Here is a 140,568-nt window from a genome sequence, read left to right as displayed (position 1 = left end):
AAGTGAGGGAGGAGAGGAGAGGAGTACATTGGAGCGAAGAGGAGAGGGGAGTGGAGCCGAGAAGGGAGGAGAAGGGAGGGGAGGAGAAGGGAGGGGTATGGTGGAGAGGAGAGGAGAAGGGAGGTGTACGCTGGAGAGGAGAGGGGAGGGGAGAGGAGAACAGGAGAGGGGAGGAGAGGAGAAGGAAGGGGATGAGAGGACAGAGGAGAGGAGATGGGAGGAGTATGGTGGGGAGGGGAGGGGAGGGGAGGAGAGGAGAGGAGTATGGATGAGAGGAGGGGAGGGGAGGAGTAGGTGTTAGTGGAGGGGGGAGAAGAGGGGAGTGGAGAAGTGGAGAGGGGAGAGGAGAGGAGAGGAGGGGAGAGGAGAGGGGAGGATTAGAGGAGAGGGGAGAGGAGGAGTACAGTGTTAGAGGAGAGGGGAGTGGTGGAGGGAAGATGGGATGAGAGGAGAGTGGAGAGGAGGCTAGGAGATGAGTCGAGAGGAGAAGAGATGAGAGGGAAGGAGATGAGAGGAGAGGGGATGAGAGGAGAGGGGAGGAGTGAAGAGAAGTAGCATGGAGAGGAGAATAGCGATCAAGATATGATGGTTCAGAGGAGAGGAGGGCAGAGGACGGGACAGAAGAAGAGGATCGGGGAGGAAATAAGGCGAGGAAGAAAATTAATGAAATCAAAACAAAGAAGAGATTACTTTACCAAACTCCTCTGCAACCCAATATTCAACCTGACATGCATAATACATTTTAGAAGATCAATAACCCAGGACTAGAACTAATCCGCAGCTCTACCTCAAAACCACACCACTATAACAAGGAATTTCTAAGACTTGATGAAGGTGGAATTCTCTGCCTGCCTCCCTTTGAGCAACAAGAGTCAAGACCGAGAGACACACGGGTCTGCTTCCACTCGGCGTCTGGCTCGTTGTGTCGAGGATAAAAGATGAACTTCTGAAGACATAGCACAGAACCTCACTTCAATGAATCTGAATCAGTTAGTGCCATCGGTTGGCGGAGGCACACTAAACAGAGACTCTGTCTTACAGAGATGACCATGAGAATTTCAACATGTCCCCATGTTAACTGCGAATAAGGGACGTTTCAAGTGTGTGCCCGCTCAGACTGGTATTCTCAAGTCATCGTTCAAATGTTTGACTAGAAAGTATTCAGAAACCAGAAGAATCTGGATTTGTGGAAACGAATGATGTTTCAGAGGCATATTTGACAAATGTCATCATTTAATAGAAAAGGTAAATTAATTAAAAGTGGAAGCCACTCGCTACTCACTGAATATATTCATTGGACCCAAGAGAAATTAATTCCGAAGTGCGTTTGTGCTCGGGGGATATAAGGTTGGGGAATTGATTCTCTGTGTTATTATCATAATTATGTGTGAGGATGACTCACCTTGATGGCTTCACCAGTTTATAATGACCAGATATGGACAGTTTCTTTATAGAAATCCGAAAGGCTTTCGGTAAAAAGACTGTCAAGGCGCAGATCCAAATGATAACTTTCCCAAGAGAATTTCCGACCGCGCGGTGGTGCATGACGAATTTCTTAAAAGTGGCAAAGTTGAGTGTTTGTTTAGATGTTTTATTCAGAGTAAACAGCCCGTTACAAACATATTCAAACAGCGTGTAACGAATGCATTCACTATCTGAACAGCTACTTACAATAAGTGCGTTCAGCCATGAAGACACGATCCCGAAAGGTTCAAGAACGACACAAAACAGAATGGAACCGGAAAACAACTGCAGTATTGAACCAGAACCAACACATTCACTATTTAAACAGAACGTAGAACATCCCCTATTGAATTATATACATGTTGGTGCGTATGTGTGCCTGTAGCATATAGATTGTTGTTCAGTACTTAAGAAGCCACTTCAGGTGACACACACACAAACACACACACACACACACACACACACACACACACACACACACACACACACACACACACACACACACACACGCACACACCGTTTTACCTGCAAATGCAAAACATTGAATGTATTTTGCAGACCACTACACGTTCTCTACCTGCCTGGCTGACAACACACCCCGAGAGAGAGAGAGAAAGAGAGAGAGAGAGAGAGAGAGAGAGAGAGAGAGAGAGAGAGAGAGATGGAGAGAGAGAGACAGAGAGAGAGAGAGAGAGAGAGAGAGAGAGAGAGAGAGAGACAGAGAGAGAGACAGAGAGACAGAGAGAGAGAGAGAGAGAGAGACAGAGAAACAGAGCAAATGTTGCTGAGAGTTAGAGAGAAAAAACAAAAACAGAGACAGAGAGAGATGAATGAGCACCTCCTCTCCCTGTACTGTTTGGCTGAAACTTATTAGACCTCAAGAACAGCGACAGCGGGAGTTTAAATGTTTAAAGGTGAATTCTAAAGGTGCTTCCTTTCGCTTCCTGCGAAAAATCTAAACGATTTGGGTTAAATGGAAGGTGATTCTTGTGGAAGTACACAGTTTGTGTACATACAAATATTTGATACCTCCGGTATGACCTCTCTCTTTGATAAGCTGTTTTTCCTCTTGAACAGACCATCAATTCAAAGGGAAACTATAAATCGCAACAGGGGGATCTACTGTGAACCCCGATTGATGTCTGAAACACACGTCTGTGCGGTGCGGCGTCTGATGCTGCTGTTACATGTAGCGCACGGCAGGCAAGGAAATACTAAACTCCTCCGAGTTTTCATTTCCGTTATTTATAATTCCAGGTCCAAAAATAGGAAGTCCCAGTGGGAGGAAAAGGGGGAGAGACGGGGGTGTGTGTGTGTGTGGGGGGGGGGATGTGCATGTGCCTGTGCGATACACACACACGCACACTTTGTGTTTCGCTGAAACGGCTCGGGTGGGCTGTGTTGTTCATTAGACTAGACACTGGTCTCCGGCGAACACCAGGAGACTAATTGCCCGCGTCAGAAAGTATATCACAGACAAACCCAGCTGTGACCTGCTACCCAACCCCCCGACAGTGTTGATCTGAGGGAAGAGACACCGCAGACGGATTTAGGTTCTGGAACTCTGATTCACCTCTACCTTAACATCCTTCCCCCCCCGCCGACAGGCTCAAGTGTTCCTAATTTGATGACACATCGGTCACGTGACATGGATGACATCACAATGGGACCACATCACAAATGATGATCGAGCGAGGTACAATCTCGGGAGCCAAAACGGTTTTGGCAGCTGACCGTGCGGCCCTGGCCACAGCAGTCCGTTTGTCCTCCATTGTTATTCTCCGTACGGAGCAGAGCAGAGAGACGAAGGGAGGAGGATTGTGAAGGCCCCTTTCTTCTCCTCTGTTTGGTTCTACGAGTCCAGCCGTTGCCGGAGGATTGTATAGTGGTTATAGTGTTCGCCTCCTTGCCAAAAGGTACACCGGAATCAATCCCCAATGTCTGGTCGCGTCCTTCAGAGAAAGCTGTCCTGAGCACTACCGGCTCATTATTGTCTCAAAATTCACTATACGTCGCTTCGGAAGAAAGCTAAAATAACTGAACCCAGGTCTAGAATAGTAAAGTTTGAACACTCTCAGCGATGTGAGGCATCTTTTTTGTTTTTCAACTGGACCTCATCGACATAGCCCGGGGCAATGCTTATCCTGCAATGTTAGAATAAAGTATCCAAAAGCACAGTAACACTGAGTTCAGGCCTATAGTCAAGGATTTCTCGCCACAGCAGACTCCAGACACTGTGCTCCTCGGCTTCTTACACCAGGGGTGCAAAGAGGGAGAGGGGGGAATTAGAGCAGGGTTTCTGTTGGGTGACAGGGGGAGATTCATGTGTTATTAGAACGGGAAGTGGAGCGTGCTAGGGAGAGCCACTTGTGACTGTTATGATGAGTGGGTGTGTATTGGTCCGGTGACTCAATGTTGTGGTGGACGTGGGGGTCACTGCTCTGTGTGAACGCAGCCCTTTATCAGTGATTGGAGTCATTGCCGTGTGCGGATACAGCCCTTAATCAGTCCCGGGAAGAGCACTCTTCAACCTGCTGTGTGACAAGGACTGTAGACAGGAAAGGGGAGTTGGCAATTTGGACATGTCTTTGGTGTTGGATGTTCTTGTTCTTGTTGATGAAACTCTCTTATGTCGTAAATGTATACTACGACTTCTGCTGCGTCGACTCGGGCCAGCGTGGGTCTTGAATATGGAGCTCTCCATGCGGACTTAGAGATACTTTAAATCGTAGATTCAAAAGTGGCGCTCCCTCCGCAGTGCTCAGCGGTTCACAGTCTGGCGGGTTGTCGGCCGTGCGTTCTGTTTCCCCGGCGTTGAGGTGCAGCCCTACTTTATTTCGCTCTGTCTCCACTCTTGACAGCAGTACGTGGGCGTCTGCTCTTTCGTCTGATGGTAAGGCAACATCGTCTGCAAGGTTCAGGTCGGAACGCTGTGCTAGGCCTGCTCTTTCGGACAGAGTGGAATACTGAAGCCGAGGTTGCGTAAATTCAGCTAAAAGTATTCAATCACTGGCTGGAGCTGGCTGATGTGGCATGCTTTCCTCACCTTCTGATTCAACATAAGCCCGACCGGCTGATGTCCTCCTCCCGACTGATGAGGTGATGAGCTAGACTCCCTCGACTTCTGGGGAAATGAGCATCTCTACGTGTGTGTGTGTGTATGGATGCCAGTGTTCCCGGACCCTGAGGGCATCTCTGACAGCTGCTGCTTACTCTAGATGCCAACAGGTGCAGGCAGAGAGGTTAATTGTGCGAGGGCTGAAAGGGCCGGCATTTTTATAAACCTGTTGAATCACAGAGGGCGGGGTGGGGTACTGAATAAGCAGCGGAATAAGCATTTGCTCATCTCAGTACAGTTCTCAACCGCAGATTTTGTATACAGTTGTATTTAGTTTCAAATTGTATTTTTATCACTTATATTTAAAAAATGACAGAGGTCCGGACCTGGGTGACCTCATAGTTGGCTACGGGCATGGTCCGGAAGTTTTGTGCTTCAGTCGGCCATGTCGTCTTCCACTCGCAAGGGTAAACATTTAGGATTGAACCAAGAACCTTTTATCAGGGAGTGGAACACCCTAACCACCAGCCTGTGTCCTTATCCTATCAGCCGGGGAAGCGATGTGAAGAGAGGTACGGCAGATTCTAGAATCCGCAGTCATCCCTAGTAAGCCAGCTCACTCAAAAGCCCAAGCGTTTACCTCTCACGAACCAGAGAAGTGTGAAATGATAGCGGGACTTACGTGAGGTCAGAAAGGAGGGATAAGCCTTAGGATATTTACGTTTTCACATTGCTTTCCAATTATCTACTTTACTGCATGCCTACGTTTCGGGGGAACTATCGTGGGCGCACAGTTTAGGCATATACATATGAGTGCATCTCATGTACAGGGTTTAGAGGAGCTTTTATCAGGGTTGGTTCGGAAGTTGTTTTTGTTGTCAACCCAGAGATTTTTTTAAGGTGTAACTCACACACACACACATACACACACATACACACAGTGACTCACTTTCTCTCTCATATGCGCACACACACACACACACACACACACACACACACACACACATACTGAGTCACTCTCTCACACTTACACATACACACACAACTCAATCGCTGACTCACTCACGCCCTCAATCACACATTTACACACACATACACACACACACACACACACACACACCCACACACAAATGGGGCATAGCAAGGATAATCTGTTAATCTCTTTTGTTTAATCTCACCACATAATTGAGTTGTGCGTCTGGAAGAGTGGCAAGTGCACTGATGAGGATGACGCCAAACAGCAATTAACCTCACATTTTTACCTTGTATGCTAATTTCCTCCTTGTGTGTGTGTGTGTTGCCTGGTGTCCCAATGTGTCCCACATTTTTTCTTTATTTTTTCGTTGATCTGGTCTTGCTCAAGTATGAGGTCCCATTCTGAAATCTCATAGTTGCGTTGTTGCAGGATATTTCCATATTGTCATCACAATCTCAACTGTCTGTCATTCCGATCTTTTTGATAAAACTATGCCATGCTTTCTGTAGTCAACACCACTCTCCTCTTTCCCACTCTCCGTCATGCTCCCGCAGTTTTCTTCCTGCCACTACTCAACTCTCACGAGACTTCTTTATGAGCGAGACTCGGTCGGACGCCGCGAAAACAAACGGTGATCGAGCGAAAGGTAAAGTATCAACTTTGGTTTCTCTGTAGGGATACATACCATAATGTGGATAACAGCTGCTGCGTTCTCACACAATACCGGAACAATCTCCAAAATTGTTGGCCCCTAGACCCAGTGTGAGGGAAAAAGATCCCTGACTTTGGGTAAAAATAAGGAAAATAAGATCGAGGTTGAAAGGTCCCCAAATGTTCCTTTAAGGTCACTATTCCAGCCCTCCTCCCGAGAGACTTTACACAGGGAGGACGAGAAAGAAACAGGAATGCAGCCATCTTAAAAAAAAAAAGAAAAAAAAAAGGAAAGAAATCGAAAGACTGTCGCTTGAAAGCACAAGTGAGAAATCAAAGCCTTAGCAATGGGCCGACGGCGTGTAGCGCAAAGAAAAGAAAAGCGTGTACGTGCAATGGAAGCCGGGAGAAAAAATCACATCGAAGAAAGAACGTGTTTAATCACAAAGTCTGACCTTGTCTTTTTTATTTTTCACAGCTATCCCCCCGTCTGTCAGCTCTCCCTGCCCCCTTGTTCCCCTGGGCCTTCACTCTCTGTACCCCCCGGGGGTCCCTCTTCACAGCTCTCTCCACCATGTCATCCTGTCCCTCTCTGTCTTCCTTCTTTCTTGTCTCAAGGGGAAGTTGAGGCCACTGCTGCTGTTCCCACCAGGCCCCACCCCCCCCCTCCCCCCTCCGTCTCCTGTCCCTGCACACGCCTCTGCTCGCACGGAGTATATATACACCGCCACAGGAACATGGTTTGTCCCCTGGGTTACGGTCGCAGGTCGCCGTCGACGACCACCCCTCCGTGAAGAGACCCCTTGTGACCCCACCGGGCAGGGGCTATAGAGCGGGGCGGGGCCATCCGTCTTACCGATTGGCCGACGGGCGTCAAAACGCTTTCCCCGGCTTCCTGTCGCCGTCCTAACGACCCCGTCGTCAAGAAGGGGAACTTTGTAAGGGAGTGTTTTGATAGAACTTGAGCAGCCCCCGGCCTCCCTCCCCCTGCCTTCCCCCCCCCGTCTCCTGACCCCCTCCCCTCCCCCTCCATCCCCTCTTTCACCCCAGCTCCAACCCCCCCCCCCCCCCTCCCCCCTTCCCCATCAACACGTCGGACACTGGAAGCGTTCAGCCAATCCTGTCGGTCGTCTCCCCCCTGTCCTTCACCACGTACCGGAGATGTCCAATAACAGCAGCGTCTGGGGGGGCGGCAGCTCGGGGGAGGGCGGCGGCTCCGCCTCCGATTGGACGGAGAACACCATGTGCCCGCCCTCGGTGGGCGGAGCCACCTTCCTGATCGTGGCCTACAGCACGGTGATTGCCGTGGGGCTGCTGGGCAACGCGGGCTTGGTGTTTATCATCGCCAGGCAACAGGAGCTGCGCAACGTCACCAACATCCTGATCGCCAACCTGTCGTGCTCGGACATCCTCATGTGTCTGGTGTGCCTGCCCGTCACGGTCATCTACACCCTCATGGACCACTGGGTGCTGGGCGAGGCCCTGTGCAAGGTGAAGCAAACACACAGAGTGCACTCGCGTGTACACTTGCACGCACATTCGCGCTCGCAAACTCACACACATTCATATTCGTGCCTGCTGGCACACTGTCACTCATAGACACACACAGACACACACACACACACACACACACGTGCTTACACACAAACACACACACAAACACATACATAATTGTCTGCACACACAGACACACAGACACACACACACACACATTATTGCCTGCTGGCACACTCTGACAAACACACACATACACACGTGCAGGCTCGCATAAACACACACTACTCAATGAAAGAATATACACTGGCAAGCAGACCCAACGTTCACACAGACTAGCCCGCATTTGCAGAATCATTACACACACATCAAAACTGCACAGCCATCTTGCACATACACAGGCTTGTCCAAATGTATAAATAAAGATTGGTTCAGCTCGAGTACACATGGCACACCCAATCTATCACGGCTCCCTCATATTTTTTCCTTCTCCCCTCCTCCCTCCCAACTCCCCCTCCACCTCCTCCCCTACTTCTTTTCCTCCCCATGTTCCTATGCACCTCCTCCCTGAACCCAAGACAAACAAAAGTATTAACCCGAGACAGTATACTTATCTCTTCCTCCTCATCCACTTCTTCCTCCACCTCCTTCTCCTTGCCTTCCTCCTGCTCCTTCTCATCAACCTCTTCCTCCATCTCCTCCACCACCTCCTCAACCTCCTCCTCCTCCTCCTCCTCAGACTCCTCTAGACCTCCTCCTCCTCCTCCTCTTCTTCCCCCTCCTCCTCCTCTTCTTCCCCCTCCTTGTCCTCCTCCTCTGCCTCATCCACCTCCTCCTCCACCTCCTCCTCTACTTCCTCCCCCTCTTCCTCCTCCTCCTCCTCAAACTCCACCTCTTTCTCCTCCACCTCCTCCTTGTCCTCCACCTCCTCTCCTCCTCCATCTCCTCCTCCACCTCCTCCTCTTCCACCTCCTCCTCCTCCTTGTCCTCCACCTCCTCTCCTCCATCTCCTCCTCCACCTCCTCCTCTTCCACCTCCTCCTCCTCCTTGTCCTCCAGCTCCTCCTCCTCCTCCTACTCAAGACGTCCCCAAGACGGCTCACTCTGACCCCTTCCTCTCCTCCACCTCCTCCTTGTCCTCCACCTCCTCCTCCTCCACCACCACCTCCCACCTACTCCAGGTGTCCCCCAGACAGCTCCCTCTGACCCCTCCCTCTCGGCCCCTGTCTCCCAGGTGACCCCCTTCGTCCAGTGCATGTCGGTGACCGTGTCCATCTTCTCCATGGTGCTCATCTCCCTGGAGCGCCACCAGCTGATCCTGCACCCCACCGGGTGGTCCCCGGCCGCAGGCCACTCCTACCTGGCCGTGGGCCTCACCTGGCTGGTGGCCTGCTTCATCTCCCTGCCCTTCCTCTCCTTCAACATCCTCACCGACTCCCCACTGCACAACGCCAGCCTGCCCACCAACCCCTTCAGGTGGGCCGGTCGGAGGGTTCAGCGTACTCTGAGCTTAGGCGCTCTGGTTGCGTGGTAGAAGGATGCACTGCTTTTAAAGGTTGCACATTATACCACCAGGTGTGAGTGTGATTGGCCGTTACGAGCCTCTTTGATAGTCTGCCTCTTCTGACATTACAAGTGGGCGTGTTCACCCTGATGTTTGACGGCGTGTAACGGCTAATCACACTCACACCTGGTGGTATAATAATGGACCTTTAAGGCATTTACATTTAGCATATGCATTTAGCAGATGCTTTTGTCCAAAGCGACTTACAATAAGTACATTTGTCATAAAAAAGTGAAACAATATATGGCTGTCGGTACAGTCAGGCTGTTCATATAACCAAGTGCAAAGCACTGACAATCGCTAGGTTAACCCATTCCCCGTATACAACAAGACAAGTGAGGCGGAGTGCATGCCAGTGCAATGTTAACATAAGTCTAAAATGCTGAAAAGCTGAATCATTACAAGCTGCTTGCACGACTGAAGTCACTGTGATTTGAGTGGAGCAGTTTGAGGTGGGTGGGGAGGAAATGTTATATTGGTTTTTGAGTGGGAGGGATCTGGAACGTGCTGTTGAACGTTTGTATGCCATGCTGCAATTCACCAGCATGGACGGGGTTCTTCAGCTTTTGGACTTGATTTGTCACACACGTGTGGGCGTTAGACAATTTATCTTGGTTTAGAAAAGTGAATGAGTTGTCAAAGGAATGGCCTTTCCTGCTTTCTCTCGTTCTATCTTCTTATCACCAAACATATATCTATCGATTTATTTTTTTACTGCGGCGTTGACACTTTTTGAATATTATTTGCCACCTGCAGAGGAAAACATCCATATTTCGCACATTGAGGGTGTGATTTAAATGTCTTGAACTAAACTCATAAATCTTCACTGCTTAATAAAAACACACAGTCCACCAGGACCTCGCAAAATACATAATTTGAAGAGGAAACAGCCGTTGAGATCCTAAACCAACAAAGAAAACAAAACCATATAAACAAATAGAACTGTGCAAGTATTTAAATCGGTCCAGATGCGATCAATCATGCAATATTTTACAATATGTTACTGTAGATCCGGTGAAAAACTTCCTCAACCTGATCTAATGACAACATGTCTCCCTTCCTTTACAGTGTCTTCTTATACTATTTTTATACTAGGAGAGCATGGGATACAAAAATGTCATTGCCCTCTACGACTGCTTTGCCTGTTATGTTGTACATTAGACTAATAAAAGAACTTGAACTTGTGTTTAAGTCTATGTCTCTCTCTCCGTCTCCAGGGACCACCTGATCTGCATGGAGCTGTGGCCCACTGAGAAACACCGTCTGGCCTACACCACCTCCCTGCTCCTCTTCCAGTACTGCCTCCCCCTGCTCCTGGTGCTCTACTGCTACCTCCGCATCTTCCTGCGCCTCCGACGACGCAGGTCTCATTTATGTATTTATTTTATGAAAGGTTTATGTTTTGCATTTTTAGAGAGAGAGATAGAGAGGGAAGGTATGGGAGGTATAGGGGAGTACATGCAGCAAATGACCACGGGTTGCTTTGTTCAGGACTGAGCCTATAAGGTATGCGCTCTACCCGGTGAGCCAACGGGGGCGCCCCAAGCCTCATTTATATTTAACAGGTTTCCGTTCTCAACGGAAACCTGCCCTTGAATATAAATGAGTCGATTGGTTGATTGGCTCGTTTGTTGATTGGGTAATGCGTCGCTTGTTATGGGCGGGCAGGACTACTGATTGAAGAGGACAGGTTCCCCGGGTTCATACCCTCAAGGTTCTACAGTCTATCCGTAGGGGTCCTAGAACAAAGATGCCCTAACTTACTCGGTAATGACTCAAGACACACTTGTATCCATCGCGATTCATAGGAGGTAATTTAAGGATTTACCCTGCGGGGTATTAATAAAGTTGTTATCTATCTAGAGGCTTCAGATAGACTTTCATCAAGGAGGAGGTAGGTGTTATGAAAGGCGATGGCATTGCGCTGGTGCAAACTGGTTGATCGTTCAAAAAATCCAATGTGTGCACCAAAACACATCAGAAAGACATGCTGTAGGGTTGACTCACGCAGCACTCTGCAGTGGTACAAACCGGTAGCACAATACGTAACAGCAACTTTCAACGCATCGATATGTTAGACATTTGCCATCGAACCCTGTACCCTTCAAGCTGGGAGTGGAAACCCCCTAACGGCTAGTAATACATACATATTAGTATATAGTACATACTACTAATACACTATATATTCCCCCGGAGTCTCAGCGGGAACCGTCACTTAAATGGCAGCCAACTGACAGGGGGATGTATGGATTATACAGCTAGCTAGCGTCAACCTTTCACTGAGTAGAAACTCAGCAATCCCCCCCCCCCCCCCCTCCTCTCCCCAGGGAGACCCCCATCCCCACACGCAGCCCATTCACCCATTCACCCGTTCTCTACATCAAAACGCACGTCCCACAATGCACCCCTGCCCAAGGGCGCGCGTGGCATTTCCCCGCGGTCGGCGTGACAACGACGGGACCCGTGAGTCTGTCGGTGTGCCCTTCCTCTCCTCAGGGACATGATGGAGCGCAGCCGGAAGACCCAGGGGGCGCGGCGCATCAACGCCATGCTGGCCGCCATCGTGGCCGCCTTCGCGCTGTGCTGGCTGCCGCTGACGGTCTTCAACACGCTGTTCGACTGGAACCACCAGGCGCTGCCCGCCTGCCAGCACGACGCCGTCTTCTCCGCCTGCCACCTGACCGCCATGGCGTCCACCTGCGTCAACCCCGTGGTCTACGGCTTCCTCAACAGCAACTTCCAGAAGGAGCTGAAGAGCACACTGCAGCGTTGCCAGTGCGCGCAGCGGCGCGCCGTGCCAGAGAGCTACGAGAGCTTCCCGCTGTCCACGGTGGGCAGCGAGGGTCCGACCAAGGGCACCTCGCTGCACCGGATGGGCTCGCTGCTCAGCTCCCTGCCGCGGCACGAGACCACACCCCCCGCCACCAGCAGCGGCGGCGCAACCAGCGGCGGCAACGGGAGGGCCGCAGCGACGGCTGGCGCGGCGGGCCAATCAAGCTTATCAGGCTAATCAGTGGGAGATTAGCCGGGGGGTGGGGTGTGTGGTGGTGGTGGTGGTGGTGATTGCGGGTAGGGGGGTGGAGGTGTGGATTTCTATGTTGGAGTGGCGGCTAATCACTTGTGCCGCTGGGGGTTACAGGAGAGTCTTGGGGGTAACCAGGGTGATCAGGGTACGAGAGGGCACCGCGACTACTTTCTGATCTCCACGGGGGGAATTATACGTTGTTGACATGTGTCGTTGTGCAGAAGCTTTTTTTCCTGCGGCCCGAACCTACTCAGCGTGTGGCTTATGTTTAGTAGCATGGAGCATGGACTAAGGAGAAGCAGGTGATTGGGAAAAAAAAAAAAGAGAATTGTTTACGTCTAAACAGGCAACTGATGAACATCAACACGAATAATAAGTCCTACACCTGGAAGAGAAAGTTCGACCTGAGACCCGGGGAGAGTTCAAGCCCCAGTAAACAGAAGACAACAGACGAAAGGGAAACTCCACCGAGACAGACTCTGCCAACAGAGAGCACTACCACGGCGGTGTTGTCATGGCGACAACCGGTTTTATTTTGAGCACAGTGCAGGTCCCCCCCCCCCCCCCAGAGCAGAAGAAGTAGCAGCGGTGGTGGTGATGACGGTGTTGATGATTGTAGTGGTGGTGGTGGTGGTGGTGGAGGTGATGGTTTTGGTGGTGGGGAAGGTGTGGGGGGGAGTAGGGGTGGTGCTGAAGACGGTGGTGTTGGTGTTGGAGAAGGTGATGGTGGTGGGAGTGGTGATGGTGGTGGTGAAGGTAGTGGCGTTGGTGTGGGAGTTGGAGTAAGCAGTGACGTGACTGGGGGTGGAGGTGGTAATGCTGTTGGAGGCGGGTGGTGATGAACTTAGTGGTGGAGGTGGTGGCGGTGGTACCTGCCAATCCCACCTGTCATGAAGTCCCCATGAGCTGGTTTTCACTGGGGACCTCCCATCGGATTGATGCGTGGCTCAAGGCCCAGGCAATGACAAATGGACCCCTGGAACTCAGCAGTCATGGAGGGGTGGGCGGTGGGGGTGTGGTTCTGACAGCTGGCTCTACCTCACTGCCCTGACCCTGAAGCCTGCTGGGATGTTGATGTTGGATCACTATTTCTGTTCCTCGAGAGGCAAATTCATCAAAAGTTTGTACCTGAAATTACGTAGGATTGATATAGGGTGTAAAAAATGGCCACATTTGTATACTGTATTATATCAGCTGATATATGTGGATACATATATATTTATATATATTTATATAAATATATATATGTATGTATGTATTTATATGTATTTATAAAAATAAAAATATATAGGTATATGTATATACATATACGATTATGTGGAATCAATGGATATCATATATAATATGAAAACCAGCATATGTACAAAATGTGAATGAAGAACATTATTCGACAATAATCTTAAACAATGAAATATGTATTCTGGTGGAGTGCTCATATTACTTCTATTCTTATTACTACTATGATAGAGACTCTTGTAGCTCAACCTGTGCTAAGCTATATGTAGCAATATGGATGTTATGATTGTGATATTTAAATTATTGTTTTATTCTTTGATTGATTATTGATAATCAAAGTATTATGAAATGTCTTTGTTTACACAGCACACACACAAATGAGTACACAGTACACAGCAGTAGAAGTACCCGATGTATTTTATTGTAAAGAAAAAGAAAAAAGTGACGATCTGACGAAAGGATTTTTTATTTAAAGTACACTTACGATGTATCAATCAGTTGCCTTTCTCTTGTGTTTTGAGTAGCATTTGCTTTGGTGTTTGTGATGGTTAGTTTATCCAAGTTCTTCTGGGTTCAAATTCCAAAACAACAGCTGATGAGACCTGTGCATGTCTAGTCTTATCAGTGGCGACAGACCATGTACTAATACCCTAGTAGTAAAAAAAGATCCAAGCAAACAGTAGAAAGCACTCTAAACCATTTTCAAGTACTGTAACGTATCTGACGTACTACTTGACGTAGCAAGAAAAGTAAAACGCAAAATATTTGTTAAAAAAATCCGTTTGGTAATTAATCTTGACCTTTGTACATTCACTATGTAAAACGAATGTGCTTATTTCTTTATTTGATCTATTTGAAACCTTTTCAATTGTTATTATGGATTACAATACAGGGATGTCCATGATGCTTTACAATCAGAATGAGTTTTTCGTCGGCTTCACCCAATAAAGCCCAAAGACAGCCGCCCCCAACGGTGCAGATCAGCCCAGTCCATCCGTATCGAGTGGCCCCTGCCAGGATTAGACCCCTGGAATGACAACCGCCGAGCCAGCCCAGTGACTCCTGGCCTCCCCTCTGATTTCCCCAGCGGCTTCCCGACATGCAAATATCAATGACCTGCCAATCAGTCCACTGCTCATCTTCTTCGACCCCAATCCCCGCCAAACAGCTGTTGGAAAAGCCGCACCATTATTGACTCTGTTGTTTGTGAAGTGTCCTTTGAGTGTACTTCACTCTGCCAGTTTTCAAACTCTTGGGGACGTTTATGTGTTTTTCGCCGCCGGTTTTTCCACAATTTCCCTGGGTGTTGAATTTATTATGAAGGCTTTTTCGTGTCTCGCTTTCGCCTCCGCTGGGAAGCGCATCTTGATAATGCTGTCAGAGGAAGCGGCATGTGTGTGTTTGGAAACCGTTTCCCGTTTCCGTTGACCAAAAAGAGGTCAGACACGTCACGCGCACACAGGAATGAGATCAAGTGTTTTTCGAGCTGTTGGGAGTTGTTGGGGTCGCCGGGGGCCTTGGGTCACACATAAGACATTTTTCACTGCAACCACCGCCTGCGTAGCAAACAGACCATGTGGTACCCGACCACAAGGTTACAAAGAATCTGTGTGGTATTCACACACGCACGCACGCACACACACACACTGTTCAACGGTATCACAAATAGACACGTGATACACAAATGCACCGTTACCAGTAGACTGTGTTGTACACAAACAGACTGTGTTGTACACAAACACAAGGTTACAAAGAGTCTGTGTGGCACTCCCACACGCACGCGCACACACTCACTGTTAACCGGTAACACAAATAGACTGGGTGATACACAAACGCACCGTTACAAATAGACTATGTGGTACACAAACACAAGGTTACAAAAAATCTGTGTGGTACTCACACGCGCGCACACACACACACACACACACACATACTTTTAACCGGTAACACAAATAGATTGTGTGGTACACAAACACACTGTTAATTCTTATAATAGACAGTGTGGCAGACAAACACACTGTTAACCGTTATAAATAGACCACGTGATAAACAAACCCACCGTCAACTGATGCAAAAATACTGCGTGATGCACAAATACACCGTCAACCGTAACAAACAGAGACCACGTGGTACACCAACACACAACATCAACAGTAAGAAACAGACACCGCGTAGTACACAAAAACACAGTCAACCGTAACAAATAGACTGCATGGTAAACATACACCCATCATCCTGGGGTTTGTGTGGTACACAAACACACCGCCAGTAGCTGCACAAAAAATGTTTGTTTGACGCTGTTAGCTGTATTAGCTGCATAGCTAATACACTTACATAATTATACAGGTAGCTGCTGTAGTACTCAAATAGACCATAGTACAGCCTGCTAGTTTTGCTCTGCTAGCAGTATACACACACATACAGTTATATGTGGTGCACAAACACATCATTAACTGTAGTAAACAAACACTCTCACAGTTGTATAGACACACAACCATCCAGTCAACCATGGAGCTTTGATGTTTGCTGGACACACACACACACACACACACACACAAACACACATTCAGACACACATGCACACACACACGAATGCACATCTCTCCTTCTCTTCCCGCTCACACATGCAGACGCACACACATGCAGAGGCACACACACATCTCTCCTTCTCTGCCCACTCTGCCTCACTGTCACCCTGTCTCTTATCTCTCTCCGTCTCTCTTTTTCTCTCACTAACGAACAAACACACACACAACCCCCCCCCCCCACACACACACACACACACACACACAAACACACCTTTAGCTGTAGAACACAGGCAATATTACACCGATGTACACAATCGGAGGCTGATGGGTCACACTGTAATTGATCTACCCTGCATACAAATGCAAAACAGGCATGCATAATTCAAAACCAAAAATGGATCAATTAAAAACATTACTGGCATGGAAATCAACAAAGAGGGTGCATACTGCCCCTATTAACATGTAAATACAATTACATTACGTAAAATAAGATATTTCACAGCAAATATACTGTAATCAGATTTATGTCCACAACATGAAGTGAATGTCGTAGAAATCCCAACAGAATGTATATGGAAAGTAGTACATTTTTTTTCTCTCTCTCGCTCTCTCTCTCTTTCGCTCTCTCTCTCTCCTTTCGCATGGCACTTGTGCTAAACTATAGTCACAGATTCCCACCCATCTGTTTCCTTGGTAACCTGAAGTGCTTTTGCATGTCTGTTTGGTAAAACTCCAGGATTGACAGTGGGGACGAAGAAGAATTCCAACTGTGACATAAAAAGGTGGTTTAATCGCGAGAAGACACCTTCGAAACACTTGGGATTATGTATAGTCCTACTAGCTCCCCCGAAGTCCTCTGAGCCTTGTCCTTTATATAGTGCTTTTTAATGTGTGTCTCTAAGGCAAGTCACGGGAGCCTACTTAAGAGTCTGGCAGAGGGGGGTTCATATTAGCTTTATATGGGAGTCGTTGAAAATTGGTTTCAACAATAATCACAAACAGATGTTAACATAGAGCTGCAGCAATAGTCCATCTGTGTGTGTGTGTGTGTGTGTGTGTGTGTGTGTGTGTGTGTGTGTGCATTCGAGTGTGTGCGTGCGTATGTCCGTACGTGTGTGTCTGTGTGCCTGCCCACGTGTGAGTGAATAACGTAGTAGACAATCATTGCGTTATCGACCATATGTTTTCTGATGCAGGTACGCACGACATACGATAATCATGCGCTGTGCACATACGAGCGCATGTATTATATGGACAGCCTATTTGAACAACGCCCCCCCCCCCCCCCCCCCCCACCCGTTCTTTTTCATCAGCACATGTTTGTACAGAGAGGGACTCGACCCAAACCCATCGGCCAGTAAGCCTACACTTCAATACGCTTTACGGTGGTGCACAAAGGCGTTCATCTTTTTTTCCCCAGAAGGTACTCGAAATTGAATTATAAATCTGTTGTACGATACATTACATTTTCTCAAGATGTCTTTTTTTTTTTTCATTTTGACTGTTTGTATACAGAACTATTAAGCCGAATGTTCCATTATTTTATATTGTCGGTTCATATTTAGGTCTACTTTGGTGATCTTGTGTAACCTGTATGAGCTGAATTTAATCAAACTTGACTCTTAAAAATAGCAAATGAGCAGACGAGCTGCAGTGAGTGGGTTTCTGCACATTGCCTTGCTGCTACCTTGTAATTTCAGTCAGCGCGGCTTGAGTTGTTTTTTGTTTTCCGCCTTTTACGACCTGAGAAAGATGTAGCGTATTATGGTATCTGACAGCTGATTATGTCATCCTGCTTGGTAGGCCTATTTCTTAATCCTGTTTTTAATACAATGGTGTGAGCAATTGCCCTGTGTTGTTCTGCGTTTATGTTGATTCAAGTAGGCTATGCTATAGCCTAGCCCTAGGCTATATACTTGAGGGAAAGATGTGTTTATGTGTATTCAAGTATAAAGCCATAGGCTGCTTCTCTCATTGTATGACAGTCTGCTGGTTCAATCAATCAGAAAATATAGACTTCACTCACCTTTCGCCGTAATTTATATTAAATGATAATAAAAGGTTTAGCACAACTATGACATTAAAATAAAATGTAAGTAAGTGTCGCCTTTCATCTTCCAAAAAACACAAAAAGAAGCGGGAAAGAAAAGAGCTAACAAATCAGTTCAGGCTCCTACAACAACCAACCAAATATAGGCCACAAATCCAAATGGCTGTAGTCGATTAGAAAATGCCAGACAACTTTGTAGAAGAAAATATTGTATATTTTCTGTCTGCGCCTCCAGTAGGTTAATAAAACAGTTCCCTTCAGGCGAACTGTTCCACAACAGAAAGTGCTTCGTCTCCATTAAAACGTTTCCGTCCTCGACCTTGGCTGTGGACAGCTCCGCCCGGGGACACTAGTGGCTCATCATACAAACTTATTTCTCTCCTTGGATCGTGCCCCCATGTGTTATCTGGCAATTGGTTCTCATAAATAAAAAAATAAAAACGATCAGGAAATGACCGTTAATAGTAATAAATACACATTTTTGTAAGAAAAAAGAATACACACGTTTCGGAGATTATTGTAGAATGTCACCGCCACAGCCCTTACAAAGATTGCATATTTTTTTATTAAAACTTATGATTAGGTGGATCTTTAATATTTTAATTCCAAGAGGAAAGGGTGTGTTGTGATAACCAAAAACTATTCGATTACAATACCCAAGCACCTAAATGCTTACCCTCAAGGGATATACTACGACCTCAAGATTGGCTATCTGTCCCTGACGTGTCGTTGTTCGACTCAAGTCTACGTTGCAATACTGACATCTAGTGGCAACAGAACGAATCGCATTGCGACACATTGATTGAATAATACAAGAGGGGCACGTTCGAGAGAAGACGCCCAGAAGCGCACTCAGATCCCATCTCGTCACACATCAGTTACGAGCTTACAGGCACTCTTTGGATTTACTGTTCACTTATCCATCCATTTAATCCCAGAAAAAGCGAATGCTTGTTTGATAACTGAACGTGCTGAATAATCGAGTCCTGGGCTAATGAATTACATTTCAAGCTGTCATATTTGATATATATATTTACATATGAATGGCATTTCATCTATTTAATGCTTTACTATTACTGTTATGCTAAATTATTCTCCTGTACCTTCTGCTGTGAAACCCTCATTTCCAGACTGGGATTAACAATGCACATCTTATAATAAATAGTAACAAACTATTGGGTCAAGACAAGATAAAATAGGAATACACGCTGAGAGAGAAATGCATGCCAACAAATAAAAGACCAAAGATTGGACCCAAAAGCAGCAGCCATTAACTTATTTATTATACTGAATTTACGAAAAAGTAAAAGCAACACTTGAATAACAGTATTGTACACTTGAAGTCTGTTTTGTTGTCGCTGTCATTGTAGTGGTGGTGGTTGTTTCAGACGATCGCTCCACCGTGCGCCAAGGCTGATGCATTAAGAAACCTTTGGAGGAGCGGAGCATCCAGAAGCTGAACAGGTAGACACCGGTTTGAACCGGATGTCCACCGCCTCGCTGCCTCCCAGATGCATGGCGATGATGAGGGAAGTGACCCATTGTTGTTTGAGGGAGATACGAGAGGGGCTGGGATAACACTTATAACTACGAGACGTCTTCTGATGTGCTGTTGTGGTTCAGGATGGGGGGGGACAAGGGTCAGGGGGGTATTCTATACTTTACTTATTTTATATGGCCCGATACGTTTTGTCCTTCAGATTCCAGAGAACGTATAAATTAACAAAGTAGAAGCGATATTTAGACACATGGGGATGGCTGGTGGCTGGCGGTGGGGGTTATATCGGTGTACAATAACTCACATGCGGCTGTGCAGAAAACAACTTGTTAAGAGACCAAAAGGAGGGGTGATCTTTGAGTGTCAGCTCTTGATTCGACCCAGGAGCTTGAGCACAGAGCCCAGACTGTTCTTTTCAAGTAGAGATCCAGTCCAAAACAAAAAATAATAAAAAAGGCATTTCTTACATTTTTAAGCTTGCGCTACCAAATTATGTGGGAGACACATGGTCAGATCTACAAAGGATTAGGACACCGGCAAGTTCAATTAAAAACTTTTTCCCCCTAATGTGCGCGCGAGAGAGGGATGAATACGGGTAATGGAAGTTCTTTCACTAGACAACTACACAAGGATTTGTAGTTGTGCGTAGTTGGTGCGTATAGGCCACGAATACATCAACACAGTATTTTACCAAGCTTTCCAGCCATCTAGCTTTACCTATTCCACTCATTACCTCTGATCCTTCCAAGCTAAAATGCAAACAAACTAATAATAATAACAATACAAAGTAATAAACTGAAATAGACACCGTCCGGTTTTTCTTGAAATCAACAGATTAAAAAGAAAAAAAAACAAAAGAAATCAAATCAATCTCTTCGGTATGGAATGGAACTTTTTCTCTCTTTTTCTTTTTTTACAGTAGCAAAAACATTGACTTCTTATTAATATTCGATGATATTTCCGTTGATAATGTCCTCGTCGAGAGGGCTGGCGCGGGCAAAGGGAAAAAGAGTCACCCCGTCCCATGCTTCAGGTTGGGACTACAGAATGAGACTGTGGTTGTTTCCCCTACCCATCATTAAACAAAGAAGCAGGTGGCTAACCGTACAGAACGCCTCTCCCCCTGCCCGGGGCAGCCCTCTCCCTGCAGGCGAATGTTGGACCGTACGCTAAACCCCTCCCCCTCCAGGTCCACCTTACAGAGCAGACCTTCAAACCACAGGAGGGGGGGGAGGGGGGCTGACGTCCGGCCTAATAAACCCATACGCAATACAAAACCTCTGCCCAACCCTGGAGGCACGAGCACAGCGCTTTGTTTGGAGAATATAGCAAGAAGGAGAAGCAGCAGCGGAGGAGGAGGAGGAGGAGGAGGAGGAGGAGGAGGAGGAGGAAGAAGAAGAGGAGGAGGAGAAGATGGGGGGCAGGAAGGGGGAGGAGGAGGAGAAGGAAGTAGAAGCAGAGGGTCTCCCATCAGATGATCACGGGTCACGTGGTGAGGGGAGGGGGAGGCGTTTCTCCCTCTGAATGACTTGGGAGTGTTGAGGGGTAGTTCTTGAGAGGGGGTGGGTTGGGTGTCAGGGGGGGTGATGGTCGGCTGGGTGGGTGGCGGGGGCCCCTCTTTTAAAAGGTCTTCCTGTGGATGGCGCGCGCCCGGTCCTCCTCGTACTCCCGCTTCGACACCCACATCTTCTTGAAGGTGTCCAGCGACGCTAGGATGGAGCCTCTGTGAAGGAGGAAGTCAGACGACCATTAAAGGGCGAGTCAACCACAAAATGTAGAGCCCGCCTCTGGCCACGGGGTAAGCCAATCAAAAGAGGGACAAACCCACTGGAGTCCTATTTGCCGGTATTCCATGTGTGGACTATGGTGGTGTTGGCTTATATCCATACAAGATAAGATGCACTTTATTCACAGGAAATTAGGGCGCCAGGCTAATCATAAGAATTAAAAATGAGCTATAATAATAACATACAAAATACAGCAAAGCCAGTTTAGGTTGTGTGGGGTAACAGTCTTACCCGATCCATGTGGAGTAGAGTCGTTCTTGAGGAGCGGAGATCTGCAAATTAAAATCAGAGAGCTGTTGATTACACACTTCGGGGCTCCGCTAAGCCCATTAGCAGCTGATGGATGTGGCGTAGGGACAGGTGATGCAGAACAACACAATAAATGAATGTGGAGACGTAGCGACGAAGCACGAGCACGGTGGTGCCATTAGATTCAGGGTTCTGATGGACTGGCCACCGTGACTCACCTTGATCTTTACATCTTTAGGCGCCAGCTTTTTCACTTCCGTTAGTAGCCTTTCTCCAAAGCCTGTGGGGTGAGAACAACGGTTTGTTATTAAAGTAAACATAATTTTTCAATATATATCTGAGGATTACCTCAATTGTCAGGCATCAGTGCATCCTTCAAGTGGCAAAGCCTCATTTGTGATTTGCTCTCAGAGATCTTTTTTCTTTAAGTACCCCTTTCATAACCAATATTAAAACTTAACAAAAAGGACAAAGAAAAAACAAAAGTACCCCCAACACTGCCCTAAATAAAGGCTTGTCCTCGTCCTTTTACATCGCCCCTGAAACCCTGGGGAAGGAAGGTACCCAGAAGAACAGGGGTCCTTCATGCCCAGGGGAGGGTTGGTGGGACGGGCAGAAGCCCACCTTTGATCAGGGTGGTTCCTCCGCACAGCACGATGGTAGAGTAGAGTGTGCGGCGCAGGTCCATGTCCGACTTCTGGATGGAGTAGGCCAGCACCTCATGGATACCAGGACTCTCGTCTCCGATCAGGTCGGGTCTGAACAGCAGCTCGGGAGCTCTGAACCGGGCCGGTCCGATCTACGGCGGGGAACGGGAGCTTATCATGGCAGCTGATCTTCACGTGTATTATCGATTGCCGTGGTCATGCATCAGATATCTTTTTGAAGCATCTGAAATGTTTTTCTAACCATTGACTGGTTAAGCCTTCACTTAAGCATTAATCGGCAAAACCTTAGAAAAGCTGTATTAAAATAGGATTAGATCATTACTGCATGCGGATATCACAATTTATCGTTTATTCTTCTCTTACTAAACAGCGTTGGAGAGGGCTGTTTGGTTTGCAAATGCATCAATTCCAATAAACTCTTCTTATTCAATATGTACTTTCCTTTGGCGGCTTTCCAAGAAACCACACTTACGTTTAATGAGCTTCCGTCGGGTAGAACGTACTGGGCCTTCTCTGTCTCCAACGTCTCGTCCTTCTGGGGGTTCAGTGACAGGTAACAAGCTCTCTGTACGAGGGGAACACACAAAGACACTATGGAGCAAACAACAAGACCAATACCTGGGCCACAAACAAAACAACCGCAAGGTCGAGAGAGAAACACGTCAAGGGAGAAGAAGACAAAACATCCCCAAACAGAGACAAGGTTAAACGAAACAAGATACAAGTCGGGCGATAGTCTCCAAAGAAAAGAAAATGAACAAAGAGAAGGGGAAAGAAGTCTCCAAAGCAAAAGGTAAGCAGAAACCAAGTCAAGTCAAGGAACCTCAACAGAAAACTAAAATACACACACAACAGCAAGAATCAGTTTAAATCAACCCAAGAGTCAACTGAAAGCCTCACACAGCCGGATAACAAACCCTACCTAAAACCCTCTAGGGGGGGGGGGGGTCGTACCTCTTTGATGGTGCGGACCACCTCAAACTCGGCCGAGGTGTTGAAGTTGTAGCCCTCCTTGCGGAGCAGCAGGCGGAGGTAGCGTGAGACGTCACGCCCGGCCACGTCCACCCGCATGATGGAGTGGGGGATGGCGAAGCCCTCGTAGATGGGCACCACGTGGGTCACGCCGTCCCCGGCGTCCAGGACCACGCCAGTGGTCCGGCCCGTGGCGTACCTTCAGAAGGGGGGGGGCAGAAGAGGGGGCAAGTTTAGATGGGACAATGGACTGACTGAACAGTGCCAACAAGATAATAAATACATCAGCCACAGTCGGAGGAGAAGGGTACCTTGTTCATTTTTTGGTGGTTACTTTATTTGTGTCACAAGTTGCATGCACTATTGTGTCGTTTAAATGTGCCTTCAAAACTAACTGTACTGTAATGGTCGTAGACGTGGCATGGGCATAGAAAGAGCCTTACATGAAAACAAAATGACAAAATAAAATGAGGTTTCCATTTAATAGGCCCCATATGGTGGATGGTTTAGGGTATGCAGGTCCTTTAGGCCCCCTAGCCACTACAAAGACTAGCACTAGTATTTGCTGACTACTAGCGTACAGTGCACATTCAGGAGCAGGCAGGGAAGACAGCTTGTTCATTCTGACAGACCCTGACAGACTGCTGACATAGCCTTTGGGCGGGTAGACACACACCACAACACTTAAGCAAACTTTGTTGACATTTTGTCACTACGTTGAAGTGTTGACTGTTGTTGATGCCATGAATGAAATAATAATTATGGGCTTTTATAATAACCAATGCACAAAGCAATCAGAGCTGAAGGATCTCAAACAGTGGTGTTTGCACAGCTGTATTCCAATTTTGTCCAACAAAAGTAAACATGTTCATTATCGTTTTTTATGGATATTTCCGCTTCTAGTTTCCGCAAATGCCAAAAGCAGACAAACAACAGGCTCCAGAACAGGCACTAGCACATCTAGCTGGATGCATGACTAAACCCTACTTCGTAAATGAAATGTCAAATCGTTTGATTCATTTTTAACGCCTTTTCGCAACACCCCCGAATGTCAGCAGCCCAGGTCAACTCATCAACACTACTTCAGTATTTCCAAAAAGCAATTAACAACACAACCCAACCATTAGCAGATCACTGCATTTTCTGCAGAAAATGCATTTCCTGCAGAAAATGCAGCGAGTGCGGTAGTGCAAAGTGAGGTTGAAAATATTTTTTAATAAAGCCACATAGATTAAGACATAAAGAAACGTTAAATGGCTTAAATCAAGTGAAGGGATTTGAACAAAAGTTCAAAAGTCTAAATGGAGTAAACAATCTATGATGTACATGGTTGGAAACATATAAAGTGACAGCTGAATGAAAAGCGCAAAGCATTGCTAAAAATGTAAAATGAATTGAACTGAAGAATCTGAAAGGTCAAATGTATTGCCCTGCACTCCTGGTGTGTGTGTGTGTGTGTGTGTGTGTGTTTAAGAGAATAGCGAGCCGGTGCATGATTAAAAGTAGCCCAATAGAGCGGGAAAAACTGCCCAATCTGGCAACACTGCTGAACGTCCTCACGCTCCAGCGTCAACGTAAATCAGTGAGACCAACTGAAAACGAAGCCGGTATGAAACTAAAACTGTGATTCTGAATAAACTTTAAATGATATCGAAATTCCGTTTGGATATTATTGAAGATACAAGTGTGCAGATTTGTTAAATGGTTTGAACGAAGGTAAACGGTTGAAAAATGATTGAGTTACGATGTCTTAAGAAGTAGGTGTTGCAGAATGGGCAGACGTCTTCAATGAAAACAGCTGAAAACGAAGCCGGTATGAAACTGAAACTGTGATTGTGAAGATACAAGTGTGTAGATTTGTAAAATGGTTTGAACAAAGATAAATGGTTGAAAATTGACTTAGTTACGTCTTAAACAATTGAAGTACCGCCGTCCTCCCATTGACTCCCATGTTAAAAAAAGATAATATTTAAAAAAGGTAGAATATCTTAAAAAGTATAAAAAAATTTATTTTATACTTATTTATACTTATTTTTTTTATTTTTTTTTATTTAAAAAACCTGAAAAGAAGCACGCGATTCCAAGTTATTCTGAATATTTTAAACTTTTGTTTGCTGCGTTACCAACGTTATCTATGCTGACTTAGGGTACGGGATGTTCAATATCAATAAGGTTGAGTTCATAAGGGCTAACATTATCTTTTCTGAGTTAATAATTTTGGGCAGGTGTTTCTAGGTGAAAAATGGAGGAAGGAGATAGGTCCCAAAGTTTATAGAGAATAATAAATAAAGAAAGAAAGAATAAAACTTATGAAGGACAATAGTTGAGCGCTGCATGCAGCACTCACTCACTCATTCTTATTTTCACGGCTGAACGGCAAAGTGTGAAGCAATTAATGCCAAGGTCGCCAGAATACAGCTCACGCAGACAGACAACAGCCGCGTCCGGTGTGCCAACTGTGATGAAATGATCCAATTGAAACTTGGAAGCATTCAATGGTGATGCTGTACCCTTGATCCCTTGAACCCTAGCTCTCTACACGGAACTATGTCAAATATATGCATGTATTTAAATCAGTATGCGTAATAGTGCTGTTGGAACGAAATCCAGGAGCTGAATATTATTATAATAGTAAGAAAAATATATACTATTTGAATGCTAAAATGACGATTCCAAGGACTATTTTTGTATTTTTTATAATGGGTTGGCTTACGTAAGCGAATCTCGCCCTTCTCGCCTTGGCCTTCCCGCATGTGGAAACGAAATGCTTACCTCACGTCACTCTGGACGAACAATAAAGTGCTCACGCATGTTCAAAACTATATACACCATGAAAATAAAGCATATTAGAATCAGTGAAAAGACATCTGGAATATTCAACCAGTACAGCCTCGTTAAGATGCGCTTCTGCTCCATCCATTCACCAAAACATTTGATGTATTTAGAGGATTCAATTATACTGGAGTTTTACTTTTCAATCCAACTGTTGAATAGTGTAGTGAATGGCTTTTTCCGGATGAGGGGATTATGATAAATGGGTGTTTTGGAGACGTTAGTTTCCCTGTTCCCACTAAAATAGGCTATCACCTTTTTCGTAGAAAGTTGGTATCCAAAACGAACCTGTTGCGATACAACAGCAACCTGTATACATCTACCGAGGTGCAATTACACATTTGCTTGTAGCTGCGACCGCCATCGAGATGAATGATCAATACATATAACAGATAATGATAATTATAGGTCTATGATTGTAGTTTACCATTATGGATGAATGATCAATACATACAACAGATGGCAATAATTACAGATCTATGACTGTAGTTTACGACTATGGACGCAGTAAAAAAATACTGTGTACCCATGTACTAAAACTTGTAACGCGACTATGACCAAGATACCCAAATGTGATGGGCTATACGGATATATGCATATAAAACTGTTTGTAATGATATGTAAAATATCTACCTCGGTACAATTATGTCACCTTTTCGCAATACGGAAATCTTGTTGTGTGTGTACAGTCCCATTAAAGTCGTCGTGGGCTAGGGTTTGAGCATTTAACATTTGAATATCATTTGAATAATACAACAAGGAAGGGAATTCCGAATGGGATTATAGAGGAAGATTCACAGCACAAATACGTAATAGAACAGCTACACATTATGAACATCCGTAATATATACAAAGCGGAGGTTGTTAACCTTTATGGACGTAATTTAGGCTCTACCTTTCCCGTGACGCCCAGGTTAAGAACCGCTGGTAGAGACAGAGAGACAGAATAGTAGGTTCTCATCACTTACAGGCTTAGCACTGCTTGCATGGAGATGAAGAGGGCAGGAACGTTAAAGGTCTCAAAGAACACCTCGGCGGCCTTCTCTCGGTTTTTACTGGGATTCAGTGGAGCCTCCGTCAGTAGTACAGGGTGCTGCACGGAGGAGAGGACACACACACACACACACACACACCTTTTTATTAGATTGAAATGACTGATTGTGATTCAGTGGGAGGAACTCCACTGACTAGCACTGATGGCAGAGAGGACAGGTACACCTATAGATTAGAAAGGAAGAGACTGAAAAGGTCTATGGAACAGAAAAGGACTTAAAAGAGACCTTGAAAAGAGGGACAATGCGGGATGAAGAAATGATCAAAATCTTGTCAGGGAAGAGATGCTAAGAAGATACCTTTGGACTAAATCTGGAATAGAGACTCGATGAAGAGGCATAAGAACACGACCATGGACTAGATGTTATAGACTATGAATGAATATGGAATATCTAGAATATAAATGTTAAAGGAAAGGCGACTCAGCTATTTTCCAATATAGAGAGTACTGCTTCATATGGGTGTTCTGAAAAAAAATCTCTTTTTGCAACATGGGGGTCAATGTGGAACGTCAACCCATGAGGTAAATAAGGCCCTCTTAGTTTAGAAAACAGGTGACTGGACATTTCCCCTTTAAGGACTATGGCATAGAAAAGACAATGAGGAAGAAGACTATGGACAGTAAAGAGCCTCTCCGACCCACGAGGAAGGGCATTAGGAGAGACCATCAGGAGCCCCCCACCTCCTCAGAGAAGGTCTGCAGCTGCTCCTTGGAGTACACATACTGCCAGATGCGCTCCATGTCGTTCCAGTCGTTCACGATGCCGTGCTCCATGGGGTAGCGCACGGACAGCAGTCCTCTGTGTTCCTGGTGGGGCAGGGAAACACACAGGCACACACACATAAGTTAATACGAATTCAATACGATTGTTTGTTGTGAGGTGTACAAGCCTCCGTTGCCGTGGTAATATTATTACGTTTTTGCAATTTTTAAATATAAATATCGTTCCGTTCATACATCTCCTCACAGCACTCTTTCTCCCTGACATTCTCGTTCACACAGGCATACGCACGCGAACACGCACACACAGAGACAAGCGCGCATTCATGCCAGTGGTGCGCGGGTACTTCTAAACAGCTGATTCACCCGCTCCTCCTCTCAACGCGCCTATCAAAGGAAAACCCAAAGCAGCGGGATATTTGTCACAGATTAGACGTTCGGCGACCGTTTTACCAAAGTTTAGTATGATGTACTGTGCTCAGAAACACCTGCCCTGAAATTATTGTTAACTCAGAAAAGATAATGTTAGCCCTTATGAACTCCACCTTATTGATATTGAACATCCCGTACCCTAAGTCAGCATAGATAACGTTGGTAACGCAGCAAACGATGCGATTAATATGAAATGCGGTTATAGTTGAGATAGGCTACGGTGTTAGACTGGGTACCCCCAGTACGTTCTGCCGGCGATTTGAATTCACTCTGCAGCAGGGTCTGGAGAGCAATATATTTCTTTCTGTTTCCGATCCGCTTTTACTGAAGCCAATCACCAAGCGTTTTTTTCCCCCTGGGGCGCTATTGGCTGGTTTAACACAATGACGACAGGGAAGCGATTGTTGACATCGTTGGTCTGATTGGTTGAAGGACTATTATTATTTTTATTATTACATTTATATTGTCACATTATATTATTGATTTTCCTTTACACAAAAAGTTAAATACAGGATTCCTCATCTACCCCCCCCCACACACACACACACACACACACACACACACACACACATTGCTTTCTGTCTGTGGAAACACTGTCACATTTTAGACGCTTAGGAAATGGAGATGTGAGAGGGAAAACAGTAAAAGTCTTAAAAGAGCACGTCTATTTTTGACCGTTGTTTTATTTTTTATCTTAACCTTTAAAGTTTGTCATTAATAAAAATGGATGGAGTTGAGGTAATATATTGAAGTTACCATTTTATGCATTACTCACTAAGCACAATAGAAAGAACAGAAAGGAAGTAATTAATTGTGGATAATAGGAGGTCATTACTAGGGAGCAATACGTAGCCCCTCAATTCATCTGCATGAAAAGTTATAGATAAAAGTATGAAAGCGACAGCATTTTAATAGAGTAGGAACAGTACTTCTGCCTTGGGTCCGATGAACAGATCTCCCTCCAGGGCTCCTGCCATCACGCGCACATGCTTGGGTCGTCCCACACTGGAACACACACACACACACACACACACACACACACACACACACACACACACACACACACACACAGAGTTAATGATCTGATAATAATATTATTATTTTCATGCATAATTTGTAAATGTCATCTTGCTCTTAGGAAAGGATGTTTGGGAAGTCACTCACTAGTTTGGGAAGCAGTACTTTGGGATCTGGTCACCTGCAAACCCAGCCTTAATAACCCCAGAACCCTAGAAGGAAGGAAAAGGAAAACAATTTAAACAGTTTTTAAGACAAACTATAAAATAGTGAGACATGTACAGTGGGAACAGATTGTGTCTGTAAACTATGTATTTAGTCTCTGAAGGAGAGTCATGATGTAGTGAGCAGGGAGTCATAAGACACAGCCTAGGGCCACTAGTCATCAACCAGAATCCTGCTCTTTTTCACAAGTCACAGTCTTCAATTGTACAGTGGTTGCCAAATAACATAATCAAAAATAATTGACAGTGTGCCCAGGACGGCCACGGTTTTAAAATAGAACTCAGGAATGCACCAGGGTTTCATTTGTATAATTTATAGATGAATGTCCAACATCTGACAAAACAGAGAATGTTAAATCTTGCATAAAATATGTCTGTGTGCTGATAAAGATCAACCTGTCCTCCACATAATCTGAGCTAGCAACAACCAGCCTACTGCATCTGCTAACGTTAGCAGCAGTAGTTAGCTAATATTGCTGCTATGTCAATCCTCTGAGATGATGAATAATCACTACTTGGACTGAACGTTAAGGGGACATGGGGCGAGATTGTGTCACAACCACTGTCGTGTTGCAGCCACAAGCAATATAAACTATAATTCTGAAACCGGTGCGCTAACCCGCTAGCAGAGCAACACAATAAGCAGCTAACGTTAGCGGCCTCAGTTAGGGTGTGGATGAATGACATCATCAATACTCACATTATCAATCACAACGGGCTGGTTAGCTAAAATGTCATAAGACTCCATGACGGTATAGTTATTTAAGATGTCTTTCTATAAAAATGCGTTTTATTTCCTTTCCAGTTCGGCGTTATAATCATTAAAAACGTCCCAGTACTGTAGACTCGGATGTCTGGTCGCCGCTCCTTTGCTGTGTGGGACCGCCTACCACAACAACCCAAGCCAGCGAGGTATGACTGACACACCAAACAGCCAATCGCAGTGTCCTATATGGACGTCCACGTGCTCACTGTCAAATCCCAGATCCTTTAGCGTCTTCCTTATTATACATCCATGGAGGATTCTGTCCACCCTTGGATGTACCATAAGAACGGTCTTCATTACTTTCTTAGTTTCTCAGTCATACACTGATATATTATAGAATAAATTACATGAAGCCATACCATTTTTTTAACAAAGAGTTTTGAATAATGAATAATGAATACACTGTGTGCAGTTTGTCCATAAGAAAGACCACACTAGTAAGGGCGGATGACAGATAGATATTTCGATTAAATTACTGATTATTTGGTTGCCACAAATTATCAATAAGGGTTGTCATAATTAAAATAGGAAGGGAAAGGGAGAACATGCTGGGTTGAGTTGTATGGCGTTCTTGTTAACTTTATTATTAACTTATCAGTCAGTGTGACCAGTCGAGTTAATTTAGCAAAATTCTGCTCTCAGTGTGGGTTATTTATGAGCCATGGCATTTTAATACACCCAAACCAGAGCCATTTCGAGAGGAAGTCTCTCTAAATAGCTCTGACCTGAACCATCCAATCCAGAGTGGAAGGCGTGGGGACCGTCGAAGCGGTGGGACGTGTAGGCTTAGAGGAAAATGAAACTCTGCCCTGTGTCCAATCAGAGTCGAGAGTCTACGGATATACACACTGAACTCCAGTAAGTACGCCTCGTACGTTTGTCAATATCGATACAAATTTCGATATCACGCCATCCAGATACGCAGCATCAGAAGACGTTTACGGTCGTGTTTGGCTCGGTGATCAGCCGGTTAGTCGGTGTGTACCTGACAGCCGTAGATCAAGCTGTTGTGGGTCTTTAACATGTATGTCCACCTGCTAGCTGAGGGAGCTAACCTTCATTGGATAGACTTGCTAGTGCTAGTTTAGGTAGCTATCCTTCATTATTGATGTGGATTGATGTGCTAATGCTAGCTGTTACTTAACGATTGGACGTGCTGTAACTATTATGACATGATTAACTGTGACGTGTTTGTTACGACTTGTTATCATGTGATGTATTATGACTTAATTTACTATGAAGTGGTTTATTATGACTTCATTATCTATAAAGTTAATGTAAAAATAAAGCGAGAAAACGATTACGGAGGAGGCTGTGGTTGGTGATGCATGCTTTTACTGATCCTTATAGTTATGTGTTCAACTTAGTGTTTTGGTTTCTGTTTGACAGGTTGTGATGATATCTGTCAAGTTGGGCACCGCTGTCTACTCCCGAGCTTGTTCTGCCATTGGACTGAAATCAAGTCGTGGACACTACTGAGATAATGGCCTGTGCAGCAGCAGTGGTGGATGAAGTACCTGAAAAGTAAGTTCCTTCACTAATGCAGTTTATTCAGTTTCAAAAACCTATATAGTTATCAAAGAGCTGATAATTGTGTTCGTTCTTTTGTTGGTTTTAAATGTCGGTGTCTCTCTCTCTCTCTCTCTCTCTCTCTCTCTCTCTGTCTCTCTGTAGACACTGCTGGGTCTGTTTTGCTTCCGAGCGAGAAGATCTACATGCAGAGTGGGTTAACCCATGCAGGTGTAAAGGCTGCACAAAATGGATCCATCAGTCTTGCTTGCAACGGTGGCTGGATGAGAAACAGAAGGGGAATAACGGAGGACCAGTGAACTGCCCACAATGTGGTACAGAATACCGCATTGTGTTCCCCAAAATGGGTGAGTGGACACATTTGATTCAAATCAGTATTTGGTAGTAATTTAGCATTCATTCGTCTCAATAAATTATGCAGAGATGCACAGCTTTGCTTTTAGATTTTTTGTTATTGTTGACCAGAATTTCATTACAATGGGAAGACAGATCCACATGTTTCTGTAGATGCTGTCAATCATTTTTTATTTCTTTACTTTTATTTTTCTTTATGTATTTTTGTTTGTACCTTTTATGAACTCGTAAGCAGAGGTTGTTTATAAAACTTTTTGATGAAGCTATTTGTTGTGACAGCATGACTAAATGTTTACGGTCCCTTCCCCTCCCTCCTCAGGACCGTTGGTCTATTCCCTCGAGCATGTAGACAAGGCTATCTCCCGGGTCAGTCCATTCGCTGCAATGGGGGTGGTAGTCGGGACCGTGTACTGGTCGGCTGTCACCTACGGGGCTGTGACAGTCATGCAGGTACACAGAGCTCCCAACACAACAATGACCAACAGACTGAAGATGTGTTATTAGTTTGTAATGTTTGTTATGTCTTCCTATTTTGACGTGAAGGTTGTTGGCCATAAGAAGGGTCTGTTTTTGATGGAGAGAGCGGACCCTGTGTTTTTGTTAATGGGCCTTCCCACCATCCCTGTCATGCTGGTGCTGGGAAAGATGATCCGCTGGGAGGAATACCTACTGACTCTTTGGCACCGATACTCTGGTCAACAGCTAAGAGGTAAACAACACATCATAATCATTAATACCTCTTTCTTACATGACACGCACACGACACGCCTCATCCTAATCTAGTCCGATGGGGGAAGGCAATGGGTTAGGGAGTTTGACTCGCAACTGAAAGGTTCTGGGTTTGAGCCCCAAAGGCCATAGTATACCCCCTCCTTGAGTCACTTTGAATTGAAGTATATGCTAAATTACATAATGGTTTTAGCAAAAATAAATGTGAAAATGTTTTCAATTGAGAGTTTTTGTATTTTTTTTTATCCCAGGTCGCCAGATGCATCGTATTCTCCTCGACAGGAACTTTAACCGGGAACACCTGTCAGTCTCTAGGACCCTCTGTGGGGCTCTTGTCTACCCCTCTATCGCCAGCCTCACGGGACGCTTGTTCTTCCAAAGAATTCCCTCAAGTCTGCAGCGCACTATTTTGGTGAGTGCATATTATTTATCTGGGGTAAGCGTGGTGACCAGAGTTCATCCAGGCAGTTCTCCCTCAACAGTGCCTCAACCACATTTAAAACCACGGCGTGGCACATCAAGTTCATTTTAAGAGAACCAAAAGATTTTGTAAGTCGGCTTGGGATGAATTATTAGTATTTTCAAACATGTCAGTGTGTAGTTGGGTTGATTTGCATTAGTTTTTGTGTGCTTTATGAACTTTAAAAATCACATTGGGCTTAGGGTGAATAAGTACAGCATTACATTTCACTCATTAAAACCACCTCTTCTTCTGTTCCTTTCCTCCCTAGGGAGGAATAGTGTTTGTGTTGATAAAGGGAGCGCTAAAGATGTACTTCAAGCAGCAGCAGTTCCTGATTCAGACCAACCGCCAAATCCTGAACTATCCGGAGATCAACGGAGAGCCAGAGAGAGACGGAGATAACGAGAGAGGAGAGGAGGACGCAGAGGACAGTGGCAATGAATGAGTGAATGGTTCAAGAGTTCATAGAGTGGAAGTATGGACACGGAAAACATTTGAACAAATGTTAAGAACTCGCTGTGACAGAAGATGTATAACCTCATATTAAATGTACACCTAGTGTCTTGTTTTTAATGAAAAGAGCAGGATGTCTTAACCTTCTCTAAGATGAAGTTTTATAGATGATGATGATGAGGAAGGTGATCCTTCAGGGTTAGCCATAATAATCTCGGCCGACATTCAAAGGCAACGTCAGGACAACATTTTGGCACTGGTCTTCATTTGGTGCGGTTTAATTGGTAAGGATATGACAGCATTTAGCGCCCTAGGATGCAACCGATATCTTGTATAGTTTACGTGTATTTCTTCGATAGGGGAAGAGATCTAAGGGTGTCCAGGTGTAAAAAAACATCATGAAAGGGCCTCTATTTTATCACAAGGTACCAGTTGGTTGGCTCTATTATGCATCTGGGTGGACATGCCCACTTATGATGTCTCTATTGGGTCGATTTTGAAAGCAATTGTAATGGACATAACACCTATTGGTTAAATAGGGGCCCATTTTTGACGTTGGTGAATGTTGATCTTTTAATTTATAAGACTTAGAAAAGGGGCTGAGCTCTTGTTTGTTTTCAGGAGCTGACCCATAATGCCATCATTGATTATAATTAGAAATACAATTACTACCTAAATATGAGTAGTATTGATGAATAAACAACATCATAGTGCAATTTTATTTGAAGAATTATAAACTCGAAAACACATGGTATAAAATACTATGTTCTCAATATCGACTATTAAACTTGAAATATTTTATGAACCCATTTTATAACCAAAATGAGGCTGTGTACTGCAATGTGGATGTGGTAAACATCCGATTGATTGTGTTGTAAGTATTTTGTATTTCACAGGGAAATATTTTAAAAGCAAATCAAAAATTATTTTCTTACTAAGTGAATATATATTGAGTCTTCACTTTGTCTTCAGTTTTATTGACAATGGTATTGCACTATGATGTTTGTGATGAATCTAAAACTATTTCTTAATCCAAAATGAATGTTATTTTCTAATATATAAATAATTTTAAATGGTGCTATAATATCATATGCTTTAGAAAGATGATGTCTGGCTGCTGCCACTTTTTTAATTTAAATTAAGAGGTAGTTTCATGCCACAGTTGTGCAGTTTAACTTTCCATGATCTAGGGATTTATTTGAATAAAGCTCTCGCAAACATGACATTTAGAATTACCTTTTGTTGACAAAAATATTGATATTCTTACTGCATGCGTCATCATAGGCATTGGTGTAAATTGCAAAAGATAGCGTGCCTACGAAAAAGAAGAAACCCGAAGAGCAACTTCTGTTCTTTAGTCCCCGCCCTGTCGTCTCGCTGATTGGGTCATCACAGTGACGCTCTTTACGGCGTCCCCTGGTTGCAGGAAAAGGGAAACGGTGACAGACATTGAGAGGCCAACTAGTCATCTGATTTGAAATGGCACTATTTTAATGTTTTAATCTGCAATGAAAAGAGTCACTATCTTTATAAGAGGGACGCCGTCGAACGGAAAGGTAAGCTGGGGGAGGACAAAGGCGAATGTATTTGCAGGTTCTTTGTTCATCACTCAAGCCCATTCAAATCCCCTGAGTAAACACAACCCCAACATACTAGGCACTGCGTGCCGCTACCTGTCCGTTCCGCTTTGGAGCGCGTCATGTCTGCCACTGAGCGCTGTTTCTCTTTTGCAAGGTGGTGGCCGTCTGCGGGTCTCTGGAGGAGTTGTTGTCTGTGGCAAGTACGAAACTGGGAATAAGAGCATCCGGCGTTTACAACGGGAGTGGTGGGCTGATAGACGATATAGCCTTAATTAGGTAGGATATAAACGAACGTATCTCCTCCGTATCTCCCTTTTGATGTCCCCCCCAGTATTTAAAATAATATTCTGTTTAATGTACTGTCCCTTCAGAGATGATGATGTGCTTTACATGTCGGATGGAGACTGTTTAGTGGGTGAGTGGTTTGGTTTGACGTCGTTTTTTTGCATAATGAAACACTCGGAAGACTTTATCGATCAGTTGCCATCAGATGAAGGAAAAAGTTCAACGTGTCTTTGTGTTTAATGTAGAAAACGGTGGGCAAGACCTTTGCGATCCTGAAAAATGTCAGCCGCACACGGATTGGCTGACGCTGAATGTGGGTGGTCGGTGCTTCACCACAACAAGGTATCGCATCCAATCAAAGGACTGAATTATGTATTTCGATTTTGCGTTGAACAACGGTAACGCATTTCCTCTTTCCAAGGAGTACATTGGTCAACAAAGACCCCGACAGCATGTTGGCCCACATGTTCAGAGACAAAGGTGATGTCATTTATAATTGGGGGAGGGAGAATAGTGTCTGCTAGATTGTAAATAATGAGGTGCTTTCAATGTAATTTTTACCATGGATGATTATATATTTTATATTGGTATGCAACTTCTCTCCCTTTCTTCATTATATTTAGGTGTTTGGATGAACAAGCAGGATTGCCATGGGGCATATCTAATAGACCGCAGTCCGGAATATTTTGAACCCATTTTAAATTATTTGAGACATGGACAACTCATCCTTAACGAAGCCATCAACCCACTGGGTATATTAAACACGAAACACACACACACACACACACACACACACACACACACACACACACACACACACACACACACACACACACACACACACACACACACACACACACACACATTTAACATAAACCAACCATCAACATAAATAATATCTTATCTCAATACTTTACTCCCTCTTTAGGTGTTTTGGAGGAGGCTCGTTTCTTTGGAATCGAACAGGTGGCCATACAGTTAGAGACCCAAATTAAGGTATTCACAGTGTATAATACCATGTGTTAAGGTATTCATAGTGTATAATACCATATGTTAAGGTATTCACAGTGTATTAAACCATGTGCTAAAGCATTTATAGTGTATGAAACAATGCGTTGTTAAACTTGGCTCGATGTATAGCCAGTGTGGTTCCATGCTAGCATAGGTTCATAACATCGTCTCTCTCTCTCTCTCTCTCTCTGCTCCACAGGCTTCCCAGCCGCCCCAGGACCACTCACCTTTGACCCGGAAGGAGTTCATAAGGTTTCTATTAGCCACCACAACAAAGTCTGAGCTGCGCTGTCAGGTTAGATACACGCACGCACACACACACACACACACACACACACACACACACACACACACACACACACACACACACACACACACACACACACACACACACACACACACACACACACACAAACACACAAACTGTTGTGTGTGGTCAAAAAGCCTATGTCTCTGATATGGTTAACGTTGTACACACTACTCGTGCTTACCACTTCATTCTAGTCCAAATGTTTTATTTTCTGCTTTCTAGGGTCTGAATTTCAGCGGTGCAGATCTATCTCGTCTCGATCTACGCTACATCAACTTCAAGATGGCTAACCTGAGCGGCGCTAACCTGGCGCACGCTAACCTCAGCGGGGCTAACCTGGACCGGGCAGACCTCTCCTCCGCCTCTCTCGATGTAGGTTGGGAACCTTCCAGTACATAATACTGGAATTCCAGTACATAATAGTTCACATTCAGTGTATATTTTACACACACACACACACACACACACACACACACACACACACACATACACACACACACACACACAGACTATCCCAACAATTCCTGGAGTAGTTCATTAGGTTTAGAAGCTCATTAATGACTTTTCAGTATGGTGGATAAATGGGACATAAGCTTCCCCTCCTCCTAAGTTCTCATTATTTCTAGTCTAGTTGTTGTAACTCCTAGCGCTCTCCACCAGGGGGCGAACCTCCAGGGAGTAAAGATGCTGTGCTCGAATGCAGAGGGGGCGTCGCTGAGAGGATGCAATTTTGAAGACCCGGCTGGAATCAAAGCCAACCTAGAAGGTGACGACACGCACTATCTCACACTCTCAAAAAAACACACACACACACACACACACACCGAGTACTTTGTTCTCAAATAGTAGGTAAAAGTGTGTGTGTGTGTGTGTGTGTGTGTGTGTGTGTGTGTGTGTGTGATCCCAGGGGCTAATCTAAAAGGTGTGGACATGGAGGGGAGCCAGATGACGGGGATCAACCTCAGGGTCGCCACGCTGAAGAACGCCAAGCTGAAGAACTGCAACCTGAGAGGGGCTACGCTAGCGGGCACGGACTTGGAGGTAAAGAACAGACCAAGAACCCTACCCCCCCCCCCCCCCCCACACACACACACTTACATTTACATTTATGGCCTTTAGCAGATGCTTTTGTCCAAAGCGACTTGCATCCATTCATACACACATTCACAACGGCGGAGTCAACCATGCAAGGCGACAGCCGTCTTGTCGGGAGCAGTTAGGGTTAGGTGTATCGCTCGGGGACACCTCGACATTCAGCTAGGGGGATCGAACTCAAACCAGCAACCTTACAATTACATGTTAACCCGCTCTACCACCTGAGCTAAACCAATCTCAAACAAACACCAAGCTAGTATACTTTTTCCTGCATGTATTTGGTTTTTGCCTTTTTGTTTTGGCTCGTTACTGTTTAGCACTTTGTAGTCGCTGTGTGTTCAAAATGTGTTCATCCTCTTTGTGATACGCCGTCTCATTTCCTGTAACCGTACACCAAATCTCTTTGTTTGCTTCAAATAGGGAACATTTAGATCTGTGCCTGCCAATAGTGCACGGAGACCTCCTAGCGCAACAAGAGAAGCCTTTTTTTAATATTCTAATATTTTTTCCCACAGAACTGTGACCTGTCGGGCTGTGACCTTCAGGAGGCCAACCTGAGAGGCTCCAACGTGAAGGGAGCCATCTTCGAGGAGATGCTCACCCCCCTGCACATGTCCCAGAGTGTGCGCTGAACTTGGGAGTCCCCTTGAGAAGCTATGCCAATTGAAATTGCCCTTGTTTTATCCCCAGCTGTGAGGTTTGATTAGCCATTAAAAATCCATTCTGAAATGTGAACCTTTGTGACATCGTTGGGTTTGTCTGTCCACCAAGATATATCGGCTGATCTGTTTAAATGTCACAATATTCGGTCACACTGGATCTGAAACTTTTGAGACTATTGTATTTTAAGGGCTGAATGTAAGGAAGAGGGAGTGGAATGTAACCTACATAATTTGCCAATGTTTAACTGGCATTACAGATTTTCATTGTGAATACAAACTAGTAAACATTGTTTCAATATGTGTTTGTTATGATTTATGTTTTTTACATTTTGTTCACAACAAAAAAAAGTCCTGAAATAAATAATTGGACCAAGGTAAATCAGTTTCTCATTTTCTGTAGACATTGTTATTGATCACCTTTTGAACACAAATGTAGTCCAAAGGAACAAGTTCACTAGACTGAGATCAGTAATGGCCTAATACAGCATGGATGAAAAGAGGTTTATTTGGAATTAATTAAAAGTGAACTATTGACCTAATAACAGTGATGAGTGGTTAGCAGTAATGAGCAACATGATGTTAAAAACATGTTATTGTTAAAATTCTAGATTCACTAGAAATTAATATATCGTATCTTATGTTTGTGTGAGAAGGTCATTTTACCACCAAGAAAGTAAAGCAAGTGATTAGAAAGGATGGTGTCAAACAATAGGGTAAATGGGAAAATTATGATTCATTATTTGAAATTGTCAAACCAGTAGCTAGCTTTTGTCTCTTATTTATATTTTTTGTTTAGTGGCAACCCCACGCCGGCGGACTGGGAGGAAACCAGTCAACGCACGGAACAGCGCCCCCTCCATGGACAAGTAGTGCAAGGGAGATACATCCCTTCCAACACGGCTGGAACCACCCTGCAATCAAGCAGGCACAGACGATCAGGGGGAGTGAGATCACCTGGGGGAAGGCGGCGGCAGGAGGGTATTAAAGGCCAAGCACACGGCAGTCAAGGGGGGAGACGCAGAGGTGAGACCGACATGCTGTTGCCCTGACTTATGGAATACTTTCCCCCAGGAACAGCGGAAGGACGCCGGGAGCAGCATCCACGCCGGACACCAGGACGGGCCCGGCCGGAGACCCTACCCCCCCTTTTCCCCATAGCGGAAGTCACCTCAGTTGATTTATGATTTTCCTTATACCCCTGAGCGGTCCTCCAATAAAAACCCTCGTTCCGGCACCAGGCTTGCGCATCCTTTATTGGGGAACCCAGCCCCGACCACTGGGGTTGCCACAGTTTACATAAATAATTGAACTTCATTCATAGAATGTTTTGATTTAATTTATATTGTATAAGGCAAAAAAATACATAAGCAAGGTTGGAGCAATTATGGATTTAACAATGCCATTACCCAGATGCTTGGTTCTGATTGTAATAACATTTTGGGAGAGTTCTAAGTCTAATTCTCGTCTCCGAGTACTTTAGTAGGCGACAGTCAGACCGACATTTAAAGAGAGCACATATCAATGTTCTTGAAATTACATCCAAACACGGCTCTGCTGCTCATGCCCCAGACCAGTGTTATCTGTTGTTTCCCATATGATAGGCTTCTGTTGGGATAATCTCACTTGATTACTGAGTTCTGTTGCATCGCTGTTGACAGGTGGTTGAGGGTAACAGCTTAATCTATGGTTTAGATGTCGTTGGTAGCTCGAGGCGAGCGATGACTGTGGTTTTTGGTTCCATCCTCAAAAGCGATGATTTACTCAAGCTCAAAGCTCTAATACATACACGATGACTGCGATGATGAAACGCAACCGATGAGAGAAGTAAAGTGTACTCATAACAGGTGTGCCACTTACTGGACGATACGGGAACTGCAGAGTTAGAAACTTAAAACCTGTCCTTTTTATCTGTAAGTGACCTGGGAGAGATTTATGCTTTTAGTTGTCACAAACTATTTAGGCATTCTGGTAGAAACCTTGAATGTGACCAATGGATTTCAAATACAGATGCAAAAATCGACCTAAACACATAGGACATGTTAGGACACTTAAGTGTGTCTTTGCAACTCGGTAATGTTTCTATTCGTTTTTTGTATGTTTATTTTGTGTGTGTGTGTGTGTGTGTGTGTGTGTGTGTGTGTGTGTGTGTGTGTGTGTGTGTGTGCGCATGCCTGTTCATGCTGTGGTTTCCGGGCTGAATGAGGGACATTCTTTTCTTGCCAAATAAAGCTGCTCCCAGTTCAACTCCACATTCCCAGGCTTGTGGTGTAATGGTCTAAAACTCCTCATTATGTGTGTGTTTGAGAGAGAGACAAAGAGATCAAGAATGGGTCAGAGAAAAGGTTTACGTATGTGCGGTAAAATTATTTAGGACTAGATATTATCTCACATACACAGGTACTCGGATCACAAGAAGGTGTGACCCGATGAAAAGAAAAGCATGCACACACACGTACACACATTAAGACACACACACACACACACACACATACACACACACACACACACACACACACACACACACACACACAGAAAATGTTTACACACACTGCCTATTGCTCTCTTAATATATTTTCACTGCGGCAAAAGTAGCATGGGTAACTACCCATAGCTTTTCAGATAGCTACACAGATAGATACCCATAGCTATACAGAAAGCTTCCATTTTATATTCTGTCATTAGCGTCAATCTCCCTGGAGCTGCATATCTTGTGAAAATGACACCTTGCGCTTCCATGGTCCAGGAATGCTTCCAGGGTGTTCTATGACCCTGACTGATCAGACTGAGTGACTGAGTGTCGGGGAGGGGCGTGGATAAAACAGCATGGTCCTAGAAGCTTGTTTACAGATGGTTTTGGTGCAAGATATGATTATTTATGAAAATCTATAATCATCATCACATCACATGGACAACGTTTTACTTGTAAGCTATGAGCAGATTTACAAACTCATTAAAGAAAAACTATTTATAAATCCATCAAAGAACCTCATCACTTGGCACTTGACTACTCAATGCCGTCTTATATGATGACAATATTTTGTAATACTTACCTACCTGCTATTCTTCTATTCTCCTGCATTCTGCAACCTCGGCGCTAGATTGCACTAAATCCTACACACTGCACCTTTAAGGGATAGGCTATCATTTAAATGTAAATTGTTAGAACCACAGCCATCCGTCAGCTGCAAGATTTGCCATCTGTCAATATGCAAGATTTGCTATTTCAAGCTTCAGTCTGAAATGTGAAAAAAAATAAAATAAAATAAACACGGCCCTCACTCCTCCCTCTCCCTACTCTCTCCTAACCAGCAGACTGACAGAATGTGTTCAAAATCATAGTTCAAACAATAAAAACATTTTGCCTAGTTGACCAGAGCTATGATGTGCATAAAGGCACCAATGTGCTTGATTGTTAATGTTCAATGAAAAAATGTGCAAGTCCATCTTTGGATAATATTATTATTAAAATAAAAAATTATACAGTAATAATAGGGTTACTTAATTACTTAATAGCTTACTTTGGGCCCAGTAATCATTCACTAACGTTGTTCATGTTTTAATAATATTGTTCATTAATAATAATAATATTTCCTAATAATAAATCATTCCTAATAGAATTAGAGAATCATAACACACACAGGACTACTTGTAACTGAGGCTCTTCTCCAGGTTTACTTTGGCAGAGCGTGATGGCAGCCTTTACGGGTCTGGTGGATGTAGGCCAGGCTCTTCCTCGTCCACCCAGAGCTCTGATTTGTGTGTTTGGGTGGGTCCGGTCTGGACCGGCTGTGTGGTTAGTCCTGGGCTGGGTCTGGGGTAGTTGTGGTTTTGGCTTGCCGGGTCCTGCAGCATCTGGTGCAAAGGCACCAGTTTAGAACCCTGGATGACTTGTTCTCAGATGTGGTTTTGAGCTGAAAGCTGTTTTCTTCTGCTGTCTTCTTCACGTTGTCACTTCTCTCTCCTGCTTCCCCATCTCTCTTCTTCTTCTTCTTTTTCTTGTTCTTCATCTCTCTTCTTCTTCTTCTTCTTCTTCTTCTTCTTCTTCTCTCTTTCTCGTTCAGAAGGCCAGCAAGACATGAACTGAAGGTGTGTGTGTGTGTGTGTGTGTGTGTGTGTGTGTGTGTGTGTGTGCGCGCGCGTGTGCGTGTGTTTGTGTGTAAAATGCTTACAGGTAGGCCTACAGCTGTGTGTATGTCATAGTTTTCTACGGATGCAAGATCTATTAGGCCTAATGAGAATAGTATTCTGTGATTCTGCAGGGGGGATAAGAAGACAGTTGTCGTGATTGTCTTTAGTTACATTGAGTCTTTCTTATTACCCTATAAGTCAACATCCACGACCCACCTACATCGCTTACATCACCTGATCGATAACTTAATAGAATCAGCAGGGTGATCATATTCATAAGGAGAGTGGGCAGCTTGGAGGAGGGAACTCCCGTCAGGGCGTTCCACTGAGGACCAGCCCTCGAAATTATAGGCTTACTGAGAGACAATGTGTCCTAGTGAACATTTCAGGGCAACCATGATTTAGCGCTAAAATTGTATTATTTCCACTTTAAATTTAATATTTCTGAGATATTAGTAAAGTTTGTATTCGTAAAGTCACGCAGATGCGCCCGATTCGGAATAATTGAAAAGTTGTGATTGAATCGTGGCTAACTTCTTCTTCCATGTAACTTCTGCCAGCAGTCCATCGATGAAGGTGATTTGATCAAGGTTTGACCTGCATTGCTTTTATCACACGTTGTCAAGGTAAGGATTTGCGTCATCTTTATATTTTGCAGTTGTGTGTTTGGTGGGCCTACCCGCTTTTGCATTTAGGTATAGCCTACCTCGTCGCACATAGCCTACTTCTTATTTTTAGCACCACAGGTAAATCTCAGTTTTACCATGTTATTATTAACTTCTTTCTTTGCTCTTATCGGAGTCTTTGCCTTTCTAACATGTGCTTGTTCCTCTTCGCTTCGTGATGCACTGGGATAACACCAATAACAAGTCACCCGAGTCGTGCTTATTCATCTGTTTATTTATCTGATCCCCTCTCCTCCTCCTCGGACATAGCCTCGACTTCAGTCATATTTTCTGTTTAGAACTGGCTGGCCCATAGACCGTATCTACATCTGTTCACAGTGGTGCAGATAGCTTTCCTCCAGCTACCGTTGGTTTGCATAGAGTGCTCGTATTCCTCGATAATAGTGTATTGCAACAAGCACATTCCTGGACGCCTCGACCTCAGCCAAAGCCCCAAATTACCGTTATGTGTTAGAGCGGTTCTCCAACCTGCTGCAGAATCTGGAGTGTAGGTGACGGTGGCAGTACTTTTAAGGGCTGGATTATACTGTCTGGAATATACAGATTATAAAAAAATGAGAACTAGCCTTAATTGGCCCAACTACTTTCAAAGTGTGAACCTGTTTGGTCATTTACTTTGTAGAATGCTACGTTGTCCTCTTGGATAATACTTTTTGTGCACATTGGTGTGTGTGTGTGTGTGTGTGTGTGTGTGTGTGTGTGTGTGTGTGCGTGTGCGTGTGCACGTGCATGTTTGTGTCAAATGCGTATCAAAAACAAAACAAATGTTGAGGTGCAAGCCTTCATCTAGTTTCCTCTAGTTGTTGTTTCAATAGAAACAGGAATCAAAAATCTATTCACTGTTCATAAATAGATCACAGCTGAGGTAAAGTGTGGCAGTGCTGGAGTGACCCGAGATGTACTAGAGACGTGGTCCCAGAAGAATAGTCCTGGCGTTCCAGAATGTCTCTCCTCTGTTCCCATCTGCCGTTGCCATTGTTACTGCTAGTCCTCATGCTCCTCTTCTCCGGGATTCAATCCAGGCCAGTCTCCCCAGAAGAAGAAGCAAGTAAGTGTGTGTGTGTGTGTGTGTGTGTGTGTGTGTGTGTGTGTGTGTGTGTGTGTGTGTGTGTGTGTGTGTGTGTCAGTGTGTGTGTGTAAACTGTTTTCAGCCTCACTTGTTTAGTCTGTTTGCAGGAAGGCGTCTGCAAAAGGCCTAAAAGTAACATGTAATATGTGTGTTGGTCTGTGGTTGGGACCTTGTGCCTGATTGGCGGTACCTCTCTAGTAAAGTCTGAGGTCTGAACTGGTAGGAACATTAGAGTGACATTAGTCAGTGACATGGGATTTGCACTCATTTTAATTGTCTGGAAACTCCCTTTTTCGAGCGATCTCATTGGTCAATTACTTTTTGTATTTTGATTGTTTTCTTTCAGATCGCTCGGATTAAATGATTTATATATATATATATATATATATATATATATATATATATATATATATATATATATATATATATATATATATATATATGTATAAAGGTATTCTGTTTCATTGTGTAAAGTCTCTAAACACACACACACACACACACACACACACACACTCAAAAACACAAACAAAGACATTTGCTAAGTGTGTGTGTGAGTCCTTACCTTTGTCTTTTAGCTGACAGTGTGACATCATCTGAAGATAAGGATGAAGATATAGATGAGTCTTCCTCAGAGGAATCCATGCCATCCAATGAGATATCAACCAGCATTGAAAATACTGCGCGTAAGATGAGATTTATATTGACTATTTCATAAAAAAAAATGGCCTAATTTCCAAACCTTGAACCACTACAAAAAAATAACAAAATATAATAAATGTTTTGTATATATTTTCTATTTATATAGCTTCATATCATGTTATATTTTACATATTGTTACTCTTCATTGTGGTGACTCCGTTGAAGTGAATAGGGGTTCGGAGTGGATTGTGCTGGATTGGAGGTTGAATGTTGTAAACACAGAGGCCCCCCGGTCCCCTGTCCCCTACAGTAGCCGTGGCCCCCCAGTGGCTCAGGAAGATGCAGAAGCGCCACAGCACCGTCACTGCCAACGGTACAGCCAGGTTCAGGTGTCGGGCCACGGGGAACCCCAGACCCACAATGCACTGGTACCGGGATGGGCAGGACCTGGCTCGAGACCAAAGAGCTGCAGGATTTAAGGTGAAACTATACGAACCAAATGCTTTTTTATTTCGGTTCACATGCATTTTCTACACGCATGTTTTTAAAAACCATGAAGAACAGCTTGTGTACACATGAAATTGTCACAGATTGAATTCAGTGAAGACACTGACGGTTTAATAACCAGAGTGAAAGGGGGATTCAAACCAGCAACCTTCTCATGCCTGCTCCTCTTCCGTGAACCTCTCAGGTGTTGGAGGAGTCGTGGTCGCTGACCCTGGAGTCTGTGGGTCCGTCCGACAGAGGAAGCTACACCTGTGTGGTGAAGAACGAGTATGGCAGTCTGAACCACACCTACGTGCTGGATGTAATCGGTAAGAACTTCATCAGCGCACGTGTGCACTCGCACACATGCACTCACAGCAAGATGCAACTTGTATGCACACATACAGAACATACATCCGAAAGCTACTGTCCTGACGTGTTCTTTTCCTCATCCACCCTATGTTTATGCTTTCATTTCTTTTCAAACTTTTCATTTCTTATTTATTTGTTCATATTTGTCTCAGTTCTCTTTTAATCCTTCCTTAATTAAATATATTTTTTATTTCCTTAATATTATATATTCATAATACATTTATTTGTTGATTTTTTTCTTGCTCACGCATTCATTATTTCACACGTTAATGATGTGTTGTTCTTTTATGATAATTGTTTCCCTAGCGCCAATTGCAATCCTTCCCATGCCATTGGCGGTTCTCCCGTCCAATCAAACGGCGGTCGTCGGTAGCGACGTGAGGTTTATCTGCAGGGTGTCCGGGAACCCCCGCCCAGACGTCCTGTGGTTCAAACATATCGCCGGGACCGGCAGGACGGAGGGCCTGGAGGGCAGCCCTTATGTCCGCGTGCTGAAGGTGTGTGAACCTCGTACTCTAGGGGCTCTGGGTATGGCTAGAGTACCCTATAGTATAGTACATGCAGTAACATACTCTAGTGACACTAGGTGCCACAAGAGTAGAATAGTAATGTTGTAACATACTCAAGGTACTAGTTACCATTAGAGTAGACTAAAGTAATGCAGTAACATACTCTAGTGACTCTAGTTACTGCTAGAGTAGACTATAGTAATGCAATAACATACTGTAGGTACTAGTTACCGCTAGAGTAGACTATAGTAACGCAGTAACATACTCTAGGTACTAGTTACTGCTAGAGTAGACTATGGTAATGCAGTAACATACTCTAGGTACTAGTAACCGCTAGAGTAGACTAAAGTAATGCAGTAACATACTCTAGTGACTCTAGTTACTGCTAGAGTAGACAATAGCAATGCAGAAAATCATATCTTGTAATTATTTTGACTCATGTTTTATAATATCAACTATTTGGTTGCTCTGAATAGGAATTTATAAAGTATATCGCATCGTGCCCTTGGATATCTTCAATAGAGTAAACATGGATAATATCTTCAATCACATCTTGAATTGTGTTGTATCAGACAGATCTTCAGATTTACTCTCCCAGCCCCTCATAAAAAAAAGTACATTTTGAACTATTCTGCTGCAACTGCAGACAATGCCAACTGGACTAAACTATCGCCGTGCTTGGGGGGGGGTTGCCTTCAGCAGACGGGCTCGCTGGTGGGGGACGCCGAGGTGCTGCTGCTGAGGAACGTGAGTGAGGACGACGCGGGCCCCTACACCTGCATGGCCGGGGCCGCCAGCCACTCCGCCTGGCTGGCCGTCGCTGCCCGTACGTAACGCCTCGCCACACAGAGAGACACACTCAACTTTGGTTTGACCACTGCTGGGACGTGACCATATTAGTATGAATATATATACTACTCTATTACCGATATGTATATTGTACATACAATACGGGCCCAGTGTTGTAAGATGCTTTGGATAGGCTGTTCCTCCCAATTTGCAAAGAAATGTACATTTCTCTTCTTAATTTAAACTTGCTTTACCCACTCCCGCCGCAATACTGTATGGCTGTCACATATACATATGCATTTCTATAAGTATATGACACTACTGTTTTCTCATCTTCCTCATAGATCCCGCCCCCTCCCCCTCTATCCCCCTGTCCTCATTGGACATCGTCCTCTACTGCTCCGCCTTCTTCCTCATCGTCACCCTGGCGGCCATAGCAACCGTCTGCCACTTGTACTGCGCTCCGAGGAAGAAGGCGGGCGCCGACATTCACCCGGAGTTCCTGGGCTTGGACAAGAGTCTGCACCTGGCCAAACAGGTAATCAGGGGACCCCTGGTAACCGATGACAACACATTCGCATCACAGCCTGGAGGGAAGCCCATTGGCTGAAACAACACATCTTATATAGGAGTAACTTTAAAAAAAATACCTATATTTATTTTACTATATAATGTATATATGTATATGTTATGTTATATTGTGTGTATATGTAAATCGTATATTAATATATATCATTTTTTACATGGTATTATAATTTTCTATGTACAGAGTAGCTTATAAATATGTTTTTCCTTTTTTTATAATTGTTTTCATTTATTCTTTTTGTCTTATTTATGAAAACACACCTTGATATAAAGTCACACACCTTATTAAAAACAACACACAGGCGTACATACCGGAGTACACGCAGTCCGTTGAGGTCGCGGTTGTTCAGGTGTGTGTGTGGTCCCGTCTCTGTATCCATGCCTTCAGGTGTCCCTGGACTCGACTTCCTCCCAGCTTGGTCTGACCCATCGCTCTTTCGGGACCGTCCCGTCTCTCCCCTACCTGAACAAGGGGTCGGAGCCCCAGTTCTCCTACGACTCGGCTTGGGAGCTCCATCGAGACAGGTATGCACCACAGCACGGCTGCCCTTACTGTATAGACACCTGGCTGGAAAGAGGTGGGAAGTATAGGTACACAAAGTAAAAGACTCACCATTCACAAGGAATTTCCCAGAGTGGTGGGGTAAAAAACATAAACAGGTATAGAAAGTAAAAGCAGTATTTTGACAAGTGCAGGGTTGGAAAGCCATCTTAGAAAAAAAAATGTAATTAGGAAAATAAAAGTCCTCTGCTATTTTGAGAGATGCAGAGGCGGAGAAGTCACTTCCTACTCCCACTCCATGTTTTGAGTCATCCATCTGGATGAGATGCCCGGGGTGGATGGAAACCCTGGCAAAACATCCGTCTGGTATAAACCAGGATAATGTTTTCCCCCGCTGCCCTGCTGGTTTCAATTTCTGGGCAGGAAGTCCGTTGGATATGTGTTGTAACATGTCGTTAGAAAGCTGGTCTGTAGGTGGTGATCAGTGGTGTCAACACTCAATGTTGCCTCACTGACTCTGAAGCAGCTCAGCTCTCTTCCACACTGCTTCTTTCCTTCACTTCTCAACCACTTACTGCTAATGCTCGTCTCCTTGAGGGTATAGTGAGCACAGGTACAGTGCGAGGACATTTTGGAACACCAAGTCCACTCTCCATATCCTCCTTAGGTTATGAATGATGCAACATTGGGAACGCAAAACGGTGTACTATGGATACTGACCTGTTGCCTCCTCCTCCCCCTCATCTTCCTCCTCCCCCCTCTCCTCCCTCCCCCTCATCCTCCCTTCCCCTCCTCCTCCTCCCCCTCCTCTTCCTCTTCCCCTCCTCCTCCTCCCCCTCCACCTCCCTTCCCCTCCTCCCTCCACTCCTCCCCCACTCCTCCTCCTCTTCCTCCCCCTCCCTCCCACTCCTCCCCCACTCCTCCTCCTCTTCCTCCCCCTCATCCTCCCTTCCCCTCCTCCTCCTCCTCTTCCTCCCCCTCCTCCTCTTCTTCCTCCTCCTCTTCCTCCTCCTCCTCCTCCTCCTCCACCTCCTCCACCAGGCTGACCCTGGGTAAAGGCCTTGGCGAGGGCTGTTTTGGGCAGGTGGTGCTGGCGGAGGCGGTGGGCCTGGAGAAGAACCGACCCACGCGCGTCACCAAGGTGGCGGTGAAGATGCTCAAAGGTCTCTACTTCTACCCTTTTGTATTTAATCATGTTTACTAATTGATTCATCGATATTTCATATTTTTTTTACTCTGTACTGTTTATTTAAAGGGGACATATTATTTATCTATTTTATTTTATTTTTATTTCACCTTTATTTATACTCGAGAGATTATTCAACCCGGTGTTGTATCCAGCACACATCTAGGTGGACGGATTTTCAAAACGGCTTGTAACGGCTAATCACACTCACACCTGGTGGTATAGTATGTCCCCTTTAAGTATCGCTCAGGCATGGCTATGTGTGTCGATTAAACCATAATACCAGCACAGCGTGTTTGCATGAATATCATATCTGAATGTCTCTGGCGGATGCTCAGCGGACGGGACAGAGAGGGACCTGTGTGACCTGGCCTCCGAGATGGAGATGATGAAGATGATTGGCCGACACAAGAACATCATCAACCTGCTGGGAGCCTGCACCCAGGAGGGTGAGAGTCGCTGCACATCACCCCCTCTCTCCGTGGGGGAGTGAAGGGGTTCGCTCTCTGTAAACTCTGCTGTAGACTGTGATGGCTTGACCCGGTGGTGTCCTCTCCTGCTGGCTCCCAGGTCCTCTGTTTATTCAGATTCAGATTCAGAGTCAACGTGATTGTCATTGTGCAGAGTACAAACGCAGAGACAACGGAGAGCCACACTTTGACACTTGAGCCTCTGTACACTCTGCTGTGGACTGTGATGGGGTTGACGTGGGGGTCGTCCTCTCCCCCCGTCCGGGTCCTCTGTATATGACCACGCTGTACGGTATTTGAGCCTCTGTACACTCTGCTGTGGACTGTGATGGGGTTGACGTGGGGGTGTCCTCTCCCCCCGTCCAGGTCCTCTGTACGTGGTGGTGGAGTACGCGTCCCGGGGGAACCTCAGAGACTACCTGCGCTCCCGCCGGCCCGAGGGCCAGGAGTACTACAGCGGGCCCTGGCAGGTGGCCCTGGGCGGGGTGGGGGTCTCGGAGCTGGTCTCCGGGGCCTACCAGGTGGCCCGGGGCATGGCCTACCTGGCGTCCAAGAAGGTGAGCCGCGGCGTCTGCATGTCCGGGAAACACTGACCTGATCCCTGACGTTCCCAGTGGTTGTCCTGTTAACTTTCCCTTGGAACGATTTATTGATCCTGATGGGGTATGGGCAAGGCCGCCTTAATGCACGGGCTTACCTGGGCTGAAGCCCCAGGGCCTACGACGATCAGGGGGCCTATCATGAGCTGCAGTAAATGTTTTATGATAGGCCCCCCGATCGGCGTAGGCCCAAGACAATGTGATTTTTTGTTTGGGGCTTACAAAGATCAGAGGCCTTTCATGAGCCAAGAAAAAAGAGGGCGTGGTAGCTGGGCCCAGTGGCCACTTGACACCACAGCCACAGTCGTCGCCCCCCCACGTCGACAACGGCAAAATGACATCTTCATTGTAACATCACCTCTCAGGGGGCCTACGAAACCTCTCAGCCCCAGGGCCCAATGGGAGGTTAATGCAGGCCTGGGTATGGGGGTTGGTCACAGCAATAGAAGTCGAGGGCAGTGGCGATTGAAGAAATGAAAAGGTTTATGGTGAACGTCCAAGGTGTCTTTCATATCCCTGCGTGTTTACATTGTTAGAATGTTGATGCCCTTCTCCGCCATATGAAGTAGTAACAAGTAATAATCTCGTACTATTAGCTATTAAACTATCAATTGTAAATGCTTAGCACTTCTTGCTATGAATATCTTCACTGTACCGCCAGCAATATATTGTTTAATTTTCTTCTGACAAATGTACTTATTGTAAGTCCCTTTGGATAATAGTGTCCGCTGAATTCTCTCAATGTAAATGTGCTATAGTCTCCTTGTTGCATTTAGTATATAAGGAATTTCATGAACAAGAGATCGGTATTTGCATTGCTGTGTTGCACATAATAAGTATGACCAAAAACACAGAATAATATGATACAAAAATAAGTCCTTCCTCTTCTCCAGTGTATTCACAGAGACCTGGCGGCACGCAACGTGCTGGTCACAGAAGACGAGGTGATGAAGATCGCTGACTTCGGCCTGGCTAGAGACGTGCACCACATCGACTACTACAAGAAGACCACCAACGTAGGCTCAGCAATGGGGGCGGGGGTCTTCCGACGGTCAGGGTGCAGGACTCCCTGCCCAAAGGTTCTGGGTTCCAACCCCAATATCTTAGGTCTAACTTTAATACCTACCTGCCTCGTCCCCTGTATATTAATTCACTGTGCACTTCTTTGAAGCAATAAGAATAGAATAGTTATATCAATTATTTGACTGTGTATTATATTTTACTGTATATTATGTTCTATTTTACTTATATTTTACTGTGTATATAATCAATACAATGTTTTGCTGTGTTTATACAGGGACGATTGCCTGTGAAGTGGATGGCGCCAGAGGCTCTGTTTGACCGTATATACACACACCAGAGTGACGTGTGAGTCTTCAACACATGCACAATGTTACTGTTTCACCGTATATACACACACCAGAGTGACGTGTGAGTCTTCAACACATACACAATGTTACTGTTTGACCGTATATACACACACCAGAGTGACGTGTGAGTCTTCAACACATACACAATGTTACTGTTTGACCGTATATACACACACCAGAGTGACGTGTGAGTCTATGGCTTATTATCTGTTGAATATCTATAATCTTATTTTCTGGACATACTAATCAATTTCTTCTTTTTTTTTAAATTCAATTGTTGAATCATATTTCAACATGAATGTGAATATTGTCGTGATGAATCTATATTTTTGTGATTATATATTATCATATTATGTATATTATTATACGTTCATACTTTCTGCTGAGCACCGGTATAATACTCTGGGTGGATGGGGGTGTTTGTCAGCTGGTCCTTCGGGGTGCTGCTGTGGGAGATGTTCACCCTGGGGGGCTCTCCCTACCCGGGGGTCCCGGTGGAGGAGCTCTTCAAGCTGCTGAGGGAAGGCCACCGCATGGAGAGACCCTCCTCCTGCACCCCGGAGCTGTGAGCGCACACCCACCCCCACACACACACACACACACACACACACACACTCAGTCACTCACTGACTCACGCACTGACTCACGCACGCACGCACGCGTGCACACGCACACACACACACACACGCACACACACACACACACACACACACACACACACACACACACACACACACACACACACACTCAGTCACTCACTGACTCACGCACTGACTCACGCACGCACGCACGCTCGCACACGCACACACGCACACACACACACACACGCACACACACACACACACACACACACACACACACACACACACACACACACACACACACACTCAGTCACTCACTGACTCACACACTGACTCACGCACGCACGCACGCGCGCACATGCACACACGCGCACACACACACAGTCACTTACTCACTGACTCACGCACGCACGCACGCACGCACGCACGCACCCACACACACTAGTGAACACATATATGCAAGGACACATACACAGGACCCTCACACATCCACACAAACATGCAAGAGGGTACACACATATTCACACATGTACGCACACGCACGCATCAACATACACCACAGAACCTTAAATTAAAGTTATGTTTGTTTTTAACCAGTGGACCACAGGGTCACATTAACATGGTGTTTGAACTGGAGTGCGATTGGTAGCCGTCGTTGTGTCACACTAAAGAACGGGGTGATGTGTTACTAGGTATGGTCTGATGACAGCCTGCTGGCGCTCTGGTCCCTCCCAGAGACCCACCTTCCAGCAGCTGGTTCTGCACCTGGACCACACGCTGTCTCAGATCACCAACAAGGTGACTCGAGAGCATCCGTGTCTTTGTCTTTTTCCTCCAATATTGATCGACTGCTTTCGACAGTTAACCTTTTCAAGCAGATAATTCCGCAGAAATCTGACCATTTAACACTTTTCCCGTGCGTTTATTTATAGGTAGGCCTATGTGTAAGATTCAGAAATTGACAAATGTGTTGCCGATTTATAGTGCTTCATGCAGGCAAAGATCCTTCACATAGTCCCTTTAAGCTATGTCTATTCTGTCCCACATGGCACTAATCAAGCATGTGAATCGAATGAATGGTGAAATAATGGTGAATTCAAACGGATTGCCTTAACACCTGTGGTTCTCTGTCTCTCAAGGAGTACCTGGATCTGTCGGCTCCTGGGGTTCAGTGTTCTCCAGTGATGCCCGAGGACGGCAGCTCCTCCTGGGCTTGAGTTCAGCACATCCTCCCCCCTCTTCCTCCTCCTTGAACACAGAGCTCCATACGCCCTCTAGTGGTGGTGTTGAGGAACTTGTAGCTGGTTATGTGAAGGAACTAGTAGCTGCTTCAGAAGTCAGTGGTGATGATGGTGGTCGGGGGGTGGGGGGATGATGGAGCAGCTGGTTCTGAGTGGATCCTCTCCCTTCCACCTTCTGGTCCAAGCCGGGTTCTGGGAGGCATCCATGGAGTGGTTCCCTAACCTTTAATGGGCCGGCGCCCCAATTTTTTATGTCTGAATGAAATCCTACGACCCCAACGTCTTACATGTTTGTTCATCTGCTTCACCAACACATGGTTTCAACCCTATGAATTTCTGGGAACTTTTATGCGTTTAAGTAGTTGTTGCTAGCCTTTATCAACCATGAAGCAGTCTGCTGTGACACCTTTACGGGACCTTTCAAACCTTTAAAATAATTGTTTTATTATCAAAAATGCAGCATCAAATATCACTTATTGTCTTTTAAAACAGCTTATAAGTCAGAAATCTCCTACAACCCCATTTGTAGTGAGAGAGAGAGCGAGAGAGAGAGAGAGAGAGACCTTCACGTGCTGCCTGACCTACTATAGGAAGGTATGCTTATCTGCTTATCATAATTAATATCTGTTCTGAGTGTCAGTATTAACCTTTAAGTCATTTAGCAGATGCTCCTTTCCAAAGCCAGTTGCAGAGCTTGTTGTTATGTACTTACTTGTCAACACGGAGCAGGTAGGGGTTAATGCATCTTGATCAAGGATATGCTTTAGAAGTTGCGCACAACAGGGTTTGAACCCAGATTATTCCACTCCAACCACAGCGGTGGTTATACTGTCCTCCCAATTACATTTTGTACATAATGAATTTCATGAACAAGAGACCAGTATTTGCATCGCTCTGTTGCACAGATAATGCTTTGTAGGTAAAAGTGTATTAATAAAACCTTAAAAAAATGATCAGGTGGCTAGTTAGTTATTTGTGTTCCCCAGGAAACATCTAAGCATGGAGACGGGGAGGTTTTTTGAGAGATTCTGGGTTTTTAGTCCTGGCGAACGGGCCGCTCAACTTCCAGGAATACGTGAGGATGCCTTAACTGATTAGCCGTGTGACCACTGCACACCACCCACTGCCTGGAGCCCACACATCTGGGCTTCCTTCCTGTCGACATTCCTCCTGCCCGCACATGTCCTTCAGTCACAAACCCATTCACCAATAAAAAAATAAAAAAAATTCCTTTGAAGAGCCCAGCCGTCACAGTCATCCTTGACCATTGAAGCTGGCTCTCTGTTCTGAGCTGTTTTCAATAAGAGTTTTCTAACTGTGTTTCGTTCTTGTTCTTCTGTTTTGTTTTATGGTTAGTTTTTAGTTTATTTTTTAGGGTTTATACCTGCTGCCTGGTATGGACCCTTTGATGGCTATCACAACACTTACACCTGCAGAGCGCTTTACTATTTAGTTATTTATCATTAATTTAACACACATTTGTATGCAAAGTGACTGAATTCCTATACATATACTATGCTATACTATACTATACTATGCTATACTGTACTATACTATACTGTACTATACTATGCTGTACTATACTATACTGTACTGTACTATACTATACTGTACTATACTATACTGTACTATACTATACTGTACTGTACTATACTGTACTATACTATACATTAAGAAGCAGGTAGAGTTAGACGTCTTGCTCTAGGAGGCCTACAGGTAGACTGAGTCCCAGTCCCTGACCACTAGACTTCCTGAGATGTGCCTCAAATTCCCTGTAAGTCGCTTTGATCAAATAAACGGATGTGACTTAAGCCCTTACTTGTTGCTAACAGGGCTAATCCAGGGCAGGTATCTGGCCACCAGGCTGTTGCTGGTTCAATTCCCGGATCCTCCATGCAACTCATTGACAATCTATTTCTAGGGCTTAATGATCCTGTAAGTGCTCTTTCAATGCAACCCCCCTCCCTTAATAAGGTCAGTCCACCGCTTGGCTAACTCTGGTCTCCCAACAGCTCCAGTTAATGAGGTGTTTCAGTGAGGCGGGACCCCTGAACAGGCTGCTAACCCCGGGGGGAATTCTGGAGATAGAGGCACCAATAAACGTGGTTCATCACTTCCCCTTTCCCGCTCAGGAGACCTGGAAAAGCAATGTATCATTAACTATTAACTAAAAACTAATAAAACAGCAATGGATTTCTTTCAAGGGCACTTAACGCTGTTGATGTTAATTAGTGGTTGCGTGTTGTGTTTTTTCAAGATGAGATAGACAATATTTTATTTTAAAGGCCACCCATTGGGTTGGAACGCTACATGAAAGCATCTTGTTAATCAGTTGTGTGTGTGAAAGACTGGTATCAAACACTGCATCTGAAAGCCATTATCTTCACTCTAAGCTCAAAGCGCAATTAACTGTCATGTGCTGTGAGAGAGATTAAGGAAGACTCCAATCAACAAAGTGTTGGTGCTAAAATGTATGTTCTGGGTGAGAATGAATACATCTAGCATTGTTATGAGCTATATGAGCAGAGAGAGCTGTATTTGTAAAGGTTTTTCATTTGTAGGTAACTATTGGAGATATTATGAGTGAATTACAAGATATGAAGTTAAACTGCTACACTGTACAATAGATCATGAGCCAGAAAAGGCTGTCCCTAGTGGTGTTTTATATTACATGGATTAACCTTTATTTGTGTCCTGGCCACACAAGTGTGGTTTAAAATCAGTATGTTGTTTCATTACAATCGGAAACACATTGATTGACTTTTCAACTAATTAGGAGATCTTAATCAAATAGCCCCCAGTGTTTAAAAAAACAGATGGTAAATAATCACATCATAGAGAAAAATCCCAAACAAATCTCCATTAGCCAAAATCCACCATGTGACATCATTTATTCCAACACAAACAAAGTTTCGCAGCAGAGTACCAGACTTCTACTTCCGTTCCTTATTTCATATATTTGGTATATATCTATATAGATGTATACATCTATATAGATACTATACTCAATCTCTCACTCATGCTCGTCACAGTAAACATGTTTAGTACTGTACCCTAGCTTTGCATAGTAAGTGTCAGCATAGTAACATACATTTTAAAGGGTACATGACAGGCATGGGAGAGGGCCAATCAGAAGACAGAAGCGAGTCACGACCAGCATGATTTCACCTTGTTTCCCTTTTAGCTTCGATAGAATATTTGGACCCATGCACTATACCAAATATAGAAGCCTCATAAATTAAACATTGTACAATAAACCACAATGATAATCAACATCATGTTTTTTTCAATATGTATTTTGTATCTATAATGTTTGAGGTTTGGTTAGATTCGATTAGGTAAAGTATGTTTCCGTTGGTTTGATACAGTGTAGGATTGTGGCTAAGCTTTGGGTGGTGGTGTAGCTTTTAAAAGCCAGCTTTTTCACAGACCAATCCATCGTCAACATAAAGAAAAAATAAAGATATTTGGCTATGAAAGCTGATCATTTGAATAAATTAAAAGAAAAAGAAAAAGCTTGTGTGCAAAGGTGTGTGTGTGTGTGTGTGTGTGTGTGTGTGTGTGTGTGTGTGTGTGTGTGTGTGTGTGTGTGTGTGTGTGTGTGTATTTCTATCTGGGTGCATGTGTGTGTCAGGACGCATGCATGTGGGCATGTATCCCATGAATCAATGTATACTGTATTTGCGTGTGCGTTTGTGTGTGTCTGCTGTGTGTATGTGTGTGCCTGTATGCATGCATATGCGCGTGCACGTGCTTCGGGAGCATGCGCACGCATCTTAATTCTCCCCCTTGTACTCGCGCAGCTTCTCGTCCACGGACCGCTTGCGGGCGAAGAGGTGGGTGGGGTCGCGTCCCCTGAAGCTGGGCTGGATGTTGAAGACGGGCATGTTCCTCCAGCTGGCTGGGTTGCTGTTGCCGCCCGCCATGTTGGCGCCGCCTGGCACGCAGGGCTTGTTCTGCAGCAGCAGGAAGAAGGTCTCCATGTCGGGCCCCAGGCGGGCCACGAGGCCGGCCCGCACCACCGCAACCGTCTGCTCGTCGCAGGCCAGCAGAGCCTGCAGCAGAGTGCTGTAGTACCTGCAGGGACCCACCAGGGGGGGGTCGTGAGTACACACAGCACATTGCCGTATAGTACAGGGGAGTACAGCAGTCACAGTGGTTTTTGTTGTTACATGTGTGGAAGGGAAGACACACTGCTAGTGTTTGAAGGGGTCTGTTTTGGACTGCCGACAGGGGTTTGATGCAGATTCGGTAGTCGTTTCAAAATTTATGCGCTTGTGACATCACAAGTGGGAGTGCCCATTATTATTAGACACTTTTATTATTCAAAGCAACACAAGTGAAGTTGAGTACAAAGAATTGGAGCAGTTACCAAAAATATGTGCAGTAGCACCAGAAATGGAACTATAGAACTATGTTCAATATAAAAGCTAAAAACATCAAAGGACACAAGTCATGAGATGGTTCCGCAGAAGAGGTGGGTCTTTAGATGTTTTTTTAAAGTACACAGCCCTTCAATTCTGCTTCACTTCTTCTTGGAAAAGCTTCAAGTCCATGCTTTTAAGGCAGGCTTTACAACGAAAATATTTGAGAACGAAAACAATGAATAGATTTAAGAGTATGATTGATTTGAGATCAAATACGAATGACAGATTCCCTTTTCTTCACAGTTCATCTCTAGTTTCAAAACAGTTATATTATATCCAGACAATACACTCCGAGGCAACAACAAACGGTGCGGTCTAGAAGTCATGGATTCCACTGGCTTTAGCATCGGTAACTCATCCCACCGCGCTGGCTTGAGTTTATGTCTCACATTAGTTTTATAGCAAAACTGTTTTTGAAACCATCAGAAAGAGTTAGTTCAGGGTTTTGCCAACCACAAACAAGCAGACTAGGATAGTCTATTGGCATCCTTGAGAGCAAAATGCCAAAACTTCTTCCTAGTTAGTCATTGTTGTTTTGATAAATGAGACTGCTAAAATAAAACAAATAGTAGGACAGAAAACAATGGGGTGTCTCGTTATCTAAACTTGAACCATGCTGTGTCCATTCTTCAGGTGACCTCTTACTGCAGGTAATACAGAGTCACTGAGTATGTCCTGGGATCCAGCAGAAACTCTGATCCAGCAGTCCCACTATGTTATAGCAGAAACTCTGATCCAGCAGTCCTACTATGTTATAGCAGAAACTCTGATCCAGCAGTCCTACTATGTTATAGCAGAAGCTCTGATCCAGCAGTCCTACTGTGTTATAGCAGAAACTCTGATCCAGCAGTCCTACTGTGTTATAGCAGTTGGAGTATAGAGTTGGCAAAGAGCCTGGGCTGGTAACAAACAACTGCAAGGTGCGGAGTTACGTCTCGTTTCCTGTTTTGTGACGGAGACATTCTACCGGAGAAAACAATTTGTGGGAGTGGATGAAGCTTTCAGAAGGGGATTTCTTTCGGAAGTATTTATACAGCGGCCACTCGAAAAAGCATCGGTTTGAAACCTTTAAAGGCACTTTTTTTTTTACAGTTTACTACTGCCGGTAGTGTTGGCCAAGCTTTTGTTGGCCAATTACGTGGTTACAGATCAGTGCCTCCGGAACAATGTTTGGCAAAAACAAACGAGCGAAACGCCCCCGTTCACCCAGTTGTGAGCTCGGCTGCCGTCAGACTGCGTTGTGTTTCCCGGTCCGGGTCCTACCTGTTGGGGAAGTGGGTGGGCACCTGCACCACCTCACCGATGGCGTCTGGGTTGGTGCGCGCCACGGTGCAGATATCCAGACTGCTGTAGCAATCCTCCTGCACCTACAGCCCACACAAACACACAAACACAGCTAATTGTACACAACTATAGCACACAATAAACCACCCGCTATACATACAAACACCTCCATACATAGCACACAAACACCCAGCTCATTAGACATAACTATACAGCATACACACGCTTAGCTGTTTATAAAGTTAGACCTCTTTCACACCGACAAACCACTCTCATTATACATACATGTGACGCAAAACGCCCATCAGACATGCCTAGAGCACACAAACACACTCATTATATATGCATTCAACACACAGACACGCCATTAGACATACCTATGGTACACCAAATACCCAACCATTAACAATCACTATAGCACAGAAACAGATGCAACCTTTACACACACACACATCTGGGCCTAACAAACAGAAAACTCATTGCATTTGCATAGGGGTGTTTTTGTGTGAGTACTCTGCTTGTGTCTGCATTTATATGTGTGAGTGCATCTGAGTGCGTGTGTGTGTGTACATGTGTGTACATGTGTGTGTCGGTACGTGTGTGTGTGTGTGTGCACGCATGCACTCACGCACAGGTGTGTGTCTGTGTGAGCACGTTTGTGTGTGTTTGTGCATGTCTGTGTGCCTGAAGGCGTGTGTGGGTGCACGTGTGTGTGCGTGTGTGTGTGTGTGTGTGTGTGTGTGTGCAGGTGTGTGTGTGGCAGTGCATATGTGTGTGTGTGTGTGTGTGTGTGTGTGTGTGTGTGTGTGTGTGTGTGTGTGTGTGTGTGTGTGTGTGTGTGTGTTGTGTGTGTGTGTACCTCCGCGATCATCCTCTGGAAGACGTTACAGCGACGGATGGTCTGGAACACTTTAGCTGTGACTCCCTGAGCGATGCAACGCAGGCTGTCCTTCACAAAGGTCTTACCCTGAACAGGAAACACACCAATAACAAGAGTTTAACCCGTGTGAAGAAACACAACGATACACTGTTTTGTCCTGAACATGAAAAACGCCAATAACAAGAGTTATCTGTATCAAGAAACACAAAGATCTAGACAAAAAAACAAACAATAACAAGAGTTTTACCCTGATCAAGAAACACGATACACTGTTTCACGACTGTATAATCCCACAAAGTTCTGACGGGAAACACAACAATCACAAGTTTTTACCACCTGTATAATAACACAATGCTCATACACAAGAATGGCAAAAGAACCCAGCTCTACGACATCACACAAAGCTTGCCCACCTGCAAGAGTAAAACAATAATAAACAGGGTTCTACACTGCAAACATATATCATAATAGACTGTACATTAAACTGTATAATTGCCTGCAGATTAACACAATAAGCATTGTGTTTACCCTGTAATATCACCATATATTGGGTCTTACCCCGTGCACAGACAGACAGACAGACAGACAGACAGACAGACAGACAGACAGACAGACAGACAGACAGACAGACAGACAGACCTGCGTGTTGAAGGTGGCTGCTGTCTGTAGGAAGAGCTGGCAGATGTCGTGCATGCCATCGGTGTCGCAGGTGGAGTTCTCGAGGCAGGCGAACACCCCGCAGCCCACCGCCACCGCGCCGTTCAGACACTTGGCCACATCGTCTGCACACCGAGACACAGGGAGCGCGTTAAGGCAACGAGCATGCGCGGTCAATTAAGACTCACGATCGACAACAATATTGATTGCGGTCCCTCTGAAACTTTTTTTATTTGACTGCTGCTCTCCGGCCAAGGAAAAAATAAATAATTAACGTTAAAGTATGTGACTTGATTTAAAGCATAAATAAATGCATGTAAATAGATGTTTTTTTTTTCATTTATGTTTTTTTGAATAGGCATTTATATGGCACTGGCTAGGCCACTGACCATCTAGGTGCAACTAGCTTACTAACAACTTTTTGAAAAGGTAAAAAAAAAAGGGACGGTACTCACTCGGGCTGTTGGCGGAGAAGCGGGCTCGACGAGGTGAGGACTCCACCGGAGCTGGGCTGAACTCGAAGCCAGCAGCCGTCACGACCAAGAGGAACACCAGACCGCACTGTGCCAACATGTTCACTGACGACTGGATGAGATGCTCGTCTTGCTGTTGTTGTTGCTGTGTGTATGTGTTGTTTTTGCTTGTCTAGATGCAGACCCTCTCTCCGCTATTTATGTGTGAAGTTGCCATGGTCGATTTGAGTAGTCGGTCATCGTCACTCGTGACCGTCCAATCAGAACGCGGAATCTCCTTGCAGCGCGGCGTTAATTCCGTCTGACGGAAATAGCCGAGCGCGCTAATTGAATATTTCCACTCGTCTAATCAATTCATGACGTTGACATTTAAAACAAGGTTGACGTGCAGCAGAATTATTAACAAGATTGGTAGGTTCCATGGTAGGCTTATGCATTGACATATTTTGGGTTGGAAACTTCTAAAGGAATTAATAAATTATATTTTTTTAATATATTTGTTTCATTTTCATATTGTTTAGCTGGTTTAATTAAACATTACAACGTGAGAAAAATCTGGATGCGTTTAACTTTTTCTAAAAATAGCAAGGCCTCGTGGAAGTTGGAAACGCATATAGGTGAGAACCATTCAGGTCACGTAGGCCGGCTTTCTTCCGTGCTCGGTCGTGTAGAAAGGCTGATCAGTGAACACAGATATCCAATGGGTCCTGATGAACCTCAGTCGAGGCCACCATGGTCCACAATAATTCACCTCTCAGCTCTCAGTCTCAAAGTTCCAGCGGTCAGATTTAATTTCGTGTCCCTTCTTGACATTTTGTCAACAATACTTTGTTGTGTTGGACCAGGTGGAAATAAATAAATAAATAATATGGATTAAAAAAAGCAAAAAAAGCAAGGAACATCAGGTAGGCTATACCAGATAATATTTGGATAAAAAGATGACCTCTTTTGCTTTCTCAAATGGCTACTCTTACTAATATAATTCTCTAAAAGAGAATTTCATTTGATTAGGATCGGTAGCAAATCTCATAAAAGTCACAAATGCAACAGAACCCTTCAGAAAACAATTATGATTGTTCTGCATCACAACATTTTTTCTGCAGTTCATGGCAAAAATTCATGTTATTTTGCCACCCTTAATTGTTGATTTAAGTAAATATTGATTGATATAAACATTACCTACCATTCTGAAAACCTCTTCTACGAGTGAATATAATTCATTCAAACATTCTATGCGAAAAACCGCTGTTATTTATTTTAACATTCCTGTCCTTTCTAAAAAATAACTGGCTATCAGATCATGTTATTGTAGCAAACTACTGTCCAGAAATGCGTGCAGAGAACGGACTGTGGCGAATGTGGAAAACACGGTGTGTCCTATCAGCGTGCATCTGGATGGCATATATTTGTGTGTGTGTGTGTGTGTGTGTGTGTGTGTGTGTGTGTGTGTGTGTGTGTGTGTGTGTGTGTGTGTGTGTGTGTGTGTGTGTGTGTGTGTGTGTGTGTGTGTGTGTGTGTGTGTGTGTGTGTGTGTGTGTGTGTGTGTGTGTGTGTGGAGTCCATGACTTCAGGTGGCTGGGAAACAAAAGTCTGGTTTTAAAGCCCCGGAGCCGGGCTGATTAGCCCTGTGGTGGTCACTGGGCAGAGATAAGCATCACACTGCTCTAATATGGAAACAACACTGGCTTCGTTCTGATAAACTCTTCCGTTGCAAACACTCACACATCCGATTGTTTGTGACTTTGTTTGTGTGTGTTTGTTTGTGTGATGGCCAGATGGATGCTCTTCAAAACAATGCTTTCAAAACCACATTTATTAAAGAAGACAGGACTAGTGGCTTGGCCACTTTTCCCTAAAGATTAACTTCACTTTGCGTTCAAAGGGCTCCCAAGAATGTCAGTTTTATTGAGGGGAGGTCACATTTGTAATGAAGTTAAAACCACCTCTTTGTTTTAACTACGACTTATAATGTTATATAAGTCGTAGTTAGTACAGGTTTATAACCTGTACTATTACATGTATAATTATAGTAATATGCAAATATATTACATATTACCTCAATCGCCTTGCATGAAATCCTCCCAGGACTCAATATTAATTAATTACCAGTCTGATCCGTACAAATAAGAGGCCAAATACAAAATACAGACAGACCATTCATCAGGCAGCCTTGAACAGGGCCAAATAAAGTCACGAAGACAGATTCAAAACAGCAATAAATCAAGACTCGGCTTACGATGACGCATCCTTTAATACATCCAACAAAACCGTCTCCAACCCTGTTGACAAATTTCTCTCTCAAACATCTGACACTACAAACATGTCCAAGGGAAATAATGAATAGCAACGTGTACAACACACTTTATAGCGCACTGTGCTGAGAGAGCTCTTCTCTCTAGAACTCCAGGTCCCAGCCTGACTCCTCATCTGGGGGCTCGTCCGTGTCTTCGGGGAAGTAGTCGAAGTTACTGTTGTCCAGCGGCCCGGACACCTGACACAACAGCAGATACACCGTGAGTGAGTGGGCCCGCCTTCCGCGCTTGATTTTGTTTGTTTGCCCACAAGCTGTGAAGGAAGTACCTTGAATGTGCTTTGCGTGAGTCTACTTGTTAACGTATGTGGGCAGGAACAACTCAACGTGCGATTTACGGAAAAATACATAGTTTGTTTCAGTAAAAAACCTCCTACACTCCATCCATACTGCTGCCTCTCCAGTCAGGTTTTTAGAAACACATGCAGGGAAAAGTAGGACGGAACCGACACCTCTGAGGGATTTCAATTGACCTCAATCTGCCCACTTGCCCGGATTCAGCGCTTGAACAATAGAAGAGCCCAGTTAAACGAGAACTGATTAATAGTCGGCAAGACAGTTGTGGTTGTTGGTTGCTGGCAGTGTGTTGTCATGGCGACCGCAGCATACTCACAGTGGGGGTGTAGGGGGAGTCTATGGTCCCCTGGCGGAGCCCCTCCCAGTTGAATCCCTCAAACCACCTGAAGGAAGAGTTACCATGACAACACATCCATCCATCCAGAGGTTGGAGCTCTGCACACTGTGTGTGTGTGTGTTTTTGTCTGTGTTTGTATTTGTGTGTGTGTGTGTGTGTGTGTGTGGGTACGTGTGGGTACGTGTGGGTGTATTGTGTATGTGTGTGTGGTTGTGTGTGTGTGTGTGTGTCGGTGTGTGTGTGTCTCACTTGTGTTTCTGAATGTCCTTCACCCCGTTCTTCTGGTTCCCCAGACGCTCAGATGGGTTGTCCCTGGAACACACACACACACACACACGCGCCCGCGCACACACGAATACAACAAAAACACAATCGCACGTGTATACAGAGCATGAGTCGTTGGCATTTATTACGTTGTGCAGCTGGTGGTGTTAGTGGGGATTGATTTGTGGTAAGTTATTAGTTGTTAGTGGTTAGTGGTTAGTGGTTAATGGTTAACCGTCAGTGAGTAGCAGTTAGTATTTAGTGGTGAGCGACAAGTGGTTAGTGGTTCGTGATTAGTAGTTAGCGGCTAGAGATTAGTGGTTAGTGGTTAGTGATATGTGATTAGGGATAAGCGGCTTGGGGACAGAAGTTAGTCATTCGTGGTTAGCGGTTAGCGGTTAGCGGTGAGCCATTAGTGGTTAGCAGTTTGGATTAGTGTGCGTCACCTGCACAGACGCTTGATGAGGTTGGCAGCACTCTTGGTGATCTTCTTGGGGAACTCAACCATGTCGATGCCTCTCAGGATGATGTTGTACGTCTTCATGGGGTCGGAACCCGAGAACGGGGGGCTGAGAGGGGATAAGGTCCTTAATCGTTCACGTTGATCCCTAATCAATTCATGTTTTATAGTATCTATCTGTATCTATTAGTGTCTGTACTTCTTTGTGTCTTTCCATCCATCGATCGGTGTCTGTCTGTCTTACTGTTCTTCTGTCTGTCTGTCTCTCTTGCTATGTATATCTAGCTTTCTAACTATATACTGACCTTCCCTGTCTCCCTGTCTTCCTTCCCCCCTCCCTCCCTCCCTCTCCCCTCCCTCCCTCCTCTCCCCCCCTCCCTCCCTCCCTCTCACCTCCCTCCCTCCTCTCTCCCCCCCTCCCTCCCTCTCTCCCTCCCTCCTCTCTCCCCCCCTCCCTCCCTCTCTCCCTCCCTCCCCCTCTCTCCCCCCCTTCCCACCTGCCACCCCCCCTCCCTCCCTCCCTCCCTCCGCCCTCCCTCCCCCCCTCTCTCCCCCCTCCCTCCCTCCCCCCTCCCTCCCTCCCTCCGCCCTCCCTCCCCCCTCTCTCCCCCCTCCCTCCCTCCCCCCCCTCCCTACCTCCCCCCCTCCCTCTCTCCCTCCCTCCCTCTCCCCTCCCTCCTCTCCCCCCTCCCTCCCTCCCTCTCCCCCCCTCCCTCCTCTCCCCCCCCCCTCCCTCCCTCCTCTCCCCCCCCTCCCTCCCTCCCTCCCTCCCTCCCTCCTCCCTCCCTCTCTCCCTCCCTCCCCCTCTCTCCCCCCCTTCCCACCTGCCACCCCCCCTCCCTCCACCCTCCCTCCCCCCCTCTCTCCCCCCTCCCTCCCTCCCTCCCCCTCTCTCCCCCCCTTCCTACCTGCCACCCCCTCTCCCTCCCCCCCTCCCTCCCTCCCTCCCTCCCCCTTCCCTCCCCTCCCCTCCCTCCCTACCTGCCACTCAGCAGCTCGAAGATGAGGATCCCGAGGGACCAGCAGTCGGCCGAGCTGTCGTGGCCCTTGTTCAGGATGATCTCGGGGGCCACGTACTCCGGGGTGCCACAGAACGTCCAGGTCTTCTTACCCAGACCCACCTTCTTAGCGAAGCCAAAGTCCACCTGAGGGGGGTAGAGATCCAAGATGCTCTTTTGTCATATGCACAAAAATTAGAAGCAGTCGCTGGCAATGAAATTCTTGAATCTCGGGCTCCTCCAACAGTGCAATATAAAAATAAAAGTATAAGAGAAACACAAGTAAGAGAGCTGAGACCTAAATAGACAAAAATAAATAAATAAACTACAACACTGGACATGAATAATTAGAATAAAATAAAGACAGGCATGTGTGAGACATCTTGGATTCTCCCGATCAGCATTCAAAGGGGTCCTTCTGGACAAAGCAGGTCTTTGACTGCCAAGTCAAGAGTTTGACTGCACATAATGAATATATCAAGTTTAATAGGGTATCTACATAAGATATACATCTACATTCTGGTCCACACCCGACACAATATACAGGTAGTTGTCATGGTAACGCGAGTCATGACAAAGTGCTTATACTTCATATCAGCTATATGGTAAAGAGATAGTTGTGTCTTCCTGATTGATGGTGAAGGCTGTGTGAGTTCCCAGATGAATACAATCAAACCACTGTTTCAGGGGTTATGAAGGAGTGCAGGTTAGTCTTGTGGATAAGGTGTTCAACTCCCAGGAGAGAGGCACTGGGTTCGATCCCCAGTGACCGCAGCCTTGCAGTACTTTGCTCGTCTGCTCCTCGATAAAATGTTTCTGAATTCTTTGTCGTAAAGCATCTGCCAAGTACTTAAGATTTGACTAGTAGTCATTTTATTATCTCATAAATGTCATTGATCACTGCTCCTTTGTGTTGTGTGTTGGTGTGCGGTTGCCATGGTACCAGCTTGGCGTAGCCGCGCTGGTCCAGGATGATGTTCTCGGGCTTGAGGTCCCGGTAGATGATGCCCCTGCAGTGGAGGAAGGCCAGCGCCTCGATCACGCAGCCAGTGTAGAACCGCGTGGTGCCGTCGTCAAACGAACCCCTGGTGGTGGGCGGGGCAACACACATGGGAACAGACGCACACATACACACACAACGCACACATGGATGAATACACACACACACACACACACGGATGAATGTACACATACACACAAACACACACACACACAAATAAACACACACACACGGGTGAATATAAGCACACAAACACATGCACAAGGATGAATATACAGATGCAGACACACACACAGACACACCCATGGATGAATATACACACACACACACGGATGAATATACAGACACACACACACACACACACACGGATGAATATACAGACACACACACACACACACACATGGATGAATACACACACACACACACACACACACACACGGATGAATATACAGACACACACACACACGCACACACACATGGATGAATATATACGTACAGACACACACACACACGCACATGGATGAATATACACACACTCTCACACACACTCACACACACTTTCAGATGAATATGCACATAAACACGTGCACAAGTCCCTAAAAGTTTCACACACACACTCAAATACATACGGATAAAAATACCCAGAACACACACATAAAAATACCCCGAAATATGCAGTACATATATACACTCACCAACACATCACATTCAATAAAATAAACCAGGCTCAACCACACACACACACACACACACACACACACACACACACCCACACACACACACACACATACACACACACACACACCTGTCTCTGAGCAGTGACCACAGCTCTCCTCCCAGACAGGATTCCAGCAGCATGTAGAGGTACTTTGAGTCTCTGAAGGTGCGGTACAGCCTACACAACACAACACAACACAACACAACAAGCCTTGTATAAAGAGTCTCTATAGGTCCAGTACTGCCTACACAACACAAAACAACACAACAAGGCTTATATAAAGAGTCTCTGAAGGTTAGGTACTGCCTACTCAACAAAACACCACAACACAACAAGGCTTATATAAAGAGTCACTATATGTCCAGTACTGCCTACACAATACAACACAACACAACACAACAAGGCTTATATAAAGAGTCTTTGAAAGTGCGGTACAGCCTACACAACAAAACACAATGCAAAACAACACAACAAGGCTTATATAAAGAGTCTCTATAGGTCCAGTACTGCGTACACAACACAAAACAACACAACACAACACAACAAGGCTTATATAAAGAGTCTCTGAAGAGTCTCTTATATAAAGAGTCTCTTCTGACCTGGTGGTCCCAGCCCTGACCCCCCCCTCCTAACCCCCCAACCTGACCCTGACCTCCGCCCCTAGCCCGGCCCCCTGACCCGGTGGTCCTACCCAAGACCCCCCTCCTAGCCCGGGCCCTGACCTGACGGTGAAGGGGCTGTGGGCCTCCTTCATGATGCGTCTCTCGGACAGGATGTGGTCCTGCTGACTGGTGTCCAGGATGTGTCTCTTCTTCAGCACCTTCATCGCAAACGAACGGCTGCTGTCGCTCTTCAACTGCACCTGGTCACACACACGTATACGTACACGCACGTCATGCCGGTGTACACATCCCGCACACACACACACACACACACACACACACACACACACACACACGTATGCAAAGCACACACACGTACACGTATACAGCACGTCATGCACATGTAGACATCCCACACACATACACACCGATCACACACGTGCACGCACGCACGGATGTAAACACACACACACAAACACAAATGCTCACACATCACACACGTGTTAACACAAACGCGCACGCAAACATACGCATAAATACACACACACACACAAATTACGCAAGACATATTTTCATTTTCCTTGATTTTTCACATCCCAGTTCATAACCCCCATTTTTGCGTTTGACTGTCAGGTGTCTAATAGCTATGGTGTGATCTCATCTTATCAGCGTTGTCACCGACCAGCTCCACGCGGCTGTAGCCTCCCATCCCAAGGGTGCAGATGACGTTGAAGTCATTGAGAGACACGCTGGAGAAGTAAACCTCCTCAGCCTCCACCCTACAAACAACAACAACAACAGATACGCTTTTATTGTGGTGAAGCTGATCCGAATCCAAAGGTTTTTTACATCAACATTTACATTGCGACTGTTCATATTGTGAAGGTCAATTTTCTGTGTTTCAGTTTTTTAATCATCGAAATTGTGTTTGTATTTCTTTTTGTTCACTTCGACTACAGTCCTGTACTTTCTGCTGTGACCCCCAAATGTCACCACTGTGATTAACAAAAAGGCCCTCCGTCTTATCTTATCTTCCATGCTGATCCTTTGTTAAATGTGTGTAAACATGTGAATTAATGCGTGAGAACGCGAGGCCCTAACGAAGTGGTGCTTGTGACTTACTTTGCTTTGAGCTCGTCGCTGTCGTACTGCTTGTTGTTCGCCTCCTCCAGACCGCCGATGAGCTGTTTGAAAGTACTGCGAAAACACAAAACAAAGGAAGCAAAGCTGACTCTAATCAGACACTTTCCTCCCTTTTTTCTCTTAACTGGAATCTCAAGACTCATTTAATAGGAACAGGAACGCAACCACAGACACACTTTACACAGTGCTACAAACAATCAGCATATCACCAAATGGTGCGTTTTGGGAAATGGGTTGGCCATTGTGGTGGTGTGTTATTTTTAAGTTTTGGGTTGTGTTTTTTCAGGAAGTGACTCACTCTCGATCGATGACCAAGCAGGTGACGTCACCCACAGCTGTGACACTGGCCATTCGGACGTCCTCGCTGAGGTGAAAAGGGGAAAGAGAGAGGCGGGAAGAAGAGAAGGTTTTACACATAAACATTTACATTTACATTTACACATTGCATTTTTTCTTACTGGAAAACTGTAACCGTCTGTTATTCACCAGAGGTACGTTTGCCCTACGTTTTATGCTATAATGATGGACTGTGCTTTAGAACAAAGCCTTGTCTCATTGCATAATGAATGGAAGATCTGCGTCAACATCATAAATCATATCCCCATAAAGAACATGAGGGGTGCAGTATGTTAGAGCGTCAGTATACATACATTGGTCTGGTTTAATTTTTACGAGTTTGTTGTTGTTTACCCTTTGAGGGCCTGCTCCCCGAACCACTCTCCCTTGGACAGCGTGTTCAGATACACCAGCTCCTCGCTCACCGAGTTCTGCTGGCTCACCTTGACCTGGAAAACACGCAACACACAACACGTAATACACAATACACAACAGGCAAATTGCAACACACAACACATAACAGGCAACACGCAACAGGCGACACGCAACACGCAACACACGACACACAACATGCAACAGACAGCAGAAAAAACACAACACCCAATGAGCCATGTTAACCACATACTGTATCGGTACATGTATATATTAAACTATTAAACATTTATTATAGGTTTCATTTTTTGAAACTACATTTTAAAGAAAATTAATTAACTTTTTCAATTAACTTTTAAGGAAAACCAATATCCAGAGATTCGATCAGCAGGATAGTTTTATAAGAGAGCAGCCAGGGGTTTGAACCACATGTGGCTGCAGAGATGGCGCAGCCCAACTTTGTATAAAAGTCTGTTCAACATGTAGTCGTATTTCATCATGTCGATAAGCAACTGCTCCTCCTCTTCCTCACCTGGCCTTCACTGATGATGAAGAAGGTATCGCCAGTGGCGCCCTGGCGGATGATGTAATCACCATCGCTGTAATGAGTCTGAGATGAGAGGGAGAGAGAGAGAGAGAGAGAGAGAGAGAGAGAAAGAGAGACAGACAGAGACAGAGACAGAGAGAGAGACATAGACAGAGACAGAGACAGTGGTAGAGAGAGATAAGGAGGGAGAGCGAGGGAGTCAGGGAAGAGAGATAAAAAACATAAAAAGGGCCTATGTCTTCTTTTTAATATAGAATAACAATAATGTTGCATAGGTAGGGAAATGGAAATGCTACTTTTACAATCTCGTAGTGTGTGATTCTGTAATAAATATATGGGTGCCTTTGTGTGTGCGTATGTTTGTGTGTTTGAGCATGCACGCGTGTTTGTGTCTGTGTGTGTGTGTGTTTGCATGTGTCTCACCTCCTCCAGAACATCGGCCAGTTTGCTGAGGACGTCCACGGGCTGGGCCTGCAGGGAGGGAACGCTGGGGGGGAGACGGAGGTCAGTGATTGGTGGACACATTCAAACACGTTGTGTTCCTCAGCATGTATTTTAACAATCCCGTTTAGTGGTTCTCAATTTGTGGGTCGGGAGCCCATGCAGGGTCTTGTGATATGCAGTTTGGGTCCTGTGGGAATCCTGCGTAAGAAGCTATGGATAAGTATTGAATGATCAAATGTAAGGGGCATTCGTTGAATTTAAAACGGTTAACAAAAGTCCTGTGAAAGTCTTGTTGACACAAACAGTAGTGCCGCTACCTAGCGTAGGCGGAGGATTTGCAAACATTTACACTAATGAGACCCTTACATTCCCACCAGCTGTGGGTCTTAAAAAAAACGAGAAAACACACTGAAACTGAAATATGTAAAAGTTGGAAGAGCGAGTATTCTGTATACCTACAACCTCAAAAGGTTCAAAAGTTAAAAAAGAGAACAACTGGTTTTGTTCATTAAAAGTGCTGTAGGCGTGATTCAAGAGCAGCGATTTGAGTGTAACTTGTTCTCTGTCTGCTATTAGTGAGTGAAATGCTCTGTTCGAATAGGAATCTTTGACTGTGCCTGTCCTCTGCATTACATTTAAGCCCGCCCCCAGGTCATTTGTTGCCATCGGGTCAACTCTTCTCTGATTGGTTCTGGGAATTCATCTTGCCTGTCAATCACAGTGGCCGGAGGAGAAAAGAAGGGAGGTAGGGAGGGAGCAGAGAGGGACATTATGTTTTTTGGGATGGTTTATTTCTCAATCTCTCTTCTGCCCTCTGCTTCGGATGTTTATCTATTTTCTAGCTAATCTCACCTAGAGAAGCATTAATTTATATTAATTAATACAAATGAATCCTAATCAATTATGAGTCTACCTGCGCAGGAACTCCATGTACTGGGAGTGTTTGATGAGTCCAGTCCTCATCATGATGGTCTGGAACACCTGTCTGTCTATCGCCCACAGCTTGATGTCCGTCAGGGCTGGAGACCCAAACGCAGGTGGACAGACAGACGGATAAACGGACAGACAGACAGACGGATGCAGACAGAAGACAGACCGGCCAAACAAACAAAAGCCACACAGAGAGACAAACAGATGTCATCTTTAACCCTGATCCCTCTTTTGCTCTCTGAATAACCAAATAACTTTTCTCTGATTTCTGATACACCCAATGAGCATGTCTGCCCCCACCATCACACACATCTGAATAACATTTCAGAGGCCTGCACTGGACTGTGGTAGAAACCATTCAAGGAAAATCTCTGTTTGGAGTTCAGTCAAAACTCAATCCTTTATATGGGGGAGTATAAAAGGCTGGCCATGCAGGCTTTAGCCAAGGCTCTTCTCATCATCTGGTGTTTGACTACTGCTCCTCCGTTATGCCCGGCCTGCCTGCGTGTGTGTGCTCCCTCCGTCCTCTGTAGCTCATCCAGACTGCAGCAGGCCAGCTGGTCTTCAACCTACCCGAGTTCTCCCACACTACAGCCCTCCTCCGCACCCTGCACTGGCTGCCCGTGGCGGCTCGCCTCGGATTCAGGCCACTGGTGCCGGCCTCAGGCCCCTCCTACACCCAGGACGTGGTCGAACCGTACACCCCGGGCCGTCCGCTACGCTCTATGACGGCCAATCGGTTCGCTGCACCCTCACCACAAGGGGACCCCAGCTGCCAATCAAACACATCTGGATTGTGTGCTGTCCTGGCTCCACAATGGTGGAATCATTTCCCCACTGACATCAGGGAAGCAGCAACCCTGCCCATGTTCTGCTGTTGATTTTATATCGCATCTTGGCCCATGAAAAACAACATATATAAATGATAATGATAAATAAATGGTAAATAATAGTAAATTAAACATTCTCTATCTCTTGTTTCTACGATTTTGCACACAAAATAATTGTATATACCCGCATGATTCTTGGGCTTTTTCGGTTATTTCTTCATGGTTTAATGCAATTATGGTAATTCACTTTGGACAAAAGTGTCAGCTGAATATATGTATTGTCATTACTTTAGGTGTGTGTGTGTGTGTGTGTGTGTGTGTGTGTGTGTGTGTGTGTGTGTGTACCTGTAACAGTAGCTGTCCGGCTGCTGTTGTACAGGATGGCCAACTCCCCAAACACTTTGCCTGGATTTATAGTACACAGCTTCTTCCCTTCTTTGGTAACTTCCACCATACCCTCTACAAACAAACACACACACACACACACACACACACACAAACACACACACAAACACACACCCACACACCCACACACACACACACACACACACACACAAACACACAGACACACACACACACACACATACACACAAACACACGTACACACACACACACACAAACACACACACACTCACACACACAGACACACACACACACACACACACACAATCACACACAAACACACAGACACACACACACACAATAATCAAATAATCATAATCAAATAGGGAAACAAGATAACAAATGTCAACATGTGTTCCTGTAAAGGAGGAAAAAATAACATTGTGTAACATTGCACAAAATATAGGAAAGCATATATCAACATGACAGTTAATAACATGACAGTTTTATAATAAAACAGCTTATAACATGCTATTATAAATACTACCAATGCTACTCCCACTAAAGTGTTAAATACCTTCCAGAACATAAACGGTGGAACCATCGTCTCCTTCCTGGATGACACAGCATCCTTGGGACACACTGGTTGGGTGCATGCATTCCATTATAGTCAGGATCTACACACACACACAGGCACACACACACACACACACACACACACACACACACACACACACACACACACACACACACACACACAAATAGAGCATAGTGTCAGATAAACAAAACATGGTCAGGAATGGGGATGAAACATATCGGGCATGAAGGTCACTATTCTTATCACATGCGTATATCTAAAGTGACATTCAGTTCTGATTTATTTTTGAAGATTCATGTCATTCAGGAGCAGGTATTAACCTTCAGACGTTGGGGGTTTGACCCAAAGCCCCAACCTTAATGCTGGGAATCAAACACCCTAACACCACTACAGAGAAAGAGGAGGAGGAGGAAGAGGAGGAGGAGGAGGAAGAGGAGGAGGAGGAGGAGGAGGAGGAGGAGGAAGAGGGGAAGAGGAGGAGGGGGAGGTGGAGGAGGAGAAGGAAGGGGTGGAGGGGGAGGTAGAGGAGGAGAAGGAGGGGGTGGATGGAGAGAAGGAGGAGTGGGAGGAGACGGAGGGGGAGGAGGGGGAGGTGGAGGAGGAGAAGGAGGGGGAGGAGGAGGAGGGGAAGGTGGAGGAGGAGAAGGAGAGGGAGGAGGAGAGCAGGAGGAGCATTACCTGTCCGTGCTCCAAATGTTTCATGAAGTCGTTCTCTAGCAGCGCTCTCTGAATGAGCTCCCGGGACCTAGACAAACCAGAGTCAACCAGTGGTGGATTGGTGGATGTGTTTACATGTGATTGTGTGTTTGCTTCTGTGAATGAGTTCAGGAATGTGTTTGTGTAATTTCTTCTGTGTGTGCATGAATCCATGTGTGCATTCATGTGTCTTTACCTGCATGTGTGTGTGTGTGTGTGCAAGTGTGTCTGTGTTTGTGGCTTCATTTGTTTGTATAGTTGTGTATCTGAAAACACAAATGTATATAAGTGCTTTCTGCGAAAATATTTTCATGAAATTGTGTGTGCCTGTGTGTGCATGAATTCCTGTGTGTGTGTGTGTTGTGTGTGTGTATGTTGCCTGTGTGTGTGTGTGTGTGTGTGTGTGTGTGTGTGTGTGTGCGTGTGTGTATGTGAATGCCTGTGTGTGTGTGTGTTTGCGTGTGTATGAATGCCTGTGTTTGTGTGTGTACTGACTCCTGGCTCTTGCTGTAGTTGGTGAGGGTGACGTGTGTGAGCTGGGCGGGGTCCAGGGCGGTGGGCTCGGCGGAGATGGCCTGGCGCTTGGTCCTCTGGGGCTCGTCACTCACGGTGGGAGACGCACCCCCCGCTGAGCCTTGACCCACACACACACACACACCCATGGAGACACACACATACACACACACAGAGACACACACACACGCACAAAGACACACACACACACACACACATACCAATGGAGACGCACACCGCACACACACACACACACAAACACACACAAACATACACACGGAGACAAACACACAGAGATGCACAAAAAACACACACACATAGAAATGCACACACGTAGACGCACACACACACATACATAAACATGGATACGCAAACAAACACACACACGGACACAGATACACACACACACACACACACACACACACACACACACACACACACACACACAATGTCACGCACAATAATTGACCCAACTCATACGTCTCATAACTCCTACATTCATATCGTGTCTTATAAGTAGTGATCTTTCAGACATTGTTTCATTTTAACATCGGAGCACCTGCGGCGTCCGAGTGTCCGTCGTTGGCGGGGTTCTGCGAGGCGGTGCGGTGGCGGTCCAGCTCGAGCTGCAGCTGTCTGATGAGGTCGTCCTTGGTGTCCAGCTCGAGCTCCAGCTCGTCGATCAGAGCGTCCCGCTGCCGGAGCTCCTCGATCTTCAGCTGCAGCGCGAGCTGCAGGTCCCGCAGGGTGCCCATTCCCCGAGATGAGCCCATGGTGCAGCCTAACGCATGTCCCGATCAATCTGCCCTTCGATAGGGAATAGGGGTCAATATGTGATGAAGTATGATAAGAGAAGATATACGTCAGCACAAACACACGCTCCACTAGCAGAACAATGAAGTTTAAATATTCGGGATACTAGTCAAACGGTTGAAAAACAGTCAACAGTCAACAATGCACTTACTTTTGTCGACAGTTGCAACAAGTTAATGTCTGAATCCTGATGCCTCGGATGTCTTCTAATCTCCGCTTTTGTAAATGCTCAGCGATCGATTGAGTTAGATATTAAATGTGCAAGAAAACTAAACTATATCCAGCGACAGAGCTCAGAAATTGTTGCATAGATACACCCGATGTTTCTTAATAGTGTAGCCTATATCAGCTCATAGGAGACGCAGTGTGACAGTTATTATCAGGTCGATGGAGCGCGCAACAAGCTCCGCGCACAGCTGAGTTTGACAGCAGGTCAAATGTTTAATTTTATAGCCAATAAAATGTGATTAGATTGTGAGAAAACAGCCTAGAAATTGCAGAGATGCTCAGTTTCAATGAAATATAATAGCCTGCTATTATTAAGAAAAGGCGAAATGTTACAGATATTATTCCCGAAACGGATAGGGATTGTTTTAATGAGCGTCACTACAAGGGGGATAACGGTAGTGATGATATTTTGACCACTAGATGTCGCTATAATAAGACCTATCATTACATTGTAGTTGTAGGAAAGGCTGCAAATAAAAACGAAACCATTGAGGTAGAACAGTTTTGACATTACATATATATATATATAAAATGAGTACATAGCGTTTACAATTGTTTTTAATTAGCCTACATCACATCGGTATAATTTCTTCGAATGTGCTTCTGTCAATCAACAGCTGCGTCTACTCCTCTCTGATGCCACAATGGCGGCGCCCGGCAGTGTACAGAACGAGCCGGGGAAGCTGGAATTGTATCTTTTTATACCTTTCTATTTTCTATATTTGATACAGAAATAGTGAGGTTCATTATCTAATCCAAACGCGCTCGCATACGTGCTTTGAACTAATACTATGAATGAAGCAGGATATGAGTGCGGTCTGTATTGATTTCGATTGCATGGCATCTTTGGATTGGGGTTTGTTTTGGTGTTCAACGCATTGCTGTCACTAAACATTATTCCTTATCTTCGGGTTATATCGTTTTGGAAAACCTTAAAAAGCGTTAAGTATGATATAGTTAGATGTTATCCATCCCGAGTTATTAGATGATGAGAAGAATTGTTTTATCAGACTAGTTGGTTAGTTGAGGTTCTGTGTATTTATCTTTCCCTTATGTATTGATCCGTCTCTGTGTTGTTGGTCATTGATATTATATCTTCCTGTGTTATTATTATTGTATTTTTCTAGATCATGTAGGGCCTACTATGAAAAACAGACGATTACAATGACTTATGGATTACCTGGACCTCGGAGCTAGTTGTTTATATCATTAAAATAATTTTCCCGCACACTTTCTTGAAAGGATATGGTATTACCCTGCATTAAAATATGCTATGAATAGAATATTCCAGAATAACGTTTTTATTCAGCAAAACAACAACAATTATTCTACATTAAGTCCTTGTCCTTAACCAATCTTCAGTGCTTTAGATGTTCCTTTCCCTTCGTCCCGGGAAGCCTCCATCGCTCTCCAGTCTCTGTCGCCCGACCGAGAGCCACGGAAAGGGGGTATCAGCAAGTCACTTACGGTGTCCGGAAGCACGCTCTCTGTGTGAGCCCCGATTTTTCATTAACACCTTTTTTAAAAAAAACTTTGTACATCACACCTAATCTTTTTCACCAAATAACATATGCATTGGTATATTTTCATGCATGTACATTTTACCAGCAAATAATTGGCACCACGTTTTGTTTTGTTGATTTTTTTACTTAAATAATATAAATCATAATTAAGGTTTATAATAAGGGACAAGAAGACACATTGATCTGTATAGATATATATTATTCATTGTACTCTCTGTAAACACCTGTTTTAAGGAGGTGGATGGCAGACGAAGCCCGGATTCTGCGTGTGTCCGTGGGGGCGTTCATGGACAACCTATCCCTGGTCCTGGAGACCATGGAGATGTTCGGACCCCCGCTTCCACCGTCATGATCTCGCAGAGGTGATGTCATCACCGCTCAATGGCATCACAAGGGAGGCTCCCAACCATGTCATAACAAAGGGGTGTCCATCAACAATGTCATCACAAAGGAGACCTGGTTTATGATGCCATCACAAAGGGTCTTCCCACAATGATGACATCATAAAGGAGACCTGGTTTATGATGTCATCACAAGGGTCTTCCCACAATGATTTCATCACCAAGGAGACCTGGTTTATGATGTCATCACAAGGGTCTTCCCACAATGATGACATCATAAAGGAGACCTGGTTTATGATGTAGTCACAAGGGTCTTCCCACAATGATGTCATCAACAAGGGGACCCGGTTTATTATGTCATCATACAGCAGCCTCCAACAGTGATGTTGTCACATAGAACTCTTTGTTTTCAACGATTATTGGATAATCAAATCTCTTCCCTATTCTTTTTTATTGAAAACATGTACATACATTTATCTCTCCTAAAGGTGAATAAAAGGGTTAAATGATATTGGTTTACTGAACTGATATACTAAGGAGACGGGGGGGTTAAGATTCCAATCATAAAGTCTGTCTCTGTGATGCAATTGCAGGAGATTTGTATCGTGACTTCTTATCAAGAATTAAAGTTTATTTTTGAAGTTATCATTTCTGGATTCAACCGTGATGTCTCTTGATTCCTAAGAAGATAAACACTTTTGGTTACAGGAGTGAAGAGAAGAGTGAACGGATAGGATCATACATTCAAAAAAGGACAAGTAGAACATTTAAGTCAAGGCATAAAATATTTCAGATAAAATGATAAATTGAATTTTAGTGATATTTAACTAAATCCATTTTAGTTCATTAATTCACTCTTGAGCGAGGTTTGAGTTGTTGGAGCGACAAAAAAAGATATTGCCGACCATCGTCCTCTGATTCTGAAGGGCTTTGTTGCGGTATTATTTTCATTTTCATCCCACAACACCAGTCAAAGCAGGGAAGTTAGCATTACCTAGCGTTAGCACTCTGGCGTTAACCTTGCCCATCAATGACAAATGAAAACAGCTGTGGAGCAGTGTAAAATCTTCATCCAGTCTTTCCATGATCAGGAGGGAAGGACTGAATCGTTTTAAGTCTGGGAAGCTATCCAGACTTAGCTTTGTCCTTTCTGAATGTCAATAGACTTCCATCTAATAGTGTGTGTGTGTCAATTTGACAAATGATGGTGGTTAATCTGCCTAATATTATTTGATCTACTTTAATAAAGCTAGAAATCTTTATTCATTTGTTTATCTGTTTATATTAAGAGAGCATAATCAGTGTGAGCCGGTGATATGGCATAAAACAGGGGTCTCCGTTGGCATTTCCATTGGGCCTTTAGAGTAGCAATAGATACCGAAGTGATGATCCCTCAGATAGGAGTTATTAAATGGACTATTTAATCCAAGCTAAGTAGCACGAGTTGTAAGCCTAGATGACACTATCACAACCCAGGTCAATATTGATTCTGTTAATTATAGGCTACATTAGTAGGCTAACAGTGCATTTATATTATCATAGGGCATTACATCCTTACATAGTGAATAGATTACACACTGTGCCTTTGGTCATTTTGTTATATCGCTCATTATATTCGCCCCAGCCCTTGCATTTGCTGCAGCTGACCAGTAGGAGATCTTGACACATTTTCTCTGAACGAATCCTCCAGACATTGACAGTGTCCGTGTGATGTTATTCCAGCAGAACAAACACCTCAGAAATCTAAGAACAGAGTAGACATAGCAGATATTAATAGTTATTTATTTGTAAGGACTATTGACTTGTAAGTGTGGCAAATAGTGAATCAACAGAAACGTGTTGTATCTAAAGATGTTGCAGTAAACATATCGCCGGAGAACCAACTAAATACTTTGGACCGGGACAAATCTCAAGACAAGGTCACAGATGAAGACACTTCTTTGCACAGAGACTAACACACTCGTACATGACACCCACAGTCACGGATCAGTCCACTTAACACAGCAGCTGCATCCTATATCACCTATGACGCGGATTAGCATTCTCCAAATGCTCCATGGCTATATGTAATGGAGGTCAATCAATGACATGCATTGACTTTTCTTTGCGTTCAAGTGTTATTTATTCAAGTGCACTAAGTGCATTTCTGTTTTTATGACCAGAGGCTCAGCGGGAAAAAAAAGTCATAATCATTAGGCCTATATCTAGTAGGCCTACACACACTACACTTGACACAAAAAGATGTAACGTTTATTATGTAAAGTATTGTATAAGTATTATGTCACTGCTGCCAGTGGTCAGTTATGTAGCTCACAGTACATTGTGTGAATAGCACAGGAGTGAGAATACAGGCTATTATCAGATTTCCTATTGTCTTTGCTCTAACACTTATATCTTTGGTTGAATAGGAACTTTGAATGACTCCCTGTGCTAGTAATTCAGAACTCTCTATATATAATATAATATAAGATGGTTTATTATGAAATGATAGGTTGGAAGTTTTTACACATTACAACTTTTTATGATTTGGCCAATCTTAGGTAAGGGTTAGTAACATTTTTAACAAGATGTTAAATATATGTAATACCCCAATGGGTACTTGTGTGTGTGTGTGTGTGTGTGTGTGTGTGTGTATGTGTATGCACGTGTGTGTGTGTGTGTGTGTGTGTGTGTATGTGTGAATGCATATGTGTGAGTGCGTGCATGTGTGTGTATGTATGCCACGTGTGTGTGATTGTATGTGTGTGTGTGCCACGTGTGTGTGATTGTATGTGTGTGTGTGTGTGTGTGAGTGTGTGTGTGTGTGTGTGTGTGTGTGTGTGTGTGTGTGTGTGTGTGTGTGTGTGTGTATTGACTATCAGAGCTTGGGGGTGTCAAGGCTTCCACATCTTGACCGCAGTTTAAACCTCTGCTTGGCGTCAGCCCCTGAGGAAGGGCTATAAGAGAAGGCTGGGGCATCACAACACATCACAAGTTCTCAAGACCCCCATTATCTCTGGTAAGATCCTGCTTTGTTTTAATTGTTAATTTTCTACACATATTTCATGTAATTGTTACTTGGACAATTTACCATGAACTACAATCACAACTAAATACACTAAAAATACAATTAAAACATATTTGACAGACAGAAGACAGATAAACAGTCGTCTAGGAAGTGAATACAGGTGAGCATTTATTTGACTTTTTCTTCATTTTCAATTTCCTCTGTTAAAAGTTCATATTGGTTATTTCACCAAGATGGATCTCCTTCACATGGTGACACTGCAGCATCTCAGTGCCTTTCAAAGTTAATAATTAGTCTCTGAAGTTGAAGTGACCACCCATCCTCAATGCCACTTAAGTGCTGAATTCTAATGAAATGTTTTCCAATGCAATGTTATGTTATGTACTGTATATTATGTACATTATGATAAATATAATTTATCATAATGTTGTCTATTCAAATGTAAAATAATCTAGCAATAATATGCTGTAACCTAATGAAATTGAAACAAATGTTATGTACTCTAATATGAACTAAAACTAATATAAAGTAATCAAATGCAATTGAATGCCATACAATTCAGTCTAATCGATTCAAGCCTAACTTCATACAATGTCACCCAACCTAATACAATTTAATCTGAAAACAACATGACTCCCTCCCCCCTTCACGCCAAAGCAGCGGCGAGACCCGACCATGAGCACGGACGCTGAGATGGCGGCCTACGGCAAGGCGGCGGTGTTCCTGCGCAAGCCGGAGAAGGAGCGCATCGAGGCCCAGACGAGGCCCTTCGATGCCAAGGCGGCGTGCTACGTGGTGGACGAGAAGGAGCTGTACCTGAAGGCCACCATCGTCAAGAGGGACAAGGACCAGGTCACCGTCAAGCTGCTCCTCAGCGAGGAGGTGGGGTACAGCGGCTGGATCCTAGTGTTTACTGTGCTTTGGGCTGGGAAGCTGCTCAACAGCGAGGATTTGGGCTTCAGCAGTCGGATCGTAGTGTTAATGGTCGTTTGGGGTTGTATTGTTTAGGTCAGGGGTCTCAAACTCAACTTACCTGGGGGCCGCCGGAGGTAGAGTCTGGGTCAGGGTCGGCGGCATCAAGTATTCCACAGAAAAAAGAAGCACAACTGACCCAATCTAAGTTAATGATCGGGCTATAATTAGATCACGTTGGCTATGTAATCGCTGACAACAGGGGACATTTCATAGTGGTTGGTGGAAACCGGGACATTCTAGCGTCCTTTGGCTTTTGTCGGGACTCAGGACACACAACTCAAAATTGGGACTGTCCCGGCAAAACCGGGACATCTGGTCACCCTATCACAAGTGATAAAAAAGCGTGGCAAGCCACTCAGCAAAAATCTGCGTTTGACAACAACGCACGGGCCGCACTAACACTAAACTTTGATGTCAAGTAGGGGGCCACAAAATATCATCCCGCGGGCCTCGATTGAGTTTGAGACCCCTGGTTTAGGTGGTATATAACACTTTATATTATAAGCTGCTCCACAGTGAGGAGGTGAGGTTCAGCGGCTAAATCCTAGTGTTCATGGTCGTTTGAACCCTAGTGTTTATGGTCATTTGGAATGTATAGATTAGATGGTAAGCAAGACTTTATTTTATAAGCGAATCAGTATATCTGTATATCTAGTAATCAACCTTGATACACATCTATGTCCACACACCCATTGTCCTCTTGTGCTCCAGACCAGGACTGTGAAGGAGGACGACGTGTCCAGCATGAACCCTCCCAAGTATGACAAGATCGAGGACATGGCCATGATGACCTACCTCAACGAGGCGTCCGTGCTGTACAACCTCAAGGAGCGCTACGCCGCCTGGATGATCTACGTGAGGCTCCGCACACACACACGCGCACGCACACACACGCATACATGCACGCATGTGCGCACATACGCGTGCACACACACACACATGCACACCTGACAAACACAAATGAATGATGCATGCCACTATGCACATCAAAGTACACAATTGACTCAATATTCTGTATTTGGAGCTGAGATACACTTTCATTGAAAAAAATAACCACAATAATGGAACCATGGCATGAAGAATGTTCATAAAATACCACATGTGTTTTAAAGAATAAGCAAAATATTATTTAGCAAATGCTAGTTTACAATAACAACAGTGGTGGTTATTGTCACCAGGATTCTAACCCCGAATCCTGGTGCTTTTATTTGAGCTAAAACAGTTATTAGTCGATCAATAATATCAAACCACTACCGTTGGCCTCCGCTTGCTCCCCAGACTTACTCAGGGTTGTTCTGCGCTACGGTGAACCCATACAAGTGGCTTCCTGTGTACGACCAGGAAGTGGTCAACGCCTACCGGGGGAAGAAGCGCATGGAGGCTCCTCCCCACATCTTCTCCGTCTCTGATAACGCTTATCAGAACATGCTGACCGGTACGGGCTCCAGGATTGGCTGAATGGGAATCTGATTACCGCTTTCGGATTCCATGTTTTTGTGTCGTAGTTCGGATTCTGTAATCGGATTTGGTTTTTGGATTATGTAAAGGATTCTGGTTTCAGGTTCTAGAGTTGGATTCTGATGTTAAATAAACATTGTGCTTTCTTTTAATGTTCCTCTTGTAGATAGGGAGAACCAGTCCGTCCTGATTACGTAAGTACCTCAAAGCGATGACGATATCAAACCCCCAGCCTGTGTGTGTGTGTTGGGTATCCGAGGCCTGAGTCTTGTTTGTGCCGCTACCTAGTGGAGAATCCGGTGCAGGGAAGACGGTGAACACCAAGCGTGTCATCCAGTACTTTGCAACAATTGCAGTGGCTGGAGGAGAGAAGAAGAAAGAAACTGCCGGGAAAATCCAGGTGGGATAATCTCACATGATTCGGCCCATCACGTGAGATTTGATTCATACCTTGTGAAACAACCTCCAAGGTCTCAGTGTAGGGGCCTAGCAGGGCAAGCAAAAACCAGGTGAAAAACCAACCTCTTTATAATAACACATACACAACTATATAACTGTGATCTGCTGGGCTCCAGGGGTCTCTTGAGGACCAGATCATTGCTGCCAATCCCCTGCTGGAGGCCTACGGCAACGCCAAGACCGTGAGGAACGACAACTCCTCTCGCTTCGTAAGTAGCTGCCTGTGTGTCTATGTCTCACAAATCTGACTTTAGATGCTGCCCGAAGTCTGATGGCAGACAAGTTCATTCTGGGGGAACAGGGCATTTCACTTTATTTCGCTTTGTTTTTGTTTTGGACCAATCGTTTTGCATGAGGCAGGGATCTGTAAACACGTAATCGGATTTGGCCAGCAGCAGTTACTAAAAAAATCAAATCAACATTGTTTAACTGGCCCCAGGAGGGATGCACTTATTGAATTGTCTTCTGAAAAATTCATCCACTCTGGCAAAATAGATTTCTGAGGTAGAAAATCTCTGTAACCAAGCAGGGCCCAAAGCTAATTCCACCCACTTTACGGTTTTTGGTTTTGGGTTTTGCATTACCCCCCCAGCAGTTCTCCTATAACATAGTAGGACTGCTTGATCCCACGTTATTCTAAATCAGACTTTTCTTTGCTCAAGTGTAACTAAAATACTAGCCCAACAATCATAAGTTCCTGTGTTTTCTGTTGCAGGGTAAATTCATCAGGATTCACTTTGGCACCAGTGGCAAGCTGGCCAGCGCTGATATTGAGACCTGTGAGTATGTCACACATATTAAAAAACGTATGCCCATCAACATAACTTATCTCAGAAACGGAGGTTGTTTCTGTGATACCCCTCCAGTTCCTATGGTATTTCACATTGAAGCACGACTCAATCAGAAGGGTTTGTGGTTCATACTTTTTCCCACAGATCTACTGGAGAAGTCCCGCGTGACCTTTCAACTCCCAGACGAGAGGGGTTACCACATCTTCTATCAGATGATGACCAACCACATGCCTGAGCTGATCGGTACACTTCCATATGTGCTATACGTTCTGCTACCGCCATCATAATAATTCTATTTCATTACAGATATATAGTGCTTTTCAAGGAAACAAAATCGCCTTCATATAATGAGTGGTTGTGCGGGGAAATCACACCTCATCATTCTTTATCATTATTCAATTACTTATGCCACTGGTGTAACACCAGTGTAACCAGTAGTGGCAGGAATGTCCATTGGTTAGGGTGCTGGACTCTTAAAGGTGCAATCCCCTAGTCCCAGCGAGAAGCCCAAACTCCTCCCTGCTCCTTTATGACGTGTATCCCAATTGACTAAGTCAACTTGATCAAATAGTGACTGAAAATCTCCACTGCTCAGCTACTCTGTGAGGAAGAGGTAAACGTGGACCACGCCCAACACTGTCAACACTGTGCCCTGTTCTCTCCCCTTAACAGAGATGACCCTGATCACCACCAACCCCTACGACTTCCCCATGATCAGCCAGGGCCAGATCACCGTGGCCAGCATAGACGACAAGGAGGAGCTGGTGGCCACGGACGTGAGTCACCGTTCATCCACTCAATCACCCTCCAACCTTTGAAGGAGGAGGTGCCAGGTCCTTCTGTGTTTGAGTTGTTTTAGTTAATTTTAGGACAGAAGAGATCATTTTAAAAAATAGTTGAAAAGAGGCTAATTCAACTGGATAGCGTTTGATGGCTCTTTTCAAGTACCCTTGCACGACAATGGAAGTCTAGAGTACTAAAAATCAACTACATAACAAAAACCTTTTCGGTCATTCGAGTGAGTGTAAAATAAGTACATCTATAGCTAACTTTTATGTACAGCCACAAACCATTGATCTCATCTTAAGAAAGTCCATGGGGTACGATTAACCATAAGTTTTTATTTTAAACTATCAACCTGCCAGGGACTACAGATAAAAATTAGCTTGCATGGCTAAATCTGGCACATTTACATGTTGAAGTCTGGTGCTCATGTTTATTAATGTGCGCTGGCCCTTTAAACAAAGAAATCTAACTTTCATATTATCTCAGATATAGCGTTTTTTAATAACGCATTACACGTTTGAAAACCATGCACCATTATCGCTCTGTACCCGCCCCTCCAGATGGCCATCGACATCTTGGGCTTCACCTCGGAGGAGAAGCTGAGCATCTACAAGCTGACCGGCTCGGTCATGCACCACGGGAACATGAAGTTCAAGCAGAAACAGCGCGAGGAGCAGGCAGAGCCCGACAGCACGGACGGTCAGACCCAGAACACATCCCCTGATCCATCTCAATGGGCAAGGACGGTCTAGTGGTCAGGGTTATTTTGACTCCCAGCCGAAAGCCGTGACTGCTGACTCAGCTGATTCCCCCCTCCCTACCCCTTCATGTCATTACGACACCCTATTTGGCATGGTATTATACCATGTTGTAGTGTGTTGAATTATACTACATTTTTCTCATATAAATAAATAAATTGAATATAATCAAAAACGAAAGTGATGAATTTTAATGCAATGTATTCTAATCTAATGTAATGTTATGTAATGTAACATCATTTCTTATAATCCAATGTAACATAATCTATTGAAATATTCTGTCTGAATTCCCCATAGGAGCGACTGCTAAATGATTCAACATAAGGGACGTCTTCCTTTTAAACCAAAAAACACATCCATTACATCCCAATGCTTTGATGTCCATCTGCAACACATTAGGAAGTGACATTTCAGATCAAAGTTTCAAAGGACATGACCGACCAAGGTCGAACCTTTTCCTCTTTCCAGTGGCGGATAAGATCGGCTACCTGCTGGGGCTGAACTCGGCCGACATGCTGAAGGCCATGTGCTACCCACGCGTCAAGGTCGGCAACGAGTACGTCACCAAGGGACAGACGGTACCCCAGGTGAGAGGGAGGAGGTGCAGGTTGGGGAGGAGGACAATACTGGTGGTTATGGGGATGATGATGAAGAGGATGATGATGTTTATGGTGATGAAGAAGAGGATGTTTATGGTGATTATGAGGAGGTGGCCGAGGATGTTTATGGTGATGATGATTATGATGATTAAAAAAATGATGTTCATGGTTATGAGAATGATGGTGATTATGAGGAAGATAATGATTATGTTTATGGCGATGATGACGTTTATGGCGATGATGGTGATGATGATGACGAATAAGACGATGTTTATGGTGGTGATGATGACGATGATGATGAGCTTGGCGATTATGGTGACGATGAAAAGCATTCACAGTAGTCATAGCATTAACAGTAGTCGTTAGTAAAGTTGTCGCAATGTGTGTCACACCTGTTTTCACTGGTTGCCCAGGTGACCAACTCGGCGAGCGCCCTGGCCAAGTCCATCTACGAGCGCATGTTCCTGTGGATGGTGGTCCGCATCAACCAGATGCTGGACACCAAGCAGCCCCGCAACTTCTTCATCGGCGTGCTGGACATCGCCGGCTTCGAGATCTTCGACGTGAGGCCCCCCCTCCTGAGAGACAAAACTAGGTCGACATCTTCACACGTGAAACGTGTTGACCTAGTTGTGTGTGACATCCTCCTCCAGGAGAAGTGAGACCAGGAACGAGACACAACTAGGTCAACTTTCACTTTTCTGGATTCGAAATGACGGGAGAGATGTTGACCTAGTTTTGTCGAGCTTCTGATTCCTAGACAATTGAGTGACAGTTAAATGGAGAATGATGTGTCATATTTTGATCTACTTTTGTCTAACTTCGGATTCATGGACAGTTGAGTGACAGGTGAATTGACAATGGCCTAGTTTGATTTTAGTTTTTCTACTTGTGTTTTTCCAGTACAACAGCATGGAGCAGCTGTGCATCAACTTCACCAATGAGAAACTGCAACAGTTCTTCAATCACCACATGTTTGTGCTGGAGCAAGAGGAGTACAAGAAGGAGGGGATCATCTGGGAGTTCATTGACTTTGGCATGGACTTGGCTGCCTGCATTGAGCTAATCGAGAAGGTACGAGTTGTGGTCGTAATACACGCATTCAACACAACTTGTCTTGTAGGATATCACTGAAGGTCTGGTGAAAGAATTGCAGTCAGCAACATCAACCCAGTTATAAGAGTTGGAACAGTGACATCATTGGTTTGGGATATTTGCTATGCATTGGTCCAAATCAGAAAGATTCTGTCAATAGTCCAATAGTCCATCAGTAGTTCAATAGTCCATCAATATTCCAACTTGCGTTTGAGCAGTACTCTTTAATGAATAAAGCCTAGCATGGCGGTTTCTCTTTAAATTATGATGAATGATTCAAAGCTGTTATGCTTGCTCATACAAACTGTAACACCTGCCACTGGTTTATTAATATTTAAAAAAATCAGAATGGGTCATTCAGAATGACCCTGTGTCACATCGTGCATACGATAAATAAAAATGCTCTGACTTGGAACACTTTGAATGCAGAGGTTTGCATCGATTTCCATAGGTGAAAGGCATGTGGGACCGCACAGTGTCACACACACAATCCCCATTTCTAACGGTTACATCTCCGCCCCCGCTCAGCCAATGGGCCTCTTCTCCATCCTGGAGGAGGAGTGCATGTTCCCCAAGGCCTCGGACACCACCTTCAAGAACAAGCTGTACGACCAGCATATGGGGAAGAACAGCGCCTTCCAGAAGCCCAAGGCCGCCAAGGGCAAGGCGGAGGCCCACTTCTCCCTGGTGCACTACGCCGGCACCGTGGACTACAACATCTGCGGCTGGCTGGACAAGAACAAGGACCCCCTGAACGACTCGGTGGTCCAGATATACCAGAAGTCCTCCTGCAAACTGCTGGGGCTGCTCTACGCCGCCGCCCCTGTGACGGAAGGTAGCGCTGGTGGCTTTGATTTTCAGACACCACAATGTGTGTTCTTTATCTGAGGAGATGTATTGATAAGTGCCTCCAAGGGTAACTTGTTGGAATGGAAACCAGTGATCACCAGTTGTGTCAATACAAATTCACCAATAAGACAGCCCCTTCCTATTGGTTATTCAGAGATTACTTTTTATTTTAAATATCAGTTGTTCCTTAACTGTTCCCTTCTCAAAATGTTTGATTGATAATTCCCCTTTGCTACAGCGATATGTTCAATGGCTGTTCTGTTGTTGTTGATGTGTAGCAGACGCCAGCAAGAAAGGGGCGAAGAAGAAGGGCGGTTCCATGCAGACGGTGTCATCACAGTTCCGGGTGAGTTCCAAACTCTTTCTGTTACAAACCTGTTCAGTTTCTGGTTGAAGCGTTTGAAGCAGTTTCACTCTGCCTGAATTATAAATTAACATAATTCTCGTGTAACAGCAGCAAAAATAACAGTTCTAACCAAAAAAGGACCCCCCCACTCACTCTAATGAATCCACTCCAATGGGATCCAGGATAATCTCGGCAAGCTGATGACCAACCTGAGGAGCACCCACCCCCACTTCGTCCGATGCCTGATCCCCAACGAGTCCAAGACTCCAGGTCAAACACCCCACCCACCGCACCCTGCCGATCCCATCCCAGCGGGTGTGGTCCGACCCTGACTAACGCCTGGGCGGCGGTGTTCACAGGGCTGATGGAGAACCACCTGGTGATCCACCAGCTGAGGTGTAACGGCGTGCTGGAGGGCATCCGCATCTGCAGGAAGGGCTTCCCTAGCAGGATCCCCTACGCAGACTTCAAGCAGAGGTACGGCTCCCGACGGGATGCTTTAGTCCGTCAACGGACCGGGCAGCGGCTTATTCACAGAGATGGGTCAAATCGCAGAGATGTGACGTCTAAGGAAGACATCTTAAAATAACGTTGAAGACCCCTGATCTGAACTGTAAAGAGTTAAAGGTATCGCTTGGTTTATTTAAAGCTTTGGACTTGTCTAATGATATAACTGATATATTGACGTACGTCATATGAAGTCATGTGTATGATGGCATCCCTTTTGATTGTAGGTACAAAGTGCTGAATGCGAGCGTGATCCCGGAGGGACAGTTCATCGACAACAAGAAGGCCTCTGAGAAGCTGCTGGGCTCCATCGACGTGGACCACCAGGAGTACAAGTTTGGGCACACCAAGGTGAGTCGAAAGGAACGTTTTGACAACACATACATTTTTATTGTTGCAACATTGCCCAGATCAAACCAAACATTTGATGGCTTTTGTACCATCTTCCACAAATCATCATTTAGAATCATTGTACCATGTGCATTATCCTATTTTTTCTAATTCAAATGATATCTTGCATTAATAATTTTGCATTCAAGTTTGGTCACTTACATTTATTTATTTATTTATTTATTTTTACATTCCCCAATACTCCCCCAATGATGAACCAGAGATCAATGTATGGAAAACGTATCAACGTCCACTCACTGGATCAAATGTCCCTGTGACGATCCTCCGTGTGCATGTTGGCTGGTTGATGAAGTGTGTTTGGGCTCTGCAGGTGTTCTTCAAGGCAGGCCTGCTGGGAGTGCTGGAGGAGATGAGGGACGACAAGCTGGCCTCCCTGGTGTCCATGATCCAGGCCCTCTGTCGCTCCTTCGTCGTCAGGAAGGAGTTCCACAAGAGATTCGAGAGGAGGTGAGGGTCGCCCCTCTCCTCCAAAACCAAGATGGAGGATAATTTATGATTCATAAGTTACTATTTACCATTTGTTAATTTGGGAGACACTTTGATCCCTTTTTGTGTGTAAGATAAGACCCCAGACAGTAGGAGTGGTAGTTTTGCCCACAACAAATTATACTATGCTGTTGATATTTGCTTCACTTGTATTATCTGACTTTATCAAGTTTCACAGAGTACCTTGAAAAGCGCCATATAAACATAGTTATTAACAAATTAATTCAATTATAACTCAATGATCAAATGACAATATTTTCTGACTTTGTCAAGTGAGGACAGGGAAAAGCGCCACGGTAACATATTTATTAAAACAAATGAATTCAACTATAATTCAATGATCAAATGATAATCATGACGCTCAACCCCCACTGCTCAGAGATGCCATCCTCACCATCCAGTACAACATCCGCTCCTTCATGAACGTGAAGCACTGGCCCTGGATGAAGGTCTACTACAAGATCAAGCCGCTGCTGAAGAGCGCCGAGACGGAGAAGGAGCTGGTCAACATGAAGGAGGACTTTGAGAAGTGCAAAGCCAACCTGGCCAAGGCCGAGTCCCGCAAGAAGGAGCTGGAGGAGAAGCTGGTCGGCGTGCTGCAGGAGAAGAACGAACTGCAGCTCCAGATTTCATCCGTGAGTTTAGTCTGAGTTCACGCAATCAGACCGATCATCGTGTTGGTTGGACTGATTAGAACCCGCTCGGTCTCTCAGCAGGTGCGCCAGGGAATCTGACTGTTCTCTGTCTAGGTTTGAACTAAGCGTGATGAAGCAGCTTCCAAAACATTTGAGGTCTGCCCTTATACTTTTAAATCAGGGCACAAATGTTTGCTGCTTTTCATTTAAAAAAAGGTTTGCATAGAATCTTAGGAATGAAATTGATCCCTGGCGATATATTTATCTTTTCACCTCTTGCTTCTATTTACATTTCAATGATTGTCTCCCTTCTTCTTTTGTCAATGATTCTCCTTTAACCTTTAAAAAATGCTGATTGCCGCCTACGTAAGATTACACAAGACGAAACAAGATGTACTTTTTCAAATCCTTGAAAGGAAATCCGAGGTTCATAAACGTTTTTCCTGAAGCGCTCCCGACGGCCCTTTGTGTTTGAAGGGCGCTCCAGTCAACATTTCTCGCATCACCCCTTGATTGTAACGGTGTTACATTTACATTGAGTCAACCATGCAGGGCGAGAGCCAGCTCGTCACGAGCAGTTATGGTGAGAAGTCTCGCTCAGGGACACCTCGACACTCAACAAGGAGGAGCCTGGGGATCGAACCAGCAACCTTTGGATTACCAGCCAACCCACTTTACCCTCCTGAGCTAAGCCGACTCGTGTTGTGACCCTCCCCCCCCCCCCACCCAGGAATCGGAGAGTCTGATGGACGCGGAGGAGCGCTGCGAGGGGCTGATCAAGAACAAGATCCAGCTGGAGGCCCGGCTGAAGGAGACCACCGAGAGACTGGAGGACGAGGAGGAGGTGAACGCAGAGCTGACCACCAAGAAGAGGAGGCTGGAGGACGAGGGCTCGGAGCTGAAGAGGGACATCGACGACCTGGAGCTCACCCTGGCCAAGCTGGAGAAGGAGAAGCACGCCACGGAGAACAAGGTGGAGAGGGGTGGTGTTGGGCGATGGGAAGACAAGTCTCGATGAATGCAGCTGCTGATTGGTTTAGGGTCCCCGACATAAGGCTTTTAATATGTAATGCCGTGTCTCTAACCAACATAAAGGGTGAATTTTATATATTTTGAGTAATAACTTTAAGAAAAAAAAATAGAAAAAATTAAGAATTATAAAATATTCCTTATATTTTATAGAATGTATTAAAGAAAAAATTGTGGGGGGCGGAAAGTTGTAGATAATATAAAAACAATATTACAAAAATGTAATTATTCTTAATTATTTTACAAAAATAAATGCATACACATAGATACATAAGAAACAAATAAAATACACACATAAAAAAAGTACACTGCTAAAACTGTACAGTTATTCTTTGTATTTTTACCCGCTGACAGGTTAAAAACCTGAGCGAGGAGATGGCGAACCAGGAGGAGAGCCTGGGGAAGCTGAGCAAGGAGAAGAAGGCCCTGCAGGAGGCCCACCAACAGACCCTGGACGACCTGCAGGTGGAGGAGGACAAGGTCAACGTCCTGTCCAAGGCCAAGACCAAGCTGGAACAGCAGGTCGACGACGTGAGTCCGGACACACTTTCCTTTCTTTAGATTTCCTCATTTTGATACATCCCATGATATATAAGTGTGCTCACATTTGCAGTTCATGAGATAGAGATAATATCAATGAAGTGTGAAGTGAAGTTGTTTTTATAGTTTAGACGTTAGGGATCAAGTCCCAGATGGAAGGTTGTGGGTTCAATCCCTACTGCCCCCCCTTGGAAGCTTCCACGAGCCAGACTTCCTGCGTAGGAAAGACTTGTGAACCTATTGTGGCTGTCAGTCATGTTGAACCAAGATGGCTCCTTACAGTGTTGCCCGGTTGTGTTTCTCAGCTGGAGGGCTCTCTGGAACAGGAGAAGAAGGCCCGCATGGACCTGGAGAGAGCCAAGAGGAAGCTGGAGGGAGACCTGAAGCTGGCCCAGGAGTCCATCATGGACCTGGAGAACGACAAGCAGCAGTCTGAGGAGAAGCTCAAAAAGTAGGAAATGTTTTATAAAAAGTTACATTTGCCAATTTAGCAGATTTTCCCATCTGGGCTAAATAAAGTACATCCGATTTGATGGATTTTGCAACTGTGGTTTCTACCTGGTACTCTTGTGAAAACTGAACCTGTGTCTTTACCAGGAAAGACTTTGAGACCAACCAGCTGATGAGCAAGATAGAGGACGAACAGTGTCTGGGAGCACAACTGCAGAAGAAGATCAAAGAACTGCAGGTAGAACACAGCCTTCATTTCACTGTCGTCCTTCAGCTTTTCTTTGCCTCACCCGGCCATCCAACACTGAAAATCCTTTACAAACACATTTGGATTATCTCGAAAAGAATTTCAAGGACTGCATGACCAAGATTCCAACGCAGCAGAGTGCAGAGCATAGAATTGTTGAATAGGGGTGGAGTGCATAATAGTTAGAGTGAGAGCATAGCAACCAGAAGGGCACTCCAACATTTCACAGAGGTGGTCCAATTTCAAAGTGCGTTCTACATTCAACACTTGCCCTGAAAAACAAAAAACGAAACATCAAAATGTCCTCCAATTCTGATCCGTTCCTTGGGGTTCCTTGTTTCCGGGTGGTGTTCCCATCATCCCCACCCCCCCCCCGCTCCCACTAGGCCCGCCTGGAGGAGCTGGAGGAGGAGATGGAGGCAGAGCGGGCCGCCCGGGCCAAGGTAGAGAAGCAGCGCTGCGACCTGTCCCGGGAGCTGGAGGACATCAGCGAGCGGCTGGAGGAGGCGGGCGGGGCCACGGCCGCGCAGGCCGAGACGGGGAAGAAGCGCGAGGCGGAGGCGCAGAAGCTGCGACGGGACCTGGAGGAGTCGACGCTGCATCACGAGGCCACGGCGGCCGCGCTGCGCAAGAAGCAGGCGGACAGCGTGGCGGCGCTGGGCGAGCAGATCGACAACCTGCAGCGCGTCAAGCAGAAGCTGGAGAAGGAGAACAGCGAGTTCCGCATGGAGGTGGACGACCTCGCGGGCAACACGGAGGCCCTGGCCAAAGCCAAGGTGATGCATGATTTGGGTTTGATGGTTTGTGGTTGTTCGGGGTAGGCTTTAAGGCTCCGTATTGGTTCTACGCAACGCAACGACCACGCAGATGCTTCGACGCAGTCGTGAACCTGCTACAAGGTTCCAACTCAGTCAGGCCCTTGGGTCCGTAAACCCCCTTGCGTTGCGTCGACGTGGAACCATAACTAAGCCTTTACTCGGAAGAGACCTGTTGGGATTTTTGATATGAGTTATTTTGTGCACCTTGCTCAAGGATGGTCGACGGGTAGACTGTGAACATTGGGAATCGAACCCAAGACCCTTTGGCTGAGAGTGGAACATCTAACAGTGGACTATCCTCCCCGATCCTGTTCAAATGAATTCATTAATTGAAGTCATTGATATAGAATTGCAGCCATCCTTTCCCGCCTGACATGAATGAAGATCTTGATCTATGCCATCTCCGTGCTGATGTTTGTTTTGCGCTCTCACACGTTCCTCCAGAGCCACCTGGAGAGGCAGTGTCGCTCTCTGGAGGACCAGCTGTCTGAGCTGAAGGCCAAGAGCGACCAGAGCTTCCGGCAGAACCACGACCTGGGAGCTCAACGGGCCCGGCTTCTGACGGAGAACGGTGACAACAGCGGCCCATTTTATTACACCTTTTCCAATACTCGATTCTGATTGGTCCATTAATCACGGCATTCAGCGGCCTGTTATTTCTTTATAGAAGATCTCTGCTTTGAATAACAGGCCGTTGTTGTGGAGGCTTTTTTCAACCAAAGAATCTAACGGACAACAAAGATTTATTATGTGATAATACACCGGCCTGCTATACATTATGCCTTACATATAGACTAATAAAACCAACGTTTTGTCAACCTCCAAGCTGCAGGGATTAATTATTTGTGGGGGGGGGGTACTCTAATTACAAACAATACACACAGAAATATATATATGAATAACCGTTTTTTTAACATGGTAATGAGATATTTAATGAGGTAATGAAAAAGTATCTCTTATTTTCGTGCAAAATATATTTGGTCAGCTCTGGTGCCAAAAGTACCATCCCATGGGGATAGGAACACAGCTTAAAAACGTTCCAAACTGTTTCCCTACTTTGGGGTCGGCTGATATACACATGGGGGAGCAGGAGACGGCTTACCTATAAGCTACAGCTATTCAACAAATCATTTCGCATTCAACGCTTCTCTAGGATAAAGGGACCCAAAGATTCAGAGCTAAAATTGGGCTCACGGAGCAAAAAGGTTGCGAAGCAGCACTGACCTCCCATGGCGTCCTGTACCACCATGCAGGGGAGATCAGCCGTCAGCTGGAGGAGAAGGAGTCCCTGCTGTCCCAGATGACCAGGGGAAAGCAAGCCTCCATCCAGCAGATAGAAGAGCTGAAGAGACACACTGAGGAAGAGATCAAGGTCAGACGTCACCTCACTCGGAGTACGCTCCTAGCTGGTTGGATGCCTTCAAGTTTTTATTTTATCCCCAATACAGAAGGTTGCTAGTTCGATCCCCGGCTCCTCCTAGCTGAGTGTTGAGGCGTCCCTGAGCAAGATACCTATCCCTTACTCGTCCCGACAAGCTGGCTGTCGGGAGTAGTTTGTCTATTTTGACATAGCCTGCAATGTGTGCGTGTGCCGTGTACCCATTGTTTGTTCGTATGTGTTCATTGTTTCATTAATGCAAAAACTAGACAAAGAAGAAGAAAGAAGAAGTATCATCCTTATCTTCTTCTTCTTAACCCTTAGCCACTCCACCATCCTGCCCTCTTACAAATGACCATATATCCTAGAACACAACATTCTCTCAATCATCCATTGACCCCATCTCACTCCCCGGCGCTCCAGGCGAAGAACGCCCTGGCTCACAGCGTCCAGTCGGCCCGCCACGACTGTGACCTCCTGCGGGAGCAGTTTGAGGAGGAGCAGGAGGCCAGGGCAGAGCTCCAGCGGGGCATGTCGAAGGCCAACTGCGAGGTGGCCGGCTGGAGGAGCAAGTACGAGACGGACGCCATCCAGCGCACCGAGGAGCTGGAGGAGGCCAAGTGAGTGGCTGCCGTCGCCAGGTGGTGGAGGAGACTGTGTTGGTGTGTTTGAGTTTTTTGAGAACAAGAATATCATTTTGGATTTTGGAATGTACCTTGTTTTACCTTTTGTCTGGAACTCCTGAGATTTTGGAACGTGTTATTAAAACTTTTCATTGGAGACTACCTCTGCATCTGAGTCCGGTTTAAGCCCTGTTCCAGTGTAACAGTTATCCCTTGTAGGAAGAAGTTAGCCGAGTTTAACTTCTAGTTTTCCCTTTGTAGGAAGAATCTAGCCCAGTTTAATTCTAGTTATCCCTTGTAGGAAGAAGCTAGCCTAGTTTGACTTCTAGTTTCCCCTTGTAGGAAGAAGCTAGCCCAGTTTAACTTCTCGTTTCCCCTTGTAGGAAGAAGCTAGCCCAGCTTGACTTCTAGTTTCCCCTTGTAGGAAGAAGCTAGCCCAGCTTGACTTCTAGTTTCCCCTTGTAGGAAGAAGCTGGCCCAGCGCCTGCAGGAGGCTGAGGAGCAGATCGAGGCTGTGAACGCTAAGTGTGCCTCCCTGGAGAAGACCAAGCAGAGACTGCATGGGGAGGTCAGAGGTCACCCTTCCTGTCCATAGAACCCTTCCTTCATGTCAAATAGTCATTCCATTCAATAGTAAAATGATCAGATCAAACTAAAGTAACTTAAAAGAAGAGTAGAAAACAAGCAGCTCAATACATAGAAAGGCAAGACACAACACATGTCTGTAGCATATATCAAGTTTAATGCATATTGTTTGGAAATGTATCTGGATGGAGGAAGGGGGTAGAATATATGAATGTACTATCATTCAGAATTGGTTAGTAGTACAGTTCCTAACCGAACTACCATGAGTGTAAGTTCATTGTGAGTGGATGTTTGTACTGCAGGTGGAGGACCTCATGACTGACCAGGAGAAGTCGAATGCGATGTCTGCCAACCTGGACAAGAAGCAAAGAAACTTTGATAAGGTAAAACTATGTTAAAATATACAAAGAATACAACTTCTGCTACTGCTATTAGAATAAAACTAATACTTCTATTACTATAGCTAATAATAATAATAATAATAATAATTGTTATTAATATTACTTTTTTCAGCTTTATTTGTACCTTAAAAAAGCATAGTCTACAAAGTGCTTTAACCTAAACAATGGTGACCAAACCATTATCCCCTATTGCCTTATTCACGAAATATGTCGAAAAACAAACCAAAGCTCCTTTGTGATTCCCGCCGACTCCACGGCCCAGATCCTGAGTGAGTGGAGGCAGAAGTACGAGGAGAGCCAGGCGGAGCTGGACGGGGCCCAGAAGGAGAGCCGCAGCCTCAGCACGGAGCTCTTCAGGCTGAGGAACTCCTACGAGGAGGCCCTGGAGCATCGGGAGACCCTGAAGAGGGACAACAAGAACCTGCAGCGTGGGTTCCACCACGCAGTCAGAGTCACTGTTGTTGTTGTCTTTGTGTACCCCGAAGTGATTGTTGTTGTTGTTGTTGTGGTCGTTGTTCATGTGTCGGTTGGGCTAAACTTCTGTTTATTTATTTGTCCATTTGATTTATTTTAATCAATAAAGTTACAAAAACATTACAAATGTTTTTGCTTACGAATTTTCTTGTTTAATTGTTTTAGATCTTTCTATATTTTTATTATATCTGTAATGTTCTGGATGTGTTTATTGATATATCTGTGTGACCAATTATTAATGTATTCTATCAATGTGTTCTCCCCTGTACTCTACAGAGGAGATCTCTGACCTGACGGAGCAGATGGGGGAGACGGGGAAGAGCCTGCATGAGCTGGAGAAGGCCAAGAAGTCTGCCGAGACGGAGAAACACGAGATCCAGTCCGCTCTGGAGGAGGCTGAGGTACGGCCTTGAACATACTGGAAAAATGTAATCTTTCACATTAATATCCACTCTGTTCTGAGAATCATTGTATTAATAAATGTAAATAAAAATGACCTGCCCCCTACTACAGTTAACAATAAAAGATGAATCCATACATAGTAATATTTTATAAAGTGAATTTTATAGAAGAAAGGATAAAAACTAAACTCAAACTATATGACTACATCATTACTCATCTATCGACTAATCAGTGCGTTACAAATACCTATAAATGAATGAATGCTCTTAATTTATCAGTCATGAGACACTATAACAGTATTAAAATATACATGTTGCTTCTGCGTGATCTGATGTCGAAACAGCTCCATCCATCCATCCATCCATCCACCCCTCCATCAATCCACTCATCCCTTTATCCATCCATCCATCCACCCCTCCTTTATTAACCCTGGGTAAGTCCACTGACCACGAAGCCCGCCCCCCACCCGGACCCAGATCCAGAAGCACTAGGCGCGAGTCCTTCTAGCCCTCCTTTACCCCACCACCTCCTCCGCCCGCTCCTGCTCCCCAGGGCACGCTGGAGCACGGGGAGGCCAAGATCCTGCGGGCGCAGCTGGAGCTCAGCCAGGTGAAGGGGGAGGTGGAGCGCAGGCTGAAGGAGCGGGAGGACGAGGTGGAGCAGGGGAGGCGCTCCAGCCAGAGGGCGACGGAGGGCCTGCAGGGCGCCCTGGACGCCGAGGTGCGCGGCCGCAACGACGCGCTCCGCGTCAAGAAGAAGATGGAGGGCGACCTGAACGAGATGGAGGTCCGGCTGAGCCGGGCCAACCGCCACGCGGCCGAGGCACAGAAGCAGCTCAGGAACGTCCAGGGGCAGCTCAAGGTGAGGACGCACCGCCGGGGGACGTCTCCTGAACCGTCTCAACGCTGAAGGGCGGGTTATACTTCAAGGGGACGTGTCCCACCGCCAGGTGAGCGTGTGATTAGCCGTTACAAGCCCTTTTGAAAATCGACCTCTGCTGTCTGATCACAGGTGGGCGTGTCCACCTACATTTAGGTTTAGTTTGCTGGTAGACTGATCTTTCCAGCGTGTTTATATTTGATATTGATAATGGGAAGATGACGTGTATTCCTCATGAACATTGATGCAAACCTCCGGTACTAGTCTCATCATCATCATCATCATTATCGGGGGGGCATAAGGTCTATGTAGGGGACGTGGGGAATATTTCCTTGTCCTTGTACTTACTAAGGGCTATGCAACACTAATGAAAGGCTATGCAACACTAACTTAAGGTTACAAATACACACTAAATAAGAGCTATGCAACACTAATGAAGGGCTGTACAACACTTACTAAGAGCTATGCAACACTAAGGGCTATACAACACTAAGATCTATGCGACACTAATGAAGGGCTATACTACTCTAACTAAGAGCTATGCGACACTAATATAGTGCTACACAAGACTAAGGTTATAAATACAACACTGACTAAGGGCTATACATCACTAACTTAGGGTTATAAATACAACACTGACTAAGGGCTATACAACACTAACTTAGGGTTATAGATACAACACTGACTAAGGGCTATACAACACTAACTTAGGGCCCTAACTAAGGGCTATACAACACTAACTTAGGGCCCTAACTAAGGGCTATACAACACTAACTTAGGGCCCTAACTAAGGGCTATACAACACTAAAGAAGTGCTATAGAAATACAATTGACTTGGCTGTACAGCAGAACAGAGTAGTTCACCTCAAACCCAACACACCCAATACCACACAAACCAAACACCCGTCCGGTTTGAACCGGTCCGACCCCTCCCCAGGACGCCCAGCTGCACCTGGACGACGCCACGCGCGCGTCCGAGGAGGTCAAGGAGCAGGCGGCCGCGGCGGACCGCCGCAACGGGCTGATGGGGGCCGAGATGGAGGAGCTGCGCGGGGCCCTGGAGCAGACGGAGAGGGCCCGCAAGGTGGCGGAGCATGAGCTGCTGGACGCCAGCGAGAGGGCCGGGCTGCTGCACTCCCAGGTGGGCGTCTATTCATTGATCGGTTCGTTTCAGGGACATTGCAAACGAATCAACAGACAGCTGTAAGGGAGCCAGGGTTAGCCCAAGAGGCTAGTTCACATCTGTTGTCCCCTGCCCGATATTCAAAAGGCAACCTAAAATCATAGAAATACGATGAATGTGTAAAAAAAAAGATTAAAGAACAACATTGATATCTGGGGGATATCAAAAACACGTTGCTTTCGACCCATCCACTTTTAGCGTGTGGTTAGTAGGAGACCATTTACGTTAAATTTATTAAATAATAATAGTAGTAATACAAATATAGCATTTAGTGTTAGATTATGTCCTTGTTTTCTTTTTATAGTTATGTTTCCATTTATATTTTACGCCATAATAAGTATTTTCGATATTGGTTCTTTCATTTTGTAACTGCCTGGCACAGTAATCTCCTGTGCTATTAAAAAGTACTTTATTTTTATCTATTTATGTATATATTCATCTATCTTTCTATTGATCTATCTATCATTCTGTCCGTCCGTCTGTCCGTCCGTCCGTCCGTCTGTCCGTTCGTCTGTCTGTCCGTCTGTCTGTCTATCGGTCTGTCTGTCTATCCATCTGTCTGTCTGTCTGTCCATCTATCCGTCTGTTGGTCTGTCCATCTGTCCGTCCGTCCGTCCGTCCGTCTGTCTCTCTATCCGTCTGTCCACCTGTCTGTCTGTCTGACGTCCATTATCTGTGCTGTCCAGAACACAAGCCTGGTGAACAGCAAGAAGAAGCTGGAGAGTGACCTGCTGCAGGTCCAGAGCCAGGTGGACGACACCCTCCAGGAAGCCCGCAACGCCGAGGAGAGGGCCAAGAAGGCCATCACCGACGTAGGAGGCCTTAGTGGCTGGAGTAGGAGCAGTGGTCGTAGGGTTAGGAGGAGTAGGGAGAAGAGGAGGAATCGTAATAATGTTCAAATAATAGTAATACAAATACTGATAATACATTGAAAAAATGGCATGTCATTTTGCTACACATTTCAGTGCTGATATAAAGTATATACCACTGTGATGCTATGCCTAGTATACCATATTTGTACTTAGTATACCTAGTATACCACTTAATATGCCTAGTATTCTTAGTGTGCCTAGTATACCATATTTGTACTGCGTATACTTAGTATACTACTTAGTAGGCCTTAGTATACTTAGTAGGCTTAGTATACCATATTTGTACTTAGTATACCACTTAGTATGCCTAGTATACCATATTTGTACTTAGTATACCTAGTATACCCCTGAGTATGCCTTAGTATACCATATTTGTACTAAGTATACCTAGTATACCACTTATTAGGCCTTAGTATACTTAGTATGCCTAGTAAACAATATTTGCACTTAGTATACCACTGAGTATGCCTTAGTACCCTTTAGTATGCCTAGTATACCATATTTGTACTTAGTATACCACTGAGTATGCCTTAGTACCCTTTAGTATATTTAGTATACCACTGAGTATGCCTTAGTACCCTTTAGTATATCTAGTATACCACTGAGTATGCCTTAGTACCCTTTGGTATGCCTAGTATACCACTGAGTATGCCTTAGGACCCTTTGGTATGCCTAGTATACCACTGAGTATGCCTTAGTACCCTTTGGTATGCCTAGTATACCACTGAGTATGCCTTAGTACCCTTTGGTATGCCTAGTATACCAACAGGATGCGTGGTTGTGGACAGGCGGCCATGATGGCGGAGGAGCTGAAGAAGGAGCAGGACACCAGCAGCCACCTGGAGAGGATGAAGAAGAACCTGGAGGTGACGGTGAAGGACCTGCAGCAGCGGCTGGACGAGGCCGAGAGCCTGGCCCTCAAGGGGGGCAAGAAGCAGCTCCAGAAGCTGGAGTCCAGGGTAGGGACGCCATCTACTGGTTGGTCTTCCGAGTCGTTCGTCCACAATAATTGAGGCTAGATGTCATCAAAGAGCCGGACGGCGGAGTAGCTCGAGGTATTTAAGCCCTCGGCTAAGTACTCAATAGTAGGTAGACATCAAGCATCTTGCGCGAGGGGCCTACAGTGGTCTACTGGAGATCGAGTATACCAGGACAGATAATGGTGGGCCGCCCGCCGCATCAGTGGGCCGATGGGCCTTCCAAACATCTGCAACGTTTTTTGCTGGCCCTGATCTGTCTCTACTGCACACTCTCCTGCGCTCCCAAAATGACAATCCAAACTAAGTCTCAGCATGCAGCAGTGAAAGGGTCACTGAAAGCTATGGACTAGAGAAAGTCGAAGATTAACGAAGGGAATGACAAATTTGGAGAGAAAAGGAAGCAGGCATTAAAGGCCCAGGCACCCAACCCATCGGGCTGTCTTATAAAATGATTGCCCATCGACAATTGATTTGATAAGTGGGCGTTAACCTTCAGCTCTTCTGGCTGCAGGTTCGAGGACTGGAGGCTGAGCTGGACAACGAAAAGAGGACGGGTGGAGAGGCCGTCAAAGGGGTCCGCAAATACGAACGCAGAGTCAAGGAGCTCACCTACCAGGTCGGGCTGAAGAAGACGTGAAGAAAGAAATGTTTCCAAACATCTCTATAAATTTCTTCCAACTCTTCCAACAACATTTTGTAATTGTTATACTCACCACATATCCGGTTCTCTCAAGGACGACAGTTTAACTAAACCCTTTGAATAAAAACCTTTTTCATATAAATGTATGAACTGTTAAAAAGTCAAAGTGGTTTCCTTGGCAACAACAGATCGAGGAGGACAAGAAGACCATGGCCCGGCTTCAGGAGGTGGTGGACAAGCTGCAGCTGAAGGTGAAGGCCTACAAGAGGCAGGCGGAGGACGCGGTGAGTCACCGACACGGCCCCCAAATCCCTTCACCCCTCCAGGGCCCTCCCCCTCCATCACTCACACGGATAGGAGATGACTTGGGTCATAAATCACGGACGGGACATTCAGATGTCACATCTGAAGTGCAGCACAGTAATAAGGTCATAAGACTGTAATAAATATAGGCATTTACAGAAATCTATAAAAAAAAATAAAGAAAACATATAAAGTAAAATATTTTGGTATAAATTGGTATTCATTTAATTGGTATCTATTTGTATAAGCTCGAAAGTGTGCGTAACAGAATTAAAAAGGGGTTTTCACACACGCACAATTTTTGTTAGATAAATGTCAACACAGGATGTCAATGTGAATAGTACCCCGCGGTCAACTTTATGGCGAGGTCCATAATATTGACCACATCTGTTTACATCACGCGGCACAACAGCCCTGATACTTGGCTGCAGGAGTGTCTGAGGAAACTGTGTGTGCTTGTCCCCTCGTCCGTGCAGGAAGAGCAGGCCAACTGCTCCATGGTCAAGCTGCGAAAGGTCCAACACGAGCTGGAGGAAGCCCAGGAGAGGACGGACATCGCAGAGTCCCAGGTCAACAAAATAAGAGCCAAGAGCCGCGAGACTGGAAAGGTGCGGTTCAGCAGATACTTCTTTAATATATTACAGCTCAATAAAAATAATTGCAATGATAAACAATTCCAATATCTTATACTCGTGATGGTGGAATAGTGTCTTAGTGTGATGACATGCAATTCCTCTGGGATAAGTAAAGTTTGATTTATGTGTCAAAATGGTCTATCAAAAGCAGGCAGACAAAGTTAAATAAATACTAAATAACTAACTGGACGAATAACTAATCCAGCAATTTATTTTTATTATGACATGTTATTTTTATTTTTATCTGCAGCCCAAAGATGCTGAGTGAGTCCAACTGCAGTGAAGATTCCCTGTGCTTCATATAATATGACTGCCACAGTGAGGAAATCCAATACAGTATACAATACCATGATGACTTGTGTCTGGCCTCTTGGCCAGGTCTCTCTTGGAAAAGGGATTATAAATCTCAATTAGACTTTTACCTGGTTAAATAAAGGTTTAATAAAATAAAAATAAATATTGGCATATTGGCAAATCAAAACGGTGTACTTTTGAGCAAGGATTTTATTATACTTTATAGTTCTGTACAGGGATATGACAGCGATATTATCGGTCTGTGGGCTATATCGCTTTAAAGAACTGACTGAATCAACCCATTATACCTTGCGAAGTCTAAAACACAAAAGTTAGCAAATTTAGCAATATATGACATTACATTCTTCAATGAGATTATATAACAAATTATTATGTGCTGGGTTTTTTGGTATTAAAAACAGGTTTTACACATTCATCCTTCAGAATCATAACTAAATTCTTTGATTTCATGGATAGAAAACAGTATTTTTATCCATTGTTGTAAAAATAAAATTGATTACAAGCATAAAACCGGGCTTTACAACAACTCTATCCATTCATATCGAACATCAACGAAAGTCACAAACACAGTTAAGGAGGTGCTTCAGTACTTCAGTACTTTCCCCCCCAACTCCTCCCAACCTTTGCCTTAAACGGACCCTATTAAACCACCAAGTTTGAGGCCAATTTCAAATGTAGCCTTTGTGACATCCCAAATGGGAGTGTCCTCCCAGATGTGGGACAAATAGATCCATCATATATCCATCGTACAGATGGGTGGACGTGCCTACTTGTGATGTCACAAGCGGATAGATTTTGAACCTCACCGCTGTAGGTAAACTGGAGTCTCTTCACTGTTCAGTACACATCGCCTGCTGCCTCCTCGGCCCTCGTCTCAGAAGTCATCATCATCACATATGTCCAGGTAAACATCGAAGGCTTCGCGGTTGCAGTTTCCGTCGGGTGTGAACACGTACTTATGGAATGTGCCGTCAACACAAATGGCTGAAGGAGAAAGAGAACCAAGAGAGAAAAAAACGAAAAATAAATCATCACCAATCGCAAAAAATCTACTTTAAAACTTCTCAGTCCCCGTCCTTATGTCTGACATTTCTGTAACATAAGGCAATGCATTTCCAATAACAGTTAAACTTGTAATTATTAAACATTATCATGGTCTATATTTCACTGTAAATCAATGAAATCCAGCAAGTGAAGTAATTGAAAAAGATTCGCATACATACATTCATACGGCGCCCTTACCAATTACTGAGTTCACATTCTTCGACGTATTCTTCCCAAATGCGCAAATGCAGGCACATTCGGCGGGCACGGTGAAACTGGCCAGGGACCACTGGCTGTCCACGTACTGGCCAATCACAGGGCCCACCTTCCCCACGCGAGCCAACCTAGGGCCGACAGATACATCAACTACCAGACTACCACAAAAACTCCAGACACAAGAACTTCTAGTTTATACGTTAAAGGGGCCCTATTTTACCACAAGGTGTGAGATGAGCCATTGACGGCCGTCTTTAAATCTGTTCTTTGACATCACAAGTATAGATCACCTGTACCACCCACAGACCAGAGTGGATCTTTGTAGTAAACATCAGGGTGGACACTGCCGCTCGTGATGTCACAAACAGACTTTTAAAAGCCTGCTCGTGACTTTTCAACCTCACATCTGGTGGTTAAATAGGGCTCCTTTCGGCTCTCCACCAGTTTGATTACTTCACAGTATTAACTCATTGAATTGAATCGTGACAAACGCGAGAAGCGCAAAACGTAGCAGCACTACTGTCTTACGCGGAGCGTCGGTTGAGTTTGGTGTCCTTCAGGGCGAAGATGTGGACCGTGCCCTTGTCACTGGATGCACAGAGAAACGACGAGTCGTGGCTGAAGTTGATGCTAGGAAGGGATACGATAAGAGCGAACATTGCACAGGAAACCATAGAATTACACAAAATATGATCTTTTTTTGGTTCGGACAGCCCCGAAGCAATAAACCGTTAAGTGTAAAGCGACACGATAGAGCCAAATGACCAAGTGGAAAATGGTAAATTTCAAATGGACTGCATTTATAGAGCGCTTTCATCCAAAGCACTTCACAATATTGGCTAACATTCACCCATTCACACACCGACGTGACAGCCAGCTCGTCAGGAGCAGTCAGGGGGTGAGGTGCCTTGCTCAGGGACACCTCGACACCCAGCTAGGAGGAGCCAGTGATCGAACTAGCAACCTTGCGGTTACCAGCCAACCCCGCTCTCCCTCCTGAGCTAATGCCGCCCTAAATATTGGCCATGAATGGCGCCGACTGTGTGAGGGGGTACCACACTGAGGTCATAAAAGACAGGCTCATTCAATCTGGCCCCCTAATCATCCTCCTGTATAATTGGCTGACTCATTCATTCCCTCACTCTCCATCACAAGCTGGTGTGCGGTGAGCGTTCTGGCGCAGATTGGCTGCCGTGCATCACCCAAGTGGGTGCTACACACTGGTGGTGCTTAGTGGGGTCCCCCCCTTCACTGTAAAGCTTCTTTGAGTGTCTAGGAAAGCGCAATATAAATTCAATCCATTATTATTACTATTATTTTTACCAGTATAGGGTGGCGGGGTCCGTGCCCCTGCGGAGCTCCACCAGCTTGTCTCGCGTGGTTGTGTCGAACAGGCGGATGAGGGTCCCCTTCCGGGAGGCCGACGCCGCCACGCTGCCCGGCTGGTTCAGCGCCACGCACGCGATCTCACTCTGGTGGGCGTTGATGGTGAAGGGGGCCGACGACGTGCCTGGTTTGGTGTTAGACAGGTCCTGGAGGGGGGAAAACAGGAGGCCAAATGCTCCATTGTTAGAGATGCTATTGCCTGTTATCAGTTATTAGCTATTGCTTGTTGTTATTACTACTAGCTTTTTCATATAAGAAATAGTCATTTCTAAGAGATGGCATATTAGCTCTGCTGTTGCTAATATCAGTTGGCTTTTGATACTGATTACTAGCAATAGCTGTTCCCTATATTAGCAGTAGCAGTTTCTTAGAAGGTGGTTGGAAAGGGGAAATATAAACCAAGGATTGGCATATTCTTAGGCACTTCTTATATCATTGAATTTGGTTCCTTAGTCACTTACAACAAGCTGTAGACTGCCACATTTATGACCTGGAAAGACCAGAAGCTGTTTCTCCATACTGGGACACAAGTCACACAATCCTGGAAGCAACAAAAAACACCAGAAATCATATACAACCATAGAAAATCTACTTGTACAAACAAGATGTACTCTAAAGTCGGTTGGCCTGTACCTTTGGGGTTGTCCCTGGTGTCAAACTCAAACAGCTTGACGGGGTTGTCCGGGAAACTGTACACGTAGATTCTGTTCTTCAGAACAATAATGATCCTGGAAAACACATGTGTTATGCATAAATATGTTATTAGGTGCTGTTAAAGCTGGTAACATTTGAGAGGTGCAAATACAGCAGATCAAGGCTTCGTAAATGAACGCGAGAAGTATTGCGTTGCGGCTCCTGTAGCCGAGCAACAACACTGTGCACGCAAAATGTGATTGACAGGCAAGAAGGAACGCCCTGAACCAATCAAGGAAGCGATTTGTCAGAAGAGGCCGGCGTGCAGTCAACCAGAAAACATTTTGACCAAATATGGGCACTGATGGGTAACGGTTGCTAGGGAGCTCTGTTAAGCTTACTTGTCATGTCTCATGCGGACAGCCAGGACGGGCTTGGTGAAGGTGAACTCCAGCACCAGCTTGTCCTTGGGGTCCCTTGCCTCACTTGCATCATCCCAGATCAGCACTAGAATAGAAGCAGCGTCACTTTATGACATCAGGTACAATGGTCAATAATGTAGCATATACTGGCAATAATGTCTACTTTAACTGTCCAAATTTACATTTACTGCCCAGCGTAAAATAGCTCCTACTCATAGTGTGTGTTTAGATGTATTTCCATATATTTATGTGATGTCGTTTTTAAATCTTTAATTCCCATTCCTGTCCTGTATACCTTTTCTGCTTTACATCCACATGTAATATATGGTATCTTCTCACGTACTGGAGGGTTTAGGGGGGATGGTAGAGAGACATAGTACGACAGGTGGGGTTGAGGGGAGAATGTCTGTGAATCCTAGCCTGGGAACCAGACAAATCTGTGAGCTCAAGTTTTATGTGCTCTGGCATATGCATTTGGCCCCTCTCCTGTTCATTGAGTCTTCAGGAGGACGTGGCCCACAAACTCACCTGAGATTTCAGAGAACTTGGGGTTGACGCCGCCTCCCACCACCGCTAGCAGGTTGGATCGGTGAAGCATGGAGCACTGGGCCACGCTGCCCACCTGCTCGTGGTCTATACACACAAATGTTCCTTCCATTAAAGAGTCGCCCAATTAGCCCCAGTCCAATCAGCAGACACTTGTGCTTTTTGGGGCTGAAGCTGCAGATAGTCATTGGCTTTTACCAACAGAAATCCAAACAACATTGCACTTTCTGTTGTTTAGAGACAAATACCTAACCAAGTCAATCAGTCTGAATGTAGGCCCTACTTTATACTTTTTATTGTGTGTTCCTATATCGTATTTTATACCATTGATATGGTAACAGCATGGAATTACATTAACATATAAAAAGAATAGCACTATGCCATAATTGAATGCGCTTTGCATGTGTTTAACTTACCAAGATGGCCTTTCTCCATCAGGGGCTCCACGTTGTAAATCCTGACCCCGGTTTCCATAGCACAACAGAAACAGCCTGTGGTAGGACAACATTAATATTAATAACTACACATGTCACGTTAGTGACACGGACTTAATATCGGCAGACTTGTCTGAGTTTAATGTGGGTCTTACTTTGGTCTTGGTTGAACTGGAGACTATTGACTCCTCTTTGCTGAGCCATGGCGATCCAAAGTCACTCGTTGCCTGACTACACGGCGATATGTTCAATATAATTGTGCGAAAGCTCAAGTGTGTTGATTGTAAAGTCGAAGCTTTTCGGGTCGTTGTGTTGCAACGTTGTGTCCCAATGTTTACCCCCGGCGGGACTATTGTCGTACGACTGCTTGTCGTACTACAGCCAGTGAAACATGTCACTACGGAGTAATTTATTAACACAAACACGAGGGAAAATCCATGGAAAGATAACCCGTATTCCTTTAAAAGTGTTTTAAAATCGAGTCAGCATACAAAGTAGGTGCTGTAGCAAGAGGACGTTTTGTTGTTGTTGTTTTCCGAGAAAGTGACGTCGACATCCACATGCTTCCGGTTTGGTTTCTTCCTGTCACATGTCCAATGTCGCCACCTGGCGAATGGATTTGAAATACCCTGTTATCCCACACCCATACTACCATAACATTTAGTATGCCAGACTTAGTATGTCCCGATGGAAAATGCAGTATGCCAAAAATGCAAGGATGTTGTACTGTATCCGGTTGCATTTGTCAGTATGCAAGCCAGCATGCTTTTTCGGCTATTCTGCCCAACAATCCCTTGCGCAGCAGAAGATACGTCACATCGAATGAGGCCTTGAAAGTCGACGGTTGGCACTACAGGTGTGCGTGAATCATTGAGATCACCTGTGTTATGTCCCAATTGTATGCACACTCTGTGCAACATTAAAGTAAGAATAAAAGCAATGCGATTTTGAACGCGGCCATAGTCATCCTCACTACAGTGCCAAGTGGCTCGACGTCCAGCTCACCTTGGTGAAGACGTGTTTGTTGTTGGATATTCGACAGATATTCGCATATTTGGCCCTCCGTAGCTGGCAGCCTGTCGTTTTTTCTTTTTAGCGTTTGTTTTAACAAGTTTAATTGATTTTAACATCCTCTCAAACAAACAATTTCCTCTCAAACATGTCTGACCAGATCCCTTTTGGTATGGTACTTTAATAGTGATTGTAAGGCTAAGCTGGATTGGTCTAAACTCACAAATGAAGATGTTATGCTATGGTAGAACTGATGGTCTTTTAAGGGATGTATATCTACCCAGAGATGCAATTCTGTGCTCTGATGTGAATTGTAATGATAGCGCTCACTGTGAGGACCTCTGTACTATGTATAATTGTATTGCAGGAGCTGTGTACAAGGCCAGTAGACCATGCTTTAACTACTCTAATAAAAGACAGAGCATCAAGCCAGGGTGGAACAAGTATGTGGGTGCTTATCATGCGGAAGCCACGAATGTATATAAGGCCTAGGTCCTGGCAGGTAGGCCCAGAGAGGGGCCTGTACTGGACCACAAAAAGCTTACCAACGCAAGGTATAAATATGCAGTTCGTTATATCAGCAAACATGAGCAAGTAATGAGAGTGGACTCTATGGCTGAGAAGCTTCTTGGAAACGATGTTACTGGCTTCTGGAAGGAGGTGAGAGCACTGAACAGGGTCAGTGCATCGTTACCATGTACAGTTGAAGGAGTTTCTGGAGCCGACAAGATAGCTGAGCTGTGGAAGCAATATTATTCTGAGCTATTCAATTGCGTTAAAAGTGATCTCTACAAAGTGGGCAACGTTGCCAACAGTGACCCAGTGGGAATCACATGTAGGGAGGTGCAACAAGCAATTACACAGCTAGCTGATAATAAAGCCAGTGGCTTAGATCAGATCAATGCAGAGCACCTCAAATTTGCAAGTCTGACGGATGCAGCTCGTCTTGCAATCTGCTTTACAGGCTTTAAGACTCATGGTGTATTGCCGCACTCCATGTTGTCTGTTTACTTGGTGCCTGTCATCAAGGACAAAGCTGGCAAGGTGGGGAGCTTGGATAACTATAGACCAATGGCTTTTGCCAGTGTGTTACCCAAAGTCCTGGAAAGAATTGTATTAGATAGACAGTTCTTATATTGATACCACAGACAACCAGTTTGGCTTCAAGGCTAAGCATGGTACTGATCTATGTATCTATGCCCTGAAGGAAGTGGTTGAAATGTATAGAAGACAGAATTCTTCAGTTTTAAATTGCTCTATGGATGCATCAAAGGCTTTTGACAGTCAATAATTTTAAGTTCAAAGTTCAAAGCTCAGCCAAAGAGGTGTGCCCAATAGCATAATTTGGATCCTGGCATATTGGTATGCTAACCAGAGCATGCAGGTCAAGTGGGGGAATGCAGTCTCTACACCATTTGGCGTGGGTAATGGGGTCCGGGGAGGGGGGGGGGGGGGGGGGTTACTCTCACCTGCCCTTTTTAATATTTATATGAATGATTTATTTGACCAACTAAGAGCCAGTAAAACAGGATGCATGGTTGGCAACACCCTGGTAAACCACCTTATGCATGCAGATGATTAGCTATCTTTTCTCCTAGCAGTGCTGGGTTTCAAGAGATGCTGAACATATGCACTGAGTATGGTGTCAAATTCGATGCAAATAGAGTGTTGCTCTTATCTGTAAAACAAAAGGAGATAAGGATTTAAACTTTCCATCTTTTTACCTGGCAGGGCAAGTAGTAACTGTAGGTAATAAAACTCAATATCTAGGACACATCATCACAGATCAAATGTGTAACGATGACATCTATAGGCAGTGCCGCATGTTATATGCACAAGCTAACATGCTGGTTAGAAAATTCCACTGGTGCTCAGATAAGCTTGTTTAAAACATACTGTACTCCTCTGTATACTGCCCCCTTATGGACCAAGTTTAACATCCAGAAGCTCCAGATTGCCTATAATGATGGTTTGTGTATTCTGCCTAAAAAACACAGGTGGAGAAGTGCTGAACTATTTTGTAGGGCAGGAGTCAACACATTCCATGCGTCGGTCGTGAAACCTAATGCACACATTTATCTGCAGATTGAATGGTCCATGTAACCTCATTATGCTGCTGTCAAACCCTGGTCTTAGTACTGTGGGATAGCGGTCATTAATGTGGAAACAATGGTATCATTGCCTTTTTTAAAATTGTCCTGTTTGTGTATGTGCTGTTTGTATTTGTATGCGTAAGTATTGGACCATGAGTCTGGAAATAAAAGTTGATTGAATTTGTTTGCCTTTCAATCAAGTTTGGTGTAAGCCACTGAAGAATTGTTTGCTCCAAAACGTATGGACTACCTTGTTTTGGATACCTACTCCATATGCTTTTACCAGTCTACTGCTACATCCATCGGCTGCTGTGGGGTTTGTTTTTAGCCCAAAACAGCAGCATAAGCCTGTTTTCTGGACTGGGAGTGTAGCGTTTGCCTGGATCTCTGGCCATCTATTTTCCGTGTAAACCAGCACAATTCTGTCTGCACCAGCTACAGCCTGGTGACTCCAGCCTGGGTCACCAGCTACAGCCTAATAAAATCCTATTCATTTCCTATGGAAAATAGCTTTTTGCTAAATGGCTTTCATAGTATGGCACCAAAACACCCCAAACCAAAGCAGAACTGTTCTAGGTGGTACTAATTAGACACCAAAGAATAATATTATTTGCACCAAATAAATAAATGGCGTGTTTAGTTAAAGACCCCACTTTAAGCGGGAAGCCTGGTTGGGATGGATATTCAAATTCTAGCCATGTTGGGCTGCCGTAAGGTACCCCACCGTGCCATCCTGGGCCAGTGGGCCTACTGCCAGAATAGTATAGGAAAACGCCTTTGCCAGGCACACATGTACATTGAGGCTACATTTTGAAGCCATACACAAGCAGGTCTTCTTGCATTCCAAGGGCATTACAGCCTTGTTTAGGGTATGAAAAAAAAGTCAGTGACAAGGCACAAAACGCATTTTATCATTTAGGAGAGAGTTACAATTTTAGCCAATAACAAAAAAAAAGTGAAGCCATCGGGTTCAATTAAAAAAATGACTAAGCTCTGCAGTTTGTTGGTGTCGGCAAGTTGGTAGTAGTGCTCAGCCAGGCCAGATGTCCCTACTGGGTTATGTTCCTAGAGGGACCCAATCATCATCCAAATGGATGGTTGGTATTCAAATTGGCAGAGACTCCTGGTACGTGCAAATACAATTCCTTTAGTCGATTAAACATTTTGAGAAATTTGTCTTCCTTTTCCTTCGACGGCTTGTCATCCATTTCCCTCGTTTCATCTAGTGAAAGGTGTAATATAAGAAAAAAATAGGCCATTAGATACACTGAAGTATTCTTCAACAAGATGTATTCAAGTCAAAGACCATACGAACCACATTGGTAAAGGACTCTGATTCTTTTCATATCCAGTGGAGTCAAGTGAGCCCTTTGTCCCATGTCGCTGCTATGCTTCAACGCCTTGATGGTGGCCAATCCATTTTTAGAGAAGTAATGTCTATATTAAAATAAAGTGGACACAATTTTACACAAACAGCACAAACACCCCAAAAGTCAAGTAATTGTCATCATCTTCATGCTTTACCCTCCGTAGTGCATAATCGAAGAAGTATCGTAAGGAATACCAAAGGTTTTTCCATCTTTTATATGGAAGTTACTGTGCCTTCCTGTAAAGATTATGAACCAGAGAAATCCCCTTACAATCAACGACTCCCGATGTTGAAAATAATTGACCATCCATCTATACTAGACAAATACAAATACAAATGTCACCTGTCTGAATGTTGTTTTCAAAGACCTGGATATGTTCATTGCGGTCCAGCCGCGTTTGTTCGTGATGGAACCCCAGAGCATGCAGTATCTCATGTACTACATTTCCAACGCTGCACATTGGCCCAACGTACAGCATCTGCTCTCCGCCTTGGTACCCCACATAGGATGCACAACTACAACAAAACGCAATTCACAAATGGCTGCAAATATTCAGAAATTAATATTCTGGTGGTGTCTGGTTAATCTCACTCACCTCTTGCTTGGGTAGAAAAGCACATAGTCTCGTTCTGTGCTTCGTTTGTGAAAGGACACACAGGTGTGTTCAGACACCATCTCCATCGCCTTCAGCATGGTGTCAGTCATATCAACTGGGCAAACACACAGTCGGAAACTTCTACAAATACACAAGCAAACTCCCCCCGAAACCCAGAAGAACACCATGCATTGGCCCATTAATTCATTACGCGACCAACCTAAATTGGGGTGGATCACAAACGCCACATAGACCTTTCCGTTGACAGCTGGCCAGATGGCCTCAACGGCGTTCCTGTCAGACTACCATGAAGTTGTTGAGTGATGCAGCCCGATACATTTTGACACACACACACACACACACACACACACACACACACACACACACACACACACACACACACACACACACACACACACACACACACACACACACACACACACACACACACACACACACAATGCTCGAAAGAGAAACCCATTACTAAAATACATTGGATGTATCCACAAAAAATAAAACCTACTCAAATAAAACCAACGCAACCTAAACCATCCAAGTGTATACTCGTGAAAACAAGCTGTGGAAATGATTTTACTTACTGGCATAATTATGTCTCCCTCAATGATGGCCTTGTGAAAGTTAATTATCTCTGCAATGAATAAGGAAAACATTCAAAATGGCAACAAATTTAATTGTTAAGATGACTCAATGAATCAACACCAATGCCAAACAGGTTTGGCATTTACCTTCTAATGTCTCTGGATTCTCTTGGGCATAGTTTATGGCATTGGCATACAAATCTCCAAAGACTTTTATATGCAACAGATTTCAAAAAAAAGAAGGCAAATAGATTAATAAAATGATCAGATCTATTTTAACACAGGCCAGTATCATGCAACTAGAAATAGAAACACACCATTTCCATGATTTGTCACAGGACTACATTGCACTGCAAAAAAGAAATCGACCAAATTAGATAGGCTACAGGTTGTATAATCAACAATAAATTAATAATAACGTTTGTTTTCTTACCATGTCCAATACACATTGACATACAGAACAGTGAAATTAGACGTGACAAACACATGACACAAAATTCTCGAAGTAGACTATGCCTTCATGTCACCCCTGATGACCAACCTCTTCTGGACTAATGTGCTCTAATTGCCCACCAGTGTGATTATTATAACCAGCTGAGGTGGCCTGTTTGGGAGGGGTTTATTTGTGAGAATGCATAAAGAATCTTTTATTGTTAATATTAATTAAATGTTAGATAGTATATCGGCTTATATATATATTATTATTATTTATTTTTTTACTGACTATGTATATCGGTAAAAAAAACACTTTTTTCTAATTAAACATTTTTAATTAGGCCTACGACTGTTTCTTCACGTGACTGGACTTCACCCCTTAGACCGATAGAGGGCGACAAAACATCGAAAGGTAGAATGGTGATTTCCGGTAAAACATAGAAGAAGAGAAGTACTTCCCAGGTAAATATGTCCACATGTTACAGCTAACAGTGACGGTTTTTGTTTATATACATGTATATAATAGCCCTGCTTTGAATAACTAGTGTCCTTGCAGTAAAACCTTCTCGGGTAATGTACGGGAACGCGGTGCGTAGTGTCTGTACTGATGTTCTATATCGCTAACTAAGCACCAGCGCACATCCGCTGACCATATAGTTAGACTCTCCTCCTTTTTCAAACTGTATCTCATGGCAGATCTGATATTGTTGACCTCTTGTGTAAAAACGGTCGTCTTACGCTAATGTAGATATATTTTAATGTTTGATTAGAAGGTGTCAAGATGACGAGATGGGCCAGAGCCAATAACATCCATAAACACAAACCAGCCGACGCCACCCCATGGGACCAGCTGAAACACACTACTGCTCAGTCGGGAGCCAAAAGGACATTCCCCGCTTCCACAGGAAGACCACGTCCAGTTCCGTCGGACCCTCTACGGAGGACTCAGCGGCAGGGGCCTGCAGATTATAAGAAGCCCAACAAGAAGAAGAAGGACTATGACAATGTAGACGTAAACGGCTTCATGGCGTACCTGGAGGAGAGCGGCCAGCCCCTCCCCAGGGGCCAGCAGGACGGGGAGCAGGGCCTCCGAGAAGAGCTGGAGACCGCTGTGAGGAAAGACAACCGCCGGGAGGACAGGAGGATAAGGAGGCAAAACGATAAGAAAAGTAAAATGGTGAGCGTTCCCCCCCCCCCCCCCCCCATACATCCCTTTAATGTTCTGCACTTCTTTCTCGCGTTATTTAGCCTACATTGAATCATTTTGCAGACGGAGCAATCAGTTACTCATTGGGCGGAGAGTAATCAGAGCCATCTATCAAGTTTGGAGTGGGTACAAAAGAAGCTCACGGTGCTACCATATACTCTTTCGTTTCATATTGTTTGCTTCGTCTGGTTCTTCCCCAATAGCTCTGCTTCAACTGTAAGCAGCCGGGCCACGGTTTGGCTGACTGCCCCGAGGCGGAGCGGGACGTGGAGATGGGCAGGGGGATCTGCTTCCGTTGTGGGTCCACTGAACACGAAGTCACGAGGTGCCGGGCAAAGACGGACCCGGCTCTAGGTGAGGGAAGCAAGTGTACACTCAGACACACCGAGAGGTTATCCGTTTTTTGTTTTCAAGATTAATATTATTTTGGTGTGGTCTTAAGGGCGTACAACATAATGAACATAAAACATTTGATAGACGGGCACACAAGAAAAGTAGTTGAAGGTGATATAATATTGAGATGTCTTTGACTGTACATAATAGCAGCAATATTACAGACGCTTTAAATATAGGACTCATTTGTCTAGGAGTATGTGAACGATAAAGTGCAGGTGTTTGAGGTTAGTTCAACTGTTCATGACAGGTGTTGCCCGTGGGTAAAAACTCTGCCGTTTGTTTGTGGATGTTGCGTTACCTCTTCACAGACTGAAGGAGGGAAGGTGGTATGTCATGTTAACGCATTTTCTGCTTCTTAGGGGAGTTTCCTTACGCAAAGTGCTTCATCTGTGGAAAGACTGGGCACTTGTCACGGTCGTGCCCTGACAACCCTAAGGGTCTATACAAAGAAGGTAAGCACACGTCTCTAAGTTAAACGTGACATTATATACCACCAGGTGTGAGTGTGATTATCCGTTACAAGCCGTCTGGAAAATCGGCCTCTTCTGACATCACAAGTGGGCGTGTCCACCTAGACGTATGACGGATAGATGAGCGACGACTGCTACAGTCCACTGGGTAGGCTGGTGGACTGATCTATCCGTCACAATCAAACTCAAACCTGGTGGTATAACATGTCAGCCTTTAAGAAAACCCTTCTGCCGTGGGGTACCAGGGGTGTTGAACCAGCCTGTGTATAGTTGTGTTGATATGAGTTGTCTTTGCAGGAGGTAGCTGTCACGTGTGTGGCTCTGTGGAGCACTTCCAGAAGGACTGTCCTGAGCACCAGTCGAAAGGTATACCGTGTGTGTGTGTGTCCGCTCTCTGTCCCCCTCCAAAGACCCTTGTCAACATTTACATCTAGTCATTTTGAGTGCTACTTTTCTATCCACACACGTCTTAAGAAGTGGCGTAGAACAATGAACACATTGATAAGTAACTCCGAAAAATGGAACTGCTGCTACCAAGTAAAACAAATTTAAGTATCACTGTCAATTCATCTAAACGTCCTTATTTAGTCCTCTGCTTGGTCCAAGTCCACAGTCGTCCTTGAGTACGCACCATAGCAGTAGACCGGAGAGGACGCTCCTGGTGGTTGGTTATCGAGGGTTGATGGATCTCCTGTTTGCCCCCCCTGTGTTAGCAGCGACCGCCATCACGTTGGGCTGGCTGTCCAACAACATGAGTGCTGACCACGAGGACGTGGACGTGCCGGTGAAGAAAGCCAAACCTAAACAGGCCAAGGTGGTTGTGTTCTAATGCCATGCAATCAAACGTTATACATCTCGCCAGAATGGTATATTACCATGTGAGGATTTATGATAACACTTTTGGGAAGCATTTGATTGGCCTCGCTGTGTAAACTTACGAGGATTGCTGATGTTTGTTGTTTTTTTGTGTTTTGGCTTTTACAAATATCCAAACAGTTTTTATAGTTCTGGTGAGGTCAAATGAAAGAACAGCACAGATAAAACAACAACACAATCTAACAATCATTCAGGTTGTTGTACATCTCTAAAATAATTCTTTATATTAAAATGTGTTAACTATGTACTCAAAGATTTATTATACTTTAAAGCTTTACTGGAAATGGCTTAATTTCTGTTCAAGTTAAGGGTTATGTAGCTAATAAACTATCCTCCTATTTAAGGTGTCATTTGAACAAGTTATTTGTAGTTAAAGGGCATTTTTGGTCAAATTGTTAATAAAACTCTTTAAAGCTACCTATTGTTTCTGTCCTAATGAAGCAATTAAGACCAAATTGAAGTCTTTAGTCAAGTTGGCCATTATTTGGTGTAACGAAGACATTTCTGGAAATCAGTCTCAGTGCTTGGGAAGAGCACTGGATTCTACACAGCCAAGCAACACTACTTCTCTGTGCCTGGCAGTTGTTGTTTTGATGGTGTTTATTAAACAAATCCCCTAAAAGTTTTCAAAACAAGGCATAACCTGGTTTGTAAAGCTGAAATTTATTTGATACTTGTATCTCTCACCAGTAGATGGAGACAATCATCACTGTGGCAAAATGAACAAGCCTAGACATGCCCGTGGGTTAAGTTTGATCAATAAGTCTTATTTTTAATTGGGGCCTTATCAATATGCTGCATCCTCTGATAAAAAACAATTTGTTGATGAAAATACATTGAATTATTAGCGTTACAATATGAACTATTCAACAATGATAAGAATTTCTTGTAACATTTCAGCAGAGTGATCAGTCCATGTTACTCTCCAATTCTGTTAACCAGCAGTATTCCCTTGGTTTTTAAAGACAAACAGACTCTCAATGGCAGCTCAACTGTCTGTAGACTGTGATACATTGGCTCAATATATTTGTTTTTTCCTCTTAAGTACTCTAAATAATGACTCATCTACATTTCAAAATAAATATAGCAATTAAAGTTCTTAAAAATAACAGTAATGGAAATTATGTCATTAAGTTTTTTACTGCTAATGTATCGTTGGTAGGGAAAGTCTTCAGAAATTACAAAGAGCCCTTTTAGTATCTGGTGGCTAAAATAAGTCAAGGAAATTATTTCACAAATGAGTAATCCTTAAAGTAAAGGTCCAGAAGAGCAGATGGTCATTGTTAAAAGGTATGCAGATGGTCCGTTACCCCATCATACATTTTAGACATATTTTATTATATCAGAAGTCTACAAAGTATATTAATGTATCTCAGAAATAGGTATTCGTTTTGGAGTATGAATACAGTTTTTTGCATAATGTATCAATCTAAATATACATATTTATCCATTTTAATACATTTCTATGAATTTGGGAGGTCCTCACTGTTGAATTAATCCATGGTCAACAACCTAGACGAGTCTGCCTGCCCCCAAAACAACATCTCTATGAAGCAGATCCTGATGTTCTCAGCCTGTTGATGGTGCCAGGCAGCAAAGTAAAAAATCAGACATAAAAAACAATGCAGCTAGCCTTGATCTTCATGGAAAACACCATTTAAGCTATGTCACATGGATGTCACATGTCAAGTTAAGTAGCGCATGTAGTTTCTCCCTTTCTGCTTGCTTCCGCGAATGCCCAACCCTCTTCCCACATCTCACAGCCTGAGCCTAGTTTGCCATGACACCTTTCCACATGACACACATTAACATAACATTTCAAAGGAACTGCTGCCGTTCAGTAACTGGACTGTGTTGCAGTTGATTTCTAGGTCAACCTCTTTCCTGACCTTGGGACGCCTGTGAAGTTCTGGGTCTGAGATTGTAGCTTCCACAACTCCTCTATATCAACAAGTATCACTTTAACACAATCAAAACCTGCCTTAAATGTCATCCCAGTGGAAGTATGCGCATCTCAGCACACTTATTACTTAAATTACTACTACGTTTCATTGATCTGTTGGTTTATTCAGGACCTTTTAAGAAAGTGGACGAGATAGCATACGTGTCGTAATGTTGTAGCTCAGGGAAACTCCATAGTGACATCTGCTTCTCTCTTTCATTTATGTATAGATATGATATGTGGCTTCAGGTGATGCTGCATGCAGGAGTCTAGATGCTAAGTTTTACTAGAATGTGATGTGATTTATGGATCGATGGCTCAACCTGCAAGTGCACCCATTTAGTCAATGCCCCTTGAGCAGGCGTGTGTAGTGGTTAGGTTGTTGACCCCAATTTGAATTTTTCTGGTTTTCCCCCTCAACGTTCACAGTCCACCTATCTTTGAGGTTACCGACCCAACCCAACCTGCTTATTAATGGAATTTAACTACAAATGGAAGAAAATTACCATGAGGTAGCTTTCGATAAAAGTGTCTAAATAGTCAAACAATAGTTGAGTTCGGATTAGAATGGTGATATTGCATCTCCAAGGTGCTTTGAGATGTGTGGCCTTTGATGTTCCCCAGTTGGTCAGTTTATAGACTGAGTCTTAAGAGAGGGAACTACTCTCCTCCGGTCAGTTTATGGACTGACTCTTAAGAGAGTGAACTTCTCTCCTCCCAGATGTTTGGATCTAACGTGGAGCAGGAGGAGGTAAAGCGAGGGCACCATGGGAGGATGTGAGCTCGTATCTTCACAGGTCTAACGAGGTCAGAAATACTGCTGAGTTTGACCAATGCTCTGTTAGACTAATTACTCCATTGCAAGTGCTGGAAATGAGACGGCAGTATACTAGGTAGCTCTATGTGCTCACCCAATGTACTGATTTAACTATGTTTTTATTCCACTACTTTAAGTCACTCAATCTGTTCCACTCTTTAGATTGACCAGTTCATGGTTAATCGATTAAACTTCAACTTTAAAAGTTTATACAGGACAATGTTTTCTCAAGATGTTTGGAAGAATAAGTATTTAATCATTGAAGTCAATGGGGGCTTGACATGCCTAAAGCGAACGCAGCAAAAAGCGGCTAAAATAATAGAATCTTTGCAGCTATTCTGACAGCCACAGGGAAATAACTTTACGTTGTGTTCTTCTTTTGTCGGTTGCCAATTGAGTAGCATTTGTTCTTTTTTGGCCCGAAAACCTCAAATGAATTGGATGCTCTTGCTCCCGTTGGACTTAACCATCTGTAGAGAAAACCATCCTGTGCCTCCATATTATTGCTATATTATAATGGCATAGGCTATATACAAATAGAATCTTGATACTAAATGTAGGGCTGAAGGCACAAGAATGAAATACATTGTAACACTATTCAAATTGCTTTTCCCAATGGCAGCATTTATAGGATTTGTAATGTCTAAAATAATAAGGATTAATGATCTGTCAAAGGAAAACCCTTGCATTGTGCAAACACTAATGGCTTTAGAGGCTTAACATTTGTTACTGTATGTTCTGAAATACAATCTATGGTTTAGACATCCGTTTGATTCGAGAACAATATAGTGTTATTGTGTGTTTGGGGGTTCCCATGGACAATGTCAAGGGAGTGATGTGAAAAGCTTTTCTTCCCCCAATAAGTCTACCTCGTACAATTAAAAAAAAAAAAAAAAATCCCAAACCAAAATAAACCGACTCCAAGATGGCAACCTCAGAATACCCCCTGTGAACGATTTCCACGAAAGCTTCTGCCTGAACAAGGAAGAGAACTGAAACCATGGCCAGGACGGATCCCAAATCTGCCAGACAGCTGCATCACAGGTCCCCCATCACTCCTCCTTAGGCCTGATTACACAATTCAAACCAAAGAGAGTATGTTTGTGACTGCATGAGACTGTGTGTGTGTGTGTGTGTGTGTGTGTGTGTGTCTGTGTGTCTGTGTGCTTGTGTAGTGTGCATATTGTGTACATGTGTGCGTTATTGAGTCCCTTGTGAATGGGCTTTGTGTGCGAGTGTCTGGGTGCATGCGTCTGTGTGTGCTTAAGCGGTCGTACATGCTTGTGTGCACATGTGTGTGTGTGTTTGTTTACACAGTAGGCTCATTCATTTAAGTCTCCTGGTTCTCATTTAAAATAATAAGACTCTTTTCTTTAGTTATTGTCTCTAAGGCGATGGATTTCCCAATGCTAACCCTTTCCCGGCTCAGCAGTGCAAGCGGATGGCCCTACAGTGTTAGCAATCAGCCCTATTAGCTCCAGGGAAACATCTCATTGATATTCATTGAATGCCAAAATGTTCTGTCTCAAATCAACGAACAACACAGGTCTTCATTTGGAGTTGTTTTAGCTAAATCAATTAAATATACCACTGGAAACGCATCTCCCCAGGGAAGGTTTGACTGTTCACTCTCCTTGCACTAGCAACACGTTGCCTTTTTTATACTTACAGTCTGTCAAAGAAAGAAGGCCATTTTAATGAACTTGACTACTGACTTTTATGATTAGAAACCCACCAGGTGTCTGCTGACGGGGGCATCTTTCCAGCACCTTCAAAGCGTGTAGTAAACGCTGTCCAAACTCCTGACTCACCGGCACACACCGACACCTACTGTGTTGGCAGTGAGTAACTGTTGTGTTTGTTGCAGGTGTAGGTCTGCTTTCACAATCCCCCTTTACTATCTGTTCCAGAGAGGATGTATGAACATGTCGGCAACCGGTGCGAGTTAGACCTACAACGTGTTTTTTGTTGTGTTGGTCAATAAATAAAAGGGTTACAGGAAGTGCATTGAGTTTGAAATGAGGCCTCTTGTTGAATCTCCTTGTAAACATTTTTTTTATTATAAATGCCTCCCGCCATTTTATTAAATGTTTACTTTGAGATTCAATCTTGGTGTAGTTGTTGGATAGGGGTTGTAATCCGTTTCCGTCTATTTGTTTAAATAGCCTACTAGAAATCCCACAGCTTATTAGTAGCAGTGACTAGATTTACATCTACGATAAAGGGTGTTCCTTGTCCTATGTCTCCCAGGACTAGAGCTGTGGATCAAACCTACTAATCTCTTATTCTTATACACGTCCACAGAAGCCTCATACATATCGCTAATTCATCTGACTTGAAATGATAATGGCAGCATGGTCATCAACTTGCTGACATGCACGCTTACAGAAAGCACAGCCTTTATATTAGCCTAAAGCCTTGAAATAGGCTGTGACTAATATAAATAGGCCTATGACTGAAGGACAGGACTTAAAATCTAAATATCAACAGGGCTTAGAGTTTGTGCCTAAACATGGAGATAATTCAAAAATCGCATCATTTGTATGTTTCGATTTTGAATTAGTTATGCTGAAAACTAACAGATAGACTTAGTGACTAACTGAAGAGCATGTATTTAACGCAAACAAATGGATTACAACACTGTTCAAGGCACTGATGTCTACAGCGAGAGATCTGACCCCAGGCAGACACTTCACAACTCCCAGGAAGCACTTTTTACCTAAACATCGCAACTGGAAGTCATTAAAAGCAGCCCCATCTAAAACCTTGTGCGTCACATACACATGCATGCACATGTCTACTGGAGGCCATTAGAAGCCAGTTTGGGGTCTTTGAGTGGAACATGGGCTCTCCGAAAAAAAAGGGCGGAAGGAAGGAAGGATCCTAGAGACTAACAGAGCAGAGAGAGGAGCAAGAGATGAAAGTGAAGAGTTTCTGTAAATCGACGAGGGCTGTTAATCAGACACCTAAATCCCAGCTCTCCAGGAGCCTGCATTTGGGTCACTACTCTGTAGGAGCTCACAAGGCTACTACGTTAGCAGAGTTCTTATTGAGGCTAACCCAATGGTTTCCAAACTTTTACGGGCCATAACCCAAATTTTTAGGTTTGAGATTTTCATGCGACCCTAACTTCTTACCTTGCAGAGCATCTCCATCCACACTCATCGTTTGAAACCAAGTCCAGCACATATTATCCATGCCTGAAAGGCCGATTGAACATTGCACCACACTAGGCGATTAGTAATTGCTGGTGGCTATGAATCATTAGTTAGTCTGTTTATTAACATAATTGTAATATACAGTTACCTTTATGAGACCTTTCAAACCTTGTTTCAATAATATTTTTCAGCAATAATGTATGATCAAATAGCTGATAAGTCAGCAATCTGACCCCATGTGCACATGGAGGGTCCCCAACTGGTGTCTGGATCCACAGCTTGGGAAACCCTGCTAAAGAGGCAAACTGTTGTTAACAGATGTGTGATCGGTTCAACGCCACACCTTAAGAAAAACACGGTATCATGGTTACGCTAGACTTTGATTGACCTCAGCGACCTCAACTTTAATGGCATTCACTACACTGTAGGCTATTTAATATTGGCACAACATGAATTTTTCTTTAAGAATCAAATCCTTTCCTACAATTGATGCAGATGCTGGAAATATGGTCTCCATTGTTGGCACAGAATATCATCCGATGAATGACCTATGACCTCAGGACTGAAGAATGTTTTGAAGGACTGCATGGGAAACCGCTCAAAGCTACGAACGTGACTGAGGATAAAGTTTCTATTTTTATTTGAAACTACTCTTGCCTGGCGTACAGTTTCCCTTTCATGTAGAGATGACAGCTTCATGACAACGATAAATACTTTCAGGCGCTAGCTGCTTACCTTTCGCCAAAAAACCTGGAAGGAAACAATGAACGTCGCTGTTAATCAAACACAGAGCATAAAGTTTCTTGAACCACAAAACACTGGAAAAATCACACAGAGAACAAGGCAAAGGATAAGAAAGAAAGATAAACAGGCCTGTTACAAGACAGACACAACAAAATATCCCATTAAACGGACAGATTCCCCCGGCTCAAGATAAACAGTAAACAACTTGAGGCCATGACAGCTGTGTTTGTTAATAACAACCACACAACTTCTCGATGTGTTTACATGGAAGTCTGGGAGACTGGTGGGCATGACCCGGGACCGTGGAGGCTTCTCAATGAACCATTTAGTCTCTTCTTGAAATGACGATTCTTCAATCAGGTTTTGTTCAGAGATGACATGGAATGTCACAATCTGCTTGAGAAACAAAACTTAAAACAGATATAGGCCAGTATGTGGATGCCTGTGTTCCCAGTTTCGTTTCTTGACTCATTCTTAGCAGGAGTAACCCCAGTGGGAATCTGAACCTGGCAAATTGAAAAAATGCCATGCTGCTCTATTTTGGAAAGACAGGACCAAACATAACGGACAACAATTATTTTCAACCTCATGATATGACCGAAATCTGCGGCTGTCTTAGCACAATGGCCTGCATTGTAACAACACAACCAGTTTTGTCAAACATCTACAGTAATAGAGAATGCCGATGGCACCTAATAGGCATTCTCCATTATGTTCCTAGATTGCAGTCTTCATAAACAATATCTCTATATGGTCGAAGGAGGGCTACACAAAGTGCTCACACTAAAGGTCAAATATTGAGACGAAACGACACGATGATAAATTGTATTATGGCTTTATGCTTCACATTTATTCATTCAAGTGTGATCTTGGCTATGCAATCAGTGGACCCCATGTGATTCTAAAGGTCAGTGTGTTTCTATGCAGTATGCCTAGTATGGTCGTGCTGTACCACTTCCTCTCTTGCTTTGTAAGACATATGGTAAAACGTGCAGTGTGTTATTATGAACAATGACTCCTGTTTCCCCTGCATTTCAACACCCTGGGTGCGTCGAAATATATGGAGGACGCGCAATTGTTAATAGACCAGCTGATCATATACGAAGGCATCCATGAGCAAGATAACTAACCCCTACCTGTTCCATTATGTGCTCATCTGCTAAATGAAGGAATACTTAATATCAATATGGCATTCCTGTGTGGCTAGGGAAGAACATCACTGAGTGCAATGTACATGAATATATGCCGAACATAGAATGAATACATTGAACAACCGGAGGCCTTTCGATTGGATAATGGTGATTTGGCCAAGCTGCGCTAACCAAACATTACGCCCTTGGCGAGCTCGGTTCGAATCCGACCTGTGGTCCTATGCTGAACGTCATTCACCCCCTTCAATCCCCTTTTCCATCAAGGCATATAAAGTTGATTAAATGAAGGATCAAAGTAGGGGTGGACCTCCATTTGCTATCACACCTTTGATTCGGTTTGGTTAGGGGGGAATGGACCAGGTGGGGAAATGACCTCATCGAACATGTCTTTATTCTGAGTGAGCTGTAAGCTTGATGTTCTGTTTTGATTATACTGTGTGTGTGTGTGTGTGTGTGTGTGTGTGTGTGTGTGTGTGTGTGTGTGTGTATGTGTGTGTGTGTGTGTATCTTTAAGTGTGTGTGTGTCTGTCTGTCTGTCTGTCTGTCTGTCTGTGTGTGTGTGTGTGTGTGTGTGTGTGTGTGTGTGTGTGTGTGTGTGTGTGTGTGTGTGTGTGTGTGTGTGTGTGTGTGTGTGTGTGTGTGTGTGTGTGTAAATTGACATCAACAAATTAAAGTAATTCCCAAACTGCCTCTTCGAGTCATTTATCTTGGAAGGAGATTGTGTTTGCAGCAAGGGAAATTGAACCCTGTGAAATTCCCGTATTTCCTGTCCGGCACCAGACATGTGGCACCCATCTTGGTTCTTACCTCACTTCCTGTTCCTTTCCTCCTCTGGGAGGATGTTGGTCCGACCTGTGTCTAGTGTCAAAGTATTGTCAAAAGTACATGGGAGTTTTGTCCTTCATTCAATATTGCACAGGCCTTTCCCATTGCCACGATCAGGTTTTCAAATTAAAAGACCCATGGATGGCAGAAGTTAACGTTATGCAGGCTGTCAGAAATACATATAGATGTTATTTATTTATAAATATATTTTAGATTATGACTTTAATTTCGGAAGTTATTATCAACAACTATAATCATTATATAGTTTGGTAACTAAAGGATGTTCATGGTAAAACTTTACAAACATCTTATACTGCTTAAATATTAGGTTATTGTTTAAACCTAAATTGTCTCAACAAAATATGGGTTAAATATTACAACATAACACACACAGACCTTTTATCACTTATATCCCCTTTGATGGAATTATATTCAATCTAATATTATTTCAACCTTAATAAAGACAATATTTAATAGAAATTAGGATTACCACCAGTGACGTTTTAGTTTAATCCCAGTTAAAAAGAACTTCATCAAAGTCGCGTAGCAGTGACGTTTTAAGCGTCATACAGTGAAGCGACGAAGCCGCAGCCTCTCTGTTCAACCCTACAGATATATATTATATACAAATACATGACTCCGGATTTAAGCGGGCATATCAAACGTGCTCAGAAATTACGAAATCCATGATCCACTGTTCGGTAAGGCTCAGAACGACTTGTTGTTAATTGTTTTTGCGGAAATCCCGGGCAGCAGCAGGCACGCGAGGCAGTCTGTTTACAAACAAGTCAGCAACCCACCCTGACCAATGAGCTGGAGCCCCAAAACGCGTTCATTTGTCCCGCAGAAATCCAATCGGTCCCTTACCGACTCGAGTCCGCTACGGACCCGTGTAAAGGCTTTGGGATGGGACCCTCCGAATGACTTTGAACTGTGATACAATGTTATAGCTTCGATCATCAATCCAAGAAAGTAGGACTTGTTGCCGGTCACTAGGAGTCTCTTGGCTTCACTAGGACTCTCCTGTCTGTTTAATGAAAATGAAAATAATATTTTATTAAGATAATAAAAATTAAGTAATATAAGAAAGTGTGTATATATAGGTTAACAATTCCCACTTTAACTAGAATAAAGAACTAATTTGTTGCAAACTGGTCAATGGTAAAGGAAACGTACTAGGGACAGAATTTTTCATTTCAAGTGATAATGGTTCAGACTGTGTGGCCTCTATAAGCACCTTTTTAAAGCAGGTGTTAAACAAATAGGATGTTGTTAAACAGAAAGCGGCCGTCTGAGGACCGCAGTCCTGTCCGTGTGGTGGCAGTAGTAGCAATGAATGGCCGGTCATTATGAAAACACAGGTAAATGCCTGAAGAGCATTGGGTTTCTCTGCTCCATGCCGTCCTAGCCTGTACTTATAGCTAAGTATAGTTCTCTACTGTATTGCCTTCTGGTCGTCCTGATGATATGCTTTTTAGCCAGGCGTGTGTCGTTACATGCTTTTCTACCTGGTGGTGTTGCGTGTTATTACCAGAGAGGAAGAAATGGGTCTTCGAGATGTAGTTTTACGTCAACAATTAGACAATCCCTATTTGAGATAGTAGTGGTGAGTCGAACTGTCATCTCTGCATATGGTTACAGCATTATGGTTAACTTATTGCCTTTTATTTATTTTTGACTAGCCTTTAACACTTTTTTGGCACATGAGTTTGAACTGCAGCATAATGTATGTTTAGTGTTGCGTCGTTACAGTAACAGCTGTCCGGTGACATGCCTTTCTCTCTGGATATTTTTCTTTCTTATTCCCCCCCCCCCCCCCCCCCCCCCCCCCACCCCCCCTACACACACACACACACACACACACACACACACACACACAGCCACAGCGTTGTGATAGAGTTACTGTTGAGGGTCCATTGTAGAGATGAGCTAAACTGTCATCTTGGGGGCGGTGTTGACGGTTGAATTGAAGTGAATTAACAGTATGGTCAGACCGACTGCTTTTCTAAGTCTGTCTTGTGACGTGCATCCCAACACGCTGCACGGATGTTCCAAGGAAATTATCTCAGAGCGGCAGAGGGTTTATAACCAGGCCTGCGATGATGGATGTACGCCTACCACACGCTTTAAATAGAAGATGATTTCACTGGGTGGCTCCGAGACTAAAGAAACAATACACATTTAAGCACTTCTTAAACGTCCCTTTTTTATTTCCCGATTAGTCATTCAGCAGAGGTTTTTATCCAATGCGACCTTGTCATTGTTTTTTATTTAATTTTTTTCATTGAGGATCAGGGAGGGGATCGGCTTCTCAGACAAGGATGCACACAGGTGCATTTCAGATATTGGGGTTAGGACCTTTCAGCCTTTTTTTTGGGGGGGGGTTAGAGTTAGGTTAGGATTCAAACCACACCCCTAAAGTTGTCAAGTTTATAAGCTTTTACTCTGGCATGAATAATAATATACTCCTGACATGAACTTTGGTGTACAAGAATCCACCCTCTTTGATATGACCATGCTTTTTGGCGTTTTAAGTTGTTGTTGTGATCGTGCTATATCGTCGAGGTTATTGTGTCGTTGTAATTGACCATAACAGGTGTAGGCGTGTCTGCAGAGATGGACGTCTCTGTGCAAGAGGTAGACATTCCGTCAGAAGACGGTACTCAGACAAAGTACTTCCTGCGTGTGGATTGGAAGGGGCGGGACTTAGGCTGCGGCTTCGACATCCTGCTGACTGACGGACAGCTTGCCTGGAAAGGAGAGGGTAAATCTGACCACACACACACACACACACACACACACACACACACACACACACACACACACACACACACACACACACACACACACACACACACACACACACACACACACACAGGAAATAAGGGAATAACACAGGGTTTAATTTCCCTTCTGCAAACACAAAATAAAAAAACACCTTCAAGATAAATGACTCCAAGAGGCAGTTTGGACATTACTGTAATTAGTTGTTGTTGATTCACACACACACACACACACACACACACACCTGCGTCTGGTCGTATACCTGTTATGCAGCCTGCTGACCTCCTGCTCTGAACCCTGACCTTCCAGTGGAATAAAGCTGCCCACCCCTCTCACCTGACAGGGGGACAGAGAGGATGACCTCCCTGACACCTCTGTCTGTTGGAACTCGTAACTCAATGTGCCTGGAGAAGTTGCCATTGTCCTGTTTAGTGGCCTTGTTATTATGACCTTCTTTTTATCTACTCAACTTGTTTAAGGGTAAGCAAACCCACAAACATTTTTTTTTCCATGGAAAAACATTCTGTTTTGGGTCTCACGAAGTGTTACTAGACTATTATCTGACATATGACATTTTTGAAGTTGTTTATTCTGCTGAAAAAAGCTTTGGTTCTTATTCAAGGCAGCTTTAGGCGAGAGCCTAGCTAAACCGAAAAATTAATCAATCCTTAGCATCACACTTGTGTATTAATGTTTGCTATAATGCTAAAGACCCCAGCCGACATTGAAAAGAAGATCCCCCGTCTAGTTGTTTCTCAAGGTTTCCTCCCTTGCATTCTGGGACTATTTCCATTGCCTTGTTTTAATTTTGACCTATCCTTTAAAATGTTAAATCATTAGAAACAACCTATAAAATGACAGGGCATTTGTTTAACCAAAGGTTCTCTGGTTGCTTGGAGACCAGAGATCAGCAGAGTTGTTGTTGGAGTCCATCTTCCCATGTCAATTTCCTTGAATCAATTATAACCCAGGCAGCTGACGTTCTCCTCTCCGTGGTCTAGTGACGGAGGATGTGTTGTGTAGCGAGGCGGAGGAGCTGGAGATGCAGAAGGAGAGGTACATCCAGGACCTCCGTCAGGCTCTGACCGGCACAGAGACCTCCGTCACGTACAACTTCACCCTGACACCCCATCCGACGGCCACCACCACCTCCACCAGCGGCACCACCACCACCACCCTGGCCTACGAGAAGGTGCAGAAGGACATCTCGGTAAGGAACGCTCCCTCGACCTCTGTAAGATGCAACCTGTGTGCTACTGCTGCTTTAAGCTAGTATCAATGAGCTAGCTTCAAGGAATTATACAGGCTAAGGCATGAGTTGTACTTCTGCATTGAACGTCCACCTAAGCGGGTCAAGGGTTGTTAAAAGATGTGTTGCACAAGTCTATCGCTGCTCAATGTTGTCTCCACTGTTGGCAAAAATGAACTGGAAAACGCAGCAGGGAAGAACACGGTCCCTACAGCCTTCAAACCTTGGGACGGTGACATAGAGACCCACAGTGTTCCACTGACTGATATAGCACACTGAAGTATCAACCAGCCTTTGGGATGACTTGGCTTCAATTAGACCCTTGACGGAACCTTGATGACTCTTGATGGACCATAGCAGCAGTACATCGTGTTCAGACGTTTTTTTGGTGGTGTGCCTACCGTAGTTCCTACGGGCCAATGATATTTCCCAAAATACGCACACATTTCCCTGGATACCCAGTTCGGTATCCAGGAACACTTTGAATTGGCAGACAAACCCTTAAGTGTTTCAATGCTTCTGGTGAGAAGTCTATTTCACACCAACTGCCATGAAGAATTAAAAAAGAAACAGAGCAAATACAAATAAATGCAGAACATAAAAGGGTAAAGAGGTATTCCTGACATTATAGCAGTACTTTGCTGTTTTCTGTTGTGTTAACTGCATACTTCTGGAGTGATTTTTGTTAGGCTGATAGTTGACCTTTAATGGCTGTGTTTATACTATCTCCAGGCTATCATTAAGGACTGGTAAAAATGGGGAAAATGAAAAGCTCATGTTTTTACCTTACTTCATGGATCCCAGAAAGCCTTTTTGGGACCCTGGTCGACCTGGTTCATTCTCGCCATAGTTATTTGGATCGATATGATCATGATTATTATTATAAGGTACTTCTAAATTGAGTTTAGATAAAGTCTTGCCACTTAGATGAGTGCTAAGCTTGGCTTAGATGTCAGTACTTGTTTTAAGTTGCCCGAACATTATTCTCTCAATGTTACTTTCCTTTTACGCTCATTCTTTTATTCTCTCTCTTTCTCTCCCTTTCTCTCGTTCTATATCATTCTCTTTCTTCTCAGCCTGTTTGTCTGTCTTTCTAGGTATCCCTCTATCCATGTATCTATATATCTATGTATCAATATATCTGTATAATATTCTATCATCTGTCTTACCCTGCTATATAAATAAATACAATCTATCAATTGCTTTTTTTAGCGCTCTATCTAGCCGTCTCTCTTTCCAACTGTCACTAGGGAAGTGTGAATGCGAGCGCACCATGTGGAAGACTAAGCAGGTTATTATCGGTGGAACTTCTGCGCCCAAATGCTCATGCTCATTATTACGAAAGGCTGGTTGCCGTGGGAGCAATGGAACACAATCGAACTCCAGCTTCCATCTGTTGCAACCGAAAAGGGAAATGAATAGATAGTCTGTTTTATTAAAATAAAACATGCGTTGTGGCATTCCTCCATTTGGAGACTCACACTTGCGCGTGGGTGTGTTAATGTTTTCTGGCTGTGTGTGTGGCTGTGTGTGTGTGTGTGTGTGTGTGTGTGTGTGTGTGTGTGTGTGTGTGTGTGTGTGTGTGTGTGTGTGTTTTTTCTTTTTTTTCCCCTCCTCTCTCTGTGTCATAAAGTTATGAGCGTTAATGAAAGGCCCCCGGTCCGATGCCTGGCCACTCTTCATTCTAATAGCAGTCCTGCATGTCCTGCAAATGAAAAGCAAAGCAGAAGCGACACATGTGCCCAGGTGTGAGCAGCGGTTGTTAGCATACCGCAGCGTGTTAGCATACCCGGCGTGCTTCATAAATAAAAGTCCAACCGTTTATAACATTGACGTAGTTTGTGGTTTATCCATGTCGTGGCTGTGCAAAAATGCTGCTATAACCGATGTAATGAATGAATAATATGTAACGTACGTAATGATATCATTATGTCTTTTAAGGATTAATTTGTCATTTGTTCACTTGAAGTTTTATATTGGGGCTGCGCAATAATTGATTAGGATATTTAATCATCTTTTGATGTCATGAAATGAAGATATCAACTTATCTTGATAAGATGACTATACGCCAGCTTATAGTCTAAATTAATTTTGATGAGAAAATAGCCCTTGAAATGAACAAAAGATGAGGTTTTTTTTACAGGGAAACTCTTTCTAGTCTGATACCATACTTATATAACCTTATACTTGATATATTGTATACATATTGTGATATTTGTCTATCGTTTAAAATCCCCCATTATTATAGGCCTATTTTCAACTTGCATATTAAGTCTTTTGAATTTTATTATTAACTTTAATAAAGTCAGGGATACTCTATGCTGTTGTTCATTGTGAGTTATATTAAGTTATTATGGTGATTCCACGGTTTGGGCTTTTTCCACATGCATTTATTCAGACAACTCCGTTTATGGTGGCCAACAAAATGAATGATGGCTGAACATCTTGTACAGATAGCAGAGAATAGGAGGCGGTTGTACACAAGGCCTTCTGTCCCAAAGTACAACACAGTATTATTGGAGGGCTTTAAAATTCTGGTATTTAGTCTGTTTCTATTTTTAGGTTTATCGTGCCGTATACTTTCACAGTGAATACTGTATGAGCGAGAGACAGGGTGAAGGGAGGCTGGTTCAAACCAAAATGTGATGCAGTACAGAAAGCCTCAATATGAATGATTGTACAGACCTTTCAAAAGGTATATTATCTTACAATGGATACTATGAGTACGTTGTTATATATTTCCTCCAACATTGAAATGTCCTTCATTATTAACACACATCATTATTACTATTGACTTGAATTTTGATTTAAAGGCCATTGATACATAGAAAACCGATGAATGAACACGATTTGGAACGTGGTCCCCCTAAGCCAACCCTGAAACGTTTTTCAGGGTTCAATGACGTGACATCGGTATTCATATTTTCCCATGCGCACAAAAAGTAGACCAAAACACATCAGACCCTAACTCAAAGGTTGTCATGACAAGAATCTGAACCCTAAAATAGAGTGCCGTTCCAACGATGACGTTAACTTAGGGGGACCACTTCCCAAATCAACGTTTCCTTTGGCCGACACCGTCCAGTCCCTCTGCAGGTGTCTGAGCAACAGTCTAAATAAATTGCCCAGGAATACAGAAATCTCAACATAAAAACACTCGGTGGGTCAATATATAACCTCAATTGCATTAATGATGGAGCTATGGAGACAGCCCAACTCTATTCTCCCTGCTCCCCCGAGACAAAATGTGTTAAATGCAGATATGCTAAAACAATTAGCAGGCTAGCACCCCGATGAAGGAGGTCTGGTGCTGAGTTGACGTGCAAGCTGGCGTGGCTTGAACGCACGTCCAAACAGTGTTTTCCACTCGGGGCAAGACAAATGGTCTGCTGTTTTACACTTTAAAGTTGGTTATTTACTTAAAGTTTGTAAAGCTGCGATGAAGTAAGTGCTGGCAAAATGTGGACACCTGTGAGGGGGAGAGAGAGAGAGAGAGGGAGAGGGAGAGGGAGAGAGAGAGAGGGAGAGAGAGAGAGAGAGAGAGAGAGAGAGAGAGAGAGAGAGAGAGAGAGAGAGAGAGAGAGAGAGAGAGAGAGAGAGAGAGAGAGAGAGAGAGAGAGAGAGAGAGAGAGAGAGAGAGAGAGAGAGAGAGAGATGAATGAATTAGGGACTTGGTTTATTTTCGGTGTCACACTGATGGTCTTTTATTTGATCTCTTTGAGTGAGTGCACTGGAATTGGAGTAGATTGGAACTTTTAGGCTTTAAAGAGGAGGCTGATATTAAAGTTATTCAGTGTTTATTTTTGTGTTATAAAAACTATATATCAAAAAAAATGAATTGAGACAAACCAAATAATTGATAACAGTTAGGTTTCAACATGCTCATTTTTTTTTTTTAATTCGTAGTTATTCTGTTGACAAAACTGAAGGTATATTTGATTGTTTGAATCCACGTGTATACAGACGGTGAATACTGCATTAGTACCTGTCCATCCGATACTGTAAAGTCTCCGTGATCTCCAACTATGCCCACCCGGTGGGAGGCCTCTTATCCAGACAGCCCCCGGGTGTCTGGGATCTGGCCCTCTTATCTCCTTGTAAACCGAGTGCCGTCAGGGGGCTGAGAACAGACACAACACGGACCACCGCAGAATCACGCAGTTCAACCAAAGGAAACAAACCCTATCTTGATGAACAATGGGTCCAAGCAAGAAGGACATTTCCCATTAAATAATAATTTGGTGATAAATGGTGAACCCTAATGGTTGCGTAACTTAAAGGGAAACAGTCAAGCTTGACCGTTTTTCTAATTTGAGTCGGTACAAGCTGGACCATCGGTGTCTTCGCTTTCAGTTCCCTCAAATGCTAAACACTAAGACAGTGGCCCGGTGCGGTGGCAGTAGCTCAGGATATAGAGGGGCTGGGCTGGTAATCATAAGGTTGCTGGTTCGATCCCCGGCTCCTCCTAGCTGAGTGTCGAGGTGTCCCTGAGCAAGGCACCTATCCCAGACTGCTCCCGACGAGCTGGCTGTCGCCTTGCATGGTTGATTCCGGTCGGTGTGTGAATGGGTGAATGTCAGGCAATATTGTAAAGCGCTTTCGATAAAAGTGCTATTTAAATGCAGTCCCTTTACCATTCAATCTAGGCGAATAAGGCCCATGATGTGACTCTGTTTTGACCGGGTGTTCCGTCTCTGTGTTCCCGGTTCTCCTCGTTGTCCCGCACGATTCCAGTTCCGGCTGGGTTCGGTGGAGCTGGTGGCCGTGACGGAGCCGCTGGAGGTGGTGAGAGAGCTGCTGGAGCTGGGGGTCCGGAGGGCCGGCCGACTGAAGCGACAGAACCACCGCCTCCAGCAGGAGAACCACAGCCTCAGCGAGGAGCAGAAGCACATGACTGCAGAGTAAACACACACGCATGCACACGCAGAAACGCACACACACACACACACACACACACACACACACACACACACACACACACACACACACAGGGCGCTCGTGTATGTACATACATATACATACAGTTCTGTTCATAGTCCACACACACACTCACTCGCCATACAGACACACACACGTTTAAATACATATATACACACAGGCAAGCATACACAAACAAGTGCGAGCGCACACACACAGGCTCTCAGACACTTAAACTCTCTCTCACACACATCAAACCCCTCTCTCCCCCATGAATCATTAGCGGTTTTCTTAGTCTTACGCAATCCTGAGAGCTGGAAGTGAGGCTCTGTTCTCCTCTCTCCATCATGCATACGTTACGCTGATGTGTATGTGTGTGTGTGTGTCAGGGATGGAAATTAACACCCGCCACACGCCATTTGCGGATGGATTTGTATGGTGGCGGGTGAATTGTGTCACTTCACCCGCCACTGTGTCGGGTAATACTTTCCAGTCAGGTCCGTTCAAATTTGCATATTTAATACATTCGTCATACGGCGCTGCACAGTTCCACAACCATTACTCTTAACATCCGGCCCCCTTCTTCTTCTACGCCTCTTTTGCTGAACTATAACTGTCAACATCCGGGATAATATACCGGTAACCATAGAGATAATATGCCGGTATCAACATTCGGTATAGTATGCTAGGCTAATTATTGACGTATAAAGAAAGAACTACTAGAGAAAGCAATGTTGCGTTTCCTCACCGGAGGAAAGAGAACAACTGAGGAGAGTGTAGGCCAGGTACAGGTGGCGGATGATAGTACGGCTGTCATCCCCAAAAAGAAGCGTTGTTTTAATAAGAGATGGCGAACATCGGACACTGGGCATCACCGTGACTGGCTGGTGTTTGACGGGACGAGCCAGACAATGTTCTGTGCTCTCTGTCGTAAACATGCTTCTGATGGCCACAGGTCCAATAGTTTTGTGAGTGGGACACAAAACCTAAAATTGGAAGCCGTGAAGGACCAAGAGTCCTCAAAAAGTCACCTTGAAAAAATTGCCAAGGGAAAATCAGCGCCCGAAACCACGACAGCGATGAGGACGCTCGTTAGCCTCAAAACAGCCCAACTTGATAGAAGCTAGGCTGAAAAATAGGAAATAGGCTCCACTATTTCGAAATGCACACAAAATTTCCACAAAGGGAAGGCCATTTCAAGACGTCGAATGGCACTGCACGTAAGTTATTTTTTTATTTTCTATTAGGCCTAATGCAATAGTTTGTTGCTGTCGAAAAACTAGCATGTTGGGTAACCTTAGAGATCTGCTCACTTGTTTGGCAAACAGCTGCTTTTTGTCAGTCTGGTCAAAACAGATGTCAAGCGTGTGTGCTAAGACGTAGGGCTGTCCTGAATACCATTTTACCATTTCCGAGCGAGTATTCCAATACTCGTTCAAAAACAACATTAATAATTGAACAGTAAAAAAGTCTGACTTCCTTACTTTGCTGTTCTGTTCCAAATCAGCTGTCATCTGTGCCATCGTAGCCCTTACAGGAGCTTATCAATTCATCCTGTAACGTGCATATAAATCCATACAAAGATCCAATGTTTAGTTGTTTGTGTCCATATTAAATCCATCATTGACCGGGTATTCCTTTGACAAAAGCCTGTCTGTCAATGCGCAATAGCAGGGCTGCATAGCGAACGTACACAAACAGATACGCTAAGGAGTTTCTATATATATATATATATATAGTTTATTGTATTCTGACGTTTCTCAATGTGTCTTGCACTTATTAAGTCATTGTTTCTTGTTCTTGTTTCTTCATGGTCTGTTTTCGAATGCAGAGGGAAAGTATGAGTCTTCCTATACCGAGAGGATACATCTGTTGCATTATAGGGGCAGATTTCATTATACATCTGGTTGAAATGAAGAAATTAAAAGGCCAGTGCACTGCAAAAACAAATGTTCCTATTGACTTATGATGGTGTAGCCATGCATGTTGTTTTATTGTTAATATGTCAATTTGTTTTTTATTGAAAATACTTTGTATAGATGAATTATCCCCAAACTTGTCATCGTAACACCTTTGAAATAAACATGACTTAACACGGCAGATACCTGTGTATTGTTTATCATATGCGGTAAGATTGTAACATTTTCAACTCAGTTCCTTGGTAGCACCTACTTACAGTAAAAATCACTTCTGATGGAAAGAATGATGTGTAAGAAAAACACTTTTCTTATCTATTGTTACTATTATATTGTTTAAAATGTCTGCATATATTAAAAAAAATATATAGCGTATAAAAAGTGTCTGGTAAAAAAGATGAGTGTCTGGTAGATTTTAAATCTACCTGCCACAGTGGCTGGTGGGCAAAAAAGTTAATTTCCATCTCTGGTGTGTGTGTGTGTGTGTGTGGGACACAGACATAAGGATACTCACAGCTACAAGTGGAGGGCTGTGTGTGTGGGAGGGAGGGCCTGACGCAAAACTCTACACCCACTACTACACACATACGCACACACACCTCCTAGAAGGGCTTCGCTCATGGTGTGTGTGTGTGTGTGTGTGTCTGCACCTTAATAGATTCATGGTGTTTCTAAGGCTCCTTCTGATGGTGGGATCCATCACTGATTACACACAGACAGCCCACAGCCTGTTCTGTTATTCTCTATTTCCATCAGGGGAGGTGTGTGTGTGTGTCTGTGTGTGTGTGTGGCGGGGGGGGGGGTCTAGGGTTTCTGGAAAGCCTGTGACCTCTGACCCTGTATGAGGTGGATGAGTGGTGAGGGAGCAGGGAGACGCAGAGCTGCGTAATATACTTTGTTATGGCGGAGGAAGTGGGATTGATAACACCTGCTCTGTGTGTGTGCGTGCGTGTGCGTGTGTCTGGGTTTGATTGTGTTTGTGTATTTGTGTCTCCGCCTGCATTTGTGTACGTATGTACATGGTGTGTTTGGACGTACGTACGTGTGTGTGTGTGTGTGTACATGCATGTGGGTATGTGTGTGTGTGTGTGTGTGTGTGTGTGTGTGTGTGTGTGCGTCCCCTGCAGGCTGCGGCGGTACGCCGAGGGGAAGCAGGCGCTGGAGGCGGAGCTGTTCTCCCGCTTCGTCCAGGTGCTCAACGACAAGAAGGCCAAGCTCCGCACGCTGCAGCAGACAATCACCAGGTACCGCCGGGCAGCACACACACACACACACACACACACTCAGCTCCACCGGGCGTCAATCGCTCACTGAGGCGCATCCTCTGTGTTTACATTCACAACCTGTGAAAGCATCCTTCTATCGGTAGGACCTGTACATCGAGTCGTTTGGCAGACACTTCAATCAACGGCAATAATTAAAGAATGAATCGATTTTTGGAGGAACTCCAAACATTCACAAAGTCTGAGCCAACCGAGGTCCCTGTTCTCGAGGTCCTTGAGTCTGCACATGACACCGTACATACACCAACATACATGATAAGTATATAAATCCATGCCATCGATATGAATTGGTCTTCCATTTCAGTGATAGAAAGAGAAGTCTGTGTGACTTTGTGCACGCAAAACCATGGTCTGTCTGTGTTTCTGTGGGTGTAGGAGTTCCGAAAAGCCGAGCAAATCAGGCCAGAGCCCGAGCCAAGCATCACACCAGGAAGAGAAGTTTGAGGATGAGTACGGTGGCAGTACGGAGGAAGAGGAGGAAGAGGAGGGGAGAGGAGAGGAAGCTGCAGGCCCAGCCACCGCCACCTCAGCCTCCCAGGGTGAGGAAGGACTGAGTGGCTGATGCCACGTCCACACTGATGCAGATGCGTAGGTCGCCGTTTTTGCTTTCCTTCCATGCTAAAAAAAAACTAAAAGAAAATAGGTATTTATTTATAGAGGTTAGTCTCATTATAGTCACACAAGTCAGACTTAATATCTATATCTAGATTAATATTTAAAGTCTGATGGCAAATGAGCTCACATCTGCTTGAAAGAGGCGTTTTCGCTTCTCTGTTTCGACCGATTCTGTTGCTGAGAAATTCAATTCTTGCAGCATCCCACCTCGACTAACAACACAAAAATAATACAGCAAATACAGCAATGACTGGTGTAGCTTAGCCGGGGAACTTGTATGATCACTGAGGGTTTTCTGAGTGCACTGACTCTGCTTTGGGAATGTTTTCACAAATGTTCTACTTTTCTAATTGTTCACTGACTTAAAAGAAGATTTAAGAGAATCAGGAAACAAAAGACAAATTACCACTTTCTGGCCTCAAAGCATCCGCTGTGTTTGAACTGCACTGGACGTGGATATTTAATAGTTATGGCAGTAACAAAATACTCCTACTTTACAACTCAAGTTAAATGTATATATATGTGTTTATGAAGTGAAGTTAAAGATTTGTGCGCCATTGTTTGTGGGCGTTCATAATGCCTGTTAGCATTATTTACGTTAGCTTTCACTGTTACTTAGTAACCACCTTAAGAAGGGGAATTTCTGCCGCCCTCGCACTGTGTTATAAACAGACATCAACAACATGCATGCTGTATGTCGCAAATTATGGAGAGGGTGGGGTTGTTTCCGTGGGATACCATGCTGTGTTGTGTTTGGCCCTTTCCTTCGGTCCGGGGGAAATTCTGTCCACAATTGATGAGCTGCTCTTACCTCTATGATGACATCACTGAGTCCCTATGTAGTCCATAGCAGCTCTGTCGTCGGTCATGGCAAAAGGGATCAAAATTCACATAACTGAAGGGCAGCATGAAATATTGCCTAGAGCCATTTCTTGCCTCCTTTGAAAGGCGATACGTCTTGACGAAAACGCTCCGATGCTTGTTGTTTCAGGGTGTTTGCTTTGCAATGGAAGGTGGTTGTTTCTGTGTGAAATATGAGTTTGAGTTTTCTTGTATAATTTTTTTTATCAACTTTTTTGAAGAAACCTGTGAAATGTGATCTGTTGTTCTAAGGGTATGGTATAGCCTATGGATTGAATTGGCATTTTCCAGTGTTTGTTTAAGATCCATATTTCTCATGTTGAGATTTGTAGTGGGGAAGCATTT

At 44.4% G+C, this 140,568-nt stretch overlaps 11 protein-coding genes across 16 annotated transcripts in view; 7 read left to right on the top strand and 4 right to left on the bottom strand.

Annotated features, from left to right (window-relative positions):
• Positions 1-7,310: 7,310 nt before the first annotated feature.
• On the top strand, positions 7,311-12,216 carry npy8ar (neuropeptide Y receptor Y8a; the record flags this gene model as incomplete). Its single annotated transcript, XM_079735650.1, has 4 exons — positions 7,311-7,640; positions 8,877-9,118; positions 10,424-10,570; positions 11,703-12,216. 4 exons carry the CDS (start codon positions 7,311-7,313, stop codon positions 12,214-12,216), a joined length of 1,233 nt encoding a protein of 410 aa, XP_079591776.1.
• Positions 12,217-19,306: 7,090 nt separating this feature from the next.
• Positions 19,307-30,371, bottom strand: actr1b (actin related protein 1B). Its single transcript, XM_079734916.1, has 11 exons — positions 30,199-30,371; positions 29,422-29,486; positions 29,187-29,262; positions 27,787-27,912; positions 27,020-27,144; positions 23,202-23,418; positions 22,720-22,812; positions 22,204-22,378; positions 21,798-21,859; positions 21,562-21,602; positions 19,307-21,266 (listed from the first exon to the last, which is right to left on the bottom strand). The coding sequence occupies exons 1-11, from the start codon at positions 30,244-30,246 to the stop codon at positions 21,164-21,166; spliced, it is 1,131 nt and encodes a 376-aa protein (XP_079591042.1). The 5' UTR covers positions 30,247-30,371; the 3' UTR covers positions 19,307-21,163.
• A 712-nt stretch (positions 30,372-31,083) lies between these two features.
• On the top strand, positions 31,084-35,008 carry marchf5l (membrane-associated ring finger (C3HC4) 5, like). 4 transcript variants are annotated; one of them, XM_079735748.1, is made up of 7 exons: positions 31,084-31,122; positions 31,654-31,788; positions 31,939-32,141; positions 32,468-32,598; positions 32,692-32,857; positions 33,129-33,289; positions 33,609-35,008. In XM_079735748.1, exons 2-7 carry the CDS (start codon positions 31,748-31,750, stop codon positions 33,783-33,785), a joined length of 879 nt encoding a protein of 292 aa, XP_079591874.1. In that variant the 5' UTR covers positions 31,084-31,122; positions 31,654-31,747; the 3' UTR covers positions 33,786-35,008. The 4 variants fall into 4 exon arrangements, with proteins under 4 accessions (XP_079591874.1, XP_079591873.1, XP_079591876.1 ...); XM_079735747.1 differs by having other exon boundaries at positions 31,121-31,241; XM_079735750.1 differs by lacking the exon at positions 31,084-31,122 and adding an exon at positions 31,125-31,233.
• A 207-nt stretch (positions 35,009-35,215) lies between these two features.
• On the top strand, positions 35,216-39,109 carry kctd9b (potassium channel tetramerization domain containing 9b). The gene is made up of 12 exons (XM_079735942.1): positions 35,216-35,349; positions 35,528-35,649; positions 35,745-35,788; positions 35,904-36,000; positions 36,080-36,138; positions 36,282-36,410; positions 36,587-36,654; positions 36,869-36,964; positions 37,202-37,351; positions 37,640-37,745; positions 37,887-38,020; positions 38,590-39,109. The coding sequence occupies exons 1-12, from the start codon at positions 35,302-35,304 to the stop codon at positions 38,704-38,706; spliced, it is 1,170 nt and encodes a 389-aa protein (XP_079592068.1). The 5' UTR covers positions 35,216-35,301; the 3' UTR covers positions 38,707-39,109.
• A 5,359-nt stretch (positions 39,110-44,468) lies between these two features.
• On the top strand, positions 44,469-54,809 carry fgfr1b (fibroblast growth factor receptor 1b). The gene is made up of 16 exons (XM_079734978.1): positions 44,469-44,598; positions 45,195-45,302; positions 45,569-45,738; positions 45,950-46,073; positions 46,423-46,613; positions 47,328-47,451; positions 47,759-47,952; positions 48,388-48,524; positions 49,543-49,664; positions 50,026-50,136; positions 50,524-50,714; positions 51,650-51,772; positions 52,054-52,124; positions 52,554-52,691; positions 53,400-53,505; positions 53,847-54,809. Exons 1-16 carry the CDS (start codon positions 44,493-44,495, stop codon positions 53,922-53,924), a joined length of 2,094 nt encoding a protein of 697 aa, XP_079591104.1. The 5' UTR covers positions 44,469-44,492; the 3' UTR covers positions 53,925-54,809.
• A 2,915-nt stretch (positions 54,810-57,724) lies between these two features.
• On the bottom strand, positions 57,725-61,769 carry stc1l (stanniocalcin 1, like; the record flags this gene model as incomplete). The annotated part of the gene is made up of 5 exons (XM_079735427.1): positions 57,725-58,025; positions 59,639-59,742; positions 60,519-60,626; positions 61,179-61,321; positions 61,652-61,769. The coding sequence occupies 5 exons, from the start codon at positions 61,767-61,769 to the stop codon at positions 57,725-57,727; spliced, it is 774 nt and encodes a 257-aa protein (XP_079591553.1).
• A 2,179-nt stretch (positions 61,770-63,948) lies between these two features.
• LOC307074437 (cGMP-dependent protein kinase 1-like) lies at positions 63,949-76,180 on the bottom strand (the record flags this gene model as incomplete). Its single annotated transcript, XM_079734599.1, has 20 exons — positions 63,949-64,160; positions 64,594-64,660; positions 64,864-64,926; positions 65,325-65,447; positions 66,320-66,483; positions 67,280-67,421; positions 68,142-68,231; positions 68,777-68,916; positions 69,339-69,435; positions 69,779-69,853; positions 70,098-70,163; positions 70,490-70,584; positions 71,040-71,117; positions 71,478-71,541; positions 72,412-72,517; positions 73,604-73,717; positions 74,178-74,277; positions 74,877-74,943; positions 75,390-75,522; positions 75,967-76,180. The coding sequence occupies 20 exons, from the start codon at positions 76,178-76,180 to the stop codon at positions 64,065-64,067; spliced, it is 2,094 nt and encodes a 697-aa protein (XP_079590725.1). The 3' UTR covers positions 63,949-64,064.
• Positions 76,181-76,922: 742 nt separating this feature from the next.
• lage3 (L antigen family member 3) lies at positions 76,923-78,960 on the top strand. The gene is made up of 4 exons (XM_079734096.1): positions 76,923-76,941; positions 77,066-77,139; positions 77,811-77,939; positions 78,206-78,960. Exons 2-4 carry the CDS (start codon positions 77,093-77,095, stop codon positions 78,321-78,323), a joined length of 294 nt encoding a protein of 97 aa, XP_079590222.1. The 5' UTR covers positions 76,923-76,941; positions 77,066-77,092; the 3' UTR covers positions 78,324-78,960.
• Positions 78,961-103,984: 25,024 nt separating this feature from the next.
• On the bottom strand, positions 103,985-109,440 carry wdr45 (WD repeat domain 45). Its single transcript, XM_079735873.1, has 10 exons — positions 109,065-109,440; positions 108,892-108,966; positions 108,458-108,562; positions 107,909-108,014; positions 107,508-107,602; positions 107,336-107,415; positions 106,812-107,020; positions 106,017-106,118; positions 105,471-105,616; positions 103,985-105,212 (listed from the first exon to the last, which is right to left on the bottom strand). The coding sequence occupies exons 1-10, from the start codon at positions 109,111-109,113 to the stop codon at positions 105,103-105,105; spliced, it is 1,077 nt and encodes a 358-aa protein (XP_079591999.1). The 5' UTR covers positions 109,114-109,440; the 3' UTR covers positions 103,985-105,102.
• Positions 109,441-115,458: 6,018 nt separating this feature from the next.
• Positions 115,459-118,358, top strand: zcchc9 (zinc finger, CCHC domain containing 9). 3 transcript variants are annotated; one of them, XM_079734310.1, is made up of 6 exons: positions 115,459-115,474; positions 115,783-116,189; positions 116,423-116,573; positions 116,975-117,067; positions 117,383-117,451; positions 117,802-118,358. In XM_079734310.1, exons 2-6 carry the CDS (start codon positions 115,794-115,796, stop codon positions 117,912-117,914), a joined length of 822 nt encoding a protein of 273 aa, XP_079590436.1. In that variant the 5' UTR covers positions 115,459-115,474; positions 115,783-115,793; the 3' UTR covers positions 117,915-118,358. The 3 variants fall into 3 exon arrangements, with proteins under 3 accessions (XP_079590436.1, XP_079590434.1, XP_079590435.1); XM_079734308.1 differs by having other exon boundaries at positions 117,799-118,358; XM_079734309.1 differs by having other exon boundaries at positions 115,468-115,600; positions 117,799-118,358.
• An 8,806-nt stretch (positions 118,359-127,164) lies between these two features.
• Positions 127,165-140,568, top strand: part of xrcc4 (X-ray repair complementing defective repair in Chinese hamster cells 4) — a 23,184-nt gene continuing 9,780 nt past the window's right edge. Inside the window, exons 1-6 of the mRNA XM_079734581.1 lie at positions 127,165-127,299; positions 129,195-129,362; positions 130,384-130,592; positions 135,366-135,532; positions 138,592-138,708; positions 139,123-139,286. Of these exons, the coding sequence (XP_079590707.1) occupies positions 129,215-129,362; positions 130,384-130,592; positions 135,366-135,532; positions 138,592-138,708; positions 139,123-139,286 (805 nt within the window). The 5' untranslated portion in view covers positions 127,165-127,299; positions 129,195-129,214. The remainder of the gene's footprint in view (positions 127,300-129,194; positions 129,363-130,383; positions 130,593-135,365; positions 135,533-138,591; positions 138,709-139,122; positions 139,287-140,568) is intronic.

The sequence above is a fragment of the Pollachius pollachius genome (assembly GCF_949987615.1).
Source record: "Pollachius pollachius genome assembly, chromosome: 4".
NCBI lineage: Eukaryota > Metazoa > Chordata > Actinopteri > Gadiformes > Gadidae > Pollachius > Pollachius pollachius.
This window is presented reverse-complemented; position numbering and strand designations above follow the sequence as displayed.

Bases quoted from the DNA above. Each gene is read 5' to 3' on its own strand.
- actr1b (XM_079734916.1), bottom strand. From the start codon at position 30,246: ATGGAGTCTTATGACATTTTAGCTAACCAGCCCGTTGTGATTGATAAT. The intron at 29,487-30,198 runs GTGAGTATTGAT...CCTTCCTTCTAG, and splicing joins AGCCCGTTGTGATTGATAAT to GGTTCTGGGGTTATTAAGGC. The intron at 23,419-27,019 runs GTAAGTGATGAG...CCCCTTCTGAAG, and splicing joins ATGCAAGCAGTGCTAAGCCT to GTACGCCACGGGCCGGACCA.
- marchf5l (XM_079735748.1), top strand. From the start codon at position 31,748: ATGGCCTGTGCAGCAGCAGTGGTGGATGAAGTACCTGAAAA. The intron at 32,599-32,691 runs GTACACAGAGCT...TTTGACGTGAAG, and splicing joins GGGCTGTGACAGTCATGCAG to GTTGTTGGCCATAAGAAGGG. The intron at 32,858-33,128 runs GTAAACAACACA...TTTTTATCCCAG, and splicing joins CTCTGGTCAACAGCTAAGAG to GTCGCCAGATGCATCGTATT.
- kctd9b (XM_079735942.1), top strand. From the start codon at position 35,302: ATGAAAAGAGTCACTATCTTTATAAGAGGGACGCCGTCGAACGGAAAG. The intron at 36,411-36,586 runs GTATATTAAACA...CTCCCTCTTTAG, and splicing joins CGAAGCCATCAACCCACTGG to GTGTTTTGGAGGAGGCTCGT. The intron at 36,655-36,868 runs GTATTCACAGTG...TCTGCTCCACAG, and splicing joins AGTTAGAGACCCAAATTAAG to GCTTCCCAGCCGCCCCAGGA.
- fgfr1b (XM_079734978.1), top strand. From the start codon at position 44,493: ATGTCTCTCCTCTGTTCCCATCTGCCGTTGCCATTGTTACTGCTAGTC. The intron at 44,599-45,194 runs GTAAGTGTGTGT...TTTGTCTTTTAG, and splicing joins CTCCCCAGAAGAAGAAGCAA to CTGACAGTGTGACATCATCT. The intron at 53,506-53,846 runs GTGACTCGAGAG...CTGTCTCTCAAG, and splicing joins TGTCTCAGATCACCAACAAG to GAGTACCTGGATCTGTCGGC.
- lage3 (XM_079734096.1), top strand. From the start codon at position 77,093: ATGGCGGCGCCCGGCAGTGTACAGAACGAGCCGGGGAAGCTGGAATT. The intron at 77,140-77,810 runs GTATCTTTTTAT...ACCAATCTTCAG, and splicing joins GAGCCGGGGAAGCTGGAATT to TGCTTTAGATGTTCCTTTCC. The intron at 77,940-78,205 runs GTGAGCCCCGAT...ACCTGTTTTAAG, and splicing joins TCCGGAAGCACGCTCTCTGT to GAGGTGGATGGCAGACGAAG.
- wdr45 (XM_079735873.1), bottom strand. From the start codon at position 109,113: ATGGCTCAGCAAAGAGGAGTCAATAGTCTCCAGTTCAACCAAGACCAA. The intron at 105,617-106,016 runs GTAAGACAGTAG...TGTCGGCCCTAG, and splicing joins AAACTCAACCGACGCTCCGC to GTTGGCTCGCGTGGGGAAGG. The intron at 105,213-105,470 runs GTAAGGGCGCCG...TTTCTCCTTCAG, and splicing joins GAATGTGAACTCAGTAATTG to CCATTTGTGTTGACGGCACA.
- zcchc9 (XM_079734308.1), top strand. From the start codon at position 115,794: ATGACGAGATGGGCCAGAGCCAATAACATCCATAAACACAAACCAGCC. The intron at 117,068-117,382 runs GTAAGCACACGT...TTGTCTTTGCAG, and splicing joins TAAGGGTCTATACAAAGAAG to GAGGTAGCTGTCACGTGTGT. The intron at 117,452-117,798 runs GTATACCGTGTG...CCCCTGTGTTAG, and splicing joins TCCTGAGCACCAGTCGAAAG to CAGCGACCGCCATCACGTTG.